Source organism: Gorilla gorilla, chromosome 12 (assembly GCF_029281585.2).
Source record: "Gorilla gorilla gorilla isolate KB3781 chromosome 12, NHGRI_mGorGor1-v2.1_pri, whole genome shotgun sequence".
In the NCBI taxonomy this organism is placed as follows: Eukaryota; Metazoa; Chordata; class Mammalia; order Primates; family Hominidae; genus Gorilla; species Gorilla gorilla.
The window spans coordinates 33,112,594-33,256,772 of NC_073236.2; the positions used below are offsets into that span (position 1 = coordinate 33,112,594).

Genomic DNA, 144,179 nt, shown 5'->3' on the forward strand with positions numbered 1-144,179 from the left:
GCCACTACTTTTTCCCTCCCACTGACAGAGGCAGGAAGTGATGTTTCTTTGCTTTTTACTGTGAGAACCTGGTGGGGTTTCTGGAGGTTACACCCACAGAAGCAGTGAGGTCGTCTCAATGTTGTAGCCTTCAGGGTTTTCTTCCCCACACTCTGGTCCACAATCAGCCAAAAGCAATTGATCACAATTACCGTTTTAGTATTCCTGCTAGTTTATGGCTCCAGTAGCCTCTGCTCTCGGCAAGCTGATCTCAGCTGTGATTTTGTCTGTCTCTCTGGATTCTGGGGTTATGGTCACTCTCTGTGACCTCAATTCTCTGATGAGTCCAAGAAAAGTAATTAATTTCTATTTTTTTAGCTTTTTTCTTATTGTAAGGGCAGTAGTGACAACTTTTAAATTCCTTACATGTTGCAGCTAAAACCAGAAGTCTCAGAAGTCTCACTTTTTTAAAAAGGCTGTATTGCTGGCAATTAATTGTAACACCTTCAAAAAAAACAAGTGTGCCATTTTATTTGGCCATGGACCCACTGCCACTAAAAACCAACATATTAGATAAGTAGCTAGTTCTGACTGATATAATTTAATCCCCTTTTAGAGCTTGCAGATTCTCTGCAGACACAGACCCATCGGAGAGATTCAATTCAATTTGCACATCTATTAGGCTGTTTCAAACAACGAGAATTCTGAAGCTGCCAAAACCCCACTTTCAATCTCCCCGCTGGACCTGCCTGGCATCTTTTCGTGGTGAGTCGTACACTGATGTGCTGTTTTGCAGACACTGTGCAAAGAGCTGCCCGGCTGTCTCCAGAGAGGGGCTGGGCGGGGCTGGGGCCTTCATTCCAGTGTGCTTCAGCCACAAAGCTGTCGGCCCTCTTGCCTAACGAAATAGTAACTAGCCCTTGCCCTGTCTCAGAATCTAACATTACCTGCTTCTAATATAGAAAGATGTGATCTTTTAAAATTGTTGTTGCTGTTTTTGGTCTATTTTATTTTTGAAAATACTGTTTCGATATATGAAGCCCTTGTCAAGTTCACTTTAGCTAATTGTCATTTTGACGTACAAAATTTGAAGACTTTCTGTCATTTGAGACAGAGCAGGGATCCCTCTTAGGGGTCTGCTGGGTCCCCCAAGCATGGAAATGAAGGAAAGTCTTGAGTTCCTTCAAGGGAAAGTTGAGGCACCCAGCTAGTCCTGAGGAGTAGATGAGCAACTTGGTAAGCAAGAAAGTAATAGTGGCTTCGAACAATACCCAAGGAAGTTACAGCCACAAAATGTTTGGTGCCTTACAGAAACTAAAGAAAACATCTTAACCTGTGTCCCTGAGTAGTTTTTCAGAAACCTGGACCCCCACCAAATAAAAAAGGCCATCCATGGCTCTTGGACCTCAGATAAGAGGGAACTGGGGACTGAACTCTGACTATTCTTTGTTATAAATTTTTTTCTGAGGGGCCTGGTGGCCAGAGCTAACATTCTTTTCTACTGACCCCAGAGTTTTAGACAAAGCGTCACCTGTTAACCATCCACAGAGGAGAACATCTTTGCATCCACTTATGACCTGTGGCCCTCCCACCACCTGCCTGAAGATGACTTGGCTTTTGGGGTCCAAACCAATGTAGAGACTCCATGTATTGATTTATGACTTTGTCTGTAACTTCTGCCTCCCCATCTTTAAAAGCCCTTATTTTAAGCGATTGGGGAGTTCAGGTCTTAAACATGACCTGCCCAATTCTCCTTGCTTGGCCCCTGCAATAAATGCCTCACTTTCACTTTTTTAAAAAATTTATTTATTTATTTATATTATTTATTTATTTATTTATTTTTTAGATGGAGTCTGGCTCTGTCGCCCAGGCTGGAGTGCAGTGGCGTGATCTCGGCTCACTGCAAGCTCCGCCTCCCGGGTTCATGCCATTCTCCTTCTTCAGCCTCCCGAGTAGCTGGGATCACAGGCATGCACCAACAAGCCTGGCTAATTTTTGTATTTTTAGTAGAGTCGTGGTTTCACCATGTTTGGCAGGCTGGTCTTGAACTTCTGACCTCAGGTGATCCTCCCACCTCAGCCTCCCAAAGTGATGGGATTACAGGTATGCACCACCGTGCCCGGCCAGACTGAATTTCTTTAAAAAATAATGTGTAATTTAATTTTGATTCCAACAATAATTTCAATTGGACTTTGTTTTTGTTTTTTTACTACTTAAAAAAATTGACTTGAACATATCCTACCAGGTAAACAGCAAGCATAAATTGCACAGATAAGTTTGGAGGAAAAGGTTCCTGCGATTAAAATGTTATTGTTAAAATAGTATGATAAGGAACAAGGATAGATAGATAATTTATTAAAACAAGATAGAGAGTTTTAAAACAGACTAGGTAGGATATTTGATAAAAGAAGCTTCATGTATCAATGAGGGGAAAAATGTATTATTCAGTGCAGCATGTCAGATATTGGCCTTTTAGAAAAAAATAAAAATAATTTCTCACTGAGTCAGGCATATCAATAATATTCAATATTCTCATCTTCAAAATGAAAGGGTTAAGAGATCTCCAAGGATTTCTTATTCTGTTAGTCTCTGAACTAAAAATTGTAAGAAGTAAGAGTTATGAATAGAGTAGGAAGAGAAAAATCAGTCAGAAGAGAGAAAAAAGCTGAAGTTCCAGCAAATGCACACATACACACACACACACAGAAACCCTGCAGGTGAAAGTGGATTTATCCATGCAGAAAGGGATGGAAAAAGCCAAATGAAATGGGCATTCAATGTGCTTGCCAAATGCCAAATTAGGGTAACATGTGGTTTATAAACAGTAAACTCAAGCATTCAGCTTCCTTTTCTTTTCTTCTTGGTCCAATCTCTTTAGTTCTTTAAAGTCTCACCTTATGTTGCTACCTCGGTATAGAAAATGAGGGGTGGAGGAGAAAGATTGGACATAATTCAGATACTTTCAGTATGTTTTTGGTGGGTATAAATTTAAAATGCTTATTTTGTTTCACATCAAGCTACTATTTAAGGCTTAAGGACAAAAAAAAGTCAAAATACTGAAAGTTGAAGAAATGGTGTTCAATTTCCTTGGAATCGGGGGCTCAAACATTTCATCTCTGAGAATCTAGTTATTCACTCTGAATGAAAAAATGTTGGTGCAGTTGAAATCACTTTATGCAGTGAAATGCAAATTATGGGTGAACAAATTATAACCTGCTGCTTTTGTCTGGTTTTGGACTATACCTAGCATCATGCATAATTTGTAGAAAAGCGTCTGCATAGAGAAACCAGGGAAAACCATTTAGCCATGTGCAAATCAGTTTACCCAGAGGAAGGCAATGAAAAGGAGAACACTGTTATCTCCTCACTAGCTTAATGCTGTTCCTGATGAAAATCGCCTGAGGTCACATAAGAAACGTGGTGTAGTAATTATGTGCACTCAAATAGCTTCCCATTGGAAAGAAAGAATCCACACTGGTAACTGAATCAAGCAAAACAGGCATAAAATTAAGCAGATTCATTTTATTTCAACTGTAAATTTCAGCAACAGGGGAAGAAAGTGGATACTAGAATAAGTTAGAAGCAGCAGTTGGTGGTTATGAAGCATCAGGTAATTCGACTCAGGGTGACTATTCTCTCCATTTTTAATTTTTAATTTTTATGGGTAAATAGTCCATATGTTTATGGGGTACATGTGATGATTTGATACAGGCACACTATTAAGGTAATTGGGGTAGTAATTATCTCAACCATTAATCATTTATTTGTGGCAGGAATATTCCAATTCTACTCTTTTAGTTATTTAAAAATATACACTAAATTATTGTTGACTATAGTCACCCTATTGCGCTATCACATACTAGATATTTTTAATTCTATCTCATTATGTTTTCCTACCCATTAACCAGCCCTACTTTTCCCTCTACTCCCTGTTACCCTTCTCAGCCTCTGGTAACCATCATTCTACTGTATATCTCAATGAGTTCAATTGCTTTAATTTTTAGCACCCACATATGGGTGAGACATTGCAAAATTTGTCTTTCTGTGCCTAGCTTATTTCACTTAACTTAATGTCCTCCAGTTCCATCCATGCTGTTGCAAATGACAGGATTTCATGTTTTCATGAATGAATAATATTCCCTTCTGTATATGCACCACATCTTAAAAAATTCATTTATCTGTAGTTAGACACGTAGGTTGATTCCAAATCTTGACTATTGTGAACAGTGCTTCAATAAACGTGGGATTGCAGATATCTCTTCAATATACTGATTCTTTTCTTTGGGGTATATACCTAAAGGTGGGATCATATGGTGGTTCTATTTGTAGTTTTTTGAGAAAATTCCATACTTTTCTCCATAGTGGCTGTACTAATTTACATTCCCACCAATAGTGTATGAGGGGTCCTCTTTCTCCACATCCTCACAAGCACTTTTTATTGTCTATCTTTTGGATAAGAGCCATTTTAACTAGGGTTAGATGATATCTCATATTTTATTTGCATTTTTCTGATGATTAATAATGTTGAACATTTTTCTTATACCTGTTGGCCATTTGTATGTCTTATTTTGAGAAATTTCTCTTCAGATCTTTGGCCCATTTTAAAATTGGATTATTAGATTTTTTTCCTATTGACTTGTTTGAGCTCCTTATATATTCTGGTTATCAAACCCTTGTCAGATGGATAGTTTGCAAATATTTTCTCCCATTCTGTGGATTGTCTCTTCACTTTGTTATTTCCTTGGCTGTGCAGAAGCCTTTTAACTTGATATAATCTCATTTGTTCATTTTTGCATTGGTTGCTTGGGCTTTTCAGGTATTATCAAGAATTCTTTGCCCAGACCAATGTTCTGGAGAGTTTCCCCAATTTTCTTAGAAGTTTTATAGTTTCAGGTCTCACATTTAAGTTTTTAATTCATTTTGATTTAATTTTTGTATATGGTGAGAGATAAGGGTCCCGTTTCATTCTTCTGCATATGGATATCCCATTTTCCAAGCACCATGTATTAAAGAAACTATTTCCCCAATGTATGTTCTTGACATCATTCTAAAAAATGAGTTCACTGGCTGGGCGCGGTAGCTCACTCCTGTAATCCCAGCACTCTGGGAGGCCAAGGCAGGTGGATCATGAGGTCAGGAGATTGAGACCATCCTGGCTAACACGGTGAAACCCCATCTCTACTAAAAATACAAAAATATTAGCCAGGCATGGTGGTGGAGCCTGTAGTCCCAGCTACATGGGAGGCTGAGGCAGGGGAATGGCAGGAACCCAGCAGGCAAAGCTTGCAGTGAGCTGAAATCGTGCCACTGCACTCCAGCCTGGGCAACAGAGCGAGACTCCATCTAAAAAAAAATGAGTTCACTGTGGATGTATGGGTTAATTTCTGATTCCCTATTCTGCTCCATTGGTCTAATGTCTTTCTTTTAGGCCAGTATCATGCTGTTTTGGTTACTATAGCTCTGTAGTATAATTTGAAGTCAGGTAATTTGATTCCTCCAGTTTTCTTCTTTTTGTTCAGGATGGCTTTGTCTATTCTGGGTCTTTTGTGGTTCCATGCAAATATTAGAATCATTTTTTTCTATTTCTGTGAAGAATGTTGTTGGTATTTTGACAGGGTATTGAATCTGTAGATTACTTTGGGCAGTATGGATTAAATTGCTTTGGGCAGTATGGATTAAATTCATTTGGGCAGCAGCAAATGGATTAAAATGAAAAAAGAAAAGCCTGGAACCTGATGATAGCTTTACTGCTGAATTTTGCCAGACATTTAAAGAAGAACTAATACCATTCCTACTCAAACTATTACAAAAAATTGAAGAGGAGGGAATACTTCCAAACACATTCTACAAGGCCAGTATTACCTTTATGCCAAAGCCAGACAAACACACAACAGAAAAAGAAAACTACAGGCCAATATCTCTAATTAATGTTGATGCAAAAATCCTTGACAAAATACTAGTAAATCAAATTCAACAACAAATTTAAAAAATCATTTAATATGACCAAATGAAATTTATTCCAGGAATGTAAGGATGGTTCACCATATGCAAATCAATCAGTGTGACACAACATATCAACAGAATGATACATCATGTCAACAAAAACCATATGATAATTTCAAATAATTCTGAAAAAAATTCAATAAAAATCTACACCGTTCATGATAAAAAAAACTCCCAAAAAGATTGGTAAAGAAGGAATGTATGTAAACATAATAAAGCCATATACAACAGTCTTACCATATGGGCAGTATGGATGTAATATTGATTCTTCTAACCCATAAACATAAAATATCTTTCCATTTTTTTGTGTACTCCTCAATTTCCTTCATCAGTATTTTACAGTTTTTATTATAGAGATCTTTTACTACTTTGGTTAAGTTTATTTCTATGTATTTTATTTTATTTGTAGCAATTATAAATTGGGTTAAATTCTTGATTTATTTTTCAGATTGTTTGCTGTTGACATATAGAAATGCTACTGTTTTTTGTATACTGATTTTGTATCCTGCAACTTTACTGAATTTGTTAATCGGCTCTAATAATTTTTTGGTGGAGTCCTTAGGTTTTTCTTAATTATAAGATTATATCATCTGCAAACAAGAATAATTTGACTTTTCCTGTCCCAGTCTGGATGCCATTTATTTCTTTCTCTTGTCTAATTGTTCTGTCTAGGACTTCCACTGCTATGATGAATAATAGAAGTGAAAGTGGGCATCCTTGCCTTCTTCTAGATCTTAGAGGAAAAGCTTTCAGTTTTTTCCCATTCAGAATGTTACTAGCTGTAAGACCGTTGTATATGGCTTTATTATGTTTACATACATTCCTTCCTTACCAATCTTTTTGGGAGTTTTTTTTTTTATCATGAAGGGTGTAGATTTTTATTGAATTTTTTTCAGAATTATTTGAAATTATCACATGGTTTTTGTTGACATGATGTATCACAGCTCCAGTCTAAGCTCCCAGCGTAAGTGATGCAGAAGATGGGTGATTTCTGCATTTCCAACTGAGGTACTGGCTTCATCTCACTGGGGCTTGTCAGATAGTGGGGACAGGACAGTGGGTGCAGCCCACTGAGCATGAGCTGAAGCAGGGCAAGGTGTCACCTCACCTGGGAAGCACAATGGGTCAGGGAATTCCCTTTCCCAGCCAAGGGAAGCAGTGACAGAAGGCACCTGGAAAATTGGGTCACTCCCACCCTAATACTGCACTTTCCCAATGGTCTTAGCAAACAGCACACCAGGAGATTATATCCCGTGCCTGGCTTAGAGGGTCCCATGCCCACGGAGCCTCACTTATTGCTAGCACAGCAGTCTGAGATTGAACTGCAAGGCGGCAGTGAGGCTGGGGAAGGGGCACCTGCCATTGCTGAGGCTTGAGTAGGTAAACAAAGTGGCCTGGAAGCTCGAACTGGGTGGAGCCCACTGCAGCTCAAGGAGGCCTGCCTGCCTCTGTAGACTCCACCTCTGGGGACAGGGCATAGCCGAACAAAAGGCAGCAGAAACCTCTGCAGACTTAACTGTCCCTGTCTGACAGCTTTGAAGAGAGTAGTGGTTCTCCCAGCATGGAGTTTGAGATCTGAGAACGGACAGACTGCCTCCTCAAGTGGGTCCCTGACCCCTGAGTAGCCTAACTGGGAGGCACCATCCAGTAGGGGCAGACTGACACCTCACACGACCGGGTGCCCCTCTGAGACGAAGCTTCCAGAGGAGTGATCAGGCAGCAACATTTGCTGTTCAGCAATATTCGCTGTTCTGCAGCCTCCGCTGCTGATACCCAGGCAAACAGGGGCTGGAGTGGACCTCCAGCAAACTCCAACAGACCTGCAGCTGAGGGTCCTGACTGTAGAAGGAAAACTAACAAACAGAAAGGACATCCACACCAAAACCCCATCTGTATGTCACCATCATCAAAGACCAAAGGTAGATAAAACCACAAAGATGGGGAAAAAACAGAGCAGAAAAGCTGAAAATTCTAAAAATCCGAGTGCCTCTCCCCCTCCAAAGGAACGCAGCTCCTCGCCAGCAATGGAACAAAGCTGGACAGACAATGACTTTGACAAGAGAAGAAAGCTTCAGATGATCAAACTTCTCCGAGCTAAAGGAGGAAGTTTGAACCCACCGCAAAGAAGCTAAAAACCTTGAAAAAAGATTAGACGAATGGCTGACTAGAATAACCAGTGTAGAGAAGTCGTTAAAGGACCTGATGGACTGAAAACCACGGCACAAGAACTACGTGACGAACGCACAAGCTTCAGTAGCCGATTCGATCAGTGGTTGAAGATCAGATGAATGAAATGAAGAAGAGAGAAGTTTAGAGAAAAAAGAGTAAAACAAAACAAACAAAGCCTCCAAGAAATGTGGGACTGTGTGAAAAGACCAAATCTACGTCTGATTGGTGTACCTGAAAGTGACGGGGAGAATGGAACCAAGTTGGAAAACACTTTGCAGGTTATTATCCAGGAGAACTTCCCCAACCTAGCAAGGCAGGCCAACATTCAAATTCAGGAAATACAGAGAATGCCACAAAGATACTCCTTGAGAAGAGCAACTCCAAGACACATAACTGTCAGATTCATCAAAGTTGAAATGATGGAAAAAATGTCAAGGGCAGCCAGAGAGAAAGGTCAGGTTACCCACAAAGGGAAGCCCATCAAACTAACAGAGGATCTCTCGGCAGAAAACTCTACAAGCCAGAAGACAGTGGGGGCCAATATTCAACATTCTTAAAGAAAAGAATTTTCAACCCAGAGTTTCATATCCAGCCAAACTAAGCTTCATAAGAGAAGGAGAAATAAAATCCTTTACAGACCAGCAAATTCTGAGAGGTTTTTGTCACTACCAGGCCTGCCCTACAAGAGCTCTTGAAAGAAGCACTAAACATGGAAAGGAAAAACCGGTACAAGCCACTGCAAAGATATGCCAGATTGTAAAGGCCATCAATGCTAGGAAGAAACTGCATCAACGAATGAGCAAAATAACCAGCTAACATCATAATGACAGGATCAAATTCACACATAACAATATTAACCTTAAATGTAAATGGGCTAAATGCTCCAATTAAAAGACACAGAGTGGCAAATTGGATAAAGAGTCAAGACCCATCAGCGTGCTGTATTCAGGAGACCAATCTCACGTGCAGAGACACACATAGGCTCAAAATAAAGGGATGGAGGAAGATCTACCAAGAAAATGGAAAACAGAAAAAGGCAGGGATTGTGATCCTAGTCTCTGATAAAACAGACTTTAAACCAACAAAAATCAGAAGAGACAAAGAAGGCCATTACATAATGGTAGAGGGATCAATTCAACAAGAAGAGCTAACTATCCTAAATATATATGCACCCAATAAAAGAACACCCAGATTCATAAAGCAAGTCCTTAGAGACCTACAAAGAGACTTAGACTCCCATGCAATAATAATGGCAGACATTAATACCCCACTGTCAACATTAGACAGATCAATGAGACAGAAAGTTAACAAGGATATCCAGGAATTGAATGCAGCTCTGCACCAAGCGGACTTAATAGACATCTACAGAACTCTCCACCCCAAATCAAAAGAATATACATTCTTCTAAGCACCACATCACACTTATTCCAAAATTAACCACATAGTTGGAAGTAAAGCACTCCTCAGCAAATGTAAAAGAACAGAAATTATAACAAACTGTCTCTCAGACCACAGTGCAATCAAACTAGAACTCAGGATTAAGAAACTCAATCAAAACCACTCAACTACATGGAAACTGAAGAACCTGCTCCTGAATGACTACTGGCTACATAATGAAATGAAGGCAGCAATAAACATGTTCTTTGAAACCAACGAGAACAAAGACACAACATACCAGAATCTCTGGGACACATTTAAAGCAGTGTGGAGAGGGAAATGTATAGCACTAAATGCCCACAAGAGAAAACAGAAAAGATCTAAAATTGACACCCTAACACCACAAATAAAAGAACTACAGAAGCAAGAGCAAACACATTCAAAAGCTAGCAGAAGGCAAGAAATAACTAAGATCAGAGCAGAACTGAAGGAAATAGAGACACAAAAAACCCTTCAAAAATCAATGAATCCAGGAGCTGGTTTTTCAAAATAATCCACAAAATTGATAGACTGCTAGCAAGACTAATAAAGAAGAAAAGAGAGAAGAATTAGATGCAATAAAAAATGACAAAGGGGATATCACCACCGATCCCACAGAAACACAAACTACCATCAGAGAATACTGTAAACACCTCTATGCAAATAAACTAGAAAATCTAGAAGAAATGGATAAATTCCTGGACACATACACCCTCCCAAGACTAAACCAGGAAGAAGTTGAATCCCTGAATAGACCAATAACAGGCTCTGAAATTGAGGCAATAATTAATAGCCTACCAACCAAAAAATGCCCAGGACCAGATGGATTCACAGCCAAATTCTACCAGAGGTACAAGGAGGAGCTGGTACCATTCCTCCTGAAACTATTCCAATCAATAGAAAAAGAGGGAATCCTCCCTAACTCATTTTATGAGGCCAGCATCATCCTGATACCAAAGCCTGGCAGAGACACAACAACAACAAAAAAGAGCATTTTAGACCAATATCCCTGATGAACATTGATGCAAAAATCTTCAGTAAAATACTGGCAAACTGAACCCAGCAGCACATCAAAAAGCTTATCCACCATGATCAAGTGGGCTTCATCCCTGGGATGCAAGGCTAGTTCAACATACACAAATTAATAAATGTAATCCAGCATATAAACAGAACCAAAGACAAAAAAACCACATGATTATCTCAATAGATGCAGAAACGGCCTTTGACAAAATTCAACAGCTCTTCATGCTAAAAACTCTCAATAAATTAGGTATTGATGGGATGTATCTCAAAATAGTAAGAGCTATCTATGACAAACCCACAGCCAATATCATACTGAATGGGCAAAAACTGGAAGCATTCCCTTTGAAAACTGGCACAAGACAGGGATGCCCTCTCTCACTGCTCCTATTCAACATAGTGCTGGAAGTTCTGGCCAGGGCAATAAGGCAGGAGAAAGAAATAAAGGGTATTCAATTAGGAAAAGAGGAAGTCAAATTGTCCCTGTTTGCAGATGACGTGATTCTATATTTAGAAAACCCCATCATCTCAGCCCAAAATCTCCTTAAGCTGATAAGCAACTTCAGCAAAATCTCAGGATACAAAATCAATGAGCAAAAATCACAAGCATTCTTACACACCAATAACAGACAGAGAGCCAAATCATGAGTGAACGCCCATTCACAGTTGCTTCCAAAGAGAATAAAATACTAGGAATCCAACTTACAAGGGATCTGAAGGACCTCTTCAAGGAGAACTACAAACCACTGCTCAACGAAATAAAAGAGGACACAAACAAATGGAAGAACATTCCATGCTCATGGATAGGAAGAATCAATATCATGAAAATGGCCATACTGCCCAAGGTAATTTATAGATTCAATGTCATCCCCATCAAGCTACCAATGATTTTCTTCACAGAATTTGAAAAAACTACTTTAAAGTTCATAGGAACCAAAAAAGGGCCCACATTGCCAAGACAATCCTAAGCCAAAAGAACAAAGCTGGAGGCATCATGCTACCTGACTTCAAACTATACTACAAGGCTATAGTAACCAAAAACAGCATGGTACTGTTACCAAAACAGAGATATAGATCAATAGAACAGAACAGAGCTCTCAGAAATAATACCACACATCTACAACCATCTGATCTTTGACAAACCTGACAAAAACAAGAAATGGGGAAAGGATTCCCTATTTAACAAATGGTGCTGGGAAAATTGGCTAGCCATATGTAGAAAGCTGAAACTGGATCCCTTCCTTACACCTTATACAAAAATTAATTCAAGATGGATTAAAGACTTAAATGTTGGACCTAAAAACATAAAAACCCTTGAAGAAAACCTAGGCAATACCATTCAGGACATAGGCATGGGCAAGGACTTCATGTCTAAAACACCAAAAGCAATGGCAGCAAAAGCCAAAATTGACAAATAGGATCTAATTAAACTAAAGAGCTTGGGCACAGCAAAAGAAACTACCATCAGAGTGAACAGGCAACCTACAGAATGGGAGAAAATTTTTGCAATCTACTCATCTGACAAAGGGCTCATATCCAGAATCTACAAAGAACTCAAACAAATTTACAAGAAAAAAACAAACAACCCCATCAAAAAGTGGGCAAAGGATATGAACAGACACTTCTCAAAAGAAGACATTTATGCAGCCAACAGACACATGAAAAAATGCCCATCATCACTGGCCGTCAGAGAAATGCAAATCAAAACCACAATGAGATACCATCGCACACCAGTTACAATGGCAATCATTAAAAAGTCAGGAAACAACAGGTGCTTGAGAGGATGTGGAGAAATAGGAATGCTTTTACACTGTTGGTGGGACTGTAAACTAGATCAACCATTGTGGAATACAGTGTGGCAATTCCTCAAGGATCTATAACTAGAAATACCATTTGATCCAGCTATCCCATTACTGGGTATATACCCAAAGGATTATAAATCACGCTGCTATAAAGACACATGCACACGTATGTTTATTGCAGCACTATTGACAATGGCAAAGACTTGGAACCAACCAAAATGTCAATCAATGATAGACCGGATTAAGAAAATGTGGCACATATACACCATGGAATACTATGCAGCCATAAAAAAGGATGAGTTCATGTCATTTGTAGGCACATGGATGAAGCTGGAAACCATCATTCTGAGCAAACTATGGCAAGGACAAAAAACCAAACACCACATGTTCTCACTCATAGGTGGGAATTGAACAATGAGAACACTTGGACACAGGAAGGGGAACATCACACACCGGGGCCTGTGGTGGGGTGGGGGGAGGGGTAGGGATAGCATTAGGACATATACCTAATGTAAATGATTAGTTAATGGGTGCAGCACACCAACATGGCACATGTATACATATGTATCAAACTTGCATGTTGTGCACATGTACTCTAGAACTTAAAGTATAATAATAATAATAAAAAAAGAACAAGGCAAGAATGTCCATACTGACCGCTTCTCTTTTTTTCTTTTTTTCTTTTTTTTTTCTTTTTTGAGATGGAGTCTCGCTCTGTTCCCCAGGCTGGAGTGCAGGGGCACGATCTTGGCTCGCTGCAAGCTCCGCCTCCCGGGTTCAGCCATTCTCCTGCCTCAGCCTCCTGAGTAGCTGGGACTACAGGAGCCCGCCACCACGCCCGGCTAATTATTTTTTTTTGTATTTTTTTAGTAGAGATGGGGTTTCACCGTGTTAGCCAGGATGGTCTCGATCTCCTGACCTCGTGATCCGCCTGCCTTGGCCTCCCAAAGTGCTGGGATTATAGGCGTGAACCACCACGCCTGGCCCATACTGACCACTTCTATTCAACATAGTCGTGACAGTCTTAGCCTGGGAAATTAGATACGAGAAAGAAATAACAGCTATCCAAAATGGAAAGCAAGAAGTAAAATGGTCTCTGTTTACAGATGACATAATCTTATGTGTAGAAAGCACTAAAAACTGTTAGAACTAATAAATTCAACAAAATTTTATAATCCAAAGTGAACAAAAAGTAATTGCATATTTATACACTAACAGGCAGTAATCCAAAAACGCATTTAAGAAAACAATCCCATCAAGAACTTATAATAGCATAAACAATAGTAACAAGAAGAATAAGATAGTTTGGAATAAACTTAACCAAGGATGGGAAAACCTTGCACACTGAAAACTATGAAACAGGCTGGGTGCAGTGGCTCACACCTGTAATCCCAGCACTTTGGGAGGCCAAGGTGGGTGGATTGCTTGAGTCCAGGAGTTCAAGACCAAGTTGGGCAACATGGCGAAACCCCCTCTCTACTAAAAATACAAAAAATAGCCAGGCATGATGGCATGTGCCTGTAGTCCCAGCTACTTGGGAGGCTGAGGTGGGAGAATCACCTGAGCTCAGGAGGTCGAGGCTGCAGTGATCCGAGATCATGCACTGCACTCCAGCCTGGGCAAACAGAGTGAGACCCTGTCTCAACAAAACAAAACAAAACACAGCAAAACACAAAAAACCTACAAGACATTGCTGAAAGAAATTAAAGAAGACATAAATAAATAGAAAGACATCCTGTACTCATGAATTGAAAGACTTAGTGTTAAGATATCCATGTACCCAAAGTGATTTACTGATTCAATGCAATTCTTATCAAAATGCAAATGACTTTTTTGCAGAAATGGAATAAAACCATTCTATAATTTACATAGAATCTCAAGGGACCCTGCATAGCCAAAACAATCTTAAAAAAGAAGAATGAAGTTAGAGTGCTCACACTTTTGATTTTAAAAATATTTTGAAGCTACAGTAATTAAAGACAGTGTAACACTGGCATAAAGACACATATATAGACCAATGAAACAGAACAGGAAGTTCAGAATTAAACTGTCACATACATGGTCTTCAACAAGGGTACCAAGACAAAACAATGGGGAAAGGACAGTCTCTTCAATAATTGGTGTTGTAAACACTAGATATCCACATGCAAAAGAATGAAGTTGAAACTTCACCTTACATCATATATAAAAATTAACTTAAAATTGATTAAAGACCTAGACATGAGACCTACAACTGTAAAATGCCTAGGAGAAAAGTGTAAGAAAAGCTTCATGACAGTGAATTTGGTAATGATTTCTTGAATATGATACCAAAAGAATAGGAAACAAAAGAAAAAGGTAGACAAATAGGACTACATCAAACTTAAAAATTTTTGCACATCAAAGAAACAGTGACAAAGCAACCTGTGAAATGAGAGAAAATATTTGCAAATTATATCTAAAAGGGGTGAATATCCAGAATACTTGTCTATAGAGAACCACTACAACTCAACAACAAAAGACAATCTGTTAAAAAAATGGGCCAAGAACTTGAATAGACATTCCTCCCAAGAAGAAGTACAAACAAAAAAAATGTTCAGTGCCTTTAATCAAATTAAAACTACAATGTGCGATCTCCTACCCATTAGGATGGTCACTACAAAAAAAGACCAAACAAAAAATATCAGAAGGATGAGAAGAAACTGGAACCCTTGTACACTGTTGGTGGGAATGAAAAAATGGTGCAGCTGCTGTGGAAAAATGATCTGAGGTTCCCCAAATAATTAAAAATAGAACTACTATACAATCCAGGAATCTCACTTCTGGGTATGTATGCAAAAGAACTAAAATAATTATGTCAAAGAGTTATCTGCATACCTATGTTAATTGCAGCATTATTCACAAAAGTCAAGAGTTGGAAGCAACCCAAATGTCTATTAAAAGATGAATAAAGAAAATGTGGAATATACATACAATGGAATACTATTTGACCTTAACAAAGAAGAAAATTCTGTCACATGCTACAACATGAATGAACCTTGAGGATATTGTACTAAGTGAAATAAGCCAATCACAAAAAGACAAGTATTGTATGATTACATTTATATGAGGTTTCAAAAATAGACAAATTCATAGAAACAGAAACTACAATGGTGGTTGCCAGAGACTGGGGACATGGAGAAATGGGGAGATGTTGTTTAACTGGTTTAGTTTCAGGTTTGCAAGATTAAAAAGTTCTGGAGATTTGTTACACAACACTGTGCATAAAGTGAACGCTACTGAACTGTGCACTTGAAAAGTGGTTGAAATGGTAAATTTCATATGTGTTTTAAAATATATTTTTTTAATTTTTAATTTTTTTTTAATTTTTTTGAGACAGAGTCTCGCTCTGTTGCCTGGGCTGGAGTGCAGTGGCATGATCTCGGCTCACTGCAAGCTCTGCCTCCTGGGTTCACGCCATTCTCCTGCCTCAGCCTCCTGAGTAGCTGGGACTACAGGTGCCCGCCACCACGCCCAGCTAATTTTTTGTAGTTTTTAGTAGAGATGGGGTTTTCCACTGTGTTAGCCAGGCTGGTCTCGAACTCCTGACCTCAGGTGATCCGCCCACCTCGGCCTCCCAAAGTGCTGGGATTACCGCGTGAGCCACCACGCCTGGCCTGTATGTGTTTTTAAAATCACAATGAGAAATTAAAAAATAAAATGAAAATAAGAAATGCTTAGCATATAAGAAATTGAAGCATCGAAGCCCACGAAGATACAGCGAGTTTGCTTACTGCCAGCTTGCCTGGCACTGTCCAGATTTTACTGCCGATAGCCCCGCACCCTGAGTATAACCTCAGTCCCAGGCACACCAGGTGTTTGGACATTCTATATGAAAACCAGAGCATTTAAAGAAATGGTGTAAACAGAATAAAGGTATTTTGTTGATAATAAAGTATAATACTATCCTTACTTGGTAATCCCATTGCCTTTAAAGTGAAGCATATTACTGGGATGTAAACCTGTATTTTTCTCTCTTGGCTCTTTAACAGATTCTCCAGATCTGTCTTATTTATATTTCCTTCAAAATACTTTTGTGATTTCTATCTTTTCTTCTTTCCGAGCCACACTTCAGCTTCATTCCTTATGCACAGGAGAGCCTGTTCTTGGTTTCTTTTCTTCCAGGTTCTGATTTTTAATCTGCCCAAATTGTAACTGGGGCATTTATTGACAAAAAGAAATTTGAACATGTAACAGCCTTTTTTTTCTTCTAATTTTTAAGTGGTTTCTAATTAGGTAATTTCCTGAAAATTAAAGTTCTTAAAGTCTCTGATTTATTAGTTCATCATTCTTAATTTTTTAAGTTTTCTATCATTGTCTAATAGAGTATGTCCAGTTGATAGGATATCTGAGGACATATTATCTCTCCATCAATTTATTTCTGTATTACACACACTTTCTCTCCATTCTCTTCTTCAGACCTTCTGCACCACCTCCCCCAACAGTTGTAACAAATAAAAATGTCTCCAGACATTGCTGAATGTCCCGAGGCAGCAAAATTTCCCCTGGTTGAGTACAGCTGATAGAAATAATGCCCAAATTTCAATATTTTTTCCAAAGTGGTCTTCATATTCAATTCCCAAACGTGTTCTTAACATTGTTCTTTCTGAAAAGAGTACTTTCCCCATTTTCTCTACCTGGAGAGAACTCCAGGAAGCTGAGACCGGCCAGACCACAGAGCTTGACCCACGTTCCAAGACTGATGAATACCACGAGCAGAACAGTTAGGATGGCCTCTTGTTTGGTTCATCCTTGTGACAACACAATTGGCCCTCTTAGGCATCAATTTTGGTGTCATCAGATTTGTGCAGTTTCCGGGACAGCCGACCTGGCCATGCTTCCTCCCGCAGTGTGAACCGTCTCCTTTTGTTGCTGCTTTGAGGTCTGGTTAGGTGGTTATTATGTGCTTGCCGAATCCACTGCATCTTCGCCTCAACCCACTCTCCAACCCTCCTATCCCCACTTAGATTTCAAGTTCCTTGGGGAGGTATATCTTTTTTTGTTTTTGTTTTTGTTTTTATTTTTTTTGAGACGGAGTCTCCCTCTGGAGTGAGTGCAGTGGCACCATCTTGGCTCACAGCAAGCTGCGCCTCCGGGGTTCACGCCATTCTCCTGCCTCAGCCTCCTGAGTAGCTGGGACTACAGGCGCCCGCCACCACGCCTGGCTAATTTTTTTGTAGAGATGGAGTTTCACCGTGTTAGCCACCATGGTCTCGATCTGCCAGGAGGTATATCTTACTGTACTGTTTTAATTGCTGATAATGTCTTCCATGGAGTAGGAACTGAATAAATACTTTTCAAATTGTAAAAAGGAAACAGGGAATACCTCACCAACGTGCTAGAACCAATCAGAGTACCTTGTGGTCTGCCTTCACACTTAACACTGTCTCTCAATCAGTAACACCACTGGTCACACTGACCTCAGGGACAGAGTCGAGGTTCCAGAATAGGTTAGTGTGGATTACTGTTATTTTACTGAGTGGTCTGTACTCTGTAGACTTTGGGGAACCGGGTCAAGTAAATCCCAGGTAAGCAGATTATTCCTAAGTGGGATAAGGAAGCATTGTCTAGGTTCCTGATTGTTATGGGCTTTGAATTCACCGGTGATCCTTCAGAGTCTTCAATGTATTTCTCAGCAAATATGAATAAAATGTATTGAATTTTATCGAAGTTAAGGCTCTCTCTTTGTACTGGTAATCTCTTCCTGAGAAGTAGTAAGGGAAGCTTTTGATGTTCAAGGGCTCTTTCTTTCTCTTTGTGTCCATAGTTCCAGCAATGCGAGATTTCTGTGAAGGATTTAAACAAGAGAAAAAAAAAGGAGAAGTAAGCAGCCTGCAAAGAAATGTTTAGAAAATTCCAAGTGGGTGAAGCTTGCAGGATTTGATGAGGTATCAGAGCTCTGCAAAATGAATTCTTATACAACTTTTGGTATATGTTTTATAATTTCAAAATCAAAATAGGGTCAAAAAGTTTTTAAAGCATAATTTAAAAAAATACCCTTGCTTAGGTGATAATGGAATATAAGGGAGCCTGGGGATGATGACACAGGCATCCTTGATTGCTGAGGCTATGGGAATAGCGGGTGATACTTGAAGTTTCTTTTCTTTACTGCTATCTTCCAAATAAATTTTACATGCTTAGTAATTACTTGTTGAACAGTCAACCTGCAAATTTTACCATGAAACAATAGGATAGAGCAAAATAATGAAAACTGTAACAAATTTCATGTATTTTTATGGTTTTATTTTGATAAATTTCACTAATTTAGCTCATGAAGAGCATTTCCTTTAAAAAATTCACTTACCTGCAAGACGTTCAGCCTGTAGCAACAATAGAGGGCATCTTTCATTTCCCTTATTCAAAATTAAACACCATAGTTTGCAGGTATTTTTACTGTGATGTGAATACCATTAGGAAAAAGTTGCAACTATTATGCTTCTTAGAATTGTTTCACAAATGAGACCTTATTGGAACTATTGACCAAATATTAATGGATGGCTGTATGTTTGATTTTTGCATTAAGGCAGGTTTTACCAATCAAAAACACTGTTCTAGAGCCTAGAAATTATGATACTGATAAACTCTGAGTATTTTTGTTTTATTGAATAAAGACAGCAAAATAAATTTTAGAAAAATAAAAGTGACAGACAACTGTTATTAATACAAATCATTCATTTCTGGAGTAACATTAATTGCTTCTAGGATTATGAAAGAATAGGCTATTACCAAGTATGACTGATAAAACCTGAGTTTTTCTAAAAGCCTAGGTAAATGGACAGAATACTAATAATAGATAACTCTCGAGCCTAAAGTAAACTATTAAAGATGTTAAGGCATAAAATATCCCACTTTAAAATTCTGCTTGTTAGAGTCAATATTTCCTACTTAAGGGTGTGCAATAGAGCTCCTCTCTCCTGAGGCTGGTAACTCTAAGCCACCTCCCATATCAAGATGTCTGTTGTATCTGTCATTCCTTGGCTGCCAGTTTGCATGTGAGGGTAATTTGCTTGTCTTGCTAATTTAGTTTTAGTTTAATTGTAGGTGACATCAAGACCATTCTATCATTGGGGTTACACATTTTTCATGTGCAAATTGGAAAGCACGATGAGATATCTCTCTTGCCTGTCATTATGATTTTTTTAAAAGTGAAAAATAGGCTGGGCGCCGTGGCTCACACCTGTAACCCCAGCACTTTGGGAGGCCGAGGCGGGCGGATCACGAGATCAGGGGATGAGACCATCCTGGCTAACACGGTGAAACCCTGTCTCTACTACAAAATACAAAAAATTAGCCAGGCGTGGTGGCAGCCGCCTGCAGTCCCAGCTACTCGGGAGGCTGAGGCAGGAGAATGGCATGAACCCGGGAGGCAGAGCTTGCAGTGAGCCGAGATCGCGCCACTGCACTACAGCCTGGGCGGCAGAGCCAGACTCCATCTCAAAAAAAAAAAAAAAAAAAGTGAAAAATAAAAATCCCGGTTTCTGGGGAATCAATCACTCATATAGTGCTGTTGTTAACCTAAATATCTAAATCTTCACAGAGGAACAGAGGACAATATGACAATAAGCACTACATTTTCAAGTGTCTTTTATACCCATTGAAAATTTGGTAGAAATTAGATATCTAGGAATTTCCCCTAACAGAGTAAATATACAGACTGTGTGCGGTGGCTCACGCCTGTAATCCCAGCACTTTGGGAGACCGAGGCGGGCAGGTCACAAGGTCAGGAGATCAAGACCATCCTGGCTAACAAGGTGAAACCCCGTCTCTACTAAAAATACAAAAACAAAATTAGCCGGGCGTGGTGGTGGGCCCCTGTAGTCCCAGCTACTCAGGATGCTGAGGCAGGAGAATGGCGTGAACTCGGGAGGCAGAGCTTGCAGTGAGCGGAGATCGCGCCATTGCACTCCAGCCTGGGCGACAGAGCAAGACTACGTCTCAAAAAAAAAAAAAAAAAAAGTAAATATACAGAAATACCTGGCTATAAAACTGTCACAGCTTATTTATAATAACCTCAAACTGGAAGCAATCTAAATGTCCATCAAAAGGGGGCTAGAATAATACTCAACCGTAAACAACATATTGTGGAATATTTAATGACATGGAATGACTTCTATGTCACAGGCTGGCGCGGTGACTCACGCCTATAATCCCAGCACTTTGGGAGGCCGAGGCGGGCGGATCACCAGCTCAGGAGATAGAGACCATCCTGGCTAACACGGTGAAACCCCGTCTCTACTAAAAATACAAAAAATTAGCTGGGCGTGGTGGCGGGCGCCTGTAATCCAGCTACTCGGGAGGCTGAGGCAGGAGAATGGCGTGAACCCGGGAGGCAGAGCGTTCAGTGAGCCGAGATCGCGCCACTGCACTCCAGCCTGGGCGACAGAGCAAGACTGCGTCTCAAAAAAAACAAAACAAAAGATGTCAAGTCCTTAGTCATTATAAAAATGATGCTTAATCATCTTCTTGGATTTTGCAGATGAATTGGTGAATAGCTTTGTGACAGACCTTCGTTCAAGATCCATTCAAGGATAGAAGACAATTGCATTGAATGGTTGAATAGGGAGATTTCTCAGGAGAATGTTGCTGGGTGCGGTTGAATATTTACTCTCCCACATCCTTGCCTGGCAGGAGGGCCTGTAAGGAGGCTATTCTATGAGCTTGTATCATCTCCCTGGATTCTAGGAGTAAATTAAGAAGCAAATGTTGGACCTCTGCCTGTGAAAACCACAGGTCCAAGACACTGAGAGGAACCAGGAACCACGGTAAGAAGAGAGGAAAGTGCTGTGGGTGCCTACACTTTCATCATTTGCGTGACAAGGGGGTCCCATGAGTCAAGTACAGTCTAAGAGGTAATTGAGGTGGAGCTGTGCAGAAGGGACCCTGACCAAGAGTTGAAGGGCACCAGTGGAGAGGCTGTGGGTTGCACCTCCAGGGGCGGATGCTGGAAGTGGTGCCTGAAAGGAGTCAGCAGGGAGAGCCACATTGCTTGTATCTTGAGACATAACTGGGTGTGCAAAATGGGAAATCACTGTGGATCTCTCAATAGGAATCTTTCAGGGATAGAGCCAGTTGTGAACATTCTGTAACATCAGATTAAATAGGGCCTTTTCTGTTCTTCATCTCTCTTTCATGCCTTTCTTCCCCCAGATAGACATACTCAGTGAGCTTTCTTCCCAGTTTGAAGCAGGTCTGAGGTGGAGAAGTAGAGAAAATCAAAGTTTTGACTATTGCATGGAAGTGGACATCCTAATTATTGAAATAATACTGTTGTGGCCAGGGCTGATGTTTAGCTGAGATGTACTGGTGTGGTTGCACCAGTACAATAATATTTTAATAATATTTTATTATTAAAATATTAAAATACTTTAATATTGGTTGGTAAACAGTCCTGATCCTAGGCCCCTTGAGGGCCTCCCTTGGCCCTGGAAACCCTGTGGGCACTGCTATTCCTCCTTCCCACCCCCTCCACACACTTCCTATCCCTGAGACCAGTGTCCCCGGCGGTGAGGCTGACGCTCCAGTGGGCTGTACCCAATGTCTCTGGTTTTGCAGCCGGGCTTCCTGGGATTGTCCTCATGTGATCCTTATGGGAACAGCAACTTCCTCAATTGTCACCTCTTTTAAATGTCACCCAAGATCAATTATGAACTGGGTCAAGTTTTATGCAAAAGATTCTCCCAAAATCGGCCTCAAAAGCACTTTTGTTAGGACGTTTTTGAGAAAAAAATATATGATGCTTTATGATTTTATTCTACTTTTTCAATGTCACGTTTACAAATGTTTATAATTAAAAGGGTGAGGCAGAAAACCAGGCAACTCTGTACTGATTTTTGTAATATAATCTGTCTCAAAATATACCATTAGAAGTTTAAATATTTAAATAGTTATAACCATTTCTAGGGGATGGTAACATGGCTAACTTTTAGACTTTTATTTATTAGTTTTTTTTTTAGACGGAATCTCACTCTGTTGCCCAGGCTGGAGTGCAGTGGTGTGACCTCAGCTCACTGCAAGCTCTGCCTCCCAGGTTTACGCCATTCTCCTGCCTCAGCCTCCCAAGTAGTTGGGACTACAGGTGCCTGCCACCACACCCATCTAATTTTGTTTTTGTGTTTTTAGTAGAGACAGGGTTTCACTGTGTTAGCCAGGATGGTCTCGATCTCCCGACCTCGTGATCCACCCGTCTCGGCCTCCCAAAGTGCTGGGATTACAGGCGTGAGCCACCACGCCTGGCCCTGGCCAGTATTTCTTAAGTTTCATTAAAATATATATATATATATATATATATATATATATATGTAGTACTCTTTTGACTATTACTATTTTGAATGAGAGGAATAAAATAATACATGCAACTAAATGGGATTTTGTATTTTTCCTTCACATACATTGACCTACGTTTAAAATGTAAGCCTCTCACCCTCCTGACAACTCCATATCCCCACCCCCTGCTCTGTGTGGTCAGAGTTGGTGCATCCCAATGCTTTGAATAGGGTCTGACACATTTGCTGTTGGAATCACTTGAAACATTTCACTTAGCAGGAACATAGTAAAGTATAAATGATGCTGAGGTATATCTCCCCAAGGAGGAGGACACAGAACAGGTTCTCTGTGGGGACAGGAGGAGGGACTGGCCCTGTGTACCCACTGCCTCCCCACAGCTTCCTCAACTTTTGTTTGATTTTTCCTCAATCAGGAACATGACATCACATTCATCCAGACCTTGAACCTGTCTTATTAGGTTTATTCCTAGGTATTTTCTTGTTTTTCTGACATGCAAATAGAATCTTTTTCCTTTTTTCAATTTTCTGGTTGATTATTTCCATCATAAAGGAAAGTTGCTCTGTAAAATTTACCTGTTTCTAGCCACGCGATAAAATTTTCTTATTACTTTCAATGGTGACTGTATACACACACACACACACACACACACACACACACACACACACACACATATACTTTAAGTTCTGGGATACATGTGCAGAACGTGCAGGTTTGTTACATAGGTATACACGTGCCATGGTGGTTTGCTGCACCCATCACCCCATCATCAACATTAGGTATTTCTCCTAATGCTATCCCTCCCCTAGCCCCCCACCCCCACTGACAGGCCCTAGTGTGTGATGTTGCCCTCCCTGTGTCCATGTGTTCTCATTGTTCGACTCCCACTTAATGACTGAGAACATGGGGTGTTTCATTTTCTGTTCCTGTGTAAGTTTGCTGAGAATGATGGTTTCTAGCTTCATCCATGTCCCTGAAAAGGATGTGAACTCATCCTTTTTTATGACTGCATAGTATTCCATGGTGTATATATACCACATTTTCTTTATCCAGTCTGTCACTGATGGGCATTTGGGTTGGTTCCAAGTCTTTGCTATTGTGAACAGTGATGCAATAAACATACATTTCCATGTGTCTTTATAGTAGAATGATTTATAATCCTTTGGGTATATACCCAGTAATGGTATTGCTGGGTCAAATGGTATTTCTGGTTCTAGATCCTTGAGGAATCGCTACACTGTCTTCCACAATGGTTGAACTATTTCACACTTCTACCCACAGTGTAAAAGCATCCCTATTTCTCCACATCCTCTCCAGCATCTGTGGTTTCCTGACTTTTTAATGATTGCCATTCTAGCTGGCAATCTCTTTGTGGTTTTGGTATCTCATTGTGGTTTTGATTTGCATTTCTCTAATGACCAGTGATGATGAGCTTTTTTTCATATGTTTTTTGGCCACATAAATGTCTTCTTTTGAGAAGTGTCTGTTCATATCCTTTGCCCACTTTTTGATGGTTTTTTTTTTTTACTTGTAAATTTCTTTAAGTTCCTTGTAGATTCTGGATATTAGCCCTTTGTAAGAAGGATAGATTGCAAAAATTTTCTCCCATTCTGTAGGTTGCCTGTTCAGTCTGATGACAGTTTCTTTTGCTATGCAGAAGCTCTTTAGTTTAATTAAATCTCATTTGTCAATTTTGGCTTTTGTTGCCATTGCTTTTGGTGTTTTAGTCATGAAGTCTTTGCTCATGCCTGTGTTGTGAATGGTATTGCCTAGGTTTTCTTCTAGGGCTTTTAGGGTTTTTATGGTTTTAGGTCTAACATTTAAGTCTTTAATCCATCTTGAGTTAATTTTTGCATAAGGTGTAAGGAAGGGATCCAGTTTCAGTTTTCTGCATATGGCTAGCCAGTTTTCCCAACACCATTTATTAAATAGGGAATCCTTTCCCCCATTGCTTGTTTTTGTCAGGTTTGTCAAAAATCAGATGGGTGTAGATGTGTGGCATTATTTCTGAGGCTTCTGTTCTGTTCCATTGGTCTATATATCCGTTTTGGTACCAGTAAATGGTTACTTTTTTTAAAAAGCAAACTCTTTCAAATTTTGTATGTTTATAATACAGCAAATAAATTTGTCTTGCTTTTATAAAAAAGATTGAGGTAAAAGTCACATAACATAAAGTTAACCATTTTACAGTGAACAGTTTGGTGACATTGAGCATATTTACAATGTTATAGAAGTACCACCTCTGTTTAGTTTCAAAATATTTTCATCACTGCAAAATAAAACCATGTAAGCAGTCAAATCCCACCTGTCCTTTCCTCCTGTCTCTGTCAACCACCGATCTGTTTTATGGGTTTACCTATCCTGGATATTTCATATAAATGAAATTATACAATAACCCTGTATAATTTTTTGTGGGCCTGACTTCTTTCATTTAGCATAATGTTTTTGAAGTTTGTTCATGTTATAGCATTTATCAGTACTCCACTTCTTTTTATGGCTGCATAATATTCCACTATATGTGTATATCATAATTTGTTTATACATTCCTCTGTTGACGGACATCTGGGTTGTTTCCAACTTTTGTCTATTTTGAATAGAGCTCTTTTGAACACGTATGTACATGTATTTGTTTGAGAACTCATTTTCATTTCTTTGGGGTATATACCTAGGAGTGAAATTGCTGAGTTATATAGTAATTCTATGTTCAACTTTTTGACCACTGCCAAACTGTTTTCCACAAACCTCATCATCACTAGCCATGTATGATTTACTCCACATCTTCACCAACACTTGGTGTTTAATATATTTTTTTTAATTATAGCCATCCTGCTAGTGAAGTGGTATCTCATCGTGGTTTTGATTTGTATTTCTCTAATAACTAAAATATTGAACATCTTTTCCTGTGCTTGTTGGCCATTTGTAGATCTTCTTTGGAGAAATACCTATATAAACTCTTTGACCATTTCGTTTTAATTGAGTTGTTTGTCTTTCTATTGTTGAGTAGTTAAAGTTCTTTATATAGACACATCATTTAGAGATTTGCAATTTTTTTCTCCCATTCTGTAGGCTATTTTTAAACTTTCCTAATAATAACATTTGGTGTACAAAAGTTTTAAATTTTGATGGAGCCCAATTTATATATTTCTTAATTTGTTGTTCATGCTTCTGGGGTCATGTCTAAGAACATGTATGTACCTAATCTGTATCTGAGAACCTAATCTCAGATTCAAGATCAGGAAGATTTAACCATAGGTTTTCTTCTAAGAGTTTTGTAGATTTAGCTCTTGCATTTAGGTCTTTGATACATTTTGAGTTAGTTTTTCTATATGGTATGAAATAAGAGTTCAACTTCATTCTTTTGCATGTGGCTATTTCGTTGTCTAAGCACTATTTGTTGAAGAGACTATTCTTTCCTCATTGAATGGTCTTTGCACCCCGTCAAAAATTAATCACCATAAATGTATGGGCTTATTTCTGGAATCACAATTCTATTTTTCTCATCTATATGTTTATCCATAAGGATAAACAGTGCCACACTGTTTTGATTGTTGTTAACTTTGTAATAAGTTTTGAAATTAGAAAGTGTGGGTCCTCCAACTTTACTCTTCTTTTTCAATAATACTGTCTAAGCTGTTCGAGATCTTTTGCAATTCCTTACATATTTGATAATTAGCTTTTCAATTTCTGCAAAAAGGCTATTCAAATTTTGACATAGATTGTATTGAAACTAGATCTGTTTAAGTATTGCCATTGTGGCAATATCAAGTCTTCCAATCCATGAACACAAGGCATATTTCCATTTATTTAGGTATTCTTTAATTTCTTTCAGCAATGGTTTGTAGTTTTCATTGTGTAATACTTTCACTTCCTTGATAACATTTAATTTGAGGTTTTTTATCATTTTTATGCTATTATAAATGGAATTGTCTTAATTTAGTTTTTAAATTATTCACTGTGCCTTTTTAAGAACACGTGATTTTTGTGTTCAGCTGTACCTTTGCTGAATTTGTTTATTAGCTGTAGTAGTGGATTATTTGGGATTTTCTATATCTAGGTTTATCAGTGAATAGAGATCTTTCGATGCTTCTTATTTATTTTTCATTTCTGATTTCTCTGGCTAGAACTTCCAGTATAATGTTAAATGAAAGTGGTAAAAGGGGTCCTCCTTGTTTTGTTCCTGACCTTAGGGGAAAGTTTTAGTCTTTAACCAGTGAATATGATTTAGACTATGGGTTTTTCATAAATGCCCTTATTTTATGTTAAGGGATTCCCCTTCAATTTCTAATTTTATATGAGGATTTTTTTTTCTTTTGAGACGAAGTCTAGCTTTGTCACCCAGGCTGGAGTACAGTGGCTCGATCTTGGCTTACTGCAACCTCCGTGTCTCGGGTTCAAGTGATTCTTCTGCCTCAGCCTCCTGAGTAGCTGGGACTACAGGCACCTGCCACCAAGCCCAGCTAATTTTTTGTTTGTTTGTTTGTTTGTTTGTTTTTAGTACAGACGGGGTTTCACCATGTTGACCAGCCTGGTCTCAAACTCCTGACCTCATGATCCACCCACCTCAGGCTCCCAAAGTGCTGGGATTACAGATGTGAGCCACCATGCCCGGCCTGAGGATTTTTATCATGAAAGTGTGGCAGATTTTGTTGAATGCATTTTCTGCAGTTGAGATGATCCTGAATTTCTCCTCGCCCCCACACACCTTTATCCTATTAATGTCATATAATACATTGGGTTTCTAATGTTGGATCATCCTTGCTTTCCTGGGCTGAATTCCACTTAGATATGGTATAAAATCCTTTTAATATGCTGTTGGATTTTATTTGCTAGCATTTTGTTGTGGATTTTTGCATCTTTATTCATAAGGGATATTGGTCTGTAGCTTTCTTTTCTTGGAATATCTTTGCCTGGTTTTCATATCAGGGTAATGCTGTCCTTACAGAATAAGTTAGAAAGTGTTCCCTCCGTTTCAATTTTTTGGAAAAGCTTGAGAAGGATAGATATTAATTGTTTTTTAATTTGTATTTTTATTTCAATAGTTTTGGAGGTACGGGTAGTTTTTGCTTACATGGATAAGTTCTTTAGTGGTAATTTCTGAGATTTTGGTGTACCTGTCACCTGAGCAGTGTACACTGTACCCAACATGTAGTCTTTTATCACTTATACCTCTCCCACTCTTCCCCTGAGTCCCCAAAGTCCATTATATCATTCTTATGTATTTGCATCCTCATATCTTAGCTCCCACTTATAAGGGAGAACATATGATATTTGGTTTTCCATCCTTGAGTTACTTCACTTAAAATAATGGCCCCCAACTCCACCCAAGTTGCTGCAAAAGACATTATTTTATTTCTTTTTATGTCTGAGTTGTATTCCATGGTGTATATATACTACATTTTCTTTATTCACTCGTTGGTTGATGGGCACTTAGGTTGATTCCATATCTTTGCAACTGCAAATTGTGCTGCTATCAACATGCATGTGTGTGCATGTATCTTTTTTCATATAGTGACTTATTTCCCTTTGGGTACTTACCCAATAGCAGGATTGCCGGATCCAATGGTAGTTCTACTTTTGGTCTTTTAAAACTGTTTTTCGGCCTGGCGCAGTGGCTCACGCCTGTAATCCCAGCACTTTGGGAGGCCGAGGCAGGCAGATCACGAGGTCAGGAGATCAAGACCATCATGGCTAACACGGTGAAACCCTGTCTCTACTAAAAAATACAAAAAATTAGCCGGGCATGGTGGCGGGTGCCTGTAGTCCCAGCTACTTGGGAGGCTGAGGCAGGAGAATGGCGTGAACCCTGGGAGGTGGAGCTTGCAGTGAGCCAACATGGTGCCACTGCAGTCTAGCCTGGGCAACAGAGCAAGACTCTGTCTCAAAAAATAAATAAATAAGTAAAATAAAAAACCAAAAAAAAAAAATATGTGTTTTCCACATTGGAAAACTAGTTTTTCCATACTGTTTTCCATAGTGGTTGTACTAGTTTACATTCCTACCAGCAGTGTAGATGTGTTACCTTTCCACCACATCCACGCCAACATCTATTGTATTTTGACTTTTTAATTATGGCCATTCTTGCAAGAGAAAGGTGATATCTCATTGTGGTTTTAATTTGTATTTCCCTGATAATTAGTGATGTTGAGCATTTTTTTCACTTTGTTGGATGTTTGTATATTTTCTTTTGACAATTGTCTATTCATGTCCTTTGCCCACTTTTTCATGGAATTATTATTATTATTTTTTACTGTTGATTTGTTTGAGTTCTTGTAGATTTTGGATATCAGTCCTTTGTCAAACACATAATATGCAAATACTTTCTCCCAATCTGTGGGTTGTCTGTTTACTCTGCTGATTATTTCTTTTACTTTGTAGAAGCTTTTTAGTTTAATTAGGTGTCATGTATTTATTTTTGTTTTTGTTGCATTGCTTTTGGGGTCATAGTCAAGAATTCTTTGCCTAAGCCAATGTCTAGAAGACTTTTTCTGATGTTATCTTCTAAAATTTTTATGGCTTCAGGTCTTAGATTTAAGTCTAAGTTTTCTTAGATTTAAGCCATTTTGAGTTGACTTTTGTATAAGTGAGAGATGAGGATTCAGTTTCATTCTTCTATGTGTGGCTTGCCAGTTTTCCCGGCACCACTTATTGAATAGAGTGTCCTTTCCCCAATTTATGTTTTTGTTTGTGTTGTTGAAGATCAGTTGGCTGTAAGTATGTTGGCTTTATTTGTGTGTTCTCTGTTCTATTCCATTGGTCTATGTGCCTACTTTTATACCAGTACCATGCAGTTTTGGTGACTTTAGCCTTGTAGTATAATTTGAAGATGGGTAATGTGATGCCTCCAGATTTGTTCTTTTTGCTTAGTATTGCTTTGGCTATGCAGGTTCTTTTTTGGTTCCATATGAATTTCAGGATTGCTTTTTCTGGTTCTATAAAGAATGATGATGGTATTTTGTTGGGAATTGCATTGAATCTGTAGATTGCTTTGGACAGTATGGTCATTTTCACAATATTTATTCTACCCATCAGTGAGTGTGGGATGTGTTTCCATTTGTTTGTGTCATCTATGAATCTTTCAGTAGTGTTTTGTAGTTTTCCTTGTAGAGATCTTTCACCTCCTTGGTTAAATATATTTGTAAGTATTTTGTTTTACTTTTGCAGTTGTAAAAGGGATTGAATTCTTTTTTTTTTTTTTTTTTGAGATGGAGTCTCATTCTGTCACCCAGGCTGGAGTGCAATGGTGCAATCTTAGCTCACTGCAACCTCTGCCTCTCAGGTTCAAGTGATTCTCCTGCCTTAGCCTCCTGAGTAGGTGGGATTACAGGTGCCCACCAATGTGCCAGGCTAATTTTTGTATTTTTAGTAAAGAGTGGGTTTTTCCATGTTGGCCAGGCTGCTTTCGAACTCATGACCTTAGGTGATCTACCTGCCTCAGCCTCCCAAAGTGCTGAGGATTGCAGACATGAGCCACCATGCCTGGCTGAATTGAATTCTTAATTTGATTCTTAGCTTGGTCACTGTTGGTGTATAGCAGTGTTACTGATTTATGTACATTTATTTTGTATCCTGAGACTTTATTGAATTCATTTGTTAGGTCTAGGAGCTTTTCAGATGAGTCTTTAAGGTTTTCTAGGTATAGAATTATATCAGCAGTGAACAGCAACAATTTGACTTCCTCTTTTCCAGTTTGGATGCCCTTTATTTCTTTCTCTTGTCTGATTGCTCTGGCCAGCACTTCCAGTACTATGTTAAGTAGAAGCAGTAAAAGTGGGCATCCTTGTCTTGTTCCAGTTCTCAGGGGGAATGCTTTCAGCTTTTCCCTATTCAGTATGATGTTGCATATGGGTTTGTCATATATGGCTTTTATTACTTTAAGATATGTCCCTTCTGTGCTTATTTTGTGGAAGGTTTTTATTATAAAGGAATGCTGGATTTATATATAATGATAAAAGGATTAGTCAAACAGGAATATATTATGATCCTAAATTTATATGCACCTAACACTGGAGCTTCCAAATTTATAAAACAATTACTACTAGACCTAAGAAATGAGATAAACAGCAGTACAAATATAGTGGGGGACTTCAATACTCCACTGACAGCACTAGACAGGTCATCAAGACAGAAAGTCAACAAAGAAATAGTGGATTTAAACTATACCCTAGAACAAATGGACTTAACAGATAATTGCAAAACATTCTTCCCAACAACTGCAGGATATACATTTTTTTTTCATCAGCACATGGAACATTCTCCAAGATAACCTATGATAGGTTACAAAACAAGTCTCAACAAATTTAACGAAATTGAAATCATATCAAGTATTTTCTCAGACCATAGTGGAATAAAACTGGAAAGCAACTCCAGAAAGAACACTTAAAATGATATAAATACATGGAAATTACATAATCTGTTCTTGAATGATTTGGTGGTTAACAATGAAATCAAGATAGGAATTAAAAATTCTTTGAAATGAATGAGAACAATGGCACAACTTATCAAAACTTCTGGGATACAGCAAAACTGGTGCTAAGAGGAAATTTTATAGAATTAAATGCCTACGTCAAAAAGTCTGAAAGAGCACAAATAGAAAATCTAATGTCATACCTGAAGGAACTAGAGAAACAAGAACAAACTAAACTGAAACTCAGCAGAAGAAAAGAAATAACAAATATGGAAGAGAACTAAATGAAATTGAAACAAAAAATACAAAAGATAAATGAAATGAAAAGCTGGTTCTTTGAAATGATAAACAAAGTTGATAACCATTAGGGAGATTAACCAAGAAGAGAAAAGATTCATATAAGCTCAAGTAGAAATGAAACTGGAGATAGTACAACCAATACCACAGAAATACACAAGATCATTCAAGGATATTATAAACACCTTTACATGCACAGACTAGAAAGTCTAGAGGAGATGGATAAACTCCTGGAAATATACAACCCTCCTAGACTAAATCAGGAAGAAATAGAAATCCTGAACAGACCAATAACAAGCAGCAAGATTGATCAGTGATTAAAAAAAAAAAAAACACTGCCAACAAAAAAAGAATCCAGAACCAGATGGATTAACAATTGAAATCTATCAGACATTCAAAGAAGAACTAGTATCAATCTTACCGAAACTATTCCAAAAGATAGAGAAAGAGGGAATCCTCCATAAATCAGTCTATGAAGCCAGTATCACCCTAATACCAAAAGGAGGAGAGGACATAACAAAGCAAACAAACTACAAACCAATATCCCTGAACATAGATGCAAAAATCCCCAACAAAATACTAGCTAACTGAATCCAACAGCATATGAAAAAGATAATGCATCATGATCAAGTGGGTTTTATATCAGGGATGCAAGGATGGTTTAACATACACAAGTCAATAAATGTGATACATCACATAAACAAAATTAAACAAAAACTATTTGATTATATCAATAGCTGTGAATCCCTCTTTAAATGTTTGGTAGAGTTAATCAGAGAAGCTATCTGGTCCTGAACTTTTTTGTTGTTGGTGGTAAGTTTTGATTACTGATTGAAGTACTTCACTTGTTATAGGTCTATTCAGATTTTCTATTCTCGAGTCAATTTTGATAGATTGTGTGTTTCTAGGAATTTGCTAATTTCATCTAGGTTATCTAACTTGTTGGCATAAAATAGTTTGTAATTTTTTTTTTTTTTGAGACGGAGTCTTGCTCTGTCACCCAGGCTGGAGTGCAGTGGCGCAATCTCGGCTCACTGCAGCCTCTGCCTCCCAAGTTCAAGTGATTCTCCTGCCTCAGCCTCCCAAGTAACTGGGATTACAGGCACCTGCCACCACAACTGGCTAATTTTTGTACTTTCAGTAGAGGCGGGGTTTCACCATGTTGGCCAGGCTGGTCTCAAACTCCTGACCTCAGGTGATCTGCCCACCTTGGCCTCCCAAAGTGCTGGGATTACAGGCATGAGCCACCACACCTGGCCTGAGCAATGATTTGACTACATTCATAATTTGGGTATATCATGTTTTCATTTTCATTTGGCTCAAAATATTTTCTAATATCCCTTATAATTTTTTATTTGACCTATAGGCTGCTTAAGATTGTGTTAATTTCTACATATTTGTAAATTTTCCAGTTTTTCTTCTGTTATTGATTTTTAGTTTCATTCTGTATTTGTCAGAGAAGATAATTTACATAACTTTATCTTTTTACCTTTATTGAAACTTGTTTTATGGCCTACCCTGACCAAAATACGCCTATGATCCACGTGCTTTGTGTATTTTGCAATTGTTTGGTGGAGTATTTTCTTTTTTTTTTTTTCTTTTTGAGACGGAGTCTTGCTCTGTCGCCCAGGCTGGAGTGCAGTGCCACAGATCTCGGCTCACTGCAAGCTCCGCCTCCTGGGTTCACGCCATTCTCCTGCCTCAGACTCCAAAGTAGCTGGGACTACAGGCACCCGCCACTACGCCTGGCTAATTTTTTTTTCTTGTATTCTTTAGTAGAGATGGGGTTTCACCGTGTTAGCCAGGATGGTCTCGATGTCCTGACCTCGTGATCAGCCTGCCTCGGCCTCCCAAAGTGCTGGGATTACAGGCGTGAGCCACCGTGCCTGGCCTCGGTGGAGTATTTTCTGTATGTCTGTTAGGTCTTGTTGATTTACAGTGTTTTTCAAGTCCTCTATTTCTTTATTGATCTTCTGTCTAGATGTTCTATCTGTTATTGAAAGTGAGTGTTTGAGTCCATTTAGTGTTGCTGTAACAGACTACCTGTGACTGGGTAATTTATAAAGAGAAGAGGTTTACTTGGCCCATGATTCTGGTGACTTGAAGGTTCAAGATTGAGCAGCTGCATCTAGTGAGGGCCTCCCTCATGCTGCTTCTACTCATGGCAGAAAGTGGATGGGGTGTGGGCGTGTGCAAAGAGATCACGTGGTGAAAAAGAAAGCGAGAGAGAGAGAGATACACCCACTGACCCAAACACCTCCCAGTGGGCTCCTCCGTTTAGCACTGTTACATGGAGGATCAAGTTTCCACATGAGCTTTGGCAAGGCCAAACCACATTCAAATGATATGGGGCATATAATTTGCCAAATGCAGTGGGGTATTGAAGTCTCCAACAATTATTGTAGTACTATCTACTTCTTCCTTCAAGTCTATCGATGTTTGTTTCATGTACTTTGGAGTTCTGATTTTTGGTGTCTATACATTTGTAAGTATTTTATATTCTTGATAAATTTATGAGTTATCAATATATAATGACGTTAATTCATTTCTTGTAACAATTTTTGACTTTGTTTATTTTTGCTTTGTGTATCTACTATAAGTTTTTGTTTTGTAGTTACCATTAGGCTTACATAAAACCTCTTATAACAGACTGTTTATATTTGGTAACAACTTAACTTTGATCACATAGAAAAAAGTCTCCACTTTTACTCCATCCCCTTGCCCCCATTTTATGCTTTGATGTCATAATTTATATTTTTAATTGTATATCCCTTAGCAAATTATTATAGCTATTATTTTTAATACTTATTTATTTAATCTTCATACTAAAGACACAGATGATTTACATACCATCACTGCAGTATTAGAATATTCTGAATTTGACTGTGTACTTACTTTTAGCAGTGAGTTTTATACTTTCTCGTGTTTCCATGACACCAATGAGCATTCTTTTCTTTCTTTCAGCCTGAAGAGCTTCCTTTAGGATTTCTTGTGAGACAAGTCAGCTTTTATTTGTCTGGAAAAGTCTTTATCTCACTTTTATTTGTGCAGAACTGCTTTGGCAGGTACAGTATTCTTAGTTGGCAGATTTTTTTCTTTGAGGCTTTGAATATATCATCTTGCTCTCTCCTGCCATGTAAGGTTTTTGCTAAGAAATATGCTGCTAGCCTTATTGGAACTCTCATATATGTGATTTATTTCTATTCTCTTGCTGCTTTTAGGATTCTCTCTTTGTCTTTGATTTTTGATAGTTTGATTATAATACATTTTGTTATAGTCTTGTTTGGATAGAATCTGATTGGAGACATTTGGTCCTTATACCTTGATATTATTCCCCAGGTTTAAGAATCTTTTAGTGATTATTTCTTTAAACAATGTTGTCCTAGGGGCTGGGTGTGTGGGTGTTGGCCTGGAGGCTAGGACCATTAGGGTTGACCTTTGTCTGGGGGCTCCAGGTGCTGGCCTGAAACCTGAGTCTACAGGGGTCATCTTGGAGCCTGGGTCCATGGGGGCTAATCCAGTGCTGGAGTCTGCCAGGAAGGGACTGGGCTGTAATGTGTGGCTGCAGGGGAAAATATGAAGAGTGGGTCTGTGGGTGCCTGTTTGGAGATGAGAGCTGTAGCGGTTGGCCTGGTTCTTGGGTAGGTCCGAATCCTGGGGCCATGGGGAGCAGCCTGGTGCTGCAAGCAGTCCAGAGCCTTTGGCTGCCTGGCCCTGGGGTGGGCCTAGATCCTGAGTCTGTGGGGGATAGCCTGGAGTTGGGGTTTGTCCAAAGTCTGGGGCTACTGATCAGCTACAGTTGGGCTACTACCCCAACTGTCCTTTCTATCTCTTTAGTGCATCCTTTCTGTAATCTCCTACCTGGTTTCCTTAGTTCTTGTGAAGGTGGTTTTATGCATGGATAGTTGTTCCAATTGATGTTTCTGCAGGGGAGCAAGAGCTAGAAAGTCCTATTCACCATCTTGCTTACAGCCTTATGCCCCAAGGCAGCAGTACTCTTCAATCACGTTTTATGTTACCTCTTTCTTTTCTCCAGCCATTTGGAAATAATTACCAAGAGCTACATTTTTGGCCAGGTATGCAATTTTTGTGAACCAATGCTGTTGTAACTGACTCTAACTCAAGAGGCGAGAAAAGCCCAGATGCCCCTAATTGGATCCATGGTTGTACTGTGCTGTATTTCCAGGACTTGTGCAAAGTTTAATACTATTACTCATCAGTTTTATTTTACCTCCTATTTTTCTCATTCTTTGCATGGATTTACGGAGGCACTTTCCTGACTTTTTCATTGTGGGCTGTGTTGTAGTCACCTTGGATCGATCTCTGGCCCTTTGGTCACTGTGTGCTTTGAGTCTGCATGGTGAGTCCCAGTTTTATTTCATGCATGAGCTTCATTGACAGAAAATCATTATACCTTATTTCCTTGCTTCATGCTTGGAAGATGTGGATTTGGTCTTCATATTCCTGACTGGATACTTTAAATGAGTCAGATGCATCTGCTTTAAATAGGTATTGACTAAGGAGAAGTAAGGGAATAATCTGTAAAACTCAACCCAAAATGAAGTCTTTCTTCTTGCTAGAGGCATATTATTTATTTGGATAGATTGAGATTTTCCTCTACATGTTTAAGAAGTTAATCTCAATTTGGGTGTGATTAGTAATAAGAATTTCAAATCTATATTTCACTTGAGTTTCTTGCAGTGTAATTATGTTTGTTGTCTGTTTGGGAATACTAAAACAATCATTTTATTGTAGTATATTTAATACTTTTACCGTATTTCTTCTTACTTAAACCCCTACCCTTCACCACTTTTGTGAATGTTCCTCAATCTGACTCCGTCTTCCATCAGTCTTCTCCTCTTCAAACCCTTTCTCTGTGCTCTGTGGAATTCCTGATCAGTATAGTTTCCATATAGACATCCTTTACTTAAACCTTCTCTCCCATTTCTTGCCTTAATTGAAAATTGGCCTCTCTCTAGTCATCATCCCCCCTCCAATTCCATAGGCCTCATTACAACTTCCAAATCATTTCTTCTTTTTCTACCTTTGAAAAGCCTGGCACCTTTGATGTTTGTACCACTTACCAGTGTCACAATATTACCATATTACCCTCTTTGTGTTAGAACTTTCCAGAGAAACAAAGCCAATAGGACACACACACACGCACACACCCACACACACATACACACACACACAAATCTATTTATAATTAAATAAGAAATATATACATATGACGGCCAGGTGCGGTGGCTCACGCCTGTAATCCCAGCACTTTGGGAGGCCAAGGAGGGCAGATCACGAGGTCAGGAGATCGAGACCATCCTGGCTAACATGGTGAAACCCTCTGTCTACTAAAAATACAAAATAAATTAGCCGGACATGGTGGTGGGTGCCTGTAGTCCCAGCTACTTGGGAGGCTGAGGCAGGAGAATGGCGTGAACCCGGGAGGCAGAGCTTGCAGTGAGCGGAGATCACACCACTGCACTCCAGCCTGGGCGACAGAGCGAGACTCCGTCTCGGAAAAAAAAAAAAAGAAAGATAAACATGTGACAAAGTTCTCATTTCTATAATTTGTCTTGTGGCTGTAGTTAGTGTTTATAATTAGCTTCTTCCTTTAACAGTTCAGTATTGCTGTTTCCTCCAGTAAGCCCTCCAGCACTACATGGCTCTTTGCTTTACATGGTGGCCCAAACCTTCATTCCTGAAGGGTCTAGGCCATGAGTGTTCCTGCCTGGATTGGTTTGTTGTAGTTTTCCATCAACCTTAACCACCAGGCATGATAATATTGAAAGGTGCCTCGAGGGACCTCCTGTGTTCCAGACATACTCTTCTTTATCTCCACTGTGGAATAGTAGTCCAATTTTCTCTTGGTAGTCAGGATTAATCACCCCAACCAGCACAATAACTCCCTTCTTTGCCGGTTGATTCAGAGGCATGAGTAACCCAAAGTGGTCAGGTGACATTCTTAACCTCCAATTCAGTAGAGTCATTGTTGTGTCTCCTGGTGGGAGCATTCATCCCTCTGTTACTATAACCTCTAGGTAGTTACTATATCCTCTATAGTAGAGCCTAAGATTGTGAAAACAGGAAGTCAACATTTGCTACTGAGTTGCTAGGGGTAATGGTGAGTGGTTTTCCAACACAATGAAGTCTTAGGCAGTATACCACTCCGAAATCACTTGATCAGAGATTTCCAGCACTCACTGGGGGCAGTTCTGAAGTTGTGGAGGCTGAGAATCTTCTGTCTTGTGTCTGTAAGACAGAGACCCAGGAAAGCTGGTGGTATAGTTCCAGTCTGAGTCCGAAAGCCTGAGAATCAGGAGCACTGATGGTGTAAGTCCGAGTTCAAGGACAGAAACCAAGCAATGTCCTGGATCAAGCAGTCAGGCAGGGAAAGGCAGAGACAGAATTCTCACTTCCTCTGACATTTTTGTTCTATTCAAGTCCTCAGTGGATTGGATGGGGCCCACTCACATTGAGGAGGGCAATCTGCCTTACTGAGTACGCCAATTAAAAAGTTAAAGAGATATATACCTCTTTTGAAAACACCCTCACAGACATGCCCAGAAATGTTTAACCCACTATCTGGGCATCCTGTGGCCCAATCAAGTTGACACATGACAGTAACCGTCACACTCATCCTCCTCCCTTCGATCTACTTTCTCACTGCCCCTCAGTGACTGGAGCCGTTAGCACCTCTCTGCTTCACCTCTCATCTCATCTCTCAAAGCCACGTTTAAAATGTTACTGTATACATTACATGTCTGTGAAAATCAGTATGCTGAGCTATGGAGAAAAAAAGTATTTCAGAGAAGTGTGAAACAAACTGTGAAATTTAAAACATTACATGAATTGTGGATTATCAAAATTCACTTAAAATATTTCCATAGGTAAAGGAGTGCTTGATTATGTCACATTTAAATACTGTTCTTTAGTTTTTATTTTAATCGGGACAATTTACATTAAGCACTGGTAAAGCAATTTCAAAATTTATGTAGGTTAAAACAACAAAGGGGCTAGGTGCGGTGACTCATGCCTGTAATCCCAGCACTTTGGGAGGCCGAGGCGGGTAGATCATGAGGTCAGGAGTTTGAGACCAGCCTGGCCAACATGGTGAAACTCCTTCTCACTAAAAATACAAAAATTAGCCAGGTGTGGTGGCGGGCACCTGTAATCCCAGCTACTTGGAAGACTGAGGCAGGAAAATTGCTTGAACCTGGGAAACAGAGGTTGCAGTGAGCTGAGATTATGCCGCTGCACTCTAGCCTGGGTGACAGAGCAAGACTCCATCTCAAAAAAAAAAAAAAAAAAAGAAAAGGATTATTTCTCATTCATGCTAGATGTCCAGTGAGGGTGGATGGGGAGCTCTGTTTCACACTGACACTCAGGAGTCTAGGCTGACAACGGCTCCATCCTCTTGTCACTGCTTCTGGTGGAATTTGTGGCCTTTCTGGTCGCTGCAGCAGGAGAAAGAGAACAGAGAACCACACTGGGACTTTGACAGCATTGGCCTCACTTTGGCTCACATTTCATTGATCAGAACTAGTCATGAGGCCCTGCCTAATGTTAAGGGCTGGGAAATGCAGGCTTGCCTATGCACAAGCATCACTACTGCCCAGCAGAGTCTTTTTTTTTTTTTTTAAGACAGAGTCTCCCTCTGTCACCCAGGCTGGAGTGCAGTGGTGCCATCTCAGCTCACTGCAAGCTGTACCTCCTGAGTTCATGCCATTCTCCTGCCTCAGCCTCCCAAGTAGCCCGCCACCACACCCGGCTAATTTTGTTTTTGTATTTTTTTTAGTAGAGATGGGGTTTCACCGTGTTAGCCAGGATGGTCTCCATCTCCTGACCTCATGATCCGCCTGCCTTGGCCTCCCAAAGTGCTGGGATTGCGGGCGTAAGCCACCACACCCAGCCTGCCCAGCACAGTCTTGTTAAACAGCTCTCGTGTCCTGTGGAGTCCTGTCATGACACATGGGAACATGTGTGTCATGATAGGACTCCACATATAGGACTCCACATATAGGAGTAAAGGAGAAACATGAGTTGATCAGTGAAATGAAGATGAAGGAGAGGGTGAACCTCAGAGCCTGAGGTTGAAGCTCAAGTCTGTGATATCAGCAAGCATGTGGAAAGAACACACTCTCCTGGTGGAGGCACATGTGGAGGCTTTGATGGGCATCAGGAGGTTTTAGGACAGCTGTGAGCAGTTCTGCTTTCTTTTTTTTTGTTTGTTTGAGACGGAGTCTCGCTCTGTCTCCCAGGCTGGAGTGCAGTGGCTGGATCTCGGCTCACTGCAAGCTCTGCCTCCTGGGTTCACGCCATGCTCCTGCCTCAGCCTCCAGAGTAGCTGGGACTACAGGCACCCGCCACCACACCCGGCTAATTTTTTGTATTTTTAGTAGAGACGGGGTTTCACCGTGTTAGCCAGGATGGTCTGGATTTCCTGACCTCGTGATCCACCCAACTCGGCCTCCCAAAGTGCTGAGATTACAGGCGTGAGCCACCGCGCCCCGCCACTATTTCTAATTTTTTGAGTAACCACCACATTGTTTTCCAAAAGAGCTACATCAGTTTACAGTCCCAAAAACAGTGTGCAAGGGTTTCCTTTTCTCCACAGCCTTGCCAAGACTTGTTTTCTTTTCTTAATAATAGCAATCCTAAGAAATGCTGAGGTGATACCTCATTGTGGTTTTGATTTGCATTTTCCTGATGATTAGTGACACTGAGCATTTTTTGTATGCTTGTTGGCCATTTGTTTTGTTGTAGTTGTTGGTTTACTTATTTATTTATTTATTTATTTTTGAGACAGAGTCTCGCTCTGTTGCCCAGGCTGGAGTGCAGTGGTGCAATCTCAGCTCACTGCAAGCTCCACCTCCCGGGTTCACGCCATTCTCCTGCCTCAGCCTCCCGAGTAGCTGGGACTGCAGGTGCCCACCACCACGCCCGGCTGCTTGTCTGCCATTTGTATGTCTTTTTGAGAAATGTCTGTTCGTGTCCTTTACCCATTTTTAAAAATTGGCTATTTGTTTTCTTGCGTTTCAGTTGCATGAGTCTCTAATATATTTTGGATATTAAACACTTATGTGGTTTGTAAAAGAATGACACTGGTCCTTTATAATACACACAAATTAACTCAAAATGGATTAAAGAATTAAATGTAAGACCTGAAACCATAAAATGCCTAGAAAACTGAAGGAGAAAGCTCCCTGACATTTATCTTGACAATGATTTTTTTGGACATGACATCCAAATCACAGACAAGAAAATCAAAAATGAACAAGTGAAATAAAGCTTGTGCATAACCAAGGAAATAATCAACAAAATCAAGAGGCAACCTATGGAATGGGAGATTAGCATAAATATTTTGTATGGACAAAATCTGTTCAAGAAAATCAATAATGAATGCTTTGAACTGTAACAGGTTTAGTACTTTAAGTACCCATGGAAGCAGTTCATTGCATTCTTTTATTATTTTTTATTAGAATTTTCTCTCTTTTGGCCTGGCGCAGTGGCTCACACCTGTAATCCCAGCACTTTGGGAGGCCGAGGTGGGTGGATCACGAGGTCAAGAGATGGAGACCATCCTGGCTAACACAGTGAAACGCCATCTCTACTAAAAATACAAAAATTAGCTGGACGTAGTGGCACACGCCTGTAGTCCCAACTACTCAGGAGGCTGAGGCAGGAGAATTGCTTGAATCCAGGAGGCAGAGGTTGCAGTGAGCCGATCTGGCATCACTGCACTCCAGCCTGGGCAACAGAGCGAGACTCCATCTTTAAAAAAAAAAAAAAAAAGGATTTTCATTTTTTGCGGCGGGTGCGGCGGCTCATGCCTGTAATCCAAGCACTTTGGGAGGCTAAGGCAGGTGGATCATGAGATCAAGAGATAGAGACCTTCCTAGCCAACATGGTGAAACCTCGTCTCTACTAGCAATACAAAAATTAGCCAGGTGTGGTGGCATGCCCCTGTAGTCCCAGCTGCTCAGGAGGCTGAGGCAGGAAAATCGCTTGAACCGGGGAGGCAGAGGTTTCAGTGAGCTGAGATCATGCCACTGCACTCCATTCTGGTGACAAAGCAAAACTCTGTCTCAAAAAAAGTATATATTTTTTTAATCTTTTAATTTTTTATTTTTTATTTCACTTTAAGTTTTGGGATACCTATGCAGAATGTTCAGTTTTGTTACATAGGTATACACGTACCATGTACCATGGTGGTTTGCTGCACCTATCAACCAGTCATCTAGGTTTTAAGCCCCACATGCATTAGGTATTTGTTCTAATGCTTTCCCTCCCTTTTTCCCTTACCCCCAGACAGGCCCTGGTGTGTGATGTTCCCCTCCCTGTGTCCATGTGTTCTCATTGTTCAACTCCCACTTATGAATGAGGACATGCAGTGTTTGGTCTTACGTTCCTTTGTGAGTTTGCTGAGAATGATGGCTTCCAGCTTCATCCATTTCCCTGCAAAGGACATGAACTCATTCTTTTTATGGCTGCGTAGTATTCCATGGTGTATATGTGCCACATTTTCTTTATCCAGTCTATCACTGATGGGCATTTGGGTTGGTTCCAAATCTTTGCTTTTGTAAATAGTGTTGCAATAAACATACATGTGTATGTGTCTTTATAGCAGAATGATTTATAATCCTTTGGGTGTATACCCAGTAATGGGATTCCTGGTTCAAATGGTATTTCTGGATCTAGATCCTTGAGGAATCGCCACATTGTCTTCCACAATGGTTGAGCTAATTTACACTCCCACCAACAGTGTAAAAGTGTTCCTATTTCTCCACAGCCTCGCCAGCATCTGTTGTTTCCTGACTTTTTAATAATCGCCATCCTTTCAAAACTTTAACCTGACAGCATTTAAATGCAATTCAAAAGAAAATAAATTGGCCAGACACGGCGGCTCATGCCTCTAATCCCAGCACTTTGGGAGGCTGAGGCAAGCAAATCATTTGAGGTCAGGAGTTCAAGGCCAGCCTGGCCAACATGGGGAAGCCCCACCTCTACTAAAAATACAAAAATTAGCCAGGCTTGATAGTGTATGCCTGTAATCCCAGCTACTTGGGAGGCTGAGGCAGGAGAATCGCTTGAACCCAGGAGGCAGAGGTTGCAGTGATCCCAGATCACGCCACTACAGAGTACACTCCAGCCTGGGAGACAGACCAAGACTCCATCTCAAGAAAAAGAAAAAAAGAAAATCAGTTGACTAAACAGGTAAGAAACAAGAACAAAAATATAAATCTGTTCAATATATGTATTTTCTGAACATAATGAGAAAGGTTATAATACTTGTAAAAATTCCTTCACTCATTAGTTATACTTTGCATTGTCTACTTTTATTTTATTTAATTAATTAATTTATTTTTTTGAGACGGAGTCTTGCTCAGTAGCCCAGGCTGGAGTGCAGTGGCATGATCTCGGCTCACTGCAAGCTCCGCCACCCAGGTTCATGCCATTCTTCTGCCTCAGCCTCCCGACTAGCTGGGACTACAAGTCTCCGCCACCACACCTGGCTAACATTTTTTGTATTTTTAGTAGAGATGGGGTTTCACCATGTTAGCCAGGATGATCTCGATTTCCTGACCTCATGATCCACCCATCTCAGCCTCCGAAAGTGCTGGGATTACAGGCATGAGCCACCACGCCTGACCGGATTGTCTACTTTTAGAAAAGTAAGCTGTGAAACACCTAAACTAGGTTATTGCTGTGTGACTATATTAACTTCTCTATCCTTCCACCCTTCACTCAAGTACATACATTTTAGAATGGAAAAAAAGGATGAGAGGAAGCTTCATGCATCAGGCATCAGACATCTAACAAAGAGGTTTCTTAAGCTGAACTGTTGTCTTGAACCGCATTTGGCCAACTGGAACTGCTGGAAATTGTGAGGGAGATGATGAAGAAGGTTCTGGTCCCTCTCATGTTGGACAGATTGCTGACAGCCATGGCTGAATGGAGGGAGACAGGAGTGGAAAGCCTTTGTTCTAAGAGTTCTAGGTTTTGCATATGAATACATAGCTGAATCGTAGTGAAAGGTAGAGAAGGAATATGTAAAACATTGGACATTTTTGGAAAACAATGTTTTCTTCAATTAGTACTTTTGCGAATAACAGGATGCATTAGGTGTCAGGAGAGACTTTAAAAAAATTGTGCCAATTTGTGGGTAAGGCTCAGAGCCGAGAACAAGGCATTCCAGTTATTGCTGCCTCTCAGGACACCCAGGTTCCCACAGGCTTGCTGGGAGGTCTGAATTTGGGAGAACAAACCCTCTCCCAGACTCTTGTCCCACAGTGGACATCAGAGAAGGACCTAGGGTGGAGGAATGGTCACCTAGTTGGGGAGTGCTATGTTCCTGAAAAGATCCTAGTCTTGTTCACCTCTCTAAAGCCAAAGGATATAGCCCTAAGAGAAAGGATTACTCCTGGAGATTGGGACCCTAAACCCTAAAGTTTGGAATGGGTGAGTCCCTCATTGGGAAGTTGCTAAGCTACACAGTTGGCAGAGAAGATGAGCTGCTGAGGCTGGAGAAAAGGGAAGAAGAGAACATAGAGAGTTGAGAAAGGAGTCTTCAAAGAGCAGCCATTTCTAGCCTGGGGCATGGCAAGGGTCCACGCGTGTCTATGGAGTTAACAGCACCACAGCAGGAGGCTGAGGTTAAGCCATTTTCCTGGCTCCACCATCTTCACAAAAATGCTTACGGTGTAAGGGAATCTCTACGAAGGAAGTTTGGTCAGAAGCTGGGGAGAGATGTGATGTCAGTTTGAGAAGGATCTTCCATGCCAATGAACTTTGCAGAAACAAGGCCCTGGGCTCGTAAGATCTTGCAAAGATCCCAAAAATTCACTCCTTGAAGGAATGATTATTTGTACACCTGCCACACAAAGGGAACCCATGGCCAGTCGAGAAAGGGGACTGCACCCACACCACAGGTAGCCAAGGCAAGGGATAGCTCTGTCCCGTTCCTGCTAGAGAAGGCAAGGATGTGTGAATAGAAAACCTCTCCTTATTTTCAGTGTGGGTGCGTGTGTGGGGGGGACGCACGTGCACACACACACACACACACACACACACGAGGAGAAAGAGGTCTTTCATTTTAAAATGATTGAACATAAGAGTGCAATTTAAACTGTAATTTCTCCCACCCAAGTCGTGACAATCAAAAATGTCTCCAGACATTGCCAAATGTCCCCTGAGGGGCAAAATTTCTCCAGATTGAGAACCCCTGGTCTAGAGAAAGACCTTATCATTGAGTGGCAGCAACTGTTTTTTTTCTTTCATCTGTTACTTAGACATTCTATGCCACAAAGTGAAAAGTAAAGGGAATAAACCTACTGACAAGTCATGGAACAAACAGATGTTTTCTGGCAGAATCAGGAAAAAAGCCAGTGGTGCATTGAAAATTACTAGAATTTCTCCTCTGTGGGAGAATCTTGGCAGGCAACCTCAGCAGGCATGGGGCTAGATGTGCTTGATTTTTATGCCAAATATTGACTGATTTTCTTAGGTATTGTTCCATGGTATTTTTTCAACTAATGTCCAGACTGAGCAGAAAGGCAGCCTGTCTTTGCACGTCATAAAATGAACTGTAGACATATTTGCAGTTGACATAGAAATAGTGTTAAAATGCGTAGACATTAAGTTTTCAGCCTAGGTTCATGTTTACATGTTCTAAATGCTTTTTTCTCCACTTTCTGACATGGAAATAACCATTTTTTAGGCCTAGATCACACAAAGTCCCTCTGTGGCATGATCCTGTTCCCACTGGAAAGTGCCGTCTATCACTTTTCTGGGCCTACCCAGAGCTCTGCCCTGGCACTCTATATTTACCTGAACATATATCCATGTCTTCCTATAGATCTATAATCTATAAATTTATAATCTTTGTGCCCAGCAGTTAGCACATTTCCAGACACAGTTAGGTGCCCAATTAGTACTTACTTACTTACTGAATGAATGAATCATCAGCTGAAATGCACGCACATCCATGTTTCAATTATGCCCCACATAGTGGGGCTCCCTTTTCTCACTCTTATATAACAGAGAAATGATATTCAGTGACACTCGCTAAAGCACCGTACAAGAGACTTTCCTGAAGGAGGGATCTATGGAGATGGGTATAGGGCCCATGGCAATGGGATTTCATAGTGGAGGAGAGAAACTGGGCTGCAAATGCAGCATAGGCAAGTGGGAATTTATAACCAAGGGCATGGTGGGGGCCAGTGGGTGGAAAATTATGAAGAGGAAACAGCAGGGCTGGGGGATTCTGGCTAAAGCTACCCCCGGTAGGATTCTTGCTGAAGACAGGCCAGGCTGATGAGGTATCAACCGGGGGATAGCGGAGGATGACGAACCTGATTGGGTATTGCGGTGATCAGATATTGAGAGTGGGGAGTTCTTACTAAACTGACTTAGCAAGGTTCTTGCTAAACTGCACTTTATAAGGAAGTGCACAGATGGGCCTTGGGGAAAGTTCAGGAGAGTGAAGAAATTTTGGTCCAGCCAATAATCTGTCACCTAAAAGGAGTGTCTTTTTCAATTGGGATCGGGGGTGTCCGGGGTCTCAGCCTCCTGTCTCCCCAGCTTGTTAGCTGTGGGCTGGTCCACGTTCCTCATTGCTTTGTATTCCACAGGGTGCATGGATTTGGTCTCCACTCTTCCTGCCCCACAATGACCTCATGTTCCTCTCCCCAGAAGGAACACACATTGGCTGGGCCCACCTGGAAATTGAAGCTATACACAGCCCACACTGCTGTTTGCTTCTTCCACAGCAGCCGAGCCCCTGCCTCCACCCCCACTTACTTGTCATCAGAGCCTTGCTTTGGCTCACGTGTGCTAAGAGAAGGTGACCCAATTTCCAGCCTAGGAACAAAGTCACCATGAAGTCATGCTGACCTTATTACCTCTGGTTTAGGGGGAGCCTCTGAGCGAATTCTGGCAACGGATCCATGAGGAACCTGGGAGCCCCTGAGAAAGAGTTCCGCACCGACATAAAAAGGTGAGAACAGAGGTATACCGCTCTCCTTCCACTGGTGCTGTCCTGACTGACGTGAGGTCACCTTAGGACCAGCGAGGAGTGAGCCTGAGGGCAGGCTGCGTGCTGGGGATGGCAGTACCAACAGATGGAGATAGTAGGTTCTGGTAACACCGCAGACCCTGGAGCAGACCGACCCTAATCTGCTCTCTCTTCCAGATCCTTGCTTGTGAGATTTAACTGTTTAAACCAGGTGAACAGGGTTTTCTGTTAACTTATAGGTAACTGTACCTTGCACAAAATGATTGTTTACTGAAACACTCTTGGAACTGTACAAACTCCTCAGTATCAGTAGGTAGGGGTTCAGGGAAGGGCCATGAAGCCGGCATCATGTCCAGATTTAGCTTAACCAAGGAGCAAAACATCCCTGCTTCTGCCTTTGAAAGGAGTGGTCTGTTGTTTCTTTGCTGTTTTTACACTTAAAAAAAATCTGATCAGTAGTTCTTCCTGTTGCTCAGTATGTACGCATGAGGGCAGGTGGTTGGGGGCAGAGGCAGGGCGAATGGAACTATAGCCAAAAAGGAGAGCAACACTGAAAATCTGTTGCTGAAGTCACAACTTCCTCTCAAGGCTGGAGACCTCAGGGCTCAGCTCTTGGCTGCTTCGCTGTCCTCTCTCATAGCCTTAAATCCCAGCCAGAGTCTGATGTCTGCAGGATTTCCCTCCCACCACCTCTCCTGTGAGCTCCTGGTGACACAGTCCTCAGCCCTCTCCATACATCCACTCGGATGTCTCAATGTCATGTCCAGCTTAATGTGTTCAAACATGAACTCCTGGTTTTCACTTCCCAAATCTCCTTCCCTTTAAGCATTTCCAGTCTAAGAGGCAGCAAGTCCTCCACCCACCCATTCAGGCCAAATGTCACAGTTGTCCTCAGTTCTTCCGGTTCTCTCAAATTTGCATGCAGTTGATCATAAAATCTGTAGAGTCTGACTTCACTCTCCTTCTGAAGTCTTACCCCATTTCACCTCTACCCCCACCCTGGATCAAGCAACCATCTCCTTCTGCCTGGGCTGCCAACATGGCCCCCACCTGGTAACCTTGCCTTGGCCTTTGCCCACCTTCAGCCTATTTTTCTGCAGCTGCCCAATTTATCTTCCCAACTCATAATTCACATTAAAGTCCTCCAGCATATTTGTATCACACTTAGAACAAAATATAAAGGCCTTCCCTTACTATGCTACTCTGTGATGTATTCTAAATGTTACATTGCATTGAACTAATGAGCCTGAAAAAAGTGTTGTGAGCAGATATATAAGCATTCCTGGATTGGCCATGGGGATATCAATTCATATGGATACATGGGGCAAATCCTTAGAGTAACTGATGTGTCTAAAGAAGTAATAATGTAATGATCCACATTCCAGTCACTAATATTTGAACCCTCCAAACCTCATGTTGAAATTTGATCCCAGTGTTGGAACTGGGGCCTAATGGGAGGTGTTTGGGTCATGGGGTCGGATCCCTCATGGATGTCTTGGTGCTTGGGAGTGGGGGTAATGAGTGAGTTCTCGCTCTGTTATCTCCTGCAAGAGCTGGTTGTTAAGAAGAACCTGGCACCTCCCCTCTCTCTTGCCTCCTCTCTCACCATGTGATCTGTGCACACTCCACCCCACCTTCCTGCATGAGTGGAAGCAGCTTGAGGCCCTCCCCAGGTGCACGTGTCAGTGCCACGCTTCTGGTACAGCCTGCAGAACCCTGAGTCAAATACACGTCTTTTCTTTATAAGTTTCCCAGCTTCAGATATTCCTTTATAGCAATGCAAAAATGGATTGAGGCACCGAGTGACTCAGAGAGCCCTTTTATCAGCTACTCTATTGATTCCATCAGGAACTAAGACCTGTTATGGTCTTACATCACTGCAGTGAGCCTTGCCCCGTCACTTGTGTGTATTACCTAAACACTAAAAGCTGCTAAGTGACAACTTTGTGGGCAAATGTAATATCAATTCCATCAGAGTTACTGGAAATACATTTTGTATTCAAGCTTTTCCAGTCACTGAACATTTTCTGTGATAGTTGTCCATGTGGCAATAAACTGCTGCTCATCCAATCTGGGAATGTGATGCATCAGTAAAGTCTAATAAAGTTTTGGAAAAGATTCACACATTTCTGAATTTCACAAAGGTCTAATTATTTTGCCATTTCTCTCATCCTAAATATAATTGAAATGCAATGAGTGAGAGCCCACAGGGATTCTCTCAGTGTCCAGATGGGCATTTCTGCTTTTCCTCATGACGGGCTGGACTATTGAAAATTAATTGGTATTTTCAGCCATGCCAGGTTGTCAGCCAGCTCACAAGTGTAACTGATGACTTAGTACTCGCAAACCATCTATCCTTAAACAGTAATTCCATATTAATAATTTGCTCCAACTCATTTATATCTCAATTCTTAAGCTAGAAAAAATCTCATGTAAAATGTAAAAAGTTGACTGACTAGTAACTTCTTAGTCATCTTTGAATAAACAAATCAGGAATGTTGCTGGCCTATATGAAGTACTTCCTGTATTTAGAAAAGTTTCTGGAGAGGCTGGGCGCGGTGGCTCACACCTGTAATCCCAGCAATTTGGGAGGCCGAGGAAGGCGGATCATGAGGTCAAGAGATTGAGATAATCCCGGCCAACACGGTGAAACATTGTCTCTACTAAAAAAAATACAAAAGTTAGCTGGGCGTGGTGGCACATGCCTGTAGTTCCAACTACTTGGGAGGCTGAGGCAGGAGAATTGCTGGAACCTGGGAGGCGGAGGTTGCAGTGAGCCAAGATTGTGTCACTGCACTCCAGCCTGGGTGACAGAGCAAGACTTCATCTCAAAAAAATAAAAATGAAAATAAAAATAAAAATAAGTGTTTCTGGAGCATAGGAAATGGCATTTACATACTAAAATGTAATTTCTACAAATCCAAAATATTTTAAGTCATATTTTAATTTGTTTACATAGCTTTAGAGGTTAATATAGAAAAAATATTAACCTAGACATTTTTGAAAAATAAAATTTTATTGTTGAGAATAATTTTTATTTGAACTAAATGCTTTGAAATGCTCAAAAGCTTTTGTGTGTTATGGTGGTTATGGTATGTGTGTATGTGTATATCTAAATTGTATAAAGGAGTGTGAGGAGTGTGAGTCAGTCAACTAACACAAAGTATTTTTTCTTGTTTTTGATATCAAAGCTATAATAATTCAGTAATAAATATCATGACTGTATGTCAGTCCTCTAAAATTTGTTTTATTTGGGAAACAGTGAACATGTGTAGGAAATACGATTTTTGTATTACATGTTCTCACTCATGTGGATGCTAAAGAGGTTCTCACTCATGTGGATGCTAAAGATGCTCACGGAGGTAGAGAGTAGAATGATAGATAGGAAAGGCTGGGAAGGGCATGTAGGTCAGGGGAATGGGATAATGAGGGGAGGTTGGTCAATGGGTATCACCATACAGTTAGAAGGAATAAATTCTAGGGTTCAATCACAGAAATATTAGTAGGGTGACTATAGTTAACAATGATGTACTGTATATTTCAAAAACAGCTAGAAGAAAGGACTTGAAATGTTTCCAACATGTGGAAATGACAAAAGGTGGTGGACACCCCAAATACCCTGACTTCATTACTACACATTCCATGCATGCAATGAAATATCATATTTATGTACCCCATAAATATGTACAAATATTATGCATCAATTTAAAAAGAAAATACAGTTTTTGGTAATTGAGTAAAACAATTTTTTTCAAATTTTGTTTTGGCTTAGTGAGAATTGATTAAAAGCATTCATCAAGATGTAGTGCTTATCTATTTTAATTTAGCCACACATTTACTATTATTTGGATAATTATGCTTGTGACAGTTTAAATGGTCATACTAGAACAGTCGAGAAGTGGAGAGATCTTATACCTAGTTCAATGATTTGTTTAGTTTTTTGCTTCAGAACATGTCTTTCAGATGAAATGTCACCTGCAAGTTGGGTGAATAAAGCAGCTCGAAGCAGACATTCTTGGGGCAGAAAGGGTGCGGGGGCCTGGACTCTTCTACCAACCCCTCCTCTCCCTGTGGCAGGTGCTGTGCTGGGTCTGAGGAGCAGCTTCCTGTGGCAGTAGCCCTGGTGCACACTGTCACAGAGACAATCTCTTCCTCTCAGTGACATGGCCGCTGTGGGGCCCAGCTGTCAGGACTCGGCCCATGGCTTGTTAAGTTTTCTTATTTAAAATGTGCTTTTTAAAATCGAGTTTAAATATAGGCTCCTTGTAATTGCCTAGTTAAATAACCTGACATTAGTAATCTTGTATCCGCCAAGATACCTGACATGTTAACATGACTTATGTCTAAAGTGCAGTGATGAAAAATGCAGTTTGTTCTGCTCTTGCTCTAACTTATGTGCCACTCCTGGCATATAGATACGAATTGGGAAATGGAACATTATTCATGTAATAGATATTACATTCAAGTTAAAACTGCATGCACATAAGTAGAGTATGCACAGGCTCTAAAGGCCGGAAGCAAATAAAGAAACATAATGTTGTCAAAGAGATCTCCAGTCTTAAAAAGCAAGAAAATGATGTGGACACACCAATGAGTAAAAATACGAAACAAAATAAAATAGAGGATGGGGATTCTTTTTACTTGGAGGAAAGGGGTGAAAGCACACAGAAGACTACAGAAAGTGAGAATGTTTATTTTTATTTTGTTTTATATTATATTATATTATTTTATTTTATTTTATTTTTGAGGAGTCTTGCTCTGTCGCTCAGGCTGGAGTGCAAAGGCACAATCTTGGCCCATTGAAACCTCCGTCTCCCAGGTTCAAGTGATTCTCCTGCTTCAGCCTCCTAGGTAGCTGGGATTACAGGCACCCTCCATGACACCCAGCTAATTTTGTATTTTTAGTAGAGATGGGGTTTCACCATCTTAGCCAGCCTGGTCTCGAACTCCTGACCTGGTGATCCACCCGCCTTGGCCTCCCAAAGTGCTGGGATAACAGGCGTGAGCCGCTGCGCCCGGCCGAGAATGTTTATTTTTAAAACTGAATCGGTACATTCATGCTCATTATGTTGTCATTGTATGTAGGTTGTATAGATTTTATGAATATTATTTTGTATCTATGCCTACTTGCTTCCCTTTCAGAGTTACATATGCTATGTAAACTAATAAAAATACTGCTTAAAATATTTCGGATTTGTAGAAACTACATCTGAGTATGTAAATGCAACTTCCCATGCTCCAGAAATGTTTCTAAATTGGTTAGGTTTGCACCTTTTTGCATTTTATATAAATGGAAGCATATTGCATGTACTCTCATGCAGCCTTACTTCTTTCACGCAGTATTATGTTTCTGATTTCATGTACATTGTTTCTCACAGCTGCAATGTATTCTTTTTCTCTACTCTATGGTATTCCATTGGGTGCATTTCCATGATTTATTGATCTATTCTGTGGATAATGTACTCTGAATTATTTTTGTTCATTTGATTAAACAGATTAAAACAATGTTTCAGTAAATATCTATGTATGGTGCCTTCCGATTCTACAAGTCTACTCCAAGATACAAAACTAAAAGAGGCAAATTTGAGTGGTAGAGTATGTATATTTTCTATTATTTGAATGAAAATAATAAATATTGTATTCAAAGGTGGTTGTGGCAATGGATACTCCCTCAACAACGTGTGTCTCTAGGTTGCTCCACATCCTTGGCAAGTCTTAATGCTGTCCACCTTTTCAATGTTTGCCAATCGGGTGGGTTCCTGATCAGAAAAGAAGTTAATTGTGAGATTTCATTATCAATATAATAAACCAGTGGTCACAAACCAAATCTCATAATTGAGGAGGGACATAGTTCTAATTTCACTGAGATACAATTCATTCCAAAGTTCTAAAAAAAAAAAAGCACATTTTATGAATGCAAGACATTGGTAGGTTTATTGTCAGAGATCTTATAAGGGAGGACAAGAGCTGTTTCAGTTACTTTAAAGAGTCTCAGACTGTACATGGTTCATCTGTGGTTTTCTTCAATTAAGAGCATTTTGCCAGTCACATTTTGACTCAAAAAACTCTGTGGTACCCATGAAATGAGTAACATACACACATGCACACACACAGGCACACACAGGCACACACACACTTATCCTATAAGAAAGGTACTCTACCTGTAATCCCAGCACCTTGGGAGGCTGGGGTGGGTGGATCACGAGGTCAGGAGATTGAGACCATCCTAGCTAACATGGTGAAAACCCATCTCTACTAAAAATATGAAACTTTAGCTGGGCGTGGTGGCGGGCGCCTGTAGTCCCAGCTACTCCGGAGGCTGAGGCAGGAGAATGGCATGAACCCGGGAGGTGGAGCTTGCAGTGAGCCCAGATTGCGCCACTGCACTCCAGCCTGGGCGACAGAGCGAGACTCTTTCTCAAAAAAAAAAAAAAAAAAGAATGGTACTCTATTATCATTTGGGTTTGCAGAAGGTTGTTTGGCTAGACTTGAGAATCTAACAAATGCTCTTCAGAGGGGCTTTGGTATAAGGACATAGAGGCTGAATTCAAAGAAAACAGCTCTGTTTCTGTCACTTGCTAGCTTTGTGACTTTGTGAAATTATTTTCTCTATATATCTCAGGTTCTATCTTATTAAAGTAGAGATACCTTTGCTTACCATGAAGGGTTCCTGGACAATTGCAGAAGATATAAATGTGAATGCTTAACATAATGATAGACTTAATAAACCGTGTTATTGTTACTATGTGAGGGCTTAAAGTGAAAGTTGCAGGCACAAGAAAACATCCCCAAAGCACTGAATCATGAATGTGAAAATAGGAAACTAGTCCGGAGATTACTAGAAATGACTGATTTCAGGCCAGTGACTTTCTACCATATTAGGCCTCATGACCTTTGGTTATTCAGGTTTGCAGGCTTCCATTTGACCTTGTAAGTTTCCAAAAGCAGAAGTAGTCTTGGCTTCTCTTTCTGGCAACTGGCATAACTTTCCTAAGAGACAATTTTATTTGAGGAAAGAAAAGAACTCTTATCTGAGAAATGCAAGTCCTTTTAATTATCAGGCCCAAAGAGAGATTAAAATTAGGCAGCAGTCACGTCCTCCTCCCTGCTTTGAGCTGTGTATTCCTCTCTTGGAACTGCTTGCTTTTGCCACCAGCAGCTGTAAATTAACTTAATAATGCCACACCCTACAGCTTAAGGATGTATAGCAAATCATTAATCAATGTTATTTCTGTAAAGCAGTAAGGATTCCTGACAAACCAGTTTGTATCAGCCCACTCCCTGTCCCCCAGTTTTTGTCTTTATAAACCTACTTGTAACTGCTGCTAAATGGAGTGTATATGGTGGCAACTTCAATCTTATGCTCCTGGGTTGCAATCTTAAGCTTGGCCCAAATAAACTCCATTGATACTAATTTTGCCTCAGCTTCCTCCTTCTAGGTCAACACATTTCTTGCTCTGAGCCACTCTCAAGGTGTTTTATTTTTTATTTCATTTTACTTTTTTTTGGAGACAGAGTCTCGCTCTATCCCCCAGGCTGGAGTTCAGTGGCACGATCTTGGCTCACTGCAACCTCTACCTCCAGGGTTCAAGCAATTCTCCTGCCTCAGCCTCCCAAGTAGCTGGGTTTACTGGCTCCTACCAATATGCCCAGCTAACTTTTGTATTTTTAGTAGAGGCGGGGTTTCACCATGTTGGCCAGGCTGGTCTTCAACTCCTGACCTCAGGTGATCCACCCACCTTGGCCTCCCAAAGTGCTAGGATTACAGGTGTGAGCCACGGCGCCTGGCCATCTCAAGGTGTTTTAAAACTTAGGTTTCATTGCTATGCAGGTATAGTGAGGCCAAAAGATCAGGAGATGAAGGCACTTCAAAAGACAGCTTGTTACTCACAGTTGAGGGGGTGGTTACTCACAGTTAGGGTTGGGGGAGTGGGGTAGAGGCACTCCATGCCACACAGGGCCACCTGGGGAAGCACCAGGTTGGTCGGGAGGCAGAGGGAGCAGGAAGAAAATGTGGGCTCTAGCCTGTATTGTGATTTCTGTGGGAAAGAATGAGTGAGGCAAGGTAAGCAGATTTAGCATTGGCTATTTGAATAATTTCGGTGGACCCTGGGGTATAGAGGCTGTCCAGAGTTGTCTGGTTCCTGTCTCTCAGATGACTTGGGGCAGAGGAATATTGATTGGATGTCTGCGCTTGAAAAAGAAAGAGTTGAGGGCTCTGGGCTGTGGGTCGTCTGGTTTGCACATGAAAGGCGCGCTTCTGGGCCATGTTTGCTATTTCTAGGAGTTAGCTTTACCCTCTACAGTCAGTGAGGGCCAAATGCCAGAGCACCAAGAATATAGAAATAAGAAACTACAATTAATACACAAGGTACCAATGTAATATTGGGTTTTCATTGCATAACCCATTTATTCATTTATTTACTCTCACCGATTATTCTTTCTTTTCTCCAGTTATCAGTTAGTTTTATTTTTTATTATTATTTTTTTTTGAGACAGAGTCTCACTATGTCATGCAGGCTGGAGTGCAGTGGCTCCATCTCGGCTCACTGCAACCTCTACCTCCCGGGTTCAAGCAATTCTCCTGCCTCAGGCTCCCGAGTAGCTGGGACTACAGGCACCCGACACCATGCCTGGCTAATTTTTGTACTTTTAGTAGAGATGGGGTTTCACCGTGTTAGCCAGGATGGTCTCGATCCCCTGACCTCGTGATCTGCCTGCCTTGGTCTCCCAAACTTCCGGGATTACAGGCATGAGCCACCACGCCCAGCCAGTTAGTTTTAATTTTCTACCTTCGGAAGGGATGTTAGGTGAGGCCCCCGTGCTGGTTCAGATTGCCAGAAGCAACACTAGTGTAGCAAGTGCCTCTCCGTCCATTCCCATGCCCATGGGGCAGGGTTACATAGGTACAGAGCCAGCGGGCTCTCTCGACCACTAGGCAGTACAGCGGCATTCCCTGTCAATTCCAGCCTTGTCAGACAGGGTGAAGGTAAAATCTGCTCTACCAGTTTCTTAGAAATTGTGACATCGGAGTTTAAAAGTATAGTTACAGATTCTTGTTTCGGGGGCATTCCTGTTTGTGGCACCTGCAGTTGCAGCCATTGTCCCAGAACACGGCATCAGGTAGGAAAAAGGAAAGGTGAAGTGATGTGGGGCATAATTCAAAAAGCACTGTTGACCTGGTATCTTCTCACTGTGGGAAACATTGTATAGCCATACCAGCCTCCTCCCCTACCTCCCCTTCTCCAGGTCCCCCAGAAAGGAGAGGAATCGCGCCAGGGGAGATGTGCCCTTGGTACCCCTCATGTTCAGTTGACCACACACTCAGAGGCATACGAGTTAGCTCTTCATGTTTTTCTGTCTCCTGGTGTTAAGTAACCCATGTTTCAACTGCCCATCCCAATTCTCTATGAACTTATTACTCTGAGAATGATAGCTCTATCAAATGTGTTCCACAGGCTGAAGAAATGTGACTCAATGGCTCAAATCGGTGAATTTATTATGTTATAATAAATAAAAGCGTATGGCTAACATGTTGAAAGAAATGTTAATCACTTTTCACTGAAAAAGACCCACATAAATGACGGCAACAGACTTAGATCTTGCCACATATTTTATTTAATGTTTCATCTGCCAGCACACACAGCTACAGATAAAACTTGGATGCAGTAAGATACAACGTCATGAAATCGTATGAAAAGGAAGGCAGAAATTAGTCACATAAGTGATACTCAACGATGGGTTGTATGATTAACTAGTTTAGAGTGGGTCTTAGGGCTTTCAAAAAGAGTTGAAAAACAGGTCGAAAACTGAAGGAAAAAATGTAAATATATTTTGTGGGCAAAGCTATCGAGGTCGTAGGATTAAAGAAGATGGGGCTGGCCGAGGGGCAGTGGCTCACGCCTGTAATCCCAGCACTTTGGGAGGCCGAGGCGGGTGGATCACGAGGTCAGGGGATCGAGACCATCCTGGCTAACACGGTGAAACCCCGTCTCAACTAAAAATACAAAAATAAAATTAGCCGGGCGTGGTGGCGGGCGCCTGTAGTCCCAGCTACTCCAGAGGCTGAGGCGGGAGAATGGTGTGAACCCAGGAGGCGGAGCTCCCAGTGAGCCGTGATCGCGCCACCGCACTCCAGCCAGCCTGGGCGACAGTGAGACTCCATCTCAAAAAAAAAAAGAGGATGGGGCTGAACTGCCAAATACAATTATGTTGTGTTCCTTTTTCTAGGAAGTCTGTGGACAGTGATTTTTAAGTTAAACCAACAACACTGTGGTTAATAATTGTCAGCAAGATCTTTTCTGCAGCATCACTGTATCTGATCTCTTCTCAATAAAAAAATTGTTTCCTACATCAGTTTCTCTTTATTTCTCCCTATCCTTCAGAGTGAAAATTTCTTCTTCCTGTCTTTCCAAGACAAGTCCTGCCACCGGAGCAATGTCACACTTTCTCCTCTCAGAATAATTTGTGATTTTTCAAATATTTATGGAATACCTACTATGGAGGTCTGTCACGTGCTGGGCACTGTGATAGGCACCTATGGATGGGATTCTGTCCTGGAAAATAATGTACAGGATGTAGAGGGGAGAAAATCATTGACATAAATAGCTGTAACCCAGAACAGAAAGGGGCAGCTGACATAAAGACACACAGAATGTGCGGGTTATAAGTGCCTGTTTATGGGGGCAGTTACAGGAGCTGAGGTTTGATTATGGGCAAGATATGGATAAAGGCATGTTCTATGGCCATGCCATGAAAACAAAGGGGCAGAGGCGTGCATACAAATCTGGAGGCAGCTGCTCCAACTCCTAAATAGTGTAACCGAACAGCCCTGCCTGAAAAGGCACTTTAAAACTTCTTTCTCCTTTTTCCTTTCTTCCCAGTCTCAAGTTGAAACCTTGAAACAATCTCTAGAAATGTTTTTCCTTAGTCTTAAAATAGAGCCTTGAAAGATACTTTGAAACCCTACTTCCTTCCGTTTCTCACCATATTTTCCTTTACCCCAGGTGCATTTATCTAGCTGTATGCTTGTGTACCCCACACACATTTATGTAGTTTATTTAAGCACGTAACGTAAATAATTATATTCTTATTTAGAAGTTCCAGGGCCTAACGTTAAGACAGACCAAGCGGCAGGGCGCGGTAGCTCATGCCTGTAATCCCAGCACTTTGGGAGGCCGAGGTGGGTGGATCACGAGGTCAGAAGATCGAGACCATCCTGACTAACAAGGTGAAACCCCGTCTCTACTAAAAATACAAAAAATTAGCCGGGCGTGGTGGCCGGTGCCTGTAGTCCCAGATACTCGGGAGGCTGAGGCAGGAGAATGGCGTGAACCCGGGAGGCGGAGCTTGCAGTGAGCCGAGATTGCGCCACTGCACTCCAGCCTGGGCGACAGAGCAAGACTCCGTCTCAGGAAAAAAAAAAAAAAAAAAAAAAAAAAAGACCAAGCATGGAGACTCCGCTGCAAAATCCCAGTGATGACCTCAAGGTGGCTGTCAACAACTCGTCAATTGTTGAGATGACAGCAACCTGCGCTTCAAGTGGACCACAGCTTGAAATAGGCACAGAACAAGACAGCAGACCTTGTGCAATGCACCCTCCCACGGGCCTCCCATTCCAATTTCCCCTTTTTAAGCCTTTCTCCCCAGCCTAAAGTTTTAAGTGGTTTCAGGAGGCCTAAGGTAAGCAGCCTGCTTCCCTGCTGCTAGCTTTGGAAACAAAGTAACTTTCCTTTCATTACAGACTTCCTCCTTGTTACTGACTTTGCAAGCGGTGGGCAGCTAAGTCTGCACTGGGTTACATCGGGGTGTGTGTGTGTGTGTGTGTGTGTGTGTGTCTCTGAAACCAGTGTTTCTCAGCTTGATCATCAGGGTTGCTAAAAAATATTTGGTAGGAATGAAGTAGAGTTTTAAAAGATAAAAGCATATATTAACTTAGATGCATCTTGTTTACCTCGATATCTTAACACCTCTCATGGTGCCCAGCATAGGTTCTCAGCAAATGTATACAGAGAGTACATGGATGGATGGATGGGTGGATGGATGAACACAGAATTGAATAACAATATTCTTTTCACTAGATACATTTTTTAACACAATACTTTCTCCTTTTACATAGGATTCTATTTATGTTTAATGAACAAAAAAATTAGTTTCAATGAAAACTTTATTTGAAATGATGAATTCAAGCTGTTCCCAGTCTCCCAAGTAAGATGCCAGAGACTTCAAACACTGCTGTTGTTTCTCAAGGAAAAGATCCAGTTAACAAGGAATCATTCTCTCTTCTTCAATAGCTGCTTACAGTAAATAAAATCTCTTCCTCCTTTTAATATTTTACATAAGAGAACATTTTAAAATTGTATTAAAAAAACATGAGAAAGAATGATAGCCTTAAGTGAGTTAAGTGAGTTTTCTCACTGCGCTTATAGCCCTTCCCAATTTTGTATTCTGTATATTTAGGTTGGCTGGTGGGTGGGAAGGCCAGGAGCCAGAGGTGTACCACAGCTGCTGTGCCTGCCAAGAAACAAGCAGGTGTTCTGGTTTTTTGTTCGTATTCTTTAAGGTCAGTGAACTGGCTGGTTTCCATTTCTCATCTTAGCCTACGTCGTTCTTAAAGGTTCTGTCTCACAAGGAAATTGTTCAAGAGCTTAACCAGCAAGTGTGGCTATCCCAGGTGAAATGGAGAAATAGACCAGCATCCCTCACCAGCCAGGCTCAGTCCTCACTTTTACCATCCAATATTGACATTATGAATGTAATTGTTTCTCTATAAAGCATCTGCACAAATTCCATGTTTTAATATATTAGTTCGGTGTTTCTCATTATTTGGAAATCAGGCCTTTTTTGATAAGCATATAAGAAAATAGCATAATCAGAAACAATATCAGATATATCAAGAGCAGGAGAGTGACAATGGGCAGAGCTTCTTTCCAGGCTTTGGGAGTAGTTGACAATAGGCTAGCTGAAAGATTAAAAAAGGAAGTTAATGATGGGTCACCTTAAGGGAGCTGGTAAACTAGTTGTGAGGCAAAATAAAGAGGTCTGGGACCAGAGAAATAGCAGAAAGAATGGGACTGATCTAGGATAGAAGTAAAATCTAAATTAAAAGAAAAAACAAATTACGGCTCTGATTCCTTCTCTGGGGAGACGTCAATGTGTGCTTGTCAAAGTGAGTTTTTTTTTTTTTTTTCCTGTTATAGATAGTTAAAAGTGCAGGGGAAAAGAGGTATCTTTTTCTCAGCCATTGCTAGGTTCATGGCTGAGGCCCCTATAACAAAAGACAAATTGACAAGAGAAAAGCATAAAACTTACTAATAAGTTTTACATGACATGACTTCATGAAAAATAAAGAGCTAAAGAAGTAGAAAACCTGTGTATTGACCTGGCACGGTGGCTCACACCTGTAATCCCAGCACTTTGGGAGGCCGAGGTGGGCAGATCACCAGGTCAGGAGATCCAGACCATCCTGGCTAACACGGTGAAACCCTGTCTCTACTAAAAATACAAAAAATTAGCCGGGCGTGGTGTCAGGCGCCTGTAGTCCCAGCTACTCGGGAGGCTGAGGCAGGAGAATGGCATGAACCCGGGAGGTGGAGCTTGCAGTGAGCCGAGATCGCGCCACTGCACTCCAGCCTGGGTGACTGAGCAAGACTCCATCCCAAAAACAAACAAACAAAAAAAACGTGTATTTCTTATGCTACATTTGATGTATAGTCATGAAGAAATATAACTGGACAAGGTGGGTAGACCTCATGGTAACACACTGAAGGAAACTTAGCAAGGCTTTTGTGCAGGTTCTTCTCTGTGTCCCTGTGTCTTCGGAGATAAGGATGCTCCTTTCCTCTGGGTATAGGGAGAACCTCTCAAATAAGAGTCCTATGACCTGCTTCAGGAGAAGGTCAGAAAATCCATCCTAGGTTTTAGGACATGCTTTTAGGAAGGAGGATCAGGGACAGTCATAGAGTGATATTTCTTCTTCAGTTTCCTCAAATGTCAAGGTACCATATTTTATGGTAACATAACTGAACCCAATGAAAAGAAATTAGCATGTTACTTTTTGATGGGGAAGGCTCTGACTGAGCTAAAATGTTATGGGTTTTGTAGGGGTGAAAAAGCAATACCTTTTCCTCACCCATCACGAGGGTCATGGTTGACACCTTGATAACAAAAGACAGATTAACAAGAGAAAAGCATAAAAAATTTATTTAACTAAAGTTTTGCATGGCACAGGAGGTTTCAGAAATGAAGATCTAGAGAAAAGCGTGCACTTGTATGCTTAGGTTTGATATAGAATCAACAGTCATGTAGAACTATGATTGGATGAAAGGGTGTGATGTCATGGTAATAAACCGGGGGGAACTTAGAACGGTCTCTTGTTCAGATTCTCCTTGGCCTTTCTGAGTAGCATTCCTTCCCCCTGGGAATGGGGCAGGGCTCCTGTGGAGTGAGGGTCTCACAACTTAATTTCAGGGGAGGAAGGTCAGAGAAATCGTTTATAACTATGTTTTACACAGAAAGGTGGGAGGAGGTCAGAGTGACTTTCTTGTTCTGCAGTTTCCTCGATTGCCAAGACACCATATTTGGAGGTATCGTGTTCTGGTCCCCAGCAAGTTATATGGGGTACTGTGCATTTGTTGCCCCTACATAGTTTTCAATATATGCTAATTCATGGGTGCGGCAGAGCATAGACTGTAAGTGCTCTGTTTCTGGGAACTTGGTGCTCAATCTCTAAAGTTGGCTCATTCATCTTGCATGTAAAATGAGAATATAAATCTCATTTAAAAAAAAGTCTCGAGCTAAGAGATGATTCACGCATAAGAATCAGCACACAGTCTGGCACAGAGCAAGTGCTTTCCAAAATGAACATTATGTTAGATATAATTTCCAAAACACACACTCTTGTGTATTAAGTCATTGGCAAACATACCCAAGCTTCTTGGCTCACTGATAAGATGGACTCTGCGATTCACATCCTGAGAAGGGTGTGGGCATCACGTGCACAATGCGGCTCATCACAGAGGATTTTTCTAGAACATAAATGCTACACATCCCTCCCTATGAGAAGATTCACACTTCTTTCTTTTGAATGAGAGGAGAAATTCTACACAATAGAAATAGTAATTTGAATGAGAGAATATACCTTTGAATTCACAATTCAGGCAGACTGTATTTTTTGTCTTCTTGAAGATAAGGATAGTTCTTAATTTTTTTTTTCTCAATTTTGAAGAGCATGAAGTTTAGGAAAAAAATATGTGTAAGTGGTAGTTGACAAGTGTTCTAACCCTCTTAAGATACTATTCATTGCCAAAATGGAAAGCGTTTAAGTGAATATCCTTCTCAAGGATTCTGAAATGCCCCCTGAAAAGAGGGCAACAATTGTTTTGGGGCTCTTTCTGTAAAGGGGAGTATGTGACAACAAGGAGGCTGGTCCTGTGTGCTTCCTATGGTGGCATGAGCATATGCATTCTCTAAAATATAATCATAGGTGTATATACATGTATATATGCATGTGTGTATTGTGTGTGTGTATTTCTCTACATATTCTTTTAAATATTGTTCTCAACTATATATAATATTCTATAATCCATTGTGGGACTCTACAAATAATCAGTTAAAGTGTTGCTTTATAGCTACATGATCACAAAGGTCAGAAACCCAGTCAGTACCAAATCATGTAGAGTCTTAGAGGCCACCACTAGGAATTTGTATGTGATTCGAAGTGGCCGGGGAGCATTTCAAGAGCTTGAAGCATGGGAGTGATATGATCTGATTTACATTTTCAAAAGATTACTCTTCATGCTTGTAGGTGGAGTTGGGGGATATAAACTCCTCAGGGGGCCACTACATCCCACTACAGATGATGCTGGCTCAGAGCCCAGAATCTGGTTTAGAGCTGGTGAGACATGGATTGTATTCAGAAGGTAGAACAGCTGTGAGGACCAGGAGAGAGGAAAGAGAAACAATGATAAGTTTCTGGCTTGAGGATTTGAGTAGATGGCCATTTCATTAACTGAGATAGAAAAGACAGGAGGATGAGCAGTCGGGGTTGGATCTGACTGGCTTTGCATTTCTCTGGGGCTGTTGGGGAGGGAACAACTGTGTCACCAGTGCTCTCTACCCACCTGTCACTCAGGGTGGGTGAGACGTCTTCTTGAACTTAATTTAGGCTCCTGCCTTTGTGCTTCTTGGGGTTAAATGTGTTGAAGCCCTTCGAACGTATTAAAATGACGGTGCAAAGATTAGACATTCTTTGGAGGCCCTGCCTGACTTGCATTAGCTTTGATTAGGCTGTGTTCATTGCCAAAGCTTGTGTCCACATGCTTATTATTCTGCATTTACCGAGGAAATAAGAATATGACAAGACGTTCTGAAGTCTCCGATGACTCCAGTTAAGGTTCTTTGAAATGCACGTGCTCTACTTTCTCTCCTGCTACCTGATGACTTTTTTCACAGTAGGCTGGAGAATAAGTTGGAAGAAGGCTTGGTCCCCTTGGCTTGGTGAGATCATGGTAAGCAGCAACTCTGATTGTTTGATGCTACACTGTGAAGAGCAGAACCTGAATTTTCAAAATGGAAAAGTTGCAGCAATTAAAAATTGTGCTGACAAGTTTTGTTTTTGCAACAGTTGTCAGGGCTAGTGTTGATTAGGAAAACAATGACAGGATGAGTCGTGAATCTGCGCAGTGCTTTACTAGTGTTCAGGTGAGAGAGCTCCGTGGTCAAGGGAACTTTTAAGTTACAATATTTTCTTTATGGTTTCTAGCTTTCAGTATTATATCTAGAAAGTCCACATATAAGCCACAAGGATTTTTTTTCGACTTTTACGCTAGCTTTTTTATGTTTTAATTTTCACATTAATTCTTATGTGCTTCCAGGATTGGTTTTGAGGTGAGTTGTGACACAGGAGTCCAAACACAACGTTTTTTCTAAGTGGCCAGCAAATTATTTCAACACACAGTGTCTCCCTACATTGTAAGTAGGTCCTGTGGGGCAGGAGCAATCTGTCATCTTCTTAGGGCCTAGCACAGCATCAAGTCTCAGATAGTTGTTCGGTGAATGCCTGAATGAATCCGTGGAAGAGCTTCCTCCTAGCATTTCATGGCTGCATATGAACACTTATGACTTATAAATGCAAAGGTACACAGTAGCCTGGCAATTGACTCCCAGTTTAAAAAATAAGGCCAGAGACAGTGGCTCATGCCTGTAATCCCAGCACTTTGGGAGGCTGAGGCAGGTAGATTGCCTGAGCTCAGGAGTTCCAGACCAGCCTAGGCAACATGGTGAAACCCTGTCTGTACTAAAAATACAAAATAAAAAAAATTAGCTGGGCATAGTGGCGGGTGCTTGTAATCCCAGCTACTCGGTTTCACTCGTGTCCACGTGAAGAGACCATCAAACAAGCTTTGTGTGAGCAACAAGGCTGTTTATTTCACCTGGGTGCAGGCGGGCTGAGTCCAAAAAGAGAGTCAGTGAAGGGAGATAGGAGTGGGGCCATTTTATAGGATTTAGGTAGGTAAAGGAAAATTACACTCTCTGGCGGGCAGAGGCAGGGGTCACAAGGTGCTCAGTGGGGGAGGTTTTGAGCCAGGATGAGCCAGGAGAAGGAATTTCACAAGGTAATGTCATCAGTTAAGGCAGCAACAGGCCATTTTCACTTCTTTTGTGATTCTTCAGTTACTTCAGGCCATCTGGATGTATATGTGCAGGTCACAGGGGATATGATGGCTTAGCTTGTGCTCAGAGGCCTGACACTCAGGAGGTTGAGACAGGAGAATCACTTGAACCCAGGAAGCAGAGGTTGCAGAGTGTCGAGATCGTGCCCTTGCACTCCAGCCTGGGCGACAGAGCAAGACTCCATCTCAAAAAAGAACAATAAAATAAAAAATAAATCCCAGAATTATGTAAAGTGCTGATTAAAAAGGGTATTGTTTTACCATAGTCTCTAGGGCTCCTAGGATTTTTAAAGTGAAAATATAATCTAGAGTGACACAAAATTATTCTAAACTACATGAGAGACAGCATGGTGTTGTGAAAATATTTAGAATCATCAAACTGCATGTCTGTCATTTACTTGCTATGTGATCTTGATTTATTCATTATAATCAGTTTTCTTGTCTCTGCAGTGAGAGTAACAGCACCCACTTTTCAGAGTAGCTCAGAGTTTCAGTGAGTTAACATCTGTAATTTACCTGAACGGTGCCTAGCAGGGAACAGACACCACATTAATGTTTTTTCTTCTTCAACTCCTCCCTAAAGCCACATTCTAAAAATATATCCTTTCTTTCACGACTTGACAGCTTGAAACTCAAAAAAAAAATAAAAAAAGATTGTATATCTTGTGTGAGTACTGATATGTGGGCAATTTTCCATCATGAGAGTGTGGAGTACTTTTTAAGACTGTCTTTTAATGAATCAGGTACACTGATTACAAAAGGACTGATTGATTGCAATCCAGTTATTTTCCATGAGTAACTTCAATAATACAACAAACACGTACACTTTTTTTTTTTTTTTTTTGAGACAGAGTCTTGCTCTGTCGCCCAGGCTGGAGTGCAGTGGCGCGATCTTGGCTCACTGTAAGCTCCACTTCCCAGGTTCACGCCATTCTCCTGCCTCAGCCTCCCAAGCAGCTGGGAATACAGGTGCCCGCCACCACGCCTGGCTAATTTTTTGTATTTTTAGTACAGATGGGGTTTCACCGTGTTAGCCAGGATGCTCTCGATCTCCTAACCTCATGATCCACCCGCCTTGGCCTCCCAGAGTGCTGGGATTACAGGCGTGAGCCACCACGCCCGGCCACAAGTACACTATTAACGAGCTAATGATGAGCTCTGCGTCAGGGCCAGGACTGAGGTGAGCAGCTGCCTCATTTGCCTCGTGTGCAAAACTGAGAAGTCACCAAAAAATTCAGTCATTAAGATAAATAGTTAACATAATATTAAAATATCAAAATGAATGCAAAAAATTCATTATGAGCAAAATACCAACATTTCAAATGAAGACAAGCTCTGACAAGGCCAGGCTAGTGAGGAACTGATGCTTTCAGGTACTGTGCTAAGCACTGCAATGTATGCTAAATTAAAGCAGATGACATTGTTGTTTTTATTTAAATATTTTTATCTGAAAATGGTCACATATCTGCAATTTTATATTTTTCAACCTAAATATTTCCTTATTTAAACATATTTAATTTCCGCAGAAACCCTTCATCTCAGGGATCATTTCATCATAAGACAGTAACTCCTTTAAACTAACTTCTGGTAAAAAAATGAAGTAAACTTATAAAAATTTAGGAGACAGCTGACTATCAGCCTCTTAAGTGTTTGGAACAGAGGACTGAGGCCCAGGAGCTGAGGTTTCTCATCTCAGCATCTCTCCAAGTGGCCACCCCTTTTTCTTAGTGTCTCTGCAAAGAGGCTTTTCTGATTACTCCTTTGTATGAGTCTCCATCATGATGGCTCCTAAAGGGCAGCCTTGGTTCCAGGAGTCTTTTTCCAGGGCCTACTTCAGCATCTCCCATTGAATAACCCATTTGTGGTGTCTCAGGTCAATTCCTGGAAAGGCAATGTGAGAGGCCAAGGCTACAGGGTGCCTCAATTCCTCCTGGTCAGGGTCCGCTTTGGTTCTTCAGTACAGGAATGGCGGTTTCATGTTTAAAAAAAGAAAACCAGGACACAGGCCTGAATTGTCTAACGTCAATCAATAGGAAATTGGGAAGAAATGAGCTTGGTCAGACAGCCGGGTAGGGACTGGAACTCATTCTCATCTTATATTTAAGGAAACAGAAAAGCAGAGTTCAGTAGCTTGCTGAAGTCATGGAGGAAAAATGGATTTGGGATCTGATGGGAGTCTAGTTTCTGTGTGACCTTCAGTGAGTTAATTAATAGTCTGACATCTTTGTAAACCAAAAATAAAATTCTTAGCCTCCAACTGACTAAAATGGACCCCTCTGTCAGCCAAGGGGGCCCAAAGAAACCTGAAAAACTAAGTCAGGCCAGGACAGAAAGAGTTCAGGCACAAGCCACCAACATTAACACTGAAACAGAGAACATAACGCTGATAAAACACAACCTTTGGAACAAGATACCACATTTCAATCCAACTGTAGTATAATATTACATGACAGATAAAGGAGGAAATCAAAATATTTTATCCCAAAATATGTGTCTTTGCCATATTTTGAAATGGCCCTGCAGAGCCATCTTTTGTGGGGCAAGATTTGCATCTATAAAGAATCTCCAGCTGGGGATGGTGGCTCAGGCCTGTAATCCCAACACTTTGGGAGGCTGAGGTGGGTGGATCACTTGAGGCCGGGAGTTTGAGGCCAGCCCGGCCAACAAGGTGAAACCCTGTCTCTACTAAAAATACAGAAATTAGCCCGGCATGGTGGTGCCCAGCTACTTGGGAGGTTGATGTAGGAGAATTGCTTGAATCCAGGAGGCAGAGGTTGCAGTGAGTCGAGATCATGCCACTGCACTCCAGCCTGGACAATAGAGTGAGACCTCATCTCAGAAAAGAAAAAAGAAAAAAAAAATAAGAACATCTATTAACATAGCTAGATCTTTCCCCTCCCAGGCCTTCCAAGTCCTGAAGACATTAACTGAGGGTCTAGCACTTTTTAAAGATCTGAATAGGAAACATTTACCATCTATTTTTCTCTAAGGGTGGCCACCTATTAGACTTCATCTACATAAGAAGAACCTTGGTCTCCACAACCCCTTATTTTAACCCAGACACTCCTTTCTATTTATTCTAAACCTTTGAATGGTAACTTAACCCTTTCAACCAACTGCCAATCAGAAAAACCTTTGAATCCACCTATGACCTGTAAGCCCCAACCACCTCCCACCCCCACCGCCACTTTGAGTTGTCCTGCCTTTCTGGACCGAACCAATGTATAACTTACATGTATTGATTGATGCCTTATGTCTTCCTAAATATATAAAACCAAGCTGTAGCCCGACTCCCTTGGGCACATGTTCTCAGGAGCTCTTGAGACTGTGCCTTGAGCCATGGTCACTCATATTTGGCCCAAAATTGCTGAGACCAGCTCGGTCAGGGAGACCCTAACCCAGCTGCGCTAGAGGAATTAAAGACACACACACAGAAATATAGAGGTGGGAAATCAGGGATCTCACAGCCTTCAGAGCTGAGAGCCCCGAACAGAGATTTACCCACGTATTTATTAACAGCAAGCCAGTCATTAGCATTGTTTCTATAGATATTAAATTAACTAAAAGAATCCCTTATGGGAAAGGAAGGGATGGGCTGAATTAAAGGAATAGGTTGGGCTAGTTAACTGCAGCAGGAGCATGTCCTTAAGGCACAGATCGCTCATGCTATTGTTTGTGGCTTAAGAATGCCTTTAAGCGGTTTTCCGCCCTGGGCAGACCAGGTGTTCCTTGCCCTCATTCCCGTAAACCCACAACCTTCCAGCGTCGGCGTTATGGCCATCATGAACATGTCACGGTGCTGCAGAGATTCTGTTTATGGCCAGTTTTGGGGCCAGTTTATGACCAGATTTTGGGGGGCTTGTTCCCAACACAAACTTCTTTAAATATTCCACAGAGTTTGGCTTTTTTCACCAACACGTCCATTTTCCTATAAAATGTGATAAAAATACTTCTTGAACCCCATGTATATGGACAATCGATTTTTGAACAAAAGCACCAAGGCAGTGCAGTGGAGAAAGGAGAGCTGTGTGACAAATGGTACTGGGACTTTTAGATATACAAAAAAAATGAACTTTGGTCCATAACTTGCATTATATGTAAACATGAACTTAGAATTGTTCATAGACCTAAATGTAAAAGTTAAAACTATAAAATTTCTAGAATGAAACAGAAGCAAGTCTCTGTGACCTCGGGTTAGTCAAATATTTCTTGGCTAAGGCAACGAAAGCATAATCTGTAAAATAACAAATTAATAAATTGGATTTCAAAAGACACTGAAACAAAAATGAAAAGCCTTGCTACTGACTTGGAGAAAACATTTGCAAATCCCTTACCCAGACGTATTTTCTGTGCCCAGTTAGTGATTTTATAAAGGGATACCAAGGCAGCATGGCCCAGTGGCTGAGACAATTCTGAAGCCAGACACCTGGGATTTGATCCCTGCCCTGCCACTTACCACTTATTAAGCACGTGACTTGAAGAAAGTCTCCTAATCTCTATGGCTTTCCTTTTCCCATCTAAAAATGGATAAAATAGTAATATCTAAACCTCCTCATTGGTTTCTATAAAGGTGAATTAATATTCTAAAGTGCATAGATCAATGTCTAGCACATAGTAGCCAAGACAGGTTTGTTAAATACATAAAACCAAGCAGGAGGAAGCCTGTCCCTACCATCCTCCTAGTGCTGGTACATTTTTCTCACCTTTCTTAATCTTGGGGGAGAATTGATTTTCTCATTCTGTCTTATTTAACATTTGAGCTCAATGTCTAACCTATAACTTTATATATGATTTATTTCCATATACTTCTCATTTTATTTTTAAAAAACCTTATGATTTGATTTCAAAAGAAGTAAAAACAAATTAAATCTTGTTGACCTAAAACTTGCTTCTGCAACATCCCCACTGGGAATGATGATATAAATGCTCGTGCCTTGAGATGAGAATGTCATTGTTTGTTCTATATTGTTTTTTCCTTACTGTTGTATAGCCTGAAGATTAAATAAGTAAAATAAAAGTGGAATTAAGAAATATATCTTGTCTACTAGTCAAAGCAGTTCAGAAACTGTATTTCACTGTTACATCTAGATAGTTGAATTGTGTGCCTTTAAGCTATGAAATTTGGTTAAATTAACTTTAATGAAAAAAATCGGAATGCAATTCCATTTTTATCTTCTTCTTTAAATATGGTAAAACTTATTAATACAGCACTGAGATAACTTTGACCTATTAGAATGCAAATGACTCTAGATTGATCTAATGCCTCACATTTAGGGCTGGTTTTAAAGGTCTCTATGATTCCCATTTACAAATGAAACTTACTAATATGAGTTATAGATTCTTTTCCATTGTGTGCCAAGCAAGGAGAGAATCAAGCTTATTTGAATCATGCAGGCACATAGACTTTGGAATGATTAGGAGACCATGGCAAAAATTGTGAGTAATACATGTAGAGAAGTTTAAACTTTTCCTCTGGAGGTGTGATAACTGAGTCATCCTGCCAAAATACACTGACAATAGATAGATTAACAGGAGAAAAACACACACAGATTTGCTAATATGTACATGAAAATGCGAGCCCTATAAATATGAGACTCAAAGAAGGGCTAGACAGCTGAGGCTTAAATAGCGTTCTTTTTGTAGGGGAGAGGGGAGATTAGTGTGCAGGTAATTTTGAAGAATAGTAAAATGCTTTTCAGGAGAACTGAATGGGCCTGGGAGACAGAAATTAGTTTATAAATTATTCTCTTTGGAATTTGAACAGGACAAGTTATGGGAAGGTGAGGGGTGGAATTGCACTGAACAAAGGCTGTCAGTATGCAGATAAAGTCTCTTAGGCAACCTCTTGCAGCTGCCCTCAGAAGAACAGATGAAAAACCTGTCTGGGCATGGTGATGATTTTAGTCTCCTCTAGAAGGTATCAAAATCTTATTTTGCCCCTTGCCAAGTACTTGTGAAGGGGTAGGCACTGGTTATGGCATGTGGAGTGTTATGGTATGATGAGGAGCTGGATAGCAAGGGGGCTGAACATGTACTGATTTGATTAGCTTCATCTCTAAAGAGTCATGTCTTAGATGGAGAAGCTTGCACTCAAGGTACTATGAAAATGAAGAGGTTATAAAAGTATTCTAAGGGTCTCTAAGCCTTGTCAGTCTCTGTTTCTTTATGACAACCTATGGGTTGTTAAGTAGTTGGGATGGGGTCAGTATATGGGCAGAGGGAGGTGCCCTGGTGGAAGTACTAGATAGAGGATTTGGTATTGCATCTAGGATGCTAGAGTTCTTAGAAGTTAAAGGATTTTAATTTACCTAATAAAACCTCAAAGTTTAATTTACTCAACATTTAACCAACAGGGGTCTTCTATGCTGAACTAAGAAGCCTAAACTTATTTCTGAAAGCAGTAAGAAGCCTTGTAGGGATTTTAAAGTAAAGGTGACAAGGTTAGATTTAAATTTTAAAAGATTGCTATGAAGGAAACGTGAGAGGGAATCAAAAAAATAGAAGCAGGGAGATCATTAAATTTTGTTACAATAGCGAAGGTGAGAAGTGATGATGATATGAATTCAAGAATTAAAGAGTTTTTAAGAAAATGGGTTCACAGAACTTAATTGTGGCAGGAGGGCATAGGTTGGGGGGTGGTAAGAAGGAAGTGTCAGGAGGGAATGATGCTGCTAGGCATTGGGAGGGGGAGCTCAGGGGCAGGAAGAGGATTTGGAAGAATGATGGATAGAATTGACAGGCTGAATCTTAGGTGTCTGAGAAAAATCCAAGTGGAAATAATTCAGAAGATACATGAATATTCAAGTATGGGCGTGGAAGAAAAGTCTGGACTAGAAATATATATTTAAAAGTAAATAGGGCGGCCAGTTGCGGTGGCTCATTCCTTTATTTCTAGCACTTTGGGAGGCTGAGGCGGGTGGATCACGAGGTCAGGAGATCGAGACCATCCTGGCCAGCATGCTGAAACCCCATCTCTATTAAAAATACAAAAATTAGCCGGGCATGGCGGCATGCGCCTGTAATCCTAGCTACTTGGGAGGCTGAGGCAGGAGAATCGCTGGAACCTGGGAGTTGGAGGTTGCAGTGAGCGAAGATCGCCATTGCACTCCAGCCTGGCAAAAAAGCAAGACTCCGTCTCAAAAAAAAAAAAAAAAAGTACAGGGTATGAGTGATAGTTAAAGTCACACCTGTGAATTGGTTGAAAGATGTGAAACAGCCAACTCAGTGTCCGAAACAAAATAAGACAGACTCATGTTTCCTGACTTTACTATAACACTGCCTATTGCATTTTCAAGCATGAAGGGGAAAATATATATTTTTTTATGGAGATACTTTGATCTTTCAAATTCTGGACCTGGGATGTGAAATGGCCATGGCCTTAGTTATTTTAACTGGCTAACTCATAGAATCCCTTTTCTGTGTTCCACAAATGTGCCACATTTTGTGCTATTCATATTCCTGTATCTAGTATATCCTCTTTCATTAATCTATTTTAGTGCAGTAATAGTTATATTTTCAGATCTAAGAACTAATTGCTTGACTGTTAATGGAGAAAACAAACTGTAATATATTTTTAAGAGGTTTATTCTGAACCAATATGAGTGACTGAGGCCTGGAGAAAACATGCAACTAAGAAGGCTTGAGTAAGTGGTCCCGAGGTGGCCGGGTTGGTTTGGTTTTATACATTTCAGGGAGGCAGGAGTTACAGGCAAAGACATCAACACATGGAAGGTATACACTGGTTCAGTTCAAAAAGGGGGATTATCTTCAGGAGAGGTCTTATAGGTTGTAGGTGGACTTGGGGATTCTCTAATTTGTGATTGGTTAAAGGAGTAAGGCCCTGTCTACAGCTTAGAGTTGACAGAAAGGAAGGTAAGAATGCTCTGTCAGAGTCAGCCACAATAAAATGCCCTGGTTAGCAAGCCTGATGGCCTGCAGGCCTGACTTAACGCCTGCCTTGCATGGCCTTAGGGCTTGTTCATAATTTGTTATCTTATGGCCACACAGGGTCTGTTCTGTCAGTCTTAGGATCTCTATTTTAACACCGCTGCTGGTTACTTGTTGAGTCCAAACTCCAAAACAGAGGAGGTATGATGAGGTGTGTCTGACCTCCCTTTCTTTCAGGGCCAGAAACAGCTTTTCAGTTTTCTCTGGGGTCCTCTTGGCCAAGAAGTTTCTGTTCAGTTGGTTGGGGGGCTTAGAATTTTATACTTAGTTTACAACCTAGCGTTGGTCTATATTATATGCTCAGGAAAGTTTCTGAAATAGCCCTGGACTGGTTGGGTGATCTGGGATATGGAAAATGGGCCTGTGTCCTGAATGATGCACTTGAAAATGGAATATAAGACTCTGTAAAGCTCAAAGCATCTGTGAACACAAAATTCAATTGAGTTGATTTGCGGCAGGCTTTCTCCACTGCTAACAGTTACAATTCAATCTCAGTTATACATGGCGTCCAAAAGAAGCACATTGTGGTGACCAGCAGAAACCAAGTTTTGCTTGAAGAATAAAGATTGCAATTTTGCAAAGGTAATGTGTTATATAAATTTTCAGTAAGATGAGATAGTTTTAAATATGTATGGCATGGACCTAAAATACACTTGCACTCTTTAGGATGAAGGAATCTATTAATTTGTTGGTAAGTGAGGAATTTAAATGGCCACTAATTTCTTGCACGAACAGCTCTGCACGTTTTTCTCCACGTGTTTGTAGCGTGTACCCTTATCGGTCAAGCAACACTGAGGGGTATTCTGTGAGCACATCTTTAGAGTGATACATTAAAATTCTAGTAAATCTTAAGGCCTAGATGATATAAACTCTGAAGTCATCTTGCTCAACAGAAATTATCAATAAACCTTTTTATAGTTCACTAAAAATAAAGAACAGAGTTAATAATCTTGACATTTTTGTTCCTGCAAGTTGAAAAAGTTCGTGTGTTTTTTCTCAATCTACTAAAGATCTAAATTATTTTGATATAGTTTCAGACTTACTTTTTAACTGAAAGTGATTTTTCTCATTTTTGTTGATAGAAATAAAAACATCAGTAGGAGGGGAAGGAGGAAGGAAGGAGAAGAAAGAGGAAGAATAGGAGGAGAAGAGGAAGAGAGGAAGAAGTCGTGAACAGCCCTCCTGCATTTTGCATCAGGCAGAAAAGTCAGTTGAATGTTGGGAAGAACACAAATAGTAAGTACATAGATTTTCATGTGATAAAAATACCCATTGTTATCAATGCAGGAATGTGCATTTTTTGAGTCACCATAAGGTGACAGAGAGCCCCTGGGGCCACCCTTTGGTGTCTCCCAGCTTCCGATGGCAGTCAAGCTTGTAGCAGAGGGACCTGCGTCCCATGTGCCCCTCATCTCCACACTGCCCTAGGCTTGGCTAAGGGAACTGCTGTTCTTTATGTTCCCAAGGGCAACTGTGCAAATGTTCCACTTGCCCTTCAGCATGGGGTGATTCTCCTATGCACAGAAGCAAACACAATGGTTTAAAACAGGGATAACTCAGTAGATTACCCCGATCCATCCAACTGTGCTTTATCGTTATCTTGTTACAGTTTCTGGGTGGAGCCTATTTTTCCAGCTTTTGGCTGCTCTGAGCTGAAGGATGGTAGTAGGGCAGGAGAAGGGGAATTGAATTAATATTTATCAAGGGCCTGACACGAGCCCAGCACTGTGAAGACACCGTCTACACCTGTTATCTTACTAAATCCTCAGTTCCATCCTTTGGGACAAGTGTCACGCTGTTTGCAGATGAGGAAACTAAAACTCATTAAAAATAAGCGACATGCGCAGATCATGTAGATAATATAGAGTAAGGGTTTAAACTCTGGACTCTTTGGGACCAGTACCCATCCTCTTAACTGTTCCACACTTTCTTCCATGTAATGTAGAAATATTTGATTTATTAATAATGTATTCCTTTACAACTTCTGAATGGGATCTGAGATAAATGTATTCATATGCCCTATATATGATAGCTAAGTATAAGGTGAAAATAGGGAACCATTTAGACAAAAGAGAAGATGATTATGTATGAGGCTAACATAGTAAGATCATGAAAATTAAGTTTAGTTTCTCATCTCTGGTTAGACAAGAGGAAGGGAGGCGTGGCAGGTCCCTGGCTTTCCCCATTTCTCAGGGCAGACCTTGGGTTGTGATCTGATCTCATGTGGTTCTCCAAGACCTTCAGGGAAGACTTTGTTCTGTTTTGTTAAGTTTGAGGTTATTTCTTAATTTGTTTGTCATTTTGCTGATTAAGAAGCATAACAGAAATTTATTCTACAGAAAAGGAAACTGATTAAGAAAACGTAGTGCTTTTATCAGGGACTTTCCAGGATAGATGAATAGATACTGTATATTTATTATTTCAACTCGTGAAAAAAATTCAAGGACATGTTATTAAATTGTAGTTTCTTGAAAATCTTTTAACAGTAAATAAATCTAATGCAGACCAAGTACTTTGCCATTCAGTGGTCTAACAATAAAAAGAGACAACCTAAAGAATATCTGGCTTGTGTGTTCCTTAGGTCAACATGTGTAAATAACTAGCAGGTTGGAGGCATTATGTTTCACTTCCACGCAACCTGTTGCATTTTGCAGGGGTCAATGATTTAGGCACCAATGCCCCTGTGTTTTTTAAAGGGACAAAATACAACCACTATTTCCCTGAACTATGGATTTTAGACTCTAGTTACATATGGGCTAATTTAAATATTCCAAGTAAAGCGTATAAGAAAATATAGTCAAAATAGCATGATAATAATTTGACAAGTAAACATCATCGCACTTTCTAAAGCATCCATCTGTATGATAAATTATATGGCCCACCCTATTTATCAGGTCCACCCTAATAACAACCCTCTCTTGAAGGATTATATTACCCTGGTCTTTCAAATGAGGAAATTAACAGTATTGAGATCCCAACCAAAAGCTCTGGCTTCAGAGCTGGCGTGCTTAGTCACTGTACTGTGTGGCCACTCTGCATTCTAGTTTTATTATTATGATCTGGTTGTAAGTGTGTAAGTGAGTTTACAAGAGACAAGGGGAGAAGAGTAGGCATAAAATAGAAGTCACGATCTAGAATCACTCATTCAAAATATATGGTTACTATTTCCCTCTTTCCACAGTCACTTAGAAGGCACTCCTGATACATTTTAAACCTAAGTCTTAGAATAGTATTAGATTCCCGAGAAAATGACAGCTTTTCCTCTTTGATAAAAAGTCTTGTATTAATTAGGTGTCCCCTTTGCTTTGACTGTTATAATAAAGTCTTATATCTTAAAGACGTCCACAATGCCAGCCCTCCACAAGTCTCACCTTCAGCATTTTCTTACTATTCCAGTTTACATTATTTCCTGCTCCTAATTTTTAAGCTTAAATTACTTAGCCATTTTTATGTGGTTATCCATCTGGTCAAGTGACTTGGAAATGGGGCAACAAAATAGAATGATAGATTGGTTTGCATAGGAAAACAGACAGACAAGGAACGACAGCAATACAGGACCAGATGGATGCTTCCCAGAAGCAAAGAACAGGGGCCCGCACTTACAGGAGTATGTGGGCACTGATGGATGAGGTTCTTTAATGCCTTCCGAAAGAGGAGCCAAGCCGCTGATGAGTGAGGTAACTAACAGCTCTCATGCTCTTAGTGAGCTAAGGTCCACCTGCTGCTAAGATTACCTCAAAATACTAAGCTTAAGGTAAAACTCCAGTTTTAGAATCATATTAAAAATAATTTGGTTAAGGATGAGCTGTGAAATAATTAATTCAAATGCTGCTAACTGAGCACTTCAGTTAGTGCTCCTCAAGGCTGTGAGAAATAGGCTTATGCTCAGTTCCTCCTGGGTGCTGTAAAAGGAACATAAAATCTCTGGACCCCAAACTCACTAAGCTGAAGGGAACAGTCAAGCTGAGAACTGGGTCATGCCAATCAGCCTCCCATTTTGTTCCTAAATAAGACAGCTACAGGTCTAAAAGGATACATGCCTCTCTCACAATTTGCTCAAAACGAAATTCTTTGTAGGTCCCAAGATCTTTACCCTAAAACAGTTCTGTTGAATTTCACCCAGAAAATGCAAGGGAACAGCTATCTTCACAGATCCCAGAACAAAGGACAAAGGATAGAACTAAAAGCGTCCCCCACCTGCCGCCCAGCACCAAAGAAGTCATATCTGATTACTTCCTTTGGAAAGGCTAATCAGAAACTGAAAAGAATGTAACTGTTTGTGTCTCACCTATCTGTGACCTGGAAGCTCCCTCCCAGCTTTGAGTCTTCCTGCCTTTGCTTCCAGTTGTTCTGCCTTTCCAGGCCCAACCAATGTACTTCTTATATCTATTGATTGATGTCTCATGTCTCCCTAAATGTAAAAATCAAGCTGTGCCCCAACTGCCTTGGGCATATGCTATCAGGACCTCCTGAGGCTGTGTCATGGATGCGTCCTCAACCTTGGCAAAATAAACTTTCTAAATTAACTGAGACCTGTCTCAGATTTTCTGGGTTCACAAATGCATATCTGATTACTTCCTCTACTTTATGTTTATTTTATCTTATGTAAAAATGCAGATTCACTGAGTGTGAGATGAATGCATAATTGACTATTTCTCTACCCCTTCCTTTGATATGTGAAATGTGGATTCAGTGCACACTGATCAAAGACTCAACAGAATGCAACTGCCTGCCCCTTTTATCTACCCTCCCCCTTTTTTCTTTTCTTCCTCTTTCTCCTACTGCCTGCTCTTTCTCATTAAATACTAAAATTCCCAGGCCCTTTTTGGAAAAAGCATGGATCACAGATTGTTCTTGTGGTTTTGTGTTCCTTTTTCCTGGGTGCGTTCTTAACCTTGTCAAAATAAACCTCTAACATGATTGAGACGTTCCTCAGTCATTTTCTTTGACTGTCAGTGGTGAAGGTTTGTTGCACGAGTCAACTTCTGTCTCACTCTGAGTCTTCTTCTGGCTGCTTTCAGTGCCAACACAAAGTGCTCCCTCTAACTCCTTGGCAAACACACATTTCTTCTGTCATCACTATCTCTAGGATTTCTGTTTATTGCTTTTGTTATGGCCACCGTCAGCTTTCAGGCATACAAATCCCCAGTTTCTTCTCTATGTGGTTTATATTTAAGGTGAACAAGGGCATCTCATGGGTTGGAAAGTCACCGTCTGATATGATCCAGACCTTTGGCTGCCCTTGGCTAATGAGCAACCTGGTGAGAAATAGTGGCAATGAGAATGCCATATGAGCTTAATAAAAAGTCTGGGGTGATACACCCAAGGATTTGCTTCTAATTGCATTTACCAGACAGGGCAGTGTTGAGTGCAGACAACTTTAAAAGAGGCAATTACCCAGCCTGCTAAACCTGCTAAACCTGCTATAGGTAAAGGATTGTGCTGGGCAAGGTGCCAGCACATTGTATAAAATGATCATTATAGATTAAAGAAACACGGGCATACCTAGGGCCATGGGCATTTGATACATCAGATCTAAAAGAATAATACATATGCTTCAGACCAGTTGTAAGAAAATTTACTTTTCTGTATAGCAGGGTCTAAAGTGCATTTCTAGGAGGCACAGATGCCTCACTAGAAAACTAAAGAAGTTCTGAAAAAAAGCTAATACGATACTTGAGAGCATGTCTGTTTCCATCTCATCTAAGTCACAGGAAGAGGAAACGGCCGCATTTATGAAAGTGTGAATTGGAAGCCCCTGAAAAATGTGACTGGATGGGATGAAACACTTGTGTGACACTTTAATAATGGGTATTGGCTAGCTCCTCATTATTTTCCACTGCAGTAAAGTGCGGCATGCAGCAAGATGTCAGTGTAGCATTTACCTATGCAGTGCCACTCTGCTGCAGAGCTTTAAGGAATAAAGATAAGGAAGTGCTACCTGAAAGCTGGCTAATACACCACACATTGAAAGATAAAGAAAGTTGACTTTTGCTGAGTACCTGCTTTGTGCTAGGCACTGTTTTCCAAATTTTGCTGCACAATGGAATCATCTTGGATCTTTAAAAACTGTTGATGCCTGGTTCCCATGCCTAATATTTTGACTTCATGGATGTTGCGTGCAATGTGGACACTGTGTTTCTAAAAGCTTCCCACTTCATTCTAATGTGCAGCAGTTTGGGAATCACCCTACCAGACTATTCCATTTCTTTTTTTTTTTTCCTTCCTTCCTTCCTTCCTTCCTTCCTTCCTTCCTTCCTTCCTTCCTTCCTTCCTCCCTGCCTCCCTCCCTCCCTCCTTCCTTCCTTCCTTTCTTGATGGAGTTTTGCTCCTGTTGCACAGGCTGGAGTGGAATGGCACGATCTCAGCTCACCACAACCTCCGCCTCCTGGGTTCAAACGATTCTCCTGCCTCAGCCTCCTGAGTAGCTGGGATTACAGGCATATGCCACCATGCTCGACTAACTTTGTATTTTTAGTAGAGATGGGGTTTCTCCATGTTGGTCAGGCTGGTCTCGAACTCTCGACCTCAGGTGATCTGCCCACCTCAGCCTCCCAAAGTGCTGGGATTACAGGCGTGAACCACTGTGCCTGGCCCAAACCATTCCATTTCTACTCATTATCTCACTTAAGCCACAGTGAAGCCTGTTGTTACTGATGAGGTCATAGAGGCTAGATGACCCCAGAAAACTTGCCTAGTTCTGGGTAGTGGAATAGACTAAAATCTGATCCTGTGGCTGTAAAACTCCGAAGCTTGGGTTCTTTTCACTCTTCCACACTGGTAAAATTCATGCACTGTAAGGAAAGAAAGGTTTTCTCTTTAATTTTCCCTGTGCTGGTAGCTAGCAGAGAACTGTAATTCATTTAGTAGAGGAAAAAAACCATATATATACTGGGCTATTTTATTAAGGATTGGGTTTTGGTTAAGATCAGACAATGAAATCTATTATAAATTTCCAAAGATGTGCAGGTCAGACCATGCTACACCATGTTTCTGGGAGCCCAGAATGCAGAAACAAACATCAAAATTCTCTTGTAATTTCATGGAAATATTTCATGTTAAAATTGTATTAATTTCAAAAGGTTAGAGTAGAAAATGAGAGGTATACACTTCATTAATTCTCAAGTTCTATATTTGCCAGAAACTTATCTCACCTTCATTAAAAAAAACTCTTATTACTTGATTTCAGAACACTTTTAAAACATACTATGGGCCAGGCAAGGGGGCTCACGCCTGTAATCCCAGCACTTTGGGAGGCCGAGGCTGGCAGATCATGAGGTCGGGTGATCGAGACCATCCTGGCCAACACGGTTAAACCCCGTCTCTACTGAAAATACAAAAAATTAGCCAGGCGTGGTGGTGGGTGCCTGTAGTCCCAGCTACTCGGGAGGCTGAGGCAGGAGAATGGCGTGAACCCGGGAGGTGGAGCTTGCAGTGAGCCGAGATCGCGCCACTGCACTGCAGCCTGGGTGACAGAATGAGACTCCATCTCAAAAAAAAAAAAAAAAAAAAAAACTATGGCATCCTCAGTAGTGACTCAAAATCAGAGTTACAAAAAACAAGTAAAATGAATTTTCAAAAACAAACAAAACATGTTGAGCTAGGAAAACAAACTGAGATTGAAAATACATCCTAAAATAAAATCGTATGTAAAATTCAACATAAATAAGAAGATACTTCTGATGCTATACAGAAGAAAATAAAATAGGTAGGAAAAGAGCTTTTCAGACCAAAATGAAGAGAAGAAAATGGAGGGACGGTCCTGGTAGAATGCCAGAGTAATCTCTTCAGACGCCGTGATCCTCCGGGGGTGTTCTCTTCTCAGGCACCTGACATTAAGAAAGGAAGCTTGCATTTCCCACTCCTATTGTAGTGCTTGATTCTCTATGTTTAGACGTACGCTACCCATGTCCAGTAATATTGAACATATAGATTTATATCTTGCTTTTTCTATGTATTTGTCATGTCCATGTTTAACAAATGTTCATATTTATTACATTTAATAACAACAGAAGCTTATCGCCTCATGTTGGGTGTTAAAATTTTCTTAACTCTTTTCTTACTCTTGGATATTTAGACTGTTTTCACTTTTTCGATGTAACATTGAACGTCTTGTAAACATAATTTTAAAAAAAAGGCCGGTGGGCACTGTGGCTCACGCCTGTAATCCCAGCACTTCCGGAGGCTGAGTCGGGTGGATCACGAGGTCAGGAGATCGAGAAAATCCTGACCAACATAGTGAAACTCCATTACTACTAAAATACAAAAATTAGCCAGGCATGGTGGCACTTGCCTGTAATCCCAGCTACTCAGGAGGCTGAGGCAGGAGAATCACTTGCACCAGCGAAAACGCCCGGGTGCTGTGGCTCACACCTGTAATCCCAGCACTTTGGGAGGCGGAGGTCACAAGGTCAGGAGATCGATCGAGAACATCCTGGCTAACACAGTGAAACCCCATCTCTACTAAAAACACAAAAAAATTAGCCAGGTGTGGTGGCGGGCCGCTGTAATCACAGCTACTCAGGCGGCTGAGGCTGGAGAATCGTGTGAACCCAGGAGGCAGAGGTTGCGGTGAGTGGAGATTGCGCCACTGCACTCCAGCCTGGGTGACGGAGTGAGACTGTGTCTCAAAAAAAAGAAAAAAAACTTGTCTTAGGATAAATTCCTGGTAGTGAGATATTGGTTAAAGGAGGATGAAATTTTTATAAATTATATAGCATCTGTATGTTACTTTCTGAATGCATCCATTAGGTTACAAGGTCACAAGTAGCACATGGTGCATCCCGTTCTCCACAGGACTGCCAGGAAAGGCTTATCTTTTCAGAGAGATTTTATTAGTAATTAGACATAAAATGGTGCTTTGAACTACTGTAACTTGCATGTCTATGGTTATTAGATAGATAAAATTTTCCCACTTTTTAAACTATTTACATTATCTCATATGTGATCTTGACAATAGTTTTTTCCTTTTGTTTTTTACTGCTCTTGAATTTCCTCCTATTGTTTGAAATAACTTACTTAATATAGAGAGTTGTCTTCATGATGGTAGTATTCTTCGCAATATTTCCCAACTTCGTTGTGTTCCTTATATAGCTCTAGTCTTCTTATGCAGATATTTTCATTTGTATGCATTTGATTTTTTAAAGAATATCTTCTATTGCTTATAATCTGTGAAAGTTTGTATTTCTTCATCTCCGCTTAGACCTAGTGACTCCCTCATTTTATTATCTGTGAGCTTTTCTCTCCATTAGGTTAGCACAGCCTTCTATAATCTGACCTTATCACACCTTACAGAAGCATCATTTGACACACTTCAACTCAGCACCTCAGATCTATTTGGCCCATCCCTTTTCTTCCACACAAACATACCATGTTCATTTATGCCTTGGGGCATTTGGCCTGTCTTAGATGCCTGCCCATTCGTATTTCCTCTACCCATTCAAAGTCTACCTAACAGCAGGACAGATGCCTTGATTACACTCCTCCCCTTGATTTACTTAGTCACATGAACTCCTATAACCTCCTATAACTTGCATAGTCAATATTTACTTATTTATTTATTTTTTATTTTTTTGAGACGGAGTCTCACTCTGTCACCAGGCTGGAGTGCAGTGGCGTGATCTTGGCTCACTGTAAGCTCTGCCTCCTGGGTTCATGCCATTCTCCTGCCTCAGCCTCCCAAGTAGCTGGGACTACAGGTGCACGCCACCATGCCTGGCTAACTTTTTTTGGTATTTTTAGTAGAGACGGGGTCTGTCGCCCAGGCTGTCGCCCAGGCTGGAGTACAGTGGCGCGAGTACACTGCAAGCTCCGCCTTCCCGGGTTCACACCATTCTCCTGCCTCAGCCTTCCCAGCAGCTGGGACTACAGGTGCCCGCCACCACACCCGGCTAATTTTTTTGTATTTTTAGTAGAGATGGTGTTTCACCGTATTAGCCAGGATGGTCTCTATCTCCTGACCTCATGATCTGCCCGCCTCCACCTCCCAAAGTGCTGGGATTACAGGCGTGAGCCACCGTGCCTGGCCTAGTTTTTTAAAAACTGTCAAACTCTCTTCCAAAGTGGCTGTACTATTTTGCATTGCCCAGAAATGAATGAAAATTCCTGTTGCTTCACATCCTTGCTAGTTTTTAGTGTTGTCAGTGTTTTGGATTTAAGCCATTCTAATAGGTGTGTAGTGGTGTCTCACTGTTGTTTTGATTTGCAATTTCCAGTGACATATGATGTTGTACATCTTTTCATATACTCATTTGCCATCTGTATATCTTCTTGGATGAGGCATCTTTTCAGGTCTTCTGCCCTTTTAAAAATCGGGTTGTTAGCTTTCTTATTGTTGAGCTTTAAGTGTCCTTTATATAACTCAGATAATAGTCCTCTATCAGACATGACTTTTGAATATACTTTGTCCCAGTTTGTGACTTGTCTTCTCATTCTCATAGTATCTATGTTTTTTGTTTTTTTTTTTAAATGGAGTCTTGCTCTGTCGCCAAGGCCAGAGGGCAGTGGTGGTGTCTCAGCTCACGCAACCTCCACCTCCCGGGTTCAAGCAATTCTCCTGCCTCAGCTTCTTGAGTAGCTGGGACTGCAAGTGCCAGCCACCACACCTAGCTAATTTTTGTATATTTAGTAGAGACAGGGTTTCACCATGTTGGCCAGGCTTGTCTTGAACTCCTGACCTCAGGTGATCTACCCACCTCGGCCTCTCAAAATTCTGGGATTACAGGCGTGAGCCACCATGCACAGCCAGTTTTTAACTTTAATAAATTCTAGCTTACAAAATATTTCTTTCATTGATGTTGCCTGAATGTACCACAGTTTTTTTATTCAGCCAGTTAATGAAGGACCTCTTGGTTTCTTCCTTATTTTGGCAAATATGAATAAAGCTGCAATAAATGTCTGTGTGAATGTATTTGTGTGCACGTAAGTTTTCAGCTCCTTTGGGTAAATAGCAAGGAGTGCAATTCCTGGATCATCTGCAAAGTCATCACTGTATCCAGGGTCATCCAGGTTTTCTCTGATGTTATCCGCTAGGATTTTACAGTTTTGCATGTTACATTTAGGTCTGTGATCTACTCTTGAGTTAATTTTTGCAAAGCTCATAAGGTCTTTGTCTAGACTCATTTTTTCATGTGGATGTCCCGTTGTTTCAGTACCATTTGTTGAGAGGGCTATTTTTTCTCCATTGCCTTATGTTTTCTCCTTTGCTGAGTTTAGTTTTTATGGCCATGAACAAAATCCTCTTGTTCCTTCACAGAACTATTAAAGACCTTTCTTCATCCTTTTCGTCAAGGCCCAAGTAATTACAATTTCTCTTCAAAACCTCTCATAACTCCTGGAGGTTCTTCAGAGAGTTGAGCTTAGAAGAGACTTATTTAGCAAATGCAACTAACAAGGATGCTAATGTACTCAGTCCAGGTCAGAATTTCTTTTCTTCAGTAGCTGACTTGTGTGCTTGACCCTTAACGTGGGTCTATAAATGCAGCACTGGGTTCATCAGTGGATCTGCAAGCTTTGGTGTTTTATTTCCCAAGAGCTCTATAGATGCTCCCCATTCCCTGAATTTTGTGCTGTAATGAAGGTGGGCATGGCATTGTCAGTGCGACTCGGTCTCAGAGTTAGGTGGACTGCATGTGGGTTCGGGTTCTGCTACTCCCTGTAGGACCTTTCTACAAGTCACCTGTCTCCTCTAGGCCTCAGTTTCTTTATCTGTAATGTTGGACTAGATTCTCTCTATGGTCCTCTAGAGCTCCAAAGTGAAGATAAAACTCCTGTTCCACTCAAGGAGTTTGTGTCTTCAAAGTGAAAGCTTCCTGGGGGAAATGAAGCTTTCCTTCACCAACGTTAGAAATTAGTGGTTGAAAAATAGTATTTTTCAGTGTCTGTGAGTCTTGAAGTTATGTTTTCACAGAGTGACAAGAAAACAAATTAATGAAAGGCAGACATCTTCATGAATGAGAGTCAGAGAAAATATGAACATAACATATGACCCAGCATATAGTCTGTTCTCCCTGAATGAATAAAATGTAGGAGTTATTCCCTGGTTTACAAACCAAAATGTTAATCAGAAGTCTCATTTGAGAAGTGAAGTGGGACTTTATTTTATTTTGTTTATTCATTTATTTATTTAAGACAGAGTCTCGCTCTGTCCCCAGGCTGAGTGCAGTGGCGTGATCTCGGCTCACTGCAACCTCCACCTCCCGGGTTCAAACAATTCTCCTACTTCAGCCTCCCAAAGAGCTGGGATTACAGGCATGCTACCATGCCCAGCTAATTTTTGTATTTTTAGTAGAGATGGGGTTTTGCCATCTTGGCCAGGCTGGTCTTGAACTTCTGACCTCAGGTGATCCACCTGCCTCGGCCTCCCCAAGTGCTGGGATTACAAGTGTGAGCCACTGCACCTGGCTGGGGCTTTAAAGTATGTAAGATATACAGAGAGATAATGAAGAGGGAGGTACGGAGCGAGAGAGAGAGTGTGTGGCTGGAACTTGAAGTTTTTTTTTTTTATTTGAAGTTATATACTTTGGGAATAAACTTAGGTTTTCATGCTATGCCGAGCTTGAGCAAGATGGCAAATGCATACATTGAGCTCTCTAATCATAACCTCAATATATGGATTCTTGTTCATTAAAATACTTGCACCAGCAAATATGATTTCCAAAATTTGTGTTTTGGAGCTAATTAAGTAACTGTATAAAAATAAATGCTTTCCCCTCCTTTCCCCAGTGACTAAAAAATTTCCATAATTTTAAAATAAAAATAATGTATATATATTTTTTAATTTTTAAAAGCAACTTAACTCTTTGTTTTTAGGAAACTATAGATTAAGGCATCCCTTTGATCCGGTGTGTACTAGGGATCCACAGGAATGTTCCTCAGCCCTGTGGCATGAGGTCTTTCTCAAAGTCCAGGCAGCTACACAGCATAGCCATGTCTCCTCTAATACTGCCCTATCCTTCCTCTGCAGAGAGGACACACCTTCATTTCTATGTCTGTCTCACACCTTCCACCTTCTGGCTCAGAACAAGACTCTCACCTTTGAGCCAGCCTGAGTTGGCTTATAATATGCAAGCCATATCAGGAATTTGGCGTACCCTTTTCTCCCTCAACAGAGCTCATCTTCCAGCTCTATTATATTGTTGTGAGCTCAAAAATCTTATTGTGGGGACTGGCGTAATGGCTCATGCCTGTAATCCCAGCACTTTGGGAGGCTGAGGCGGGCAGATCATGAGGTCAAGAGATTGAGACCATCCTAGCCAACATGGTGAAACCCCATCGCCACTAAAAATACAAAAATTAGCTCAGTGTGGTGGTGTGTGCCTGTAGTCCCAGCTACTCAGGAGGCTGAGGCAGGAGGATCACTTGAACCCAGGAGGTGGAGGTTGTCCTGAGTCAAGATCACACCACTGCACTTCAGCCTGGTGACAGAGCAAGACTCCGTTTAAAAAAAAAATGTATATATATATATATATATATATGGTGAAAGTTAAAAGCTAAACATTAACTCTTTTTTTTTTTTCGAGACAGAGTTTTGCTCTGTCGCCCAGGCTAGAGTGCATTGGCACGATCTTAGCTCACTGCAAGCTCTGCCTCCTGAGGTCACACCATTCTCCTGCCTCAGCCTCCTGAGTAGCTGGGACTACAGGTGCCCGCCACCACCACGCCCAGCTGATTTTTTGTATTTTTAGTAGAGACGGGGTTTCATCACAGTGTTAGCGAGGATGGTCTCTATCTCCTGACCTCGTGATCCAGCTGCCTCGGCCTCCCAAAGTGCTGGGATTACAGGCGTGAGCCACGGTGCCTGGCCCAATGTTACTTTTAATTAGTGTAATTACCGTGGAGACAATAGGCATCATCTGTCACTGTTTATCTTTCATTCTAATCAAAAGAGACATTTTAAACAAGCTTTTTAGGATCTCTGAAATATTGTCTACTCATAATCATGTATTATAAAGTTCAGCTGTTTTAAAAGTTAACTATACCAGGAGTGTACTCACTAGGTATGATAACAAGTTAACTGGTTAATCTCATACAGATGGAAAGTTCTTATAAGTTAGACATTTTTGAGTTGTGCACCTATATTTGGAAAGAACAACTTTTAGTCATATCCCTCATATATCTGTTTTGACGTTTTATGTCAGCCTTATGTTTAAATGTGATACCTCATTATAACATCCTAAAGGCAAGACACAATATACCCAAATAAAAATATGTCTATTTTTCTGTGTTATAATTTATAAGACTGGCTTTGGTAATTGAATAAACATTTTTAAGGTATTTTATTTCAATTATTTATACTCCATTGAGTTGTTCAAATGAGTATGAATCCTTCTAGCAAAAACCCAACCGTCCTTTGGATCTATTCGCAAGGTGCTCTTCAAAAGTTTATCATATAGTCGATGTTTGTAATTCTCTGTCTGTATTATTTCTTCAATAATACTCATGCACCTTGAGGGAAAGTTCTGCCTTATTCTTGCATAAGCTCAATAGGCACACATTTGTAATTCAATGCTTGTAATATTTTCTTCCATTTCTGAGATATTTAAGAAATTTATCCTCATTATCACCGTCATTACCTCACTATCACCGTGAAAATCTCAGTGACAAATAGAGCAACAGTGATCAGCTTGTGAGTAAAAGCCAAATACCAGGCACTAACAAGAGTTCTCTTTTCATAAGAAACCTTCAAGGTCATTGCATGAGATCGAGGCCAGGCCAGTATTCAACATCAGATTTATAGATCCTAAAGTTGGCCACTTTCCTCTTTGCCATGCTGAATCTTTAAAATAAATCCTAATTCAAACTTTTAACCTAATGGCATGTCCAAGTCAAATTTTTTACTACACACTTTTCCCAGATTCACCTCTTTTATTATATATTGGAAAATATAATTTCACAAAGATTATTTCGAATAAAGAGGCAATTTTTCCAATCGTGTAGATGAAATCCACAGGAAAGGAGAGCTCTTCTGTATAAATAGCACAAATTCAGAGGAATGCCTTTGCAAACTCTATGCTTCACCAACACAGATCTTCCCTAGGAAGAGAATTCAAGATTGACCCCAAAACTCATCTCCTGAACTCAGCTGATACATCTTTTCAGTAACTGCCAAAGCCTCATTTGCAATTTCAAATACCTTTGACAAAAAGCCAAAATGTTCTGAAATGTCAAATTCACTTGTACTTTACTTCTTCCACTCTAATGTTTTCAATAAATATATTGTCAGCTACAGCAACAATTTCCCATTTCCCTTGTAAATAAGTGAAATAGCTTGGGAGGATCTTCTGAGATTGCATTGAGGTGTGCTCACAGGGCTGTTTCATTTATAAGGTGACAGTCAGGTAGGTGGGCTGATCTGTTTCTTCAAGTAGCATCTGTGTAATAGGATGTCGTGCAGTTAAGAGCCTGAGTCCTGCATCTCAGTGTCTTACTATGGGATGCTGAACAAGCTAAACTTTTTAATTTTATTTTATTTTTAACTTCTGGGATACATGTGCAGAATGTGCAGGTTTGTTACATAGGTATACATGTGCCATGGTGGTTTGCTGAACCTATCAGCCCACCATCTAGGTTATAAGCCCCGCATGCATTAGGTATTTGTCCTAATGCTCTCCCTCCTCTTGTCCCTCATCCCCCTACAGGCCCTGATGTGTGATGTTCCCCTCCCTGTGTCCATGTGTTCTCATTTGAACAAGCTAAACTTCCTAAACTTCAGCCCTACCATATGTACATTGGAAATTATAACAGTGTCTTGTATGGCATTTAGTCACAATGTCTGGTGTAGAATAGATGCTCTAAAATAATTATTATTATATGCTGAAGGGCAGACATCTCATCTTATTTTTTTTTTTTTCACTTAAAAGAATATATTTTTTCAGAGACAAGATCTCACTATGTTGCTCAGGCAGGTCTCAAACTCCTGAGCTCAAGTGATTCTCCCATCTTGGTCTCCCGAAGTGCTGGGATTACAGGCATAAGCCACCATGCTTGGCCCACATCTTATTTTCATTGTGTTCAGAATACAATATAGGGTTGCATATAAGAGCATTAAATGAACTGTTGTCATGCTTCCCTTGCTGATGTGTGTGCATATCTGTAATCCACTTCATGGGGGGATGAAGTTTTGTTTGGGCTCATGTCGGAACTGACGGAGTTGTCTCTTCATTAGAAACTGGATGGTCTAGTTTAAAACTACACTGTAAAGATGTGATGTGGCCTTTAGTTATGGCATTTAAATAGTTGGTTTAACTCATCAAATTTCCCTAATAATATAACACTAATATATTTAGCTAGTCCACAGAAACACATATTTTTGTAGATTTTCTTTTTTTTTTTTTTTTGGAGATGGGGTCTCATTCTGTGTCCCAGTCTGTAATCTGTAGTGCAAAGGTGCAATCACACCCATTGCAGCCTCAACTTCCCAGGCTCCAGTGATCCTCCCACCTCAGACTCCTGAGTAGCTGGAACGACAGGTGCATGCCACCATGCCTGGCTAATTTTTTTTTTCTTTGTAGAGGTGGAGTCTCACTATGTTGCCCAGGCTGGTCTTGAACTCTTGGGCTCAAGTGATCCTCCCACCTTGACCTCTCAAACTGCTGGGATTACAGGTGTGAGCCACCACACTTGGACATGTAGATGTTCTATAACAAGAAACGTAAACAGTAAAGATATAGTATTAGAGACAATTATCTATTTTTTAAGACCTCCAGACAGCGATTATTCCTTCAGCTGCGAGAAAACGTAAATGCAAAATACCTGCAAAATGCGATGACTTCCTGTAATGTGGCATCACAGGCAAGCTGTGGCTTTTCAGAAGATACATTCACCCTGTTACCTTACAGCTCTACCAAGTGGGACACCCCAGAGATCCTCATATATTATGTCTTTTTAACAGTTATTCCCAGACATTGTTTCTCTGCATTTATTTTCAAAGTGTTAATCCAATTTAACACTCATCTTCCTGGCAAGAACAGTAAAGGGTCTGAAATTTTATACTACTTACAATCTAACAAGTTGGCCTGCCACTCTCATGGATGCTGCCAAAAGAAATAAGACTCCCAGGTCAGAGACAAAGAACGTTATTATTATTGTTATTATTTTATTATTTTATTTTATTTATTTACTTTTTTGAGATGGAGTCTTGCTCTGTCGCCCAGGCTAGAGTGCAGTGGCATGATCTCGGCTCACTGCAAGCTCTGCCTCCCAGGTTCACACCATTCTCCTGCCTCAGCCTGCTGAGTAGCTGGGACTACAGGCGCCACCACCACGCCCAGCTAATTTTTTGTATTTTTAGTACAGACAGGATTTCACCATGTTAGCCAGGATGGTCTCGATCTCCTGACCTTGTGATCTGCCTGCCTGAACCTCCCAAAGTGCTGGGATTACAGGCGTGAGCCACCACACCCAGTCAGTAACATTATTATTTATGGACCAACAAACAGCATAAGCAACAGGGTATCAGTTGTCCTTGCCATGGAGTCCCACGGGAAGGACATGGATGGACTCAGATGGATGCATGCACATGCATTATGGGATAGGAGCCTTGAGCTCAGGGAATGCAAATCCCTTGTAAAGATCCCTAACTATGCCTAGTCTTTGTTCCAGAAGGAGATACCAACATGCTTGAAAAGATGGTCAAAACAAAGGGCAGTCTGTGTCTGCTCGTAAAGTGTGCAGAAATGTGAGGGACTCATGAAAACATGTCACACAATACTTTCCTCTTATAGTAGACAAGTGAGTCTGTATGCACATGGGGTACTGGATGAAATACTTTATCAAAACTGGTCAGAAATTCAGACAAAAATTTAATAACAACTGCATGTAATAAATAATATTTTTGTGCGGCTACCAGTGACTCACAAGTCCAGCTGCTTCAGAAAACATCCTAATTCTCTAGCCCCATCACAGTTCAATTCAATATAATCTGTGCAGAGGGGCCTGGCCTCAGTATTTTTAAAGCTTTCCAGGTTACTCTAACGAGTAATCAAGTCAGGGCTGACAAGCACTAAGCCAAAATAAGCCTACTACTATGCAAGGTCTTTTCAGAGACAGAGAAGGAAAAAAAAAAAAAACTACCTAAAGTAAATTCCATGATACAGTATCTATAAACGAGGGAACCTACAATCTTTGGCAGGAAAAACTTCAATTAAACTCATTTTCTTGCTACGCTGACCATTTATTTTACCAAAATAAGTCATAACATAAGATCTATTGCTCAGTTCCTGTGTAGATAGAACCTAAAATCTGGGGAGAGGCAAGATCAACTAATTTGGTTTTTTTTACTCACTTGACAAGTATTTTGACTAAAGCATTTAAGGATTGTGGTGTTGATTTTTTTAAAAAAATGTTTACCAATTTTGTAAAAGATTTTTTTTTGCAGTTTTCCAACAAAATCTTGTAAGCAAAGCATGTTTTCTTTCTCCTTATCTCAACCCAAATTGTATGCTATTGCTCATATTTTCTTTTTTTAAAAATCTTATATTTTAGATTAAGGGGTGCATGTGAAAGTTTGTTATGTAGGAAAATAGATTGTTTCATCACCCAGATACTGAGCCTAGTACCCAATAGTTATTTTTCCTGATCCTGTCTCTCCTCCCACCGTTCATCCTCAAGTAGGCCCCAGTGTGTGTTGTTCCCCTCTTTGTGTCCATGTGTTCTCATCATTTAGCTCCCAATTATGTGGTATTTGGTTTTGAACATGTGGGATTTGGTTTTCTGTTCCTGCATTAGTTTAAGCATCATGGCCTCCAGCTCCATCCATGTTCCTGCAAAAGACATGATCTCATTCTTTTTTATGACTACATAGTATTCCATGGTGTATATGTACCACATTTTCTCTATCCAGTCTAACATTGATGGGCACTTAGATTGACTCCAAATCTTTGCGATTGTGAATTGTGTTGCTGTGAATATATGCATGCATGTGTCTTTATGATAGAATGACATATATTCCTTTGGGTATATACTCAATAATGAGATTGTTGGGTGAAATGGTAGTTCTATTTTTAGTTCTGTGGGGAATCATCACACTGCTTTCCACAATGGTTGAACTAATTTGAACTCCCACCAACAGTGCATAAGCGTTTTTTTTTTCCCCTGCAACCTCACTAGCATCTGTAATTTTTTGACATTTAATTATAGCCATTCTGACTGGTGTGAGATGGTATCTCATTGTGGTTTTTATTTGCATTTCTCTAATGATCAGTGATAATGGGATTTTTTTCATATGTTTGTTGGCCACATGTATGTCTTCTTTAGAAAAGCATCTGCTTATGTCCTTTGCCTACTTTTTAATGGGATTGTTTTGCTCTTATAAATTTACTTAAGTTTCTTATTGATGCTGGATATTTGACCTTTGTCAGATACATAATTTGCAAATATTTACTCCCATTCTGTGGGTTGTCTGTTTACCCTGTTGATAGTTTCTTTTGTTGTGTGGAAGCTCTTTAGTTTAATTAGATACCATTTGTCAGATTTGCTTTCATTGCAATTGCTTTTGGCATCTTTGTCATGAAATCTTTGCCCATTCCTATGTCCAGGATGGTATTCCCTAGGTTGTCTTCCAGGATTTTTATAGTTTTAGGTTTTACATTTAAGTCTTTAATCTAGTTCATTGAGAGTTTTTAAAATAAAGGGATGTTAAATTTTATCAAAAGTCTTTCTTTGTCTATTGAGATAATCGTGGTTTTTGTCTTTAGTTTTGTCTGTGTGACGAATCACATTTATTGATTTGCAAATGTTGAACCAACTTTGCATCCCAGGAATAAAGCCTATTTGATAGTGGTGGATTAAATTTTTGATGTGCTGCTGGATTCAGTTTGCTAGAATTTTGTTGAGAAGTTTTGCTTCCATGTTCATCAAGGATATTGGCCTGAAGTTTTCTTTTATTTTTGTGTCTCTGAGAGGTTTTGATATCAGGATGATGATGGCCTCATAGAATGAGCTGAGGAGGAGTCTCTCCTCTTCCATTTGTTGAAATAGTTTCACTAGGAATGGTACCAGCTCTTCTTTGTACTGCTGGCAGAATTCAGTTGTGAATCCATCTGGTCCTGGGCTTTTTTATTTTTATTTTTTTTTTATTGGTAGGCTATTTATTACCAATTCAAGTTTGGAGTTTGTTATTGGTTTGTGGAGGGATTCAGTGTCTTCCTGGTTCAGTCTTGGGGGGTTGTATGTATCCAGGAATTTATCCATTTCTTCTAGGTTTTGTAGTTTGTGTGTGTAGAGGGGTTCATGATATTCTCTGATGATTATTTTTATTTCTGTGGGGTAAGTGCTAATATCCTCTTTGTCATTTCTGATTGTGTTAATTGGATCTTCTCTCTTTCTTCTTTATTATTCTGGCTAGTGGTCTATCCATCTTATTAACTTTTTCAAAAAATTAGCTCTGGCTTTGTTGATCTTTTGAATAGTTTCATGTCTCAATTCCTTCAGTTCAGCTCTGATTTTGGTTATTTCTTGTCTTCTCCTAGCTTTGGGGTTAGTTTGCTCTTGCTTCTCTAGTTCTTTTAGTCATGATGTTAGGTTGTTAATTTAAGATCTTTCTAACTTTTTGATATGGATTTTTAGTGCTATAAATTTCCCTCTTAACACTGCCTTAGCTGTGTCCTAGAGATTCTGGTATGTTGTAACTTTGTTTTCAGTAGTTTCAAAAAACTTCTTGATTTCTGCCTTAATTTCATTATTTACCTGAAACTCATTCAGGAGCAGGTTGTTTAATTTCCATGTAATTGTATGGTGTTGAGCAATTTTCTTAGACTTGAATTCTGTTTTTACTGCACTGTGGTATGAGAGTGTGGTTGGTATAATTTCAGTTCTTTTTGCATTTGCTGAGTATTGTTTTATGTCCAATGTGTGGTTGATTTCAGAGTATGTGCCATGTGGCAATGAGAAGAATGTATATTCTATTGTTTTGGGGTGGAGTGTTCTGTAGATGTCTATCAGGTCCATTGGTCCAGTGTTGAGTTCAGGTCCTGAATATCTTTGTTAATTTTCTGCCTCAATGATCTGTCTAATATGGTCAGTAGGGTGTTGAAGTCTCCCACTAATATTGTATGACATCTAAGTCTCTTTGAAGGTCTCCAAGAACTTGCTTTATGGATCTGGGTTGGGAGCTCCTGTGTTGGGAGCATATATATATATTTAGGATAGTAATGTCTTGTTGAATTGAGCCTTTTACCATTACGTAATGCCCTTCTTTGTCTTTCTTAATCTTTGTTGGTTTAAAGTTGCTTTTTTTTCTGTTTTCCATTTGCTTGGTAGATTTTCCTCCATCTCTTTGTTTTGAATTTATGGATGTCATTGCATGTGAGATAAGTTTTTTAAAGACAGCATACCATTGGGTATTGCTTTTTCAGTCAGCTTGCCACTCTGTGCCTTTAAATTGGGGAATTAAGTCCATTTCCATTCAAGATTAATACTGATACGTGTGAATGTAATCCTGTCATCATAATGTTAGCTGGTTATTTTAAAGACTTGCTTATGTGGTTGCCTTATAGTGTCACTGGGCTGTGTATTTCAGTGTATTTTTTTTTTTTTAGTGGCTGGTAACAGGCTTTCCTTTCCATATTTAGTACTTCCTTTAGGAGCCTTATAAGGCATGTCTGGTGGTAAAAAAAAATCTTCTCAGCACTTCTTTGTCTGAAAAGGATCTTATTTCTCCTTCACTTATGAAGCTCAGGTTGGTTAGATTTGAAATCTTGGTGGGAATTCCATTTATTTAAGAATGTTGAATATTGGCTCCCAACCTCTTCTGGCTTGTGAGGTTTCTGCTAATAGGTCTGCTGTTAGTCTAATGGACTTCCCTTTGTACCTTTGTAGGTTATCTCTCATTTCTTTTTCTCTGCCTTTAAGATTTTTTTGCTTCATTTCAAGCTTGGAGAATCTGATAATCATGTCTCTTGGGGATGATTTTCTTGTGAAGGATTTTGCAGGGTTCTCTGCATTTTCAGAATCTGAATGTTGGTCTCTTTAGCTAGGTTGGGAAAGGTCTCATGGATGAAATCCTAAAATATGTTTTCAAGTAGTTTCCATTCTCCCCATCTCTTTCAGAGACACTAATGAGTCATAGATTCGGTCTCTTTACATAATTCTATGTTTCTCAGAGATTTCTTACTTTCACTCTTTCTTCTTTCTTCTTGTCTGGCTGTCTTATTTCAGAAAGGCAGTCTTCGAGCTCTGAGATTCTTTCCTCAGCTTGGACTATCCTGCTGTTAATACTTGCCATTGCATTATGACATTCTTGTAGCGTGTTTTTCAGCTCTATTGGGTGGGCTACATTCTTTTCTCTACGGCTATTTTATCTGTCAGCTCCTGTATCATTTTATTGTGCCTCTTAGCTTCCTTAGATTGGGTTTCAACATTCTGCTGAATCTTAATGATCTTCATTCATATCCATATTCTGAATTACATTTCTGTCACTTCAACCATCTCATCTTTGCTGGAGAGGTGATGTGGTCATTTGGAGGGAAGAAGGCCCTCTGACTTTTGAGCTGTCAGGATTCTTGTGCTGATTCTTTCTCATCTCTGTGGGCTGATGTTTCTTTAATCTTTTAAGTTGATGTCCTGTGGCTGAGCTTTATTTTATTTTATTCTATTTGATGGCCTTGTGGGTTTGGTTTTGGTACAAGGTGGGTTCAACTGACTGGTTTCATTTCTGGAATATTTTAGGAGGCTAAGGCTCAGCTCAGGACTCCCGAACTGCATGCTCTAACTCTGGGGGACTGGTTTCTGGCCCAGGCTTTGTCTCTGGCCCCTAAAGGTTAGGAACCTGCTGTGCTGGAAGGACCAAGATGATCCAAGACCACTGGTCACAACACTCTGATGGGTGGTGCCAGTCAAAGTGCTTCATAGGACAGTGCCAGTGAGATCCATCCTGGTTTACACCTTCAGCAGCAGCAGCAGCAGCAGTGGCAGCGAGGTGTGGTGCACATTCACTGGCTGCTGCAGGGAGCTAGTGGCTGCCAGCATGCTGGCCTCATTGTGGGCATTCATAGCAGCAACTGTGGCATCACAGTGCAGGGATTGGGGGTAAGGGATGCTTGCCCCCTCCCCCACCCCCGTGTCTTTGTGTGCATTTGTGCCAGTGGCGGTGTTAGCATGGGAGTGAAGCACTGGTGAGTGTGTGAGTGTGTGAGTTCACACAGGACTGTGTGAGTTCTCCTTGCACATTCACGTGGGTGGTCATGGCTGCTCAGAACAGGGATGGGTCCTCTGTTCTCGGTGCCTATTGTCACACTGGTGGTAGTGTTGGTGCAGGGGCAGGGCGCTGGCAGGGGCGGGGCTGGCAGGCTTATGCCCACTCATCAATGCTCCAACAGCAATGGCAGTATGGTGGGGGGGTCGAGAGGGTGAAGTGCACTCAGGATGGCAGCAGTAACATGGTACACATGCTGTGGCAGGAAAGGGGAGGCAAGGTCCACCCACACACACGTGCACTGGCAAAGCGATGTGGGGGATGGCCATGGGCTAGTGCATGCAGGCAAAGTGGCATGGGGAGACTGCAGTGGGGGCAGGGCACAGTTAGGCTGATGTGTGTACATGGGGGCCACTCTACAGCAGATCTCTGCTGGTCAGGCACAGTCAGCCAGCACAGGAACTATGATGCAGGTCCTCAGGAGGTAGCCTCCACTGCACCCCGCTGTGAAGCTGCACTGCAAGCAGGTGTGGCCAGGCTGGGGCCCCAGGAGGGGTCAGCAGACTGAAGGATGCTCAGGTCAGACTGGCCCTGTCTCAGGGGCAAGACTGCCCTGCAGAGTTCATTTCTGACCGTTCCCCTAGGGCTGAAGTCTCCTATGAGAACGAGTCTAGCCTAGGGCAATGGGTGTCCCTGACCATTCTCCACTACAGATGCTCTCACACAAAACCTTCTGGGCTTTGCACAGTCTGGAGTTCTACCATTAACACTTTATAAGCAGGTCTTCCTGACAACTCAAGTGTCCCTGGTGGTTGTAGGGTCTCCTCCTGTCAGGAATTCAGGGGCCTGCGACAAGAGGAGGTTGCCCCTTGCCTGTTCAACTCACCTCTCCTCCAGGAGATTTTGGGGACCTGGAATGAGTTTTGGTGCACAGTTGCCCCTTGCAGGGTTCCCGGCTGCCCCTTGCAGGGTTCTCGGCTTCCTCCCCCTTCAGCCCAACATCTGTGTCTTCCCTCTGTCTGCTCTCAAAGCCTTCCCTCTGAAGATCTGCCGGGAGCACACCAGTCTTCCCAATTTCCTGGTCACTTGGTGGGAGCTGTTCCTCTTGGCTGTGTCTAGTCAGCCATCTTCCCTCATATTTTCTTCACACAAGTTAACAATGGTTATTTTCACATTGTAATTTCATCCATTAATTGACATTTAAGATAAAACAAATCAGAGTGTGTGATAATTTGCTAATACTTCTCCCAGTGAGCACATATGTTTTGTTGTTTCCTTCAACAAAGACAGTGATAGCTCCACATCATTGTTCTGATTTTATCAGATCTATAGGAGGAAAACTGTCAAACTGTGATGAAGGCATTCAGTGAAGATCTAAATAAATGGAGAGTTGTTCTAAGTATATGGATAGAAAGACTCAATATTGTGAAGATGTCAGTTCTTTCAAATTTCATCTATAGATTAAAAGCAATCCCAATAGAAATCCCAGCAAGTTATCTAGTAGGTATTGACAAACTGATTCCAAAGTTTATATAAAAAGGCAAAAGATCCAGATTAGCCAACAAATGTTAAAGAAGAACAAGTTTGAAAGTCTTACACTGCATAGCTTCAAAATCTATGATAAAGTTATAGTGATCAAGACAGTGTGGTATTGGTGAAAGAATAAAAAAATAGATCAATGGAACATACCAGCGGGCCAAAAAATAGACCCACATGTACATAGTGAACTGATCTCTGACACAGAAGCAAGGGCAATTCAAAAGAAAAGGTAGTCTTCTCAACAAATGGTGGTAGAATAACTGATCATCCAACATGCAAAAATATAAATCTATACACAGACCTTACACCTGTCACAAAAATTAAGTCGAAATGGATCATACACCTAAATGTAAAGTGCAAAACTATAAAACTTCTAGAAGACAACATACGAAAATATTTAGTTGACCTTGATTTTGGTTATGACCTTAGGTACAACATCAAAATGCATGATTCATCAAGAAAAATGGATAAGCAGGACTTCATTAAAATTAAAACTTCCATTCTGTGTAAGACACTGTTAAGACAATAAAAAGACAAACCAAAGATTGGGAGAAAATCTTTGTATAACACATATCCAATAGAAGACTAGTATCCAGAATACATAAAGAATCCTCAAAATTCAACAAGAAGAAAACAAACAACAACATTTAAAAATGAGTAAAAAATCTGAACAAACATCTCACCCCAGAAGATATGCAGAATGACAAGCATATGAGAAGATGCTCCACCTCATATGTCATTGGAGAAATGCAAATTGAGATAACAGTGAGATACTACTACACACCAATTAGAATGGCGACATTCAAAATACTGACAACACCAAATGCTGGGGAGGATATGAGTCAACAGGAACTCCCATCCATTGTCGACAGGAATGCAATATAGTATAGCCACTTTAGATGACAGTTTGACAGTATCTTTCTTTTTTTTTTTAGACGGAGTCTCACTCTATTGCCAGGTTGGAGTGCAGTGGCGCGATCTCAGCTCACTGCAACCTCCGCCTCCTGGATTCAAGCAATTCTCCTGCTTCAGCCTCCCGAGTAGCTGAGACTACAGGTGCATGCCACCACGCCCAGCTAATTTTTGTATTTTTAGTAGAGATGGGATTTCACCATGGTGGCCAGGATGGTCTCCACATCTTGACCTCATGATCCACCCGCCTGGGCCTCCCAGAGTGCTGGGATTACAGGCGTCAGCCACCACGCCAGGCCGACAGTACCTTACAAAACTAAACATACTCTTACCACATGTTTCAGCAATTGCAGTTCTTGGTACTTACCCAAAGAGACTGAAAACAAAGATATGTTCAACAAAAACTTGCACACAGATGGTTATAGCAGCTTTGTCCATAATTGCCAAGACTTGGAAGATGACTTTTAATAGCTAAATGGATAAATAACCTGTGGTACATTCAGACAACCAAATATTATGCAGTGATAAATAGAAATGAGCTAGCAGAGACATGCAAAGACATTGAGGAAACTTAGATATATGTTGTTAAGTGAAAGAAGTCAATCCAAAAAGGCTACATACTTTAGGACCTCTGGGGGAAGGGAGGGATAAATAGGTGGAGCAGAGAGGATTTTTTTGGGCGGTGAAAGTATTCTGTATGATACTGTAATGATGGATACGTGTCATTGTGTGTTTCTCATAACCTATAGAATGTAAAATACAAAGAGTGATCCCTAATGTAAACTACGGTCTTAATAATAGTGTATTAGTATTGGCTCATCAATTGTAACAAATGTACCAGGAGATGTTAATAGTAGGGGAAATTCCTGCAAGAATTGCCCACTCCCACCCTCTCATTTCACAGATGAAGTCCCGTGACCCAGAAGTGCAAAGCCATCTGTTGCTGCTCCCATCCTATTGGAGACATAGCCCTGACTCTTCCTCTGAGTTGGGGTCCAGGGCTCTTTCTCTTCCTCTAAGTAGCCACCTCAGCAGAGCCTCCTGGCAAGTAGGATTTAGTCTACACCAGGCTTCCTGCATGCCACTATTTACTTTCCTAATGAAGACAGAAAACGAGGTGTGAAGGCAGCAGCATGTTAGATTTTTCAGTTCTAATGGGAAGAATAAAAAACTCACTATGATGCACTAAAGAGCCATTAGTGAAAACAGTTTTAAGTCCCTACCTCAATTCCCAAGAAAGCTGATGGAGAAAAACGGCAGCTTCAACATTTGCACTTTGACTTGCCTCTCTCCATGGGAACTTCAGATTTCCTTCCTACAGCTAACACAATCCTAAATTTCTAGTGTGACTTTCAGGGATTACCAAAGACAGAATGTTGAATGCATTGTATGGTTTCTGTCTTCAGTCATAGGAACCATTCTTTGCTCTAGGAGTAGCAATGAGATCCAAATCCAGGAAATATGGCAATATCTTCGATTTACATCATTAGCCCTCAGTATTTTTTTTTTTTGAGACTAGAAGCAGAAGGCTGCTTCATGCCTGGCTGCCTATCAAAAGAAGCAATTTTCATAAATCTATAGCTCTGAACAATGAAAATGGTTTCTTTCACCTCTGCTGAATCAGTATCTGGAGCATCAGGGACAGGGGAAAAGTTCTAACATTAGCTTTTTTCTTCTACCTGCTGCTAATCAGAGTGCAAGTGAGAAGTTGTCTTCTTCTCAGGGCCAGTAAAGCAGGGAAAGAAATCACTAGTGCTCCTCCCCAGTCTGAGGATCAAATAAACAGCCTATTTTATCATCCAGCTGCTAGGGGTATGGCTTGAGCTACAGACAGCTCATTAGAAAGAACCACAAAGTTAGAAATTTGGCCTTTGGGGGGAAAATGTCATTTTTCAAATTCCCTGTCTTGTATTCTTTAACTAAGTACATATCTTTTTAGGGGCCAGATGGGATGGGGAGACCTGTTTTGAACCTTAAGACAATAATAAGAGCTTAGATATTTACTGAAGGAATGAAATGGTTTGTCTGAAAGTTGCCCAGTTTCACAACTGTTGTTCCATAAAACCAAAGAGAACGATGCTTGCCACGTGGGTAAAAGCTGACTTTAGTTGACATCTCTTCCTTCATTCTTTTTCAGCTCACACATCCTCCCCATTCTCTGAATTCCCACAAAGACTGTTATTGCTGGGGCTCATAAAATTATACCCCAAAGTATGATGCTTTGGCATCCAGAGTGCTTTGAACTAAAGGAGATTGAAGGCCCCAGAAGCCAAGTTTCCCTCTGACCTTCTCCTGCCTTCCTGTCTCCCACCCCCTACTTTCCCCTGAAGTGAGTCCTGGAAACCAGAATTCTTCTTGCCCAAAGCAAGCCATGACACCCTGGAAATATCACTCTAACCTTCTTTGCCTTTCCATGTGGCAGCTGGCCATGAAGAAATTCTCTGACCTACCTTGTTTGATAGCAGATCACAAGACCCTGGTTCCAGAGCGGTCCTGCTTTACACCGAGGGAAAGGAATGTCATACAGAAAGGCCAAGAAGAATCTGAAGAGATGTCCAATCACCTTTGCACATGGCTGCCCATTCTTCATTGAACCTAAGCATTAAAATAGACAGTTTCCCCTGGGTCTTTGGGTCTTCATTTCTGAAGACTCCATGTCATGTAAAACTTTGATTAAATAAATGTATCATGCATTACTTTTGCTAACCTGTCTTTTGTTATAGGAGTGCCGCCTGTGACCTTTATGATGGGTAAGGAAAGATATCACATCTTTTCTACCCCTACATTATCATACTGTGAAATTTTATTATATGCTGTCTTGCCCTCATAGAATGAGAATTTTGGAGTTTGAAAGAATCCTGGTAATCATGAAATCTGGTCCTTTATTTAACAGAAAGATTCCCAGAGACGTGAAATGATTAGTACTGTTTCACAGAGAAGCAGAGTGAGAGCCAGACCCTCGGTCAGTCCAGGCTCTGCTGTCTTTGGAGGTGGGATTTCAGGTCTCCCCAGCAGGGTTGTGAGGTCCCAGAGAACGGGAGGCAGGCCTTGGGCCATAGTCTCCTGCATCCCTCCAGAGCCTGCAGCAGGAGCTGGGCCCAAGGATGCTGCTGAGTGAGTCCACATGACTGACATACACTGCTCTGGAAGCACCATTCCAGCAGACTAGCCCTCTTCTTCCCATATAATCCAGGAAGGTTGTTATAGATAGTCCAGATTTTTCTAGATAATTTTGTAACATATTCACATTCAACATACATACAAAAATTCACACTTGGTATGGGTAGGAGAACTGTGCAGACTTCAGTAGAATTTATTTATTAAAGCTTTCTGTAGACGGTCATTTAAGACCAGCAAAATGTTTTCGATCTCAGGGGTTAAATGGATTCAAAACAGAAATCAGTAAAGCTGTCATTGCAGATTTCTGTAATAGAGAGGCAAGTATAACAATTGATTAAGAACTCTATCCCTTTATATCTATAGAACATATAAGGCCCCTGGCTACCCCTGGACGTCAACGCTCCACATTCCCCATTTCAGAAATCCAGGAGGACGTGTGGCACCATGAGGGGACCACAGAGACCCTGTCTCTCCTGTCTAGTCTATGCATCTTCACTCGCCTGGCCCCCACTTCACAGAACAGGCATTCTTGCTCCAACATCCCTTGCTCATTAGCTGCCCCTATCCTGCTGCTTACCCAGATTTTAACCCGTGAGTCACCCCACACCCTCCTGACATCTGCTTTTCTCAGGACATGGAAAATACGGACTTGGGATTTGAGCATTTTCTATGCACAGGAAAACTGAAATTGAGATTCAGGAAAGCTACTTCCTGAATTTGATAATTTAGGTGTGGCTTAAGATTGTAGGTGTTATCTTGAGAGGGCCCCAAGCAAGTTTCAGATGTACATTTTTTTTTTGAGAAAATGTGTGAGAGGCTATTTTGCTGTCAGTTCTCTGCTATTGTTAGGACCCCTAGTATTTACCTGCCCGCTTGCACTGCAACTCCAAAGGAAGCTTTCACCTAAAGCTTGGGAGAAATGATCTGCTAATAATCCATCACTGTGGTTTTTATCATGTTTCCCACCGTTTTCTCTTTTAGGAGCAGTTCTTCTAATATTAGCATTTTCTTCTTCAAACATCACTACCATAACAATATTATCAGACACTTTGGGAACATTTGTGGTGCATGTTTTTGTTGTTGTTGTTGTTGTTTGTTTTTGTTTTTTGTTTTTTGAGACGGAGTCTGGCGTCTCCTCTGTTACCCAGGCTTGAGTGCAGTGGCGCGATCTCGACTCACTGCAAGCTCCGCCTCCTGGGTTCACGCCATTCTCCTGCCTCAGCCTCCGGAGTAGCTGGGACTACAGGCGCCCGCCACCCCACCCGACTAATTGTTTGTATTTTTAGTAGAGATGGGGTTTCACCGTGTTAGCCAGGATGGTCCCGATCTCCTGACCTCGTAATCTGCCCGCCTCGGCCTCCCAAAGTGCTGGGATTAGTGAGCAACCGCACCTGGCCTTGCGGTGTGTTTTTTTTCAACCCAGAAAGAATTTTGTTGCCAGCATTATTTGTATGTATTAATACTTTACTGAGAAACTGTGTCAGATATAGGTATATGCAAAGTTCCTAATGACAGTAGAAAACTAGAAATATGGGAAAAGTTTGAGCTTGACATATGAAAATTAGAATGATGTACTTAATTAAATAAAAGAAATATTTGCAGATACGCTTGGACCAAGACTGATAATTAAAACACAGTACAATTTATTTCAAAATTAAAATGTTGATTATTTATTTTCTTAGGGGGCAGGTATACATGTTCTTAAATAGTCAGAAACTAAATACACTCTTCAAATGTTGAGAAATAAGTAGTAAAATTTTTTATAAAAAGAAATAGCATGCCCACCTAGATTACTATTAATGAACACTCTTAGTTTTTGAATGAAACATTAGCATAGAAGTTTAAGAAAACAAAGATTTTTTTAAAGTCACTATACTATGACATGTCCACAAAAATGTTTAGTAGACAGTTCCTCAGAAGTAATTTTCATAGATGAATAAAATGATGACTATGCATATTCTTTTCAGTGGTCTTCGTAGATGTGTTAATTCACAGGCGGTAAAAGAGAAAAGTTAACAAACGCAAAGCATGAGAATCCCACATTTTAGTTTATACTGATTCTCATTAATTTATCCAATGGTAATTCATTTTTCTTTTCCTATTTTTTTTTTTTAGACGGAGTCTTGCTTTGTCGCCCGGGCTGGAGTGCAGTGGCACGATCTCCGCTCACTGCAAGCTCCGCCTCCCAGGTTCACGCCATTCTCCTGCCTCAGTCTCCTGAGTAGCTGAGACTACAGGCGCCCACCATCATGCCCGGCTAATTTTTTGTATGTTTAATAGAGATGGGGTTTCACCGTGTTAGCCAGGATAGTCTCGATCTCCTGTCCTTGTGATGCACCCACCTCGGCCTCCCCAAGTTCTGGGATTACAGGCATGAGCCACTGCGCCCAGCCGGTAATTCATTTTTCATAATTGTTGCTTCGAGATTCTAACCCCAGTTCCCATTACCCATCCTGTCTCACACACAATAAAGTATCATGTCTGAGTCACTAAATGTCTGCGTTGGAGTGAGTTTGAATTGTCTTTAATGTCAGACTCACTTCGGAGGAGGTGTGGTTTTCTTGTTTTTTTGTTTTTTCACCTCTGTAGGACTTTTCCAAGTGGCTCCGGGTCAGTGAAAAGTTATTAAGAGCAGCTTCTACTTCTGCCCTAATTAAAAATTGTGCAAAACAAAAAAATACATCTTTTTGACACATTTTTTTCTGAAGTAACCTCATATTTTTTTCCTTCAAAAATTGAAATCAAAAGGTAAAATAAATATACAATTTTAATTTCTGATACTGGCATAGTGTTTGTATCTGACTATCTTCATGGAGCAAAAGTCATGGAGATAAAAGATAAAAACTTCACAATTATTCAGTTATTTTGTTTATTGTTAAGTTTAAATCCTATTTGATTTAGCATTTTATTTTCTATAAATGTTTAAATAAACATTTTATAGAAAAGCCCAATCACTACCACCTCCTCAAATCACTCAGGTTGCCTCTAACCTGAGTGTAAATGGAAAGCAATTATATTATTTATCTGCTTTTACTTACTCATATTTAAGCTTTTACTTACTCATATTTAAGTGCTGGTATTTGTGCTTTAGGTCAAATAATATAAGATTTTCCCATAGAAATGATGGCAACTTAATAATTAAAATTTTAAAGCATCTTACAGAGAACTATTTTTAGACAATATATCACTTGTTCATACCATGGCTTAATCTCTTGATGATAATTTTTTTTTGAGACGAAGTCTCTCTGTCACCCAGGCTGGAGTGCAGTGGTGCAATCTCAGCTCACTGCAACCTCCACCTCCCGGATTCAAGCGATTCTCCTGTCTCAGCCTCCCGAGTAGCTGGGACTACAGACGCCTGCCACCACGCCTAGCTAATTTTTGTATTTTTTTAGTAGAGACAGGGTTTCACCATATTGGCCAGGCTGGTCTCGAACTCCTGACCTCGTGATCTGCCCACCTCGGTCTCCCAAAGTGCTGGGATTACAGGCGTGAGCCACCGAGCCCGGCCTGATAATTTTATTTAACTTTTAACTTCAGTGTTACATGTACACGTTTATTACATAGGGAAACTTGTGTCATGGGTGTTTGTTGTACAGACTATTTCATCACCCAGGTATTAAGCCTAGTACCCATTAGTTATTTTTCCTGAATCTCTCCCTCCTCCCACTCTCCACCTTCTGAGAGGCCCCAGTGTGTGTTGCTCCCCTCTATGTGTCCATGTGTTATCATCATTTAGTTCCCACTTATAAGTGACAACATGCGGTATTTGGTTTTCTGTTTCTGGGTTAGTTTGCTAAGGATAATGGCCTCCAGCTCCATCGATGTTGCTGAAGAGGACATGATCCTCCTCTTTGTTCTGGCTGCATAGTATTCCATGGTGTATATGTACCACATTTTCTTTATTCAGCCTGTATGATAAATATTATTTTTTTAAAAATCTTGAGTTCTAAATTCTCCCACTCAGTCATAAGGACAAGTATGAATAAATTACTATTTGGTAGTATAATGAAGGTTATAAGGAACATTTTAAAGTAATTTTTCAGAACTGTTTTAGACTATGCTGTTAGGAAATTGTAGTCTCTCTCAAATTTAACAGGCATTTAACCAAGCACATTTTTATTATTTGGAGATGGAGATTTTTTCCAGGAGCAGTAACATAGCCTCTAATAACATGAGAGCAAGCATGAGAACAGTATGTAAAGCCAAAGTCACCGTCTCTCCTCCTGCCCCCTCTTGGTGATTATTCTTAATTTCAGAGTCAAAAATGACTGCCATCTTTGCAGTTGAGAAGCCTAAAAGACATTCCTGACTCTTCTGTCTTCCTCACATTCATGTCTACTTAATCAAGTCAATTTTATCTCTAGAATTTATCTGTATTAACCACCATCAACTCCCCGGGCACAATGACATCATCATGTGGCCAGCTGATCTCCCCCAGCTACTCTTGATGCTGGTATTAGTCTGTTCTCACACTGCTATAAAGAACTACCTGAGACTGGGTAATTTATGAAGAAAAGAGGTTTAATTGACTCACAGTTCCACAGGCTGTACAGAAAGCACAGTTGGAGAGGCCTCAGAAAATTTACAATCATGGCTGAAGGCCAAAGGGAAGCAACCACATCTTCACATGGCTGGCAGAAGGGAGAGAGAGAGCCAAGGGAGAGGTGCTGCCCACTTTCACACAACCAGATCTTGTGAGAACTCACTCACTATCATGAAAACAGCAAGGAGAGATCTGCCTCCATAGTCCAATAACCTCCCACCAGGTTCCTCCTCCAATATTGGGGACTACAATTCAACATGAGATTTAGGTGGGAACACAGAGCCAAACCATATCAGACCCCTTCCTGTCTATTATCCCCAGTGTATCCACAGTTATCTTTGAGATGGAAGCCTGATCATGTCATCCACAGGTCAAAATGGTGTTAATGGCTTCCCATTATCTCAGTGGTGTCAAGGACTTCTGGTTATTCCAATGCCTAGGATATAAAGTCCAAAGACTCAGCTAGGCCTCTAAAATCCTGTATGGTCTTTCTGTGTCCCCCCAAGTCACCATGCACAGGGCTCCCCACTCTGCTCACTGTGCCACACCAGCCTTCACTCAGGCCCCCAACACTCCTTGCTCTCCTGCCACAGCGATTTCACATAAGCCAGTTCTACTTTCTGAATTGCTCTTCTCACTACAAAAACTCTCACATTAATTTTTTTCATCCTGCAGGTCTCAGCTCAAATGTCATTCCTCAGAGAAGCAATCCTGACTTCCTAGAGTAAGTCAGGTTCTGCTATTTTATGCTTCCGATGAATCATATGTCTTTTTAAAATCACTAATCACAGCTTTAATTTTGCCAATATTTGTGTATTTGATTAAAGTAGCTCTCCCCAAATAGACTATATGTTCCTTGAGGTCAAATTTATGTCTAATTTGCTCACCTCTTTACCCCCAGCTCCACATCCAGTCCAAAACATTTGTTGGGAGAATAAATAAATAATGGTTGAACACTTTTGTGAGTTGAGACCTTCTTGGTAAAGGGAACAGGCGTGAGCTGAAGTCATTGCTCCCAAGGGGCTCTATTCCAATATAGGGAGACTATTTCAAACAAAAACATAAATGTGTTATAGGTCAATTGAGAAGAAAAGGCAGGTCCACAGGTAAGAGAGTAACCCATGGGTAGAAGAAATTCAGCTTTACCTTGACTGGTCATAGAAGGTGTTCCCGAGAAGCTATCTGAGAATTTTACCAGCCAGGTATTAGACATATCCTTTGTAATAAAAGCCATGGTGAGAGAATTTACACAACAGAAATCAGCAAATGCTACAAATCAGGGGTTTCATTCCTTTTGTTTTAGAGAGCCCATTTAGCTTCACACTACAAGCCTCATTCTTTAAAAATCAGTCCTTTATTTTCAGTTAAGATTTACATATGTTGGGAGTAAGATGCCAGCACATATCCAAATAGATATGTTCACTATAACTATTTTAGTAATGGTGACAAGAAAATGTATCTTGGTCAACCATGGTTACAGGTAGAACAATTTCTCCCCTTAATATTTATCTAAAAAAAACCTTTTATTAACAGGCTTGATGAGGTTAAAATTTATGTAAAATTAACTGCACACGTATAAAGTATACAATTTAACAAGCATAGGCACATACATACATCCATGAAACCAACACCACTCTCAAGGAGGGGAACTCATCCACCACACTCTCAAGTTTCCTTTGTCCTTTGGCAATGCTTGTTTTTGTAATCACTTTGTACCCACTCCTTCTTAGGCAACTGTTTATTTCTTTTCTGTCACTGTAGATTGGTTCGAATTTTCTAGAATTTCATAGAAATACAATTTTTACAGTATGTACTCTTTTTGTCTGCCTTTTTTCACTCACCGTATTTATTTATTTTATTTAATTAATTTATTTTTTTGAGATGGAGTCTCGCTCTGTCGCCCAGGCTGGAGTGCAGTGGCACGATCTCGGCTCACTGCAAGCTCTGCCTCCCAGGTTCATGCCATTCTCCTGCCTCAGCCTCCTGAGTAGCTGGACTACAGGTGCCTGCCACCACGCCCGACTAATTTTTTGTATTTTTAGTAAAGACGGGGTTTCACCATGTGTAAGCCAGGATGGTCTCAATCTCCTGACCTCGTGGTCTGCCCGCCTTGGCCTCCCAAAGTGATGGCATTACAGGCATGAGCCACCACACCTGGCCACCATATTTATTTTGAAATTAACTCATTTGCATTAATAGTTCATTCCTTTTAAATATTGGATTACTATTCCATTGGACGGTTATACTACAAGCATTTATCTATTCAACAGTTGATGAACATCTAGGCTCATTTCTTACTATTAAAAATAAAGCTGCCATAAACATTTGTGTACAAATAGTTCTGTGGACATTTGTATTTACTAGGCTTTTTTATTCTGTAGTATTAATGCTTTGACATCTTGGTGCCTTACTGACTCACTGATAAACTTTTTCTTCAATAGGAATGTAACCAAGTGAGTAATTAAGACAAAATGTGAAAGCAGTTTAATATTTGTCTAGTCTTACACAAGAATTTTTCTGTCTCATTTCTCAACTATAAGAAAAAGTACTAAAGATTAATTTATTCAAAATTTGGAACTTTCTCCCTTATTTTTGCCAAAATATCACACCTGAAGGATTTTGTTGTTGTTATAAATGTTGAGAGGTATGCATTTTTGTATTCCTATGAAATGTCATAGATATGAAATACTACATTCTAGGGAATATTTTAAAACAAAATATGACAGCTTTTCTAGCATTAACTATTAATGGCTATAAAAAATTAGCATTATCTTTGTGCTTGGCTGCTCAGCTTTGTGTTGAGATAAACTACATGTTAGGTAGGAATGACAGCCAACTTACAATTAACATTTTTCATATCATATATTTGCTCAAGGGTATATTTTACCAAAAATTATAATGCTTTTAATGTAGGTTTCAATTTTCTTCCAAAATGAACTAAAAGGATTTTTTTTCTGGTAATCAGAAAAAGAGAATGTGATAAGTTTCATTTATATTGAGTAATAAATTATAGTAGGCAGGTGTTTGCTTGCTATCTGTCCTTCATTGACACATTAGTCAATTGATTCATGCATAGTAAATTATCAGTTAATGTATTCTGGCCCACAACATACTCAAAATGCTTTAGACTGTGAAGATTCTTTCTATATAACCCTAAAAAAGCCCTAGTTTAGGAGAAAAGGTACATGCCTTGGGCATGGCATTATATTCATAAAGAGATGTGATTTTTTAAAAAACTCCCTTTTTATGAAATTATTTTCTTTACTAAACTGTTATGAAAATGCTACCATTTTAACTAGAGAAAGAAAATCCAAATTTGAGAGAATGGACAATATTTTTTATTCAGTTTACTTAAAATCTGCCTAAGATTTCTGAAACTTAGCTCAAATGACAAATTAAACCTAATACAAAAGGGCAGATTCAAAGGCATGAAGGATGAAGTACATGGGCCTTGAAGTCAGGAAAACCAAGCGTCTAACGGGCTTCTTCCAACAAATTGGGTAACATTAGAATGAGACGTAGTGTAGTGGTGTGACCATGGTTCTCTGCAGCCTTGACCACCTGGGCTCAAACGATCCTTCTGCCTCAGCCTCTCGAGTAGTTGGAACTATAGGCATGCACCACCATGCCTGACTAACTTTTTAAAAAATTTTTTGTAGAGACAGGGTCTCGCTTTATTGCCCAGGTTGGTATTGAACTCCTGGGCTCACACAATCCTTCCACCTCGTCCTCCCAAAGTTTTGGGATTACAGGCGTGAGCCACTGCACCTGGCCTGAGGTAGGTTTTTGTTTGTTTGTTTGTTTTGAGACGGAGTCTCGCTCTGTCGCCCAGCCTGGAGTGCAGTGGCGTGATCTCCGCTCACTGCAAGCTCCGCCTCCTGGGTTCACGCCATTCTCCTGCCTCAGCCTCCGGAGTAGCTGAGACTACAGGTGCCCGCCACCACGCCCGGCTAATTTTTTTGTATCTTTAGTAGAGACGGGGTTTCACCGTGTTAGCCAGGATGGTCTCGATCTCCTGACCCCGTGATCCGCCCGCCTTGGCCTCCCAAAGTGCTGGGATTACAGGCGTGAGCCACTGCGTCCAGCCTGGCCTGAGGTATATTTTTAAAAATAATTGATCACCATAATGTAGAGCCTAATTAACGTGCTGTCTGCTATAATCCATATGGATTGCAGGCATTTCTCTGCTAAAATGTGCTAAAGTGAGCCAGAGCAAGCAGCGGCTCCTGCCTGCTGGAGGATCAGTCCCTGCCCTCTGTCTCTATGCCAGGCCGGAGCTAGCTCCTGCTGCTCTCACAGCCAGGTGACAACCCCATTTGCTGGAACCAACATGCAAATAAGTCGTTTTATTCAATCTACCAACTCTGCCACAGAAAATAAAACGTTTATACTGTGTTCTTTCAGAATATGATTTTCTAAATTAATTCAACAGGAAATAAATAACAGAAATAGTTTACCACAAGTAATACCCTATAGTGACATTTGTTGTTGTACAGTCTCTATTATCTCTTAGAACCAAAAATACCCAGATATTGTGACCTAAAATCTAATCTTTCAAGATGCTTCAATAAAAGAATTAGCAATGGTCAAGTAAATGTAGTAACTGCTGCATTTCTACATTATTTTTGGAGATTTTAAATGTTTAGCAGGTTAAGGGTTCAAAGAAGACTTTTGTTTCAAATTAGCGTTTACCAGATGTAATTGACTGTGGACACGTTTTTACATAAAATTTATTAGCACACACGGTAGAATTAGTTCAGAAGAAAAGCACATCTGTCAGTAAATGTTCAGTACAAGCAGGCCAAATATGAAATATCTCATTTTATATCCAAACCTCTAGAATCAGTTAAAATCTGGAACTTGCTCATTTAGTCGCTTTAATAACCTTTTTAAAGATCTACATTTTTTTTTTTAGGATTGCATCTATCACCTGGTGACTTTTGAAATCATTTTATACATTTTATATTTTAAAAATATGAGACCATTTATTGTTTTTACCTACAGACCATGACATTCAATGTTGCCTATGGCTGATCACCCACCCACTCCATCCCCACCATTAACTGTCCTGGCCTCTTTGTCACTCTGTATTCTATATATTGGAGATCTATATCCATTATTTCAGTTTCCTGAACCCACTGAGTTCTTCCATCAATTGCCATTTCCTCTGCTTGGAATGTGTTAATTCCCTCTCTCTTTACAGGATGGGCTTCTATAAAGCCATCCATAAACCAGCATCATAAGACAGAATTTGAATTTTCAGTGTGACATCAGCAAGATGGTGAAATAGGCATTTTCAGCACTCATCTCACAGAAAAATCAATTTGAACAACCATCCATGAATGAAAATACCTTTGCAAGAGCTAAGGAATCCAGGTCAGAGATTATAGCACCTGGATAGAGTATAGAAATAAGAAAAGGCACATTGAATAAGGTAAGAAGGACAGTATTGCATTACCCGTGTGACGTCTACCCCAAGTTTGCACATCACAGTAGAGAGAGAGATACCTTTTGCACAGGGAAAGGAAAGTGAAGTGAGTGCCTGACTCTCACATGGATTTTGGCACCAGACTCCTACCAGTGAATCTTGGCACAAAGCTGGTCCCATTGTTCCAGGCTACAGATCCACCTTCATGGTCTCAGGCACCAGACCTGTTTCCATGGAATCAGGTACCAGTGTGCCCTAATACCAGTGTGCCTAATGCCAGACTGATCCCTGTGGTCTCAATATGTGGCTCATTTTCATAGACTTAGCTTCCAGGCTCACCCCAGCACCAGTTCAGCTTCCAGGTTCGCCCCAGCACCAGGTCAACCTTTGCATCCCCAAGCTGCAGGCCAATACCTGCACCAGGTTAGCCTCTGTGGCCCCAAGATCTAGACCAGCCCTTGTGGCCTCCAGGCCCCAGGCCAGCTCACATGACCTCAGGCAACAGGCCCATCCCAAGCCATGCTGGCACCCACACCTTCAAGCTCCAGGATGGCCCCTGCAGCTCTAGGCTCCAGCATAAGGTCAACCCCTATGGACCCAATTCCAGGCCTGTTTTCATGGTCTTAGGTACTAGGCTTTTCCCAATGGAATCAGATATGAGGCCTGTCTCAGTTGACCCTAGGGCCAGGCTGCTGCCATAGATTCTATACTGAACCCAGCCTCATAAACTCAGGTTCTGGGCCCACCCAGTACCAGAATAGCCCCTATGAACTCAGGCTCAAGGCCCTTCCCAGTGCCAGACTGGCCTTATGGACTCATGGCCTATCCCTGAAGACCAAGTCTACTCTCATGGGCTCTGGTACCAGGCCAGTCACCTCAGACCCAGGAGCCAGTCCACACCCACAGACCCAGGATCCAGACCCACCCATGTAGACCCATGCTCATAGTCCACTGAGTGGACTGGGGCTATAGGCCTGCCCCCACAGGCCAAGGCACCAGGCCAACCCTTGCGGACTCAAGAGCCAGGCCCACATGCCGACTGACCCAGGCACCAGGCCAGCCCCCTAAAATAATCCCACCCATGGACCATGCCAGTTGGCCTTCCCAGAATCTCCGGACAAGCTGACTGGTAAAAGGATTTCCCACTGAAGTGTCTGTAAAGACTGTAAGAGGTGCCTACTTCTTCAAATATGAATACACCAAGGCAAAGCCACAAGGAACATAAATAATCCGGGAAACATGACATCACAAAAAGAATAATACCCATAACCAATCTAAAGAAATGGAGATCTATGAACTTCCTGAAGAAGAATTCAAACTAATTGGCTTGAAGAAGCTCAATGAACTACACAAGAAGACACAGCCAACCAAACAAAATCAGGAAAACAATGTGTGAATAAAATGAAAAGTTTGACAGAGAGAGAACATAAAAAATAACCAAACAGAAATTCTGAAGCTGAAGAACATAATGACTGAACTGAAAAATTTCAGAGATCTTCAACAGCAAACTTGATAAAGCAGCAGAAAGAGGCAGTGACCTCAAACACTGCTTATTTGAAATTAACCAGTCAGAGGAATAAAAGAAAAAAAGAATGAAAAGAGTGAAGAAGACGGACAGGATTTATGGGCCACCATCAAGCAAACCTAATATGCATTAAGAAAGTCCTAGAAGGAACAGAGAAAGAGAAAGAGGAAAAAGGCTTCTTTAAGAAAATAACAGAAAATTTCCCAAATCTGGAGAAGTATATGAAAATCCAGACCAATGAGTTCAAAGAATTTCAAATAGATTAAACATAAAGAGATCAACACCAAGACACTGTATAATCAAGTTGAAAACTTTTCCTTTAACATCAGGAACAAGACAAGGATGCCCACTCTTAACCACTTTTATTCAACATACAAATGGGTGTCCTAGTCAACAAGAAAAAGAAATAAAAGGTATCCAGCTTGGAAAGAAAGAAGTTAAATTGTCTCTCTTTGCAGATGACATGATCTAATATATAAAAATCCCTAACACATACTTAGAAATAAATTTAATAAATAAATTTAAAAATTAAAAAGTAAATTTAATCAATAAGGTAAAAGGTATGTACACTGAAAACTATAAAAATTGATGGAAGAAATAAGACACAAATAAATGAAACAATATCCTGTGATAATGGATTGAAAGAATTAATATTGTCAAAATGTTCATACTACTCACCATGATCTACAGATTCAATGAAATATTTATCTAACTTCCAAGAGCATTTTTCACAGAAATACAAATAACAATGTTAAAACTTATATGGGGGCCGGGCGCAGTGGCTGACGCCTGTAATCTCAGCACTTTGGGAGGCTGAGGCAGGCGGGTCACCTAAGGTCAGGAGTTCGAGACCAGCCTGCCCAACATGAAGAAACCCTGTCTCTACTAAAAAAAAATACAAAATCAGCCGGGCATAGTGGCGCATGCCTGTGATCCCAGCTACTCAGGAGGCTGAGGCAGGAGAATTGCTTGAACCCAGGAGGCTGCGGTTGCAGTGAGCAGAGGTTGCACCATTGCACTCCAGCCTGGGCAACAAGAGCGAAACTCCACCTCAAAAAAAACAAACAAACAAAAAAAAAACTTATACGGAACCACAAAAGATCCCAAATAACCAAAGCAATTTTAAGCAAGAAGAACAAAACTGAATGAATTATATTACCTAATTTGATAATATATTACAGAGTTATAGCCATCAAACACGATGGTATTGGCATGTATCAAAGGTATAGACCATTTAACAGAACAGAGAGCTCAGAAATAAATCCATACAATTACAGTAAATTGATCTTTAACAAAGGTGCTAAGAACCTGGAATGGAAAACATAGTCTCTTTAGCAAAAGGTGTAGGAAAAACTGGATATCTACATGCAGAAGAATGAAATTGGACCCTTGTCTCACACCACATGCAAAAATCAACTCAAAATGGATTAAAAATTTAACACCTAACAATGTAAAAATACTGGGGGAAAACCTTCGTAACATTATTCTGTGGAATAAATTTTTGGATACGACTCCAAAAGCACAGGCAACAAAAGCAAAAATAGACAAATGGGATTACATCAAACCAAAAAACTTCTTCATAGCAAAGGCGATAATCAACAAAGTGAAGAAACAACTTATAGAATGGGAGAAAATATTTGCGAGCCATACATTTGGTAAGGGGTCAGTATCCAACATACATACTAAAATCATACAACTCAATTTCAAGAAAACAAATAACCCAGTTTTAAAAATGGGCAAGGGACTTAAGTAGACATTTCTCCAAAGAATATATCTATTTGGCCAACAAATGTATGAAAAAATTTTATAATATATTTGTATTATATCAATATCAATATATTGATATATCAAAATCACTAGTCATCAGAAAAAAATGTAAATCAAACCACAGCGAGGTGTAATTTCATAATCTAGAATGGCTATTATAAAAAAGATTAAAGATAAGTGTTGATGAAGGTGTGGAGAAATGGGAACCCTTGTACACTGTTGGTGAGAATGTAACTTAGTACCCCCATTATGGAAAACAGTGTAGGTTTCTGTGATGACTGGTTCTTCCAAAACAGCTTTCTCAAAAAATTAAAAATAAACTACCATATCATTAAGCAATACCACTAGTGGTTATATATCCAATGGAAATGAAATCACTATCTCGAAGAGATAACTGCACTCCCATATGCAATACAACATTATTCATAATAGTTAAAATATGGAAACAACCTGAGTGTCTGTCAACAAGTCACTGGATAAATAAAATGTAGTATTTGTGTACCATGGAATATGATTCAGTCTTGGAAAAGAAGGAAATCTTCTCATTTGTGACAATGGATGAAGCTGGAGGACATTATAGTGAGTGAATTAAACCAGGCACAGAAACACAAATACTGAATGATCTTACTTATAGATGCAATCTAAAAAGGAAAAAAAAAAAGTGAAACCTACAGATGTAGACAGTAGGATGATAGTTACCAGGGGACAGAAGATGGGAAAAACGGGGAGATGTTGGCTAAAGGGTACAAAGTTTCTGTTATACAGGATAAATAATTTCTGGAGATTTTATTTACAGCATGGTGACTATAGTTAATACTGTATTATATACTTGGAATCTGCTGAAAGCAGTTCTCAGATGTTCTCACCACACACACACACACACACGCGCGCGCACACCACACACACAAATGGTGACTATTTGAGGTGATGCATATGTTCATTAGCTTGGTAGTGGTATCATTTCACAATGTATATGTGTATCAAAACATCAGATTGTATACCTTTTTTGATGTTTGTTTTGTTTTGAAACAGAGTCTCACTTTTGTTGCCCAGGCTGGAGTGCAGTGGTGAAATCTCGGCTCACTGCAACCTCCCCCTCCTGGGTTCAAGCAATTCTGCCTCAGCCTCCTGAGTAGCTGGGATTACAGACAACCACCACCACGACCAGCTAATTTTTGTATTTTTAGTAGAGACAGGGTTTCACCATGCTGGCCAGGCTGGTCTCGAACTCCTGACCTGTGGTGATTCGCCAGCCTTGGCCCCCAAAGTGCTGGGATTACAGGCGTGAGCCACTGCACCAGGCCTGTATACCTTAAATATACACAATTTTGTTTACATGCTCCCGGCTCTGCTTTCTTGGACACAAGCTGCCTGACTCTAGGAAGATGCCAACACCCTGTCCATAGTCTCACTACAACCATTTCCTTACAGCACTGAAAATCATTTACACTTGCTTGTTTACCAAGTTGTTTCCTTGTTATTGTCTCTCCTTCACTGGATAAATAACTTTTTTTTTTTGAGATGGACTCTTGCTTTTGTCACCCAGGCTGGAGTGCAATGGCACAATATTGGCTCACTGCAACCTCTGCCTCCCGGGTTCAAGAGGTTATCATGTCTCAGCCTCCCAAATAGCTGGGATTACAGGCGCCTGCTACCACATCCGGCCAGTTTTTTGTATTTTTAGTAGAGACAGGGTTTCATCATGTTGGCCAGGCTGGTCTTGAACTCCTGACCTGAAGTGATCTGCCCACCTTGGCCTCCCAAAGTGCTAGGGACTGTAGGTGTGAGCCACTGTGCCTGGCCAGATAGCAGATATAATAGCCCCATGTCTGTTTCTTCACTGCTCCATCAAAGTACCCAGCATAGTGTCTGGCACACAGTTGGACACTGGGTGAAGATTTATTGAATGGGGAGTGAATTCTGTAGGGGAATTAGGAATTGAACCAGGAGTGCCTTTTGGAGATACTTAACCTCCAGTGTCTGAGGCTAAGAATGATCTGAGAAAACTGAAGCATGGACTAAAAAGAGTGCTGAATGAAGCTAAGAAAAAACATAATGTGGTTGTCAATCTCCTGAATCTTCTGTTTATCAGGCCAAGCATCCTGTGGGTAGAAGTTCAGCCTTTCAGAACCCAAAAGTCACTCACTGGACTCAGGCATGACTAAAGATTCCATCATATGAAAAGCAAGGGAACATAACCCAACTATTCTGTAGACTCAGTCCCTTCAACCACAGCATGAAGCGATTGAATGAGGAGACCTATGATGTCATCTGGCCTCGACAGGCTATGATGAAATAACTTTAAATTGGGAAATTCTCTGATTTGAAAAGGGGATTTTCTGCTCTGACATAAGCCTGCCAGACACTTTTGTTTAAGTTGGGACACTTTCCTCATGCCAAATGCCTGCCATGTAGGTATTACACCATTGTAATAGACAGAGCTGCATGCAGACATCCTAGAGAAACAGGTCATGCTGAAGCTGGCCTACCTCAAGAGGTTCTACTGTGACTGTTACAGTAGATATGGGCATGGGACCTGGACAGGGAAAAAGAGCAGCTGAATAATGTTAAAAGTGGTGGTAACTAGGGTAGGATGCAATAGTCCACACTAGTTATTTGTATACATTTTATATTACAATTTTAAATCAATACCTTTCCTCCTCTGCACCTACAACTTGACAATGACTGATTTTTTAATGTTTCTAGAATTTGGCCTTTTCCAGAATCCCTTATCATTAAAATCATACAGTATATCATCTTTTCAGACGGGCTTCTTTCACTGAGCAGTGTGCATTTAAGGTTTTGCCATGTATTTTCATGGCTTGATAATTAATCAAGCTTTTTTATTGCTGACTAATATTTCAGTGTGTACATACCAAGTTTGTTTACCCTTACACAATTTGAATGACAATTGGTTCCCTCCAATTTTTGGCAATTATGAATCAAGCTGCAATAAGCATTTATATGCAGCTTTTGTGTGGACATGTATTTTCAACCCATTTAGGTAAACACCTAGGAGTGAAATCGTTGAATTATTTGGCAAGACTCAAACTGTGTTCCAAAGTGGTTGCATCATTTTGCATTCCCACCAGGAATGAATGACAGCATCTGGTGCTCCACATGCTTGTCAGAAATTGGTATTGTCAGGTTTTTTTTATTATACCCATTCTACTAGGTGTATAGCATCTCGATACTGTTTTAATTTGTAATTAACTAATGACATATGATGTTGAGCAACTTATAAATGTTCATTTGCCACATGTATAACATCTTTGGTGAGATATCTATTCAGATCCTCTGTTTCCTTTTTTTAATTTTAAGAGTTTTTGTATATTTTGGACATCAATTATTTATCATTTATGTGTTTTGCAAAAATGTTTCCTAATTTTTTGCCTCTCCATTCTCTGAATAGTCTCAGAAATTTTTAATTTTAATGAAATTCACCTTTTTAAAAAATTTTATGGATCGAGGATTCAGTGTTGGATGTAAAAAGTCGCTGCCAAATAAAAAGTCACCTATGCTATAATCTCAGCTACTCCACAGGGTAAGGCAAGAGGATTACATAAGCCCAGGAGCTCAAAGCTGCAGTGAGCCATGATAGCGCCAACCACACTCCAGCCTGGGCGACAGAGCGAGATCTCAACTCAAAAAAAAAAAAAAAAATCATGTAGCTCTTCCCCTGTGTTATCTTAGTTATCTTATAGGAATTTTATAGTTTTGTGTTTTAATTTTGGTCAGTGATACATTTAAATTAATTTTTGTAAAATGTATAAAGTCTGTGTTTAGATTTGATTTTTTTTGGTATGTGAATGTCCAGCTGTTCAAGCATAAATTCTTGAAAAGATTTTTTGTCCATTGACTTTCCCCTGCTACTTTGTCAAAGATCTGTTGACTATGGTTGTGTGCATCTACTTATGAACTCATTGTTCTGTTCTCTTGACCTATTTGTCTATACTTTCACCAACACCACTCTGTCCAGATTACTAGCTTTATAGCAAGTCTTGAAGTTGGGTGGTATATGTTCTCTGATGGTGCTATTTTCCTTCAACATTGTGTTGACTATTGTAGGTCTTTTGCCTTCTCATATACATTTTAGTCTCAGTCTCACAATATTCACAAAATAACTTGTGAGGATTTCAATGGAGAGATTTATAGATCAAATTGGGAATTAACAATATTGAGTTTTTCTATACATGAACATGGAATGTTTCTCAATTTGTTGAATCTTCTTTGACTTTTTTGATGAATTTCATAGTTTTCCTCTTATAGATCTTGCTCACATTCTGTTAGTATTTCTTTTTCTTCAATGCTAATATAACCGGCATTGTTTTTAATTTCAAATTCCAATTGATCATTACTAGTGTAAAGAAAAGCAGTTGACTTTCATATATTATACATGTATCTTGAATTATTGCTATAATCATTTAGTTCCAGAATTTTTTTTCTATTGTTGATTCTTTGAGATTTTCTGCATAGACAATCATATCATCTGTGAACGAAGAGAATTTTATATAGTCCTTCTTAATCTGTATACCTTTTCTTTTCTTGTCTTGTCTGTTTGCATTAGCTTGGTCTGCTGGTATGACTTGAATAGAAGTACTGACAGAAGACACCCTTGCCTTCTTCCTGATCTTAGCATCTTTACAGGAAAGCATTTATTCTCACCATTAATTATGATATCAGTTGTAGGGTTTTTTTTTTTTTACAGATGTTCTTTTTAAGGTTGAGGATATTCCTCTCCATCTTAGTTTGCTGAGAATTTTAAAATCATGAATGGATGTCGGATTTTGTCAAATTCTCTCTCTGCCTCCATTGATATAATCAGTATGAACATATGGTTCATTTTCTTCAGGCTGTTGATATGATGGGTTGCATTAAATGATTTTCAAATGTTGAGTCAAACTTGTAAAGCAGTATATTTCCCAGACCCCTTCATGGGTAGGAACTGGAGTGCATGAGTGCCTGCAGGGGCGAACTCCATTCACTTGCTGCTCCACCCCTCGCCGGAGGGGGAGCGCAGGTGTAGGTGTAGGAGCTGGGACAAGTGCTTTTGGGCACCAGCAAGAGTAAACTCTGTACTGACCCTGTGGCAGCATCTAGGGGAGGGTGCCCGCGACCCCTGAACCCCCAGAGAAAGTGTTACAGTGCCCTTTTAGCTTTGCCATTCATGGAGGGCTAAAGTGTTAACAGCTCAGTGGAGGGTCAGTGTGACACCCTTTTTCACCCACACTCAGGGCACCTGAGTTCTTGTCTGACATCCAGGAGGAATGAGGTTGCACAAAGAAATTGAAGATGGTAAATGTGGGGGATTTTATTGCCGTTGAAAGTGGCTCTCAACAGGAAGGGGAGCTGAAAAGGGGTCAGAGCAGGAAGGTAATCTTCCCCTGGAGTCCGGCTGTCCCCAGCTGACTCTTCTCCAAAGCTACACCATCAAGCTCCTTCTCTCTAATGTCCCTCTGAAGTCAAACTGCTTCTCTCCGATGTCTAGCCGTAGTCTCCAATGCCCAGCTGCATTTCCTCTTTCTGCCGGCTGAGCTCTGGGGTTTTTATAGGCACAGGATGGGAGGTGGAGCCATGGGTGGTTTAGGAAAAGGCAACATTCGAGGGGGAAAACAGGGATGTTAGTTCTCACTTTGGGCCGTGGTCCAGAGGCTTTTTGGCTTGAGGGTGGGGACCTCATGGGGGACCCACTCTCTTCTGTCCAGAATTTCCCTGCATCCTGTCCCTATCACTTGTATACTCAGAATAAATCTCCCTTAGTCATGGTGTATAATTCTTTTCACACAGTGTTGGATTCAGTTTGCTATTTTTTTTCCAGCTTTATTGAAGTGTAACAGACAAATATGAATTTACATATACTCAAGGTACATAGTGATTTGGTATATGTACACATTGTAAAATAATTACCATAGTCAACATAATTAACATAACCATCATTTCATATAGTTACCATTGTGTGTGCTGTTTCCTAAATTTTTGTGTGTGTTTTTTAAAATCTTATTTTTAATGTATAAATAACAGTTGCACATATGTGTGGGATACAATGTGATGTTCTGATATATGTTTACACTGTGAAATGAATAAGTCATGTTTAATTAACAAATTCATCTAGGCAATAGAATATTGCAGGAGAGGAGACAGACTGAGCTTAACCCTGAATACAGCATGGGCAGGTGGGAATTTGTAGCTATGGAGCAGTGTGGGAGTCAGTGGATAAAAAATTACTAAGAGGAAGGAAATATTAGGGGTGAGGGGGATTCTGGTTAAATCTGCCAAAGCCAGATGGGGGTGATCAGACCTCACCTGGGGGACAGTGGAAGATGCAGACCCTGATTTCATATGGAGGATGATCAGATATCCAGCATGGGGGTGCTTGCTAAATTGACTTAGTGGGGATTTTTGCTGAAACTGGATTTTACAAGGACATACATAGATGGGCCTAGGAGAAGGTTCGGGATGCTGACTGACTAAGGTTTCACCAAGCAATCTTTGTCAATACCAACAAACAAACCCCAAACCCAAGAGGCTTAAAACTTAAAGTTTATTTACCGTTTTGATTATTACACATTCTGCAATCATCAGCATAGAATATTAAGTTAGGGATAGCTAAGGGCTTTATGACTTGTTTCTAAATTGTGACCATCAAGTCCCTCCAAATCTCTAATAAATCTGATAAATTCATGAATCAAAGCTATTCTTTGCTGAGAAAAAAATGGTACAGTAAAATGTACAAGTTTGATAGAAAAAGCAGATTTTGATTTAAATTAGAAAAGAAACTTTTAAAAAATTAAATATGCTTTCAGTTTTACCCAAGGAAACCACACAGGTTACTGCTGCATGCAGAGTGCCAGGCACATGATCCAAAGCTACTGAGACAGCAACCATGTTGTTTCACTTATTTTAAAATATGTATAATCTGAAAGAGGGGTAGATGCTTCCAGAAAAAGAAAGGCTTGGCTTGTTCCAGTGAAAATAATATTTTATTAAAATAAATATTTTACCTGAATGACTTAGACAATTTGCAAAATTTTTGTTCGAGGGTGATTAAGTGGGTTGCTTTTCTGACCAACTTTCTTTATTTAATGCCGACTGTAAGATCAATTATTTGCTATTCATGAACGACCAAAAATAAAACACTCTTATTGCAAGTATTGGAATGTAAAATGCTTCCTCTTGGTTGGATAATGGAGGATGGGGTGGCTTTCATTTTGCTACTTAAATGAAGCTTCATTCATTTATCTTTATTTTCAGCCTTCATGACTCAATTATAATTACAATCATGTGTAATTTTGAATATTCATACAATGAATTTTTTTTTTTTTTTTTTTTTTGAGGCAGAGTATCGCTCTGCCACCAGGCTGGGGTGCAGTGGTGCGATCTCGGCTCACCGCAACCTCCACCACCTGGGTTCAAGATATTCTTCTGCCTCAGCCTCCCGAGTATGACTACAGGCGCATGCCACCATGCCCAGCTAATTTTTTGTATTTTTAGTAGAGACGGGTTTCACCATGTTGGCCAGGATGGTCTCCATCTCTTGACCTCGTGATCTGCCCACCTTGGCCTCTCAAAGTGCTGGGATTAGAGGCGTGAGCCACCGCGCCTGGCCCTACAATACAAATTTTTAATTGCTGACTTTATTGGCTGTTGCCAGAACATCACTGAATTGATGTGTCAGAGTTTCTCACCCTCAGCACTAGTGACATTTTAGGCTGGATAATTCTGTGTTGTGGGGGCCTGTCCTGTGCATTATAGGATGTTTAACAGCATCTCTGGTCTCTCTCCATGAGATGCCAGCAGCACCCACCCAGCCCCACTTATAATAACTGAAAATGCCTCCAGATATTGCAAAATGTCCTCTGAGCGGCAAAATCATACCCTGATTGAGAACCATGGGCCTGATGTTATCATTGAGAAACTAACAAAGCCTTAATCAGCTTATTAAAAATACATATTTATTAGCTAATATTGAGAAAGAGTGTTCCTCCACTACATACTGTCTGTTTAGTAACAATACATATTCTAATCCTCTTTATAAAATATTTACCAAGGGTGCTGTATGAAAGAACATTAGACATTTAAAAACGAAAATGGAATGCTCATTTGACCTAGTCTGTGCCCCGTGAGCCTAAGGTAAAATGGAGTTTCTTTTTTTTTTTTTTTTTTGGAGACGGAGTCTCGCTCTGTCGCCCAGGCTGGAGTGCAGTGGCGTGATCTCGGCTCACTGCAAACTCCGCCTCCCGGGTTCACGCCATTCTCCTGCCTCAGCCTCCCGAGTAGCTGGGACTACAGGCGCCTGCCAGGACGCCCGGCTAATTTTTTGTATTTTAGTAGAGACGGGGTTTCACCGTGTTAGCCAGGATGGTCTCGATCTCCTGACCTCGTGATCCGCCCACCTCGGCCTCCCAAAGTGCTGGGATTACAGACATGAGTCACCGCGGTCAGCGTAAAATGGGGTTTCTAACCATGCAAGTGACTGAAGCAAAGCAGAGACGGGGGAGTGCGCTCAGAGTGGGGGCAGGGATGCTCTGGCCACAGACGGGAGTGAGGAGAGGAGTCCTCTTTCTACAGGTTCCCCTCTCACCCTCCTGTCTCTACATCCTCCACTCACACTAACTGATCCAATCACATCACTCTTTTTTTTTTTTTTTTTTTTTTTTTTGAGACAAAGCCTCACACTGTCGCCCAGGCTGAAGTGCAGTGACGCGATCTCGACTCACTCCTGCCTCAGCCTCCCAAGTAGCTGGGACTACAGGCACCTGCCACCAAGCCCGGCTAACTTTTTTAATATTTTTAATAGAGACAGGGTTTCACCGTGTTAGCCAGGATGGTCTCGATCTCCTGACCTTGTGATCCGCCCTCCTCAGCCTCCCAAAGTGCTGGGATTACAGGCCTGAGCCACCGTGCCCAGCCCGTCTCCCCAGAATTTTTCACCTGTGCCTTACTTTAAAAAAAATGTTTCCCCTAAATGCATTGCAAATAAAACTAGAGCAGGAATTTTTAATTTATCTTACTCACTTTTATAAAACTTCTTGCTAGAATATTGTGTGCCTGGGCGCATACAAGACACTGGATATGTGTTAAAAGAATGAATGAATGAATGAATGAATGACTCAAATATTATCTCAAACTTCACTGGGTACTTTGAGTTTTTACAATAAAGTTCTCATTCCTCTTCCCAGTCATGGTAGGCAGTTCCTCTCCTCAGTGGATGGCTGCCATGATCTAGAAAATGGGCAGGTGCTATCAATCTGGGTACAATTTAGTTTAGGTTAACTGGGATTACCTACTACATGATTTTTGAAGGTTCATTGCAAATAATGCAGTTATCCAAGGCAAAACACTAAATATTTCTAGGCCCATTTGATTCCTTAAATATTTTTGCCTCTCAGTAACTAATGTTCATTTCTGGGATTGGATTTAAATACTGGTCTGAATTCAAGTTTCTTATTTTAATTAAAATCACTTATTTTTTAAATATGCTTTATGGGCCTGGCACGGTGGCTCCTGCCTGTAATCCCAGCACTTTGGGAGGCCGAGGCAGGCGGATCACGAGGTCAGGAGATCGAGACCATCTTGGCTAACATGGTGAAACCCCGTCTCTACCAAAAATAGAAAAATTAGCTGGGTGTGGTGGCAGGCACCCGTAATCCCAGCTACTCTGGAGGCTGAGGCAGGAGAATGGCGTGAACCCGGGAAGCAGAGCGCACAGTGAGCCGAGATCGCGCCACTGCACTCCAGCCTGGACGACAGAGCGAGACTCTGTCTCAAAAAAAAAAAAAAAAATATATATATATATATATATATATATATGCTTTATGAAATTTGACACGTAGGAGATAAAAATCTATGCAAATTTTATTAAATATCAATTTTTAAGAAAAATTTACTATACATTTCTGGTATAAATTTATATTTCTCCCAAATCTCATGCTTTTGGCTTGAAAATATTTTATTTTCCTTACCAGCACAAAGATTAGTTAGTACTCATTGAAGAAACAGTGAGTGAGTATATTAGTTCATTCTCTCATTGCTATCAAGAAATACCTGAGACTGGGTAATTTATTTTATAAATTTATTTATTTATTTATTTTTTATTTATTTATTTGAGACTTGCTCTGTTGCCCAGGCTGGAGTGCAGTGGCATGATCTTGGCTCACTGCAACCTCTGCCTCCCAGGTTCAAGCAATTCTTCTGCCTCAGCCTCCTGAGTAGCTGGGATTACAAGTGTGCACCTTCATGCCAGGCTAATTCTTTTATTTTTAGTAGAGGTGGGGTTTCACCATGTTGGCCAGGCTGGTCTTGGACTCCTGACCTCAAGTGAGGAATGCCACTACCTCCCAAAATGTTGGAATTACAGCTGTGAGCCAGTGCACCTCGCTGAGACTGGGTAATTTGTAAAGAAAAGAGGTTTGATTGGCTCATGGTTCCACAGACTGTACAGGAAGCATGATGCTGGCATCTGCTCAGTTTCTGCAGAGGCTTCAGGAAATTTACAATCATGGCAGAAGGCAAAGCAGTAGCCAGATGTCTCTCATGGCAGGAGCAGGACCAATGTGGAGGGAGGTGCCACACACTTTTCAACAATCAGATCTCCTTAGAACTCACTATCACTAGAAGATTACCAAGGGGATGGTTCTAAGCCATTCATGAGAAACCGCCCCTATGATCCAGTCACCTCCCACCAGGCCCCACCTCCAGTACTGGGGATTACAATTTGACATGAGATTTGGGCAGAGGCACAGATTCAAACCATATCAGTGAGCATTGGTATAAACTAAAATGCCTTCTTCAAATTCAGATCTATTCCTTAAAACTCTAAGCATCTCAAAACATTTTGCTTTTCAGCCCAAGGATTCAAGGCAGTTTATAACCACAATTGCTAAAAAGCAAAAATAAAAACAAAATGAAAAGCCTACCATGTCTCAAACACCTCCAGCTTGTTTACAGTCATGTAGAAGATGACAGCAGAGAAAACTTAGGAGTCCATAAGAATTTCAAAATAAAATTACTAAAAAAATGATTATGGTTAAGCAATTATTTTTCAAAACATTTTACTTTGCTGTGTTAATCTGTCCAAATTATAGTTATCAATTTAAGTATCATTCTCTTTTTAGAAAATCTAAATCAACACAGAGGAAGAATTTGGTGGATAGGATTATAATCCCCCAGGATTTTGGACAGGCCATGGAGATAACCCACCAGGTCTGAGTAATACGTGTATTTACTGATAGATGCCTCCATCTATACTTGGGTGCATTTCCATGTGCACATGAGGTGTTTTTTTTTTTTTTTTGTTTTGTTTTTCAGAGTCTGGCTCTTGTCGCCAGGCTAGAGTGCAGTGGTGCAATCTCAGCTCACTGCAACCTCCACCTCCCAGGTTCAAATGATTCTCCTGCCTCAGCCTTCTGAGTAGCTGGGACTATAGGAATGCGCCACCACGCCCAGCTAATTTTTGTATTTTTAGTAGAGACACGGTTTCACCATGTTGACGAGGATGGTCTCGATCTCTTGACCTCATGATCCGCCCACCTCGGCTTCCCAAAGTGCTGGAATTACAGGCGTGAGTCACCACGCCCGGCCACACATGTGAGTTTTTTATGTGCGTGCGTGTGTATGCATGTTAGGAGTTAAATTTTATTTTTGTTTTGAGCTTCAATATATTGTCATCTAAACTCCAGTAATTTCTACTTTTCTAAGTATTTTTTGAGAACTAAAATGAAAATAGTTTCTTTGTTTTTAAATGGAAATCTTTCACTGGTTAGAGTTTAGTTTGTTTAGTTTCTTTTAGGTTTAGGCTAATGTCTGTCATGTCCTTATGGCCTATGAACATTTGCCACTATCCTAATGATCTATTCCATGGGTAAACAAACATTTCTGACCTTAACAATTGTCAATCCAAAAATATGGAAATAATGTATTGTTCTTGTGTTCAATAATGCTACAAACCTGCATAGTTTCCTGTCACAATGTTCAACAGTTTTTGAGGCGAACATACTCTATCCCTCTCTGTGCTAAACAGTCTTGAGATTAAGCACACTTTCCTATTTTTGATGAACAACACCGAGAACAAGTCAAAAAAAAAAAAAACTGCTTGTTGCAGGGAATAACTCCTCCTGGAAAAAAAAAAAGGCTGAACCAATTCAACAACTTACTTATTGGACTAAGAGCTGATTTATTAAGGTTTGCTTTAAGACTTAGCTAGCTCCTGCAGTCCACAGCTGTTATATCAGAAACTCTGATTAGTCCCAACTTGTTCTGCTCCTTGTAAGACCCTGGGTGAATTTTTTTTTTTTTTTTTTTTTGAGACAGCGTCGCTGTGTCGCCCAGGCTGGAGTGCAATGGTGTGATCTTGGCTCATTGCAAGCTCCGCCTCCCGGGTTCACGCCATTCTTCTGCCTCAGCCTCCCGAGTAGCTGGGACTATAGGCGCCCACCACCACACCCGGCTATTTTTTTGTATTTTTAGTAGAGATGGGGTTTCACGGTGTTAGCCAGGATGGTCTTGATCTCCTGACCTTGTGATCCGCCTGCCTCGGCCTCCCAAAGTGCTGGGATTACAGGCATGAGCCATCGCACCCAGCCTAGACCCTGGGTGATTTTAACATCCAGCTGAGTGTCTGAAACCCTATGAACACTCTGCCCAATTTTCTATTTTGAGACATGCTATTATACTAAGACTTTGAGCAGACTATATCTATATTCTTTCTTATTCTCATTTACAGTAAGAGAGCCAGGCATGGAATTAGCCAGGCATGGTGGTGCACACCTGTAATCCCAGCTACTTGGAAGGCTGAGGCAGGAGAATCACTTGAACCTGGGAGGCGGAACTGCAGTGAGCCGAGATCGCGCCACTGCACTCCAGCTTGGGTGACAGAGCAAGACTCTGCCTCAGATAAATAAATAAATAATAAATTACCCAGACTTGGGTGTGTCTGGATAGCAATGTGAGAATGGACTAATACACTCACTGTTTCTTCAATGAGAGTACTAGTAAGTCTAGTAAATGTAGTTTGCCTGACTAACAAGCTCTAGTATTTTTTTAGGGAGTTAAATGTCATTTCTAAGGAGGTCAAAGAATATATAAGAAATAACAAGTTTTTGCTATCCGGCTTTGCTAGGGGAGGTGAGTCCGGCCGCGGCGGAACCGGCGGCTGAGGAGGCGGCGGCTGAGGAGAAGACGGCCGCGGCGGCTGAGGGGAAAGCGGCCGCGGGGACGGAAGCCGGGTGGGGGGGAGCGGGGGAGACGGAGCAGCCTTGAGCCCTGCGGGGCCGTTGCGCGGGGGACCCACCCGCTCTCCCCCCCAACCCTCCTCAGCAAAAGCAGCCGGCGGCGGGGGCAGGAGTCAGCCCGCTTCCGACCGTACCCCGCCCGCCTCCCGGGGCTCCTATTCTTTGGCCCCGGGACCCCAACCTTCTCCCGGGGCGGTTCCCTCTGTCTGGGCGTCCGAGCGCTGCCCACATTTCATTCCTCCCTGCACCTCCTTCCCTTCACTTTTGCCCCGGCTCTCTTTCTCCTCTCTGTCCTGCTGTCGCCTCCTCTCCTCACTCCAGCCTCCTTCCCTGGCTTATTCTGCCCAGGAAAGTTTGGAACCCCCGCCCCCCCTCCCCAATCAGGTCAACCTGACTAGGAGTAGGGGGAGATGTAGGAAGGCCTGAGAGTTCGGGGGCGGGGGGGAAGCTGGAAGCTGGTTTCCCAGAAAATTTCCCCCCATCTTCTCCATTTAGGGTGGTGGGAATTTTTTTTAATCCTGTTTTTGAGGAGGTGGTAGGTGTTTAGAAAAGGATGTGGGAATGGAAGGGGTAGATGAGTCAACCCTCTTTCAAGATTCCAAGGGTGGTGTGTTACCTGATCCTTTTCGTGTGTGGAGTTCAGGGGGTCGGGAGGTTTGGCCTTTATTCCCACATTCAAAGTTGGAACCTCCCCCAAATTAAGAATGGAGTTTTAGTACCCACTTGTGGCAGGAATCCTGGGGGGAAGGGGTCCTTTTTTCCTTTTTCTTTTCTTTTTTCCCTTTTTTTTCCTTTTGGCAACCCACACCCTTCCACACACGCTCACCCCAAAATTAAACACCAAGATCCTCTAACTTGTTTGGATTGACTAATGAAGACATAAAGCCAGTTACGCTCTATGTTTTTTGAGGTGGAGTGAGTGGTTTTTCTTCATTTTTAAATGGCCAAATGACAGCTTGACCCAGTTTGCTTTCCAATCAAAGGGCATTTATTTTGAATGTCTCTTTGTGGCGCAAGAGCCAACGCAAAAATGATGGCGGCTTACAATGGCGGTACATCTGCAGCAGCAGCAGGTCACCACCACCACCATCACCACCACCTTCCACACCTCCCTCCTCCTCACCTGCACCACCACCACCACCCTCAACACCATCTTCATCCGGGTTCGGCTGCCGCTGTACACCCTGTACAGCAGCACACCTCTTCGGCAGCTGCGGCAGCCGCAGCAGCGGCTGCAGCTGCAGCCATGTTAAACCCTGGGCAACAACAGCCATATTTCCCATCACCGGCACCGGGGCAGGCTCCTGGACCAGCTGCAGCAGCCCCAGCTCAGGTACAGGCTGCCGCAGCTGCTACAGTTAAGGCGCACCATCATTAGCACTCGCATCATCCACAGCAGCAGCTGGATATTGAGCCGGATAGACCTATTGGATGTGGAGCCTTTGGTGTTGTCTGGTCAGTAACAGATCCAAGAGATGGAAAGAGAGTAGCGCTCAAAAAGATGCCCAACGTCTTCCAGAATCTGGTCTCTTGCAAAAGGGTCTTCCGGGAATTGAAGATGTTGTGTTTTTTTAAGCATGATAATGTACTCTCTGCCCTTGACATACTCCAACCTCCACACATTGACTATTTTGAAGAAATATATGTTGTCACAGAATTGATGCAGAGTGACCTACATAAAATTATCGTCTCTCCTCAACCACTCAGCTCAGATCATGTCAAAGTTTTTCTTTATCAGATTTTGCGAGGTTTGAAATATCTCCATTCAGCTGGCATTTTACATCGAGACATTAAGCCAGGGAATCTCCTTGTGAACAGCAACTGTGTTCTAAAGATTTGTGATTTTGGATTGGCCAGAGTGGAAGAATTAGATGAATCCCGTCATATGACTCAGGAAGTTGTTACTCAGTATTATCGGGCTCCAGAAATCCTGATGGGCAGCCGTCATCACAGCAATGTTATTGACATCTGGTCTGTGGGATGTATCTTTGCAGAACTACTAGGACGAAGAATATTGTTTCAGGCACAGAGTCCCATTCAGCAGTTGGATTTGATCACGGATCTGTTGGGCACACCATCACTGGAAGCAATGAGGACAGCTTGTGAAGGCGCTAAGGCACATATACTCAGGGGTCCTCATAAACAGCCATCTCTTCCTGTACTCTATACCCTGTCTAGCCAGGCTACACATGAAGCTGTTCATCTCCTTTGCAGGATGTTGGTCTTTGATCCATCCAAAAGAATATCCGCTAAGGATGCCTTAGCCCACCCCTACCTAGATGAAGGGCGACTACGATATCACACATGTATGTGTAAATGTTGCTTTTCCACCTCTACTGGAAGAGTTTATACCAGTGACTTTGAGCCTGTCACCAATCCCAAATTTGATGACACTTTTGAGAAGAACCTCAGTTCTGTCCGACAGGTTAAAGAAATTATTCATCAGTTCATTTTGGAACAGCAGAAAGGAAACAGAGTGCCTCTCTGCATCAACCCTCAGTCTGCTGCGTTTAAGAGCTTTATTAGTTCCACTGTTGCTCAGCCATCTGAGATGCCCCCATCTCCTCTGGTGTGGGAGTGATGGTGGAAGATAATGTACTACTGAAGATGTAATGTAGCTTTCCACTGGAGTCTGGGATTTGCAATTCTGGAGGTTAATCATGCTTGTACTGTAATTTTACTAATGAAGTTTTAAATTAACAACCACTACTTGTATGATATGAATAATATTTAGAAATGTTACTAGACTTTTAATCTTGTAAAGTGGTTGTGCTTTTAGAAGAAAAATATTTTACCCAGAGTTGCACATGTTTTATGAATTTAGTGCAGCTGTTATGGCTCACCTCAGAACAAAAGAGAATTGAACCAAATTTGGGAGTTTGGGGTTTTATGTTTTTTGTTTTTCTTTTCTAAAATGAAGTGAGATTGTTCACACACACACACACACACACACAAACGCAAACACAAAGGACAGTCATACATTTTGATATTTGAGCCATTCCTAAAGATTTGGGGTTTTCTAAAACTAAAGAATCTAGGAACCTTGCCTGTGACCAATCATGGAGCCACGTGAGCTGATCGTGGCTGCACCTGGGGGGAGGGTAGGGAGGAGGGGCATGCCACCTAATGATCAAGCCCTATAATTAGCTTCTCATTAGAGCCGTGATGGTGATGTGTGCTGTCTAAAATCCAATGTTGTGGGTAGAGAGAATGAGTTTGTGAAACTTTTGTTTTCCTTACCCAGTATAAATATATATATATATATATTTAATCTATTTTTATTAGAAGTTTTTCTGCTCTTTCTTACATAAAAGAACCCCAAGCATGCATCTTTCATGTGTGTAAATAATTCATTTCTGGGCTAATTTCAAAAGAATCCCAATATTGCTGTATAGAAAGAGAACTAGCTTGCACATTTTAGGTCTGTGAAATTTTGTGAGACTTTTCCTGCACTGGACAGTAAAAAAATAATAAAAGACAAAAACAAATTTAAAAAAAAATTTAAGCCACAAAAAAAGGCACATAGGGAATTATGTCAAATGTGTTTGTGTCCTTAGGCAAAGCTGTGGGAGTCTTGAAATGTCACAGTAGTAAATAACTTATTACTTTTTGACAAGTTCTTTTTTTCTGTTGGAACACTGAATTCTTCTGTGCATATGTACATATGAATACAAATCGAAGGCCTCTACCTCCTGGAGTTATACAACTTGGCTTGTTTACCTCCACATGCTGATGATGACTATTTTTTTTTTTTAAGTTCAGTGTGGAGACTTGAAACTTGAATGTCCCTTCCAACTTTTATATTAAAAATAAAAAGACAAGAAAATTGAAGATCATTTTTCACCTGTACAAGGAATACTAATGGATCGTCTTAAAATTGGTCTAGGATAAAACCTTGGTGTGTGTTATGGACAATTAACTGTTAAAGTTATTGTAAGTTATCTGTATTTAGCAGAGTATTTTCAACTTGAGTGATCTGAGCTGAATTTGAAGACTATTAATAAGTTATGTTTGGAAGTTTTAACTTCAATGAAGTAATTATTTGCTGTGAAAGAAACAAACATTGAATTACTAAACAAAGATGGTGCAATATCTTTGTTTTTTTTTTATGAGGCTCCTGAGAATCAACCCAACTGAAGCATTTCAATTCACTTGAATGAGAAACGTGTTTAGTATCAAAAGAGCCCAAGAAGACACTGGTGTGAAAGGTACAATCTCAGAGGTTGGTCAATTACCGTGGCACACTTTCTGGTCACTTTGTACAATGTAGATTTGAAGTACAGTGGTGAAAACATTAAATGTGACATTTGAAAAAAAAAAAGAAATAACAAGTTTTAAAGTCAGAAGTGCATTTAAATTTGGGCTTAGAATTTATATTGCATTTATCCTATTTCAGGAAATATTACCACATATGAAGTGTGGATATTTATGCGTACTTAGCAGTGGGCTTGAGAATATCACACACAATATTATACGTAGGCTACCATAGAATCTGCAATTATTATAATACCCGAATGCCTCCTACAGCACTTCTACCTCTCGAAGACCTTTAAGAATTTGTTTTTTCCACTGAAAATTAGAAAGAACAACATAGCTGAAGGCAGTCCTTGTTCTATTGGGTCATTCGTTGAGATTGTGCTTATCCTGCAACTTTGGGGAAGGGAGGCATTTCAACATGAAATGAGGCTGCTTGTAAGTCAGAAAAAGAGTGAAGGAAAATTGAATTTAGCTCTTGCCAGCATTGCTTGAGGTATTTGGATGATATAAATTTTTTTTTAAAGGCCACAATGCTTTTAGAATTTTCTTTGCTTGTGATTAGTCATTGTTGGCCTCTTTATGCTTCTCCCAGAATCATTACAATGCCATGCTTCCCCCACTCTTTTCTAAGGACTCTAAAGCCTGGATTTATTTTTTCTGACCCAAGAGGCACAACCAAATGATGTTTAAGCATCTGCAACCCAGCCAATGTGTGAGGCCATTTCCTCCAAAATACATTCTCCTTTCTTACCTGCCCTCTCTGATTCCTTGTCCAGCCTGGCCTCTTATATGGACCCTGATCTTTTATCCTCAATATCCTTTCTTATCCCACGCCCACTGTCTACTTCAGTTTCAATTTCAGCCACTCGTTAGTTTCTTGGTAAACAAAGTGAATAAACGCCCTTGAAGTCCTGCCACTTACTGACTCCTTTGGAAACCCAACTCACCATTAAATTGCAGCGTCTTAAATTGTACTCTCTTTGCATACTGATTTATCCTCTGGTACTCAGCTAATTCACGGCTCTCTGAGTCTTGTGTATCTCATTTTCACATGCTCAGGTCAGGGTACAGATGGCTTTTGTGAGGCCTTGAGTGGGAGGTGTGAGAGTTTGTCCTCTAAACATGCATTTTGACTCTTTTCATGTTCGTTTTTGCCATCGAGGACATCAACAGGGGCCCGCTGCTCTTACTCAACATGTCTTTGGGGTATCACGTCTACAATACCTACCACATTAATCAGAGGACTATGGAGGGCCCTCTGTTTTGGCTGTCAGGAGGGGCCGAGAACCTTCCCAATTATACATGTGAGAGGCAGAGCAAATCCATAGCAGCGATTGAAGGAACTATATCAGCATTTGTTTTTCAGTTGGAGATGTTGATGGAAATCTACAAACTACCACAGGTGAGACAGGATGGGGTGGGTCAGAGATGACATTGAATGTCCTTTGCTGTTATTACAAGGCATGTCAACAAAAGGTGGCTCAGAACAGTCTTTGATGCCCCCAAAGGTGACAGAAAGTCCTTGTACTGCCAGTGTTTATTTAGGGTAAGAAGGAGGCAGAATGAGATGGGCAGCATTGAGGCATCCCTGGCTGGCACAGCCAGGCCAGCTCTGGGAACTCTATATCTGAACACTTACTTTCCAGATTAATTTTTCCCAGAGGGAAGATGATACATTTAAAAAAAATCAACAAGTAAATCTTCCCCTTTCCAAAAGAGAATGTAGTATCTTCAACTTCAAAATGGTGAAATAATAGTTGCTTTATTCTTTACTATCATGCTGTTATTATCTAACTGCTATATCTCAGAAGAATTTTTTTTTTTTTTGAGACAGAGTTTCGCTCTTGTTGCCCAGGCTGGAGTGCGATGGTGCAATCTCTGCTCACAGCAACCTCTGCCTCCCGGGTTCAAGTGATTCTCCTTCCCTAGCCTCCTGAGTATCTGGGATTATAGGCATGCGCCACCACGCCTGGCTAATTTTTGTATTTTTAGTAGAGATGGGGTTTCTTCACGTTGGTCAGGCTGGTCTCGAACTCCCAACCTCGGGTGGTCCGCCCACTTCAGCCTCCCGAAATGCTGGGATCACAGGCATGAGCCACTGCACCCGGCTTTGCGAAGAATTTTTGACCATCCTCTGACTCTCTCCAGAATCGTATCCTTGACTAATAGTCAAAATTGGAATTTTTATAGCCCTGTAAACCCACAGATTAGCTTATAGGGAGATTTGGTAAACTGAGATTTTGGGGAGGGGAAGGGAGGCTGGCAGAGAAGAAACTTTGTTTACAATTTTATTACCCTAGATAATATTAACCAGTTTTGTATGTTTCTTAAAAATTTTATTATAGCTTACCTGTTTGCCAATGGCTATATGAAACCTTGCTCTTCAAATGGTCTACAAATCAGGACTTTTGTTTTCAAGATGGTTTTCTCATGAATGAGTTGAATACAATTTTAACTCTTGTTAAGAAAAACTCTGAGCATTTTGCCTTTACACATGTTCATCAATTTCTCTAGTAATTTACTTCCTAGCTTTGAATTTCTGCTAGGAGTAGAAAGTGAAGTGCCTGATGTATTGTGTTTGATTGTGCCCTTCTCCTTCAAATCACTTCTGAATATAAATGGATATTGTTTTTCCTTTTCCTCCAAAATAGTTATGTCCATTTGATCCTTTGCCTAATGATGAAGGACAGTTTCCATCTCTGTATCAGATGGTCCCAAGGAATCATCTTTGCCTCTTGGCATGGTGAAGCTGTTGCAGCATTTTAGCTAGACCTGGTAGGGCTGCTTGTCTCGGATGACATAAAAGGTGGGCATTTTCGGCCAGGCACGGTGGCTCACGCCTGTAATCCCAGCTCTTTGGAGGGCCAAGGCGGGTGGATCACCTGAAGTCGGGAGTTCGAGACCAGCCTGACCAACATGGAGAAACCCCGTCTCTACTAAAAATAGAAAAATTAGCCGGGTATGGTGGTGCATGCCTGTAATCCCAGCTACTCAGGAGGCTGAGGCAGGAGAATCGCTTTAACCCGGGAGGCAGAGGTTGCTGTGAGCCGAGATTGCACCACTGCACTCCAGCCTGGGCGACAGAGCTAGACTCCATCTCAAAAAAAAAAAAAAAAAAGGTAGGCATTTTTTCTAGGAATTGAGAGAAGTGGCCAGGGAAGGTATCTATTCAGGCTTTACAGAGAAACTGTCTTGGAGGGTGTTCTGCCATGAGCAGGCAGGATAACATTGGCCAAGACTGAAGATCCATCAACAAATGTGGCTGCTGTCTGTGGTGACACAGACCCCCTAATCCTCCTGACGTTCTGGGATGGAATACTTTGAAAACGTGGAAAGCGTGTGTTACCACCTCCCAGTGGGACTTTATCACACATGGGGGAAGTTTCATACTTAATCCATTCCATGGGACTCTCACTTTTTCAAAGCAGAACAGTGAGATGCCTGGCTTCCAGCATTTTGTTCAGACAGTTAGCTCTTCCATACACCCAGAACACATTTTCCATAATAAACCGTGGCTTTTTTCCTTGGATTGCTTCCTTTCTGATTCTGGCTGTGAAACCCTAGGAGGATGCCCACGAAATGCTTTCTTGGGTCCTGTGCGTTTGCGTTGCTTTGACTGGATTGCATCTGATTTCATTAAGACCATCTATGATGCTGCGTGTGCAGCCAATGCCCTATGCTAAGTGCTGCTTTTAGAAATACAGTGGGATATGACGAAAATGTAGATGCAGTGCTGTTTCATCCCTGGCAGGTAATGATTTCCGCTAGGGCACTGTCGGCCCTGGAGCCCATCGATTCTTGAAACATACAGTCATAAATGAGATTTTCTCAAAACCGGCATAATAACTCAGGCAAAACACATTGAAATTTTACATTCTGGATATAAATTCTGAAAATGAATATGTCTACTTGCTTTTACAATGAGAAACCATATATAGTCCGGAGAGTTTTCAGTTTTGATATGTGTGTGTGTGTATGTGTGTGTGTAAATGATCGTCACATAGATATCTCTGGCTAGAAGAAACTTTGTCATATTTGTTCTAAGATTAAATGTTTGTCCCATATTTCCAATACTCATTTTCAATCTGATTTAAATTTTTTGATCTATGATATTAACTGTCTAGAAATGACTGGGGAAAAGAAATTAGTTTTGAGCCCTTGCTTTGTGTTCAGCATAAATGGTGATTATATTTTTTTCTTTTAATTCAAAATAACATTAAGAGATATGAATTGCTATTTCTATTTTAGGTATGAGAAAAACTCATATTCAGAGACACTCAGTAAAATTCTTACACACTGCCTGTAAATGGATCATCAAAAATTTGAAATCGGCCGGGTGCAGTGGCTCACGCCTGTAATCCCAACACTTTGGGAGGTTGAAGGGGGCTGATCACCTGAGGTCAGGAGTTTGAGACCAGCCTGACCAATATGGTGAAACCCTGTCTCTACTAAAAATACAAAAATTAGCTGGGTGTGGTGGTGGGTGCCTATAGTCCCAGCTACATGGGAGGCTGAGACAGGAGAATCACTTGAACCCAGGAGGCAGTGGTTGCAGTAAGCCAAGATTGCGCCACTGCACTCCAGCCTGGGCAACAGAATGAGACTCCATCTCAAAAAAAAAAAAAGAAAAGAAAAGAAAAGAAATCGAAACCACAATTGTCTTTATTTTTATCAAAGTATAAGGTTGAATTTGAGCTTTTAGTCTTCAAGGATCAGGGAGGAACAATGCTTCAGTTAACGTTTCATAGCATAATGCATTTTTTTTATTACTCCCTGATGCATCCCTTTTAGCTTTACTCTCTTAAGGACCACGGAATTTATGACCAGTGCTGATGATCAGGTACCCAGATTAGAATAGGAACTCTGTTGCATAGTATGATATTCTGAATTATTGTAATTTGCCTGATGGTCTCCAACATCAAGGGAAGCTAGGAGAATGTGTTTTCCACGTGGTCAAGATTTTACCATACACAAGGAAAGGATCAAATGGGCCATTGTTGTTTTCAGAAGTTAGTCACAATTTCAAAGATAGCTTTTTACTGAATATGGATACCAGAATAGAGTTGATTCATGCAGGTAATTTCACCTGATTTGAACCCTCTACGTAGCTGATATGTATACACGCCTATACATATGTATGTTGATATGTATCCCACCTATACACACTTCTACCTTTTAGTATTTCTTATTCATTGCTTACCGAAGAACAAACATTAAATTGCATAATAAAATGACAACGATGGTAATAATGGTAGTGAATAATCATTAACTATGTGCCAAGCATTGTTTTAGTGGTTTTATGTATGTCTGTTATATTACTCAGAACGCTGCTATGAGTCAGATCCCTTTCATATTTGTTTTAGATAAGAAAAGGGGTGCAAAGGAACGTTAAGTAACTTATTCATCATTATACTCTTAGTAATGAGTCACAATTTTAACCAAAGGAGTTCCTGTCAAAATCCATGGTTTTAACCACAATACTGTATTGGCCCTCAGATTTTTATATCTTATTAAATAATATATTTCTTTCTAAATTTATTATTTTATCACCACACATGTAACAAAAATGCATTAAATAATATATTTCTAAAATTAAATGTTTTGTTTTTATTTCTACATAAAAATGTTTTTGATATTCTGAATTTCTGTTATCTTCCTCATTGTTATAATTAAGATTGTCTTGGTTTTTATAGTCAATGATACTAACTCTAAACAGTAAGTTTTGTGTCTTTATTTCAAATCCTTACGTTATTTTATAGGAGCTCAATTTTCATCTTTGTGCATATCATACCCCTTTCAAATGGAATAATTCTTATATTTTACCTTGATGCTTTCTGTATATTTCTGGTAATAACTTTACTTGTACTGTTAGGTTACTCAGACATTCTTTTTTTTTTTTGAGATGGAACGGACTCTCACTCTGTCGCCCAGGCTGGAGTCCAGTGATGCCATCTCAGTTCACTGCAAGCTCTGCCTCCCAGGTTCATGCCATTCTCCTGCCTCACCCTCCCGAGTAGCTGGGGTTACAGGTGCCCACCACCATGCCCTGCTAATTTTTTTTGTATTTTTAGTAGAGACGGGGTTTCACCGTGTTAGCCAGGATGGTCTCCATCTCCTGACCTCGTGATCTGCCCACCTCAGCCTCCCAAAGTGCTGGGATTACAGGCATGAGCCACCACTCCTGGCCACAGGTTACTCAGACATTCTTTTATGAATTACAAGTTAGTTTGGTGTCTACTAAAATGCGTATGATTTTCTGTAGTGATTTGTTAGTATAGATTATTAAATTTATATATATGTATATATGTATACTTATTAACTTATCCTTGCTTTCCTAGGATAAACTGAAATTGATCATAATTTTTTAATAGACATTATTTTTTAGAGTAGTTTCACGTTTTAAAAAATTTGAAGAGAAAGTACAAAGAGTATATATACCTCCCTTCTTCCCCGTTTCTCTATAATTCGTATTTTCTATAACACTTTGCGTTAGGGTGATGCATGTGTTACAATTGATGAACCAACATTGATACACTATTATTAACTGAAATCCATACTTTACATTAGGGTTCAGTCTGTGTTATAGAATTTTATGGGTGTTGACAAATTTATAATGTCATGTATCCACTATTGCAGTATCAGACAAAATATTATGGCTGCCTTCAAAGTCCCCTATGCTCCACCTATCCACCCCTCCTTCCTTCTCCACCAGGATGCTTTCTTTAATATTTTGTGGTACACAGTTAGGGTATTTATATCCATATTCCTAACTGGAAATGTTCTCTAATTTTACTTTACCATTCTACGATTTGTTTTGTTATCAATGGTATGCTAGCTTCTCAAATCGAGGAGTCTTTTTCTAATTTATTAAAAGATGAAAATTTACTATTTCTTGAACACTGTTATTTGGGTATAAGATCACATGGCTCTGGTGTGTATCTTGTGGCTCTATTTTTAACAACTAACTCTATTTTAAATTATTATGTGATATGGGTTGGATTTGTGTCCCTGCCCAAATCTCAGGTGGAATTGGAGGAGGGGTCTGGTGGGAGGTAATTGGATCATGGGGGTGGATTTCCCCCTTGCTGTTCTGTGAGAGTGGGTGAGTTCTCATGAGATCTCATGGTTTAAACGTGTGTGGCACTTCCCTGTTCGCTCTCTCTCTCCTGCCACCACGTGAAGAAGATCCTTGCTTCCCCTTCACCTTCTGCCATGATTGTAGGTTTCCTGAGGCCTCCCTGTCATGCTTCCTGTTAAGCCTGTGGAAGTGTGAGTTAATTAAATCTTTTTTTTTTTTTATAAGTTATCCACTCTCAAGTAGTTTTTTTTGTTTTTTTTCTTTTGAGACGGAGTCTCGCTCTGTCACCCAGGCTGCAGTGCAGTGGTGTGATCTCGGCTCACTGCAACCTCCGCCTCCCAGGTTCACACCATTCTCCTGCCTGAGCCTCCCGAGTAGCTGGGACTACAGGTGCCCGACACCACACCTGGCTAATTTTTTGTATTTTTAGTAGAGATGAGGTTTCACCGTGTTAGCCATGATGGTCTTGATCTCCTGACCTTGTGATCCGCCCGCCTTGGCCTCCCAAAGTGATGGGATTACAGGCGTGAGCCACCGTGCCTGGCCTCAACTAGTTCTTTAGAGCGGTGTGAAAATGGACTAATACATATTGTTTATTTTAACTTTGTATTTCTTCTTCAGCTGATGTATAAGTTCTAAGTTATAGGTTTTGTGTTTAAATTTTTTATTTCTTCTTGATCCATTATTTATACATATATTTAAAATGTAAAAAAATTAGGATTTTGATTTTTTTGATTGATTACTAATTGTATTGTAGACAAGAGTCTTGCTCTTTAGCCAGTGAATGGTCAATTTTAATGAACTGTCCATGTGTACTTGTGAAAAATGAGTAGTCACTGACTTGGAGGTTCAGAGTTCTGTGTATGTTTATTTTATCAGGCTTGTTCATTATGTTCCTTAAATTACTTGTATTCTTATTTACATTATGTCTAATTAAACTCTTTATTCATGAGGGAGATACATTGATATCTACCATCATGGATAGATTTGTCAAATTTGTCAATTTCTCCTTGTTATTCCACTGCACAGTTTGTGTTTGAATTGGACTATATGCATATAAAGGCAGATGCTCAATACTTATATCCTGTTGAGTTCAACTCATGAAATAAAAAGTAACCAATATAATTTAGCCATTTTTATTCTACTTTATATGTGACTTGATATTTATCACATATATATTATTTCTTTGTATTTTTATATGGTCTGTCTAAAATGTACAAAAAATGTCCATGTTACTAATTTTTCAGATATTACTGTTACGTGGTAGCATGCTGACATGACATAGCTGAATTTCTACATTGCCCTAACTCTGCTTATCTTTAAAAAACAGAACACTTGTTCTAAGAAGTTCCCTTTGTAACCAGACCCGCTGACACTTGTTAGAACCAAGATAGCTAAAGCCTCAGGCTTCATTATAATCTCATTTCCATGCTAAGTGGCACTCCTGGCCAGGCATGGTTGTACATCCCTGTAATCCGAGCCCTTTGGGAGGCCAATGTAGGAGGATTGCTTGAGCACAAGAATTTGAGACCAGCCTGGTCAACAGAATAAGACCTGGTCTCCACCAAAAAAAAAATTAAAAATTACCCAACTGTGGTGTCACACACCTGTAGTCTCAGCTACTCAGAAGGCTATAAGGGGGTGGATCACTTAGGCCCGGGAGTTCGAGGCTGCAGCGAGCCATGATTGCACCACTGCACTCAAGCCTGGGCAACAGAGCAAGGCCCCATCTCTTAAAATAGAAAAGAAATTCTAGCACTTTGGAAGGCTGAGGCGGGCAGATTTCCTGAGTTCAGGAGTTCGAGACCAGCCTGGGTAACACAATGAAACCACTTCTCTACTAAAAATACAAAAAGTATAGCCAGGCATGGCAGCATGCGCCTGTAGTCCCAGCTACTTGGGAGGCTGAGGCAGGAGAATTGCTTGAACCCAGGAAGCGGAGGTTGCAGTGAGCCCAGGTCGTGCCACTGCACTCCAACCTTGGTGACAGAGTGAGACTCCATCGCCAAGAAAAAAAGGAAAGAAAAGAAAAAAGGACACTTCCACTGGTGTCATGACACTTGACAATCATCATGACGCTGACCAGAAGTCATAAAAGTTCAAAATGGAAGGTGGCACTAGGAGTTCTGTGAAGTTGCTGCTCATTCCTGGAAAATGCATGAATATTCTTCCCTTTGCTTTTAATGTCCAATCCCTTCATTAGAGAAACCCTGTATTTTATTTTAACCTCCTCACCTCTCATTAGTCGAGAAGTGATTTGTGAGCCATGCTTCTGCTTCTCAAGTCCACGGCCATCAAGTAAAGCTTGCACTGCTTGGTGCTCACTTTCAGTTTTGTGTATTGCCTTTGCAGCACCGAACAAGTAAAGACCCCATTTTTGGAGGAAGTGGCTTTCTTTGATAGCATTGCTATGGCTATTAACATGCATATTAGCTCATCCCATAATTCTAGTGTTTATATTTATATTTTTTATTTTTTTAAGAATCTTTCTGATTGATTTTGTTTATCTCCCAATTCCTGCTCACAATTTGACACCCTATTTGTTTCCGTAAAGAGTTTAAGCCTATACATATTTTGATCCTATATCTGAAAATTATAAGGTCTAAAATGCCTTCTGGTTGCATTTTGTTGTTTGTTGTTTATGTTGACTCTTCATTGTGTGGTTTACATGTTCATTTGGTCTTAGTGTCTGTATAACTTCATGGTGAGTAATAAATATTTTGAGGGTCAGTCCCTCTTACAGGATTGCGTGTGTTTCATCCAAGCACCTGAGTTGTTAATAATCAGAAGACGTTTAATTTATGCACTTAAAGTTTTCCTTGACTATACAAATACATTTAAAATTAAATCCCAAACCAGTATGAAGACAAGTTTTTGAGTAAAAGTTTCTCAGAAGAGACATTTTTCTCTTTTGCCACCCAGACTCCAAACTGAGGCTGAGAACTTATCTCCTTTCACTGGCAAGAAGATTTTTTTTGTTTTCTTTTTCCTAGATCATTTCCCCATGAAAGTAGGCCTTCATGCTGGGCACGGTGGCTCATGCCTGTAATCCCAGCACTTTGGGAGGCCGAGGCAGGTGGATCATGAGGTCAGGAGATCGAGACCATCATGGCTAACACGGTGAAACCCCGTCTCTACTAAAAAAATACAAAAAATTAGCCGGGCATGGTGGTGTGCACCTGTAGTCCCAGCTACTCGGGAGGTGGAGGCAGGAGAATGGTGTGAACCCGGGAGGCGGAGCTTGCAGTGAGCCAAGATTGTGCCACTGCACTCCAGCCTGGGTTACAGAGCGAGACTCCGTCTCAAAAAAAAAAAAAAAAAAAGAAAGAAAAGAAAAAGAAAGTGGGCCTCCAATAGTTGCAGCTCTATGGATTGTCTCAAGCCTAAGGTCTTGTCTCCTGTCCCCTCGGTTTTGGTCAATAAAACCCAAGTGACCGTGATCATCTTAATTAGCAAACATTGTGAGGATAGCTTTTGCTTGCCGATCAGCTTTCCCGTTCTGGGTTTCTGTTCCTTTTTTATTTTTTTCCTTGAGGTTTCTCATAGATTATTGGAGCTAGGCTAGGTTTGTAAGCTTTTGTTGTATTTATCTACCAATTCTAATTGTTTCGTATTCTGCATATCTGATCTAATTCTCACCAGCAGTAGCCTAGGCTAGTTTTTAAAATAAAATGTCTTGAGTGCCCGGATATGTGTATCAATGTTATTGTTATTATACTAGAGATAGCATCATTATACATCCTTTGGACAATTAATCAATATACGGTTTTCAATCACCTTGCTTATCCATTTTGTGTGGACGTAATTTAGATTATTTGGATATTTGCCTTTAATGCAAAAATGTGACTTTATTTATTCATTTATTCATTTATTTATTGAGACGGAGTCTCGCTCTGTCGCCCAGGCTGGAGTGCAGTGGCCCCATCTCAGCTCCCTGCAAGCTCCGCCTCCCGGGTTCATGCCATTCTCCTGCCTCAGCCTCCTGGGTAGCTGGGACTACAGGTGCCTGCCACCATGCCCGGCTAATTTTTTGTATTTTTAGTAGAGACGGGGTTTCACCGTGTTAGCCAGGATGGTCTCAATCTCCTGACCTCGTGATCTGCCCGCCTCGGCCTCCCAAAGTGCTGGGATTACAGGCGTGAGCCACCACACCCAGCGACTTTATTTTACCTTTATCAAAAACATTGCTTTTGTTTCTACTTTTTATTTTCTAGTATGCATGTTCCAGATAGTTCTAAAAGGTATTACACATCATTATAATATTTAAATTAATATAATATTAATTTTGGAATTTTATAATTCATCTATTCTAAATATATGAGGAACAGCAACCCCCAGTTTCTTTTCTTTGGGCTGTCTACTCTGTGTGCAGCCACAGCTATGGGTCAGAATTTAGAAAATCCCCACAGGTAGGAAAAGCTGTATGTTGTTTGAACTCAGCACCTAGAGGGTGAGATTTCCAATAAGATAGGTCAACAAACAATTTGTTTCTAGCCATTCTTCAGCGTCCCGTTAATACAAAAATTGATTAGGATTTGGGTTAGACCTACAAAGTGCCATTCTTTCCCTCATTTATCATTCATGTGATCCATTTTAATGTTCTAATCAGTAGAACATTGCCAGCTTTCTCATGAACTAATGGAGCAAGAACTCACTCCTTACTGGAGGGAAGGCACCAAGCCATCCAGGAGGGACCCACCCTTATGACCCAGAAACCTCCCATTAGCCCCTGCCTTAAACATTGGGGATCACATTTCAATATGAGATTTGAAGGGGACAAATATCAAAACTATTAGTAGGTAAATGAGTCTTGTTACATTCTGAGGAAAGAACATTCAAGACAAAAAGAACTAGAAGTTCAAAGGCCTTGGGGCAGGAGTTTGTAAACTTGAAAGTAAATCAAGGCAGCTAATGTGGACGGTTGGAAAATACAGCAAAAAGAAATTGTGGTAGGAGTTGAGGTCTGAGATTTAGAAACATGATAAAAATTTTGATTTAAAGTGTAATTAAGAGCCATTGGAAAGCTTTGAGCATGGCAGTTAAATGATTTGATTGTTAAAGAGTAACTGCCTGCTTTGTGCAAAATAGACTGAAGTTGACTCAGGGAATTGGAAGTAGGAAGGCCGCTTGGGCTTATTACAGTAATCTAGGTAGAGATTACATTGTCTTAGATCAGGATGGCCTAGTGGAAGTAACAAGAAGTGATTAGAATTAGGAAGTATTCTGATGGGAGAGTCAAGAGGATTCACTGATGTATTAGTTGTGTTTTTTTGTGAAGTAAAAAATCATGAGTAATGCCCAGATTCTGGACCAGTGCAACTTAATGTCTCATGGTCAATCTAATGGGAGTTTGAGGGTGTGATTTTTTTTAATTTTGAAAAAAGCAGTATGCCTTGGTCATTGCAGTATTTCTAGAATTCAACTAAGGGTCTGGCTCGCCAGTTAAAGCTTTCTTGTGTAAATGAATAAATTTCTTGTATAAATGAATAAATTTAAGGCTTAGCCTGACAAATAGATATTTGGAATGTCTTAAAGATTGTAATGGTCTCATCATCAGATAAAAAATAGGAGTAGCATGCACATCTATGTAAAAGATTAAAAAACATCTTTCTTCATATAAATG

The 144,179-nt window shown here is 40.6% G+C and overlaps 1 protein-coding gene and 1 long non-coding RNA gene across 2 annotated transcripts; both read left to right on the top strand.

The window, feature by feature from the left end:
- The first annotated feature begins 16,845 nt into the window (after positions 1–16,845).
- On the top strand, positions 16,846–103,176 carry LOC109028284 (uncharacterized). Its single transcript, XR_010129793.1, has 5 exons — positions 16,846–17,635; positions 18,175–18,295; positions 20,884–21,169; positions 73,107–73,260; positions 102,842–103,176. It is a non-coding gene; the product is annotated as an uncharacterized lncRNA (long non-coding RNA).
- Positions 103,177–127,233: 24,057 nt separating this feature from the next.
- Positions 127,234–131,311, top strand: LOC115932829 (serine/threonine-protein kinase NLK-like). Its single transcript, XM_055378626.2, is given in 1 exon segment — positions 127,234–131,311. A coding segment is annotated over 1 exon segment (1,584 nt). The 5' UTR covers positions 127,234–128,218; the 3' UTR covers positions 129,803–131,311.
- Positions 131,312–144,179: the final 12,868 nt, after the last annotated feature.